The following is a 142,492-nucleotide window of genomic DNA, read 5'->3' on the forward strand; positions in this document are numbered from 1 at the left end:
CTTGGCCTCTCTCGCTAATAAAGATTATATTCCTTTTGCCCTACCTGCTATCTTTCATTCCCTTTTCCAATTTGCCTTTTTATTTAATTAGCTAATTAATTAATATTGACATGCATCGATGCTTTGCCTGCTTGCATGTCTGTGTGAGGGTGTCGGCTCCCCTGGAACTAGAGTTACAGGCAGGTGTGAGCTGCCATGTGGTTGCTAGGAATTAAACACTGGTCCTCTGGAAGAGCCATCTCTCCAGCCCCTCCTTTTCCAACTTGTATAAAACCCCAAGTGGGAAGAGAAATTGCCTCAGAGGTCTAGCACCTTCTCACCTTGTAAGTGGGCAGGGAAGCCAGGCATGGTGATGTACATTCATAAGCAGAGCATTTTGGAAGGGGAGGAAGGTGGATCAGGAGTTCAAGGTCATCCTTGGCTGAAGAGCAAGGCCAGCCTGAGTTATATGAGACCCTGTTGATGAGAAGGAGGAAGGAGAACAAGAAGGAGGCGTAGAAGGGAGAGGAGGAAAAGGGAAGGGGGAGGGGAGGAGAGTAGGCATGAAAACTTTGAGTCATGTTTTTTTCTTTCTTTCCTTTTCTGATACCTCTCTTTGGCTTGTCACGTATGTTCCACCTTGGTAACTTGGTGAGAACTTCTTATTTAATATTCTGAAATGTGTCATATGGAAAATAACTAGCTGAAAGCTTTTAGAGTTTTCTCGAGAACTGATTATAACAACTATTTGAGGACATATATAGCAATGAAATGAGGACATTTCAGATAAAATTTGAAATTATTTCGAAGAGAAAAATTACTTTCAAAGAGATGCAAATTTTTTTTTTTTTTTATCTCAGCTTTGCCAGAGACTGCTAAGTCCCTCCATTTTGTCAGGCTCTTGTCTAGTCGTTTATAATATAAGGCATTTAGCCTAAATAATCTCTCAGGTCCTTTTCCAACTCTTACCACGAACGTGTCGGGCCTGGAAAAGAAGCAGGCCTGCACTGGTGATATGGACACGAAGACCAACAGGGTTTGACTCCATTGACAAGCAGGAACGTGGACCTTCCTCCACACCTCTGGATCAGCTGCTCGCTCGCTCGCTCGGTTAAGGTATGTATGCTTGTACAGTAAGAAGTGCCTGGGTTGTGTGAGCTGCAACCCTTGACCCAAAGAACTCACAAACTCGAAGGAGAAGGTAAACATCGTGAGCATTGCTAGCACTAACTAAACAGGGTGTTTTATTTACCCAGCAAGCATCTTGGAAGGCTCCCCGTCTGGAGGGTCACTGGAATTGCTCCGGGGGTACAGTGGTATTCTCTCCCGAGCACTGTGGTTAGGAGTATGCGACAGTCCTGAACAGAACTCACCATCGGTGACAACGGTCAACAGCCCCAAGGCGGTCCTTGTGTCCATCGCCCTGTGAGTCTGAAAACAACAGGCATTTCAGCTGGAAAGCAACGGTCGTACTTTTCTTCCGTTTTCTTCCCCCCCCACCCCCAATCCTTTTTTAAAGATGTTATTATCAGTCTGGATTCATTCTGTTTATACTTTGGCTGCTTCATAGAAAAAAAAACAAAAAAAAACAAAAAAACGTGTCTGCCCCACACCTGGTAGGCTTGGGTGAGGCCCAGAGAGTCAGATAAATGCCGGGTATTTATTCAGCTGTCCCGAGTCATTGTCCATCTCCTCACGCCAAAGTCTGTCTGTCCTCTCCTAAATGCTGTATCTCACAGCATCCCCACAAGTTTAGAAAGGAAAGCATCCAGGAGAGTAAAAAATAAAAAAAAAAAAACCTGTCCTCATGAAAATGATGCTCAAGTACAAACCCTCTTCATGGCATCGAGGGCACGCTTCACCTTACGCTACAGAGATGGCAGCAAATGCACTGGTCACAAGTAAGTGTGTAAAAGTGAAATGTTATCTGCCAAAATAGGCCCACGAGCCCTTCCTGAGCACCCTCGGCACCCTGTGTGCCTGCACTTAGCACCACCTAGGAGATTCTGGCACGTTCTCTGCTCTTGGCCTCAGAGCCACGGTAACGGTGAGTTTACTGCTGGCAGAGAGCGGCCTGCCCCCGTGGGCTCTGACGTTCCTCTTCATGCTTCTCTGTTCCCCCAGGATGAAGCTAACCTGCCTCCTTCCCCTCGGTGACTTCCCTATGACAACCTCAACCCCACCGCTTGGGCACATCCCTCTGAGCGTCGGTAAAGGCTTCACACTGCCCCAGGACGGCGCTCATTTTCTTCCCTCACAATTCTCATCAGGCAGCTTCTCATAAGGAGTTTGACTCCCGCCTCGCTTTGGCTAATTTTCATATCTAATATTGACTAAGTTGAAATTTCTTCTCAGCGGGATCCCTGAAGAGAGGGTCTTTCTACTGAAGACACATGGGGAGCTTTGCCTGGAGGACTCAGGAAGCCTCCTACGGAGATTTTCAAAACGGCGAGCACATGGGGCCACCCTCCAAGGGAGTAGAGAAGTTGGGAGTCTTAGTGCTGTAATGAGAGTGATCAGACTTTCCTAATGAGACTCCAGGGCAGACGGTCTGACCCACAGTTTGACAATAGGGCGGATCGTTTGATATCGGGGTTTATGATCACTGTCTTCACAGCGGATGAAGCCAGCAAGAGCCAGTAGCTGCTCCGAGTGAAAGTCGTGAACAATGAATCTCTGTGAGGGAGCCATGGGGTGGGTGGGGAGCCTCGCTGATGTCATCCGTTTATGAGCTGGTGTTTCCTCGCCCAACACAAAGACAGCTTGTTGCCAGGGGGTTCCTGGAACCAGCGCTGTCATCACCTTGCTATCTGCAGAGACAAAGGTGTAATCTACTGACCATGGCACAATAAACCTTTGCTTCCAGACTGCTTGCTCCAGGAAGGCAAATCTCAAGAAACCAGAGCAAGAATGGTCAGATCATCCGCTGTTCTAGACATTTTTGACTCTATGGGTGCTTAGATTTAAAACATCGTAACACACATGCACGCATATATATATATATATATATATATATATATATATATACATATATATATATATATATATATATACATATATATATCATATATACCATATACACACATTTATACATATATATGTACCATATATGCCATCTACACATATATGTGCTGGGCCGGGGATCAGTGCAGGGCTCTGTACATGCAAGTGCTTTACCACTGAACGGCAGCCCCAGCCCACATCCTTTCACCTAAACCTGCATCTGTCTGCCTGTTAATCTTAAACATTCAACTTTAAATACAGCTGTTTCATTACAAAGGAGGAGGTTCAGAAATTCCAATTCACCTACTTAATGAGAATGCTTTGTCTGGTGAAATGCAGTAAGAGAGAGCTTTCCCTTTCTCACCAACACTCAAAGTCAGCTCCATTATGTCCTTGGGAAATAATTCTTGAAAAATATTTTAGTCCCAGCACTTATTGCCAGCATAGATAAAGGACACTAAGCTGCCATCTCTGCGTAGGTCCTCTGCATCCTGAAATCTGTATTACACTCAAAGCTAATTTTGTTAAATAGAGCACCACAAGGTTGATTTTAACGATTCAACGCTTTACATTCTATTAGTTAGTGGGAAGCATTTGTCTTCTTCTTCCATGTGTATGTGCGAGCAATATGCATTCATGTGTGTGCTCTGTGTGTTCTTTCCATGTACGTGAGCAGTGTGCATGCAGCAATGTATACGCATACATATGGGGGCCCACAGCTGATGTTGAGGCTCTTCCTGGAGCACGCCTCCTCACCGGTATGACTGGTCTCCCTGGCCCCCAGGGCCTGGTCCCCACCTCCCAAGGCTGGATCATAGGTGGGTGTCACGCTCACCCAGCACTCCTGTGGATTCTAAGCTACAGTCTTCTGGCTTGTGCAGCAAGAGCTTTAACCACTGAGCCATCTCCCCCAACTTCTTGTTTCTTTTTGCAGGACTGGTGATTTAACCCATGGCCTTGGGCATGCTAGGCAAATGATCTCTTACTCAGTTCCTCAAAAACTCAAAAGAAAGATCCATAGACTTCCTCTCCAAGTACCCAGGTTTTAGAGAGCAAACATTAACACTAACGAGGTACATTTGAGCACACGCCTTTAATCCAAGCAAGCACTTGGGAGGCAGAGGAAGTTGGATCTCTGAATTTGAGGCCAGCCTATTCTACAGAGTGAGTTCTAAGACAGCCAGGGCTACACAGAGAAACTCTTTCTCTAAAAATCATGGAGAGAGAGAATAAGAAAATGAGAATAAGAGAGAGGTTGATTTGAGTATCTATGATGTGTTTATTGGTTTGTTTGTATCCACAACCGATCACCTAAAAATGGATTAAACTCACAATATTCCTCAATATGAAGACCGAAGGAAGGTAAGGAGTTTGCAGGCTGGTGCTGTCAGGTAATCTTGTAAAAGCAATTTTAAACTTGGGGATGTTTTTTTTCCAAGAAGGATTTGGATCCAGAAACTTGAACAGTCTTTGTCCACAATTCCAGAAGTGTTTCCATCTTGTCGCTTCATCTCCCTGACCTCTGATTTCAGTCCTCCGTCTTGCCCTCCACAGTCGAAATGGTGGCCGCATCTCCAAATAGTCTTCAAAGATCATCTATGCTACATGAATAAGGTGTGCATATCCTTGGTAAGAACAGGGTAGAAGGGTTTATTAGAAAACATCAGAGCTTCAAAGAGTGAGGAGCTGGTGAGGCCATAGTGGGAAATGAGCTTTTCCAACAGCAACAAAAATTGGAATGGGGAAGAGATTGCAGTTAAAGAAACACAGCTACCACTGCCAGGGATAGGGACTCAGAGAACTTTGACTTAGATAAACTAAAGGTTAAAAGCCTTTTGATTGTTTTCCAATAAGATATAATCTGGAAAACTGAGCTTATGATCAAGGAACCATTTTGTACTATTGTAAACAGAACGAGAAAAGGTTGAGTGGGAGTGTGAAGGGCTTGTGATTTTATGATCAGATTGAGGGTGGTCAGCAGCAAAGAAAGAATAGATGATGCTGATGAGTTGCTGCAAACGGGGAAGAGAAGTGTGCAGACATCACAGGCATTCATTCGAAAGCCCAGTGTGTCACCACTGAAGTACTCTTGCCAACCCCCTCACCACACACACACACACACACACACACACACACACACACACTCCAAATGAGATGAAACTTCTAGATCATTTAAAAGCCAGCTTAGCAGCGGCATGGGGAAACAAGGGGACGTATTCAACAGCATCACGGAGACAGCAAACTTCAGACTCCACAGGAGTCAGGCGCACCTGGCAGAGTCCATCACTTCTCTCTTCCCAGACCCCCGTCCAGGCCAGGTGCTTGCTTTGCTGGTCCACAGAAGCAGGTGATCCCCGCAGTTCAGCAGGGTTAAAAACAGGAAGCGTGTTAGTTGGGATTCTAAGCTTGACAAATGGCTAGCCTCATTTGCTGTTCGCAACATCCCTGTAAGGCAGGGATCGCATACCGGCTTTGTAGCCTTCCCCCAGGTGACGTCATAGCGTGATCTGTGGGCTTCAGTGTGTGGGAGCAGGCAGGTAACTAGTGTCCTTGTTTTTATGCTATGGGAAACTTACTGGTAGAAGGGAAAATTTATTTTCTCTTCTTTTCTTACTAGAAAGGCCTGCCTTACCTTCTTCCCTGATGGGCTTAGGCCGAAGAGTTTCAAGAGTGTCTGTGCTCCAAGAGCTGTGCTGGAAAAGCTTAAACTAGGAATTTTAAGAGGTGTTGGATCTTCGAAAGGATGATCCTAAGAGGGGGGTGACATGGAACTCACTACAGTGCTTCCAATGGGAGACAAGAAACAGACACACTCCAGAAATGGGCTACCCAAGTGGGGAGGGAGGAGGCCTGGGCTTCCTGCACCCAGAGTGTAAGGCAGCCCCAGAGTGATCCATCCACCACAGCTGCAAAAGGGTGAGGAAGGAGCCACTTTTGGCTCAATCCCAGCTTAAAACCTGACTCATGGGAACTACAAAAGGGGCTTCCGTTTCCTGTGCACATGTAATGTTCCAAGACTGCTTCCCCTGGGGCCAGGAGTCCCCAGAACTTCTGGGGGTGTCAAGAAGATGACAGCCCCGCCAAGTTTGGTATTTCTCCCAGTCTCCATCTCTCTCTGATGACTGTCAAAAGGCACTTGGGTCCAGTGCCTTTGGGGTCAACATCAGGAAATCTTAGCTATCTGTTCATTAGGTTTGGTTATCTGTCAACACTTCGCTGGCCTGTTGAGACTCTTGTTCCATAAGAAAACAAAACCAACAGGATGAATGACAGAAACCAAACAAGAAGCAGCATCACCTCTGTTCCATTTAGCGTAGAGTTTGAAAACAAACTAAACTCAGAGATGAAGAGATGGCACAGTGGTTAAGAGAACCTGTTGCTCCTGCCTGCCGAGGACCTGGGTTCAATTCCTAGCACCCACATGGCAGTTCACAACCGTCTGTCATAGAAATTCAAAGGGATTCAATGCCTCCTTCTTGCAGCCAGTAACACACAGAATAAACTAAGTAAACCTTAAAAAGAAAACAAAAGTCCACCTATGAAAATCGAGCTTAATAGAAAAGTTGTCTTTGCCCAGGTATTGATTGGGCCCAAGGGAGCCTTTGGGAAAAGTTTTATCACGTGACTGTGTTACCAAACCAGGTAGGCAGCCTTAGGGTACTACCTGGGAAAATCCCATCCTGGACTTGTCAGGTTTTGGGGGGAAAGGGAGGATATTTTTAAATTCACAAGTCAGTTAAGCATAAGGGGATAGAGTCCGTGTCCTGAATCCCCAGAGTCTGGGGGTGTTTATGGGCCGGGATAAACAAAGTGGTCTGAGGTGGGAGGAAAGGTAATTAGAGGCAAGGTGACATAAGCGGTGCCGTTCTGGGTGTAAACCCTTCACTGTCAGACAGCAGCAGCAATAATTTGATTCCACTGACACTCTCTCGCCCCTCTGACATCAAAATGTTACCACAGAATGCTTTCCGAAGCTGTTTCTGAAAACTGTGGTCTCAACCAGTTTGAACCACCCAAGGCCTCATTCTCTAAGTTGCTTTTGTTGGGAACAAGCAAACGAAACTTACTCTAAGCACTACCATTTTGTTTCCAGACTCCCTTTAATCACAGGGAGAGACTAAACACGCTCCTGCGCCCTAGGAGAGCTGGGGACTTCCCAGTAGGCGGACAGCTTCCGCTGCAAGGAGACGATTGCCTGGGTCCAGATATCTCCGGGACAGCTCGTAAGAAGACAGTCGTCTGAGTCCAGCCATTTCAAGGATAACTTCTCCATCTTGCAGGCAGAGTCAAACCAAGTTCATCTTCTCAGAACCGAGAACCTGCTCTATCCTGACTGATGGAAACTCCTTTGCTCAATCCCAAAATACGATTGGACAGTGCTTTAGCCCACCCGGCTCCCCCTTGCTTTATGGTTTCATCCTTTAAATACGCTGTACAATGTCCCTTCAGCGTCAAAGTTCAGCTCCCGAGTCTGTTCTGCGGCTCTGATTGATCAGTAGCAGCTTGATTACAATAATTTTTTGTCATCTGTATTGCCCTGATGTTTGAAAGTTACATTGGATTTAAGTGGACCCCACACTTTCAAAAGGCCTAAGACAGTCTCACCCATAAGCTCAGAGCACTATGTGTAGACCTGGGCACAGCTGAGGCAGGAGGATGACTTGAGCACACGTTTAGGCTTCAACTGAGAAATCAAACAGTTGCTGCCGAGGTGACCATACACCCGAGCTGGCAGGGTCCGCTCTGGTGTTTCCTGGGTTCCCGTTTGTTTACTTTTGTTTTGTTTTTTTGAGTCAGAGTCTTGTTAAATTGATCTTGAATTCCAATCTTTCTGCTATAGCCTTCCAAATCCCGAGATGTCAGGCACAGGCCACCTTGCCAACTCCCTGACTGAGTTTTAAAGGCAAAGAAGATGCGCAGTGAAAAATAATTTTAACTAGGAAGGGAGAATGACAGAAGCCTCTTAAAAGAGGAAAAAAGTGGGGCTGCAGAGATGGCTCAGCAGGCAAGAGGATTGCACTGGTGGCTCTTCTAGAGGACCCAGGTTCAATTCCCAGTACCCACACAGTAGCTTCCAATGGAGGATCCAACAGCCTTAACAGACACATATGCAGGCAAAATATCAATGATGCATATAAAAGAAAAATAAATCAAAAAAGTTTAAAAAGTAGCTAGGTGGTGATTAATTCCAGAACTCAGGAGGTAGAAGCAGGCTGACCTCTATGAATTCCGGGTCAGCCTGGTCTATAGAGTAAGTTTCCAGGACAGTCAAGGCTACACAGAGAAACCTTGTCTCAGAAAACCAGAAGAAAAAAAAGAAAGAATGAAGGAAGGAAGGAAGGAAGGAAGGAAGGAAAAAGAAAAGAAAAAGATAAAAGTGTGAACTTCATCACAGGGACTAGGTTGAACTCACAGGTGCATGTGTGTAAGATCCACGGCGGCCCATCCACTCATGATCTGTTTGCCTCTGCGTTATGGAAATGTTACCTTCACTAAAGCAAACATGTCGTAAAGGAAAGGAAGCCAATAAAGGAACACTGATTCCAAACAGTAATAGGCCTGCTGGCTCCAGCTTGCCTGTTACTGGGGCCACTTATCTCCCTCTGCTGACTCCATTTCAACTCTGAAAAGGAATCTGGCACTGTACCCCAAAGCTGCACGGGACCTCAAAAGGCTCCAGGAGAGCACTTAGCGGGAGTCGGCTCCTGCCTAGGGAGGGCAGTGAGGGCAGTAAGCAGCATGGTGCCAAAGAGATGTCGTGAGATGTCAGAGCAGTCTCCTCAGGTTCCAGCCTTGCCGCTAACAGCCATAACCTTAAGCGCTTCCTTCAACTCTGAATTCCTCAGTTTAATCCTATTAATCTGTAATAGGATTAATGATGAGGATTAAACAAGGTAAATCCATGTAAGCTCCCTAAGGAAATATCCCAAAGCGATGCATGCCAAACTGGTGTAGCACTTGCTGGCATCGCCTCCGCCATCCTTGCCCGTGACCTTCTGAGAGAGGCTGTCATCTCCATCCCGCAGGTGGGGAAACTGAAGCTCAAAGGCCGAATGTGCACAGTTGGCAATTGGCGAAATCAGGATTTGAACCCAGATCCATCTTGTCTTTTCCCATTGAGGGGCTTCGCTGGTGCTGGAGAGGTGACTCCGTTGGCAAAATGCTTGTCATGGAAGCGTGAGGGCCCGAGTTCAGAGGTCCCAAATCCATGCAACAGCTAAGCACGGTGATGTGCCTGTAATCCCAGCACTGGCGATGAAGAGACACGCCCCGGGTCTGCTGGCCAGCCCGTTCAGCTGAACCGACGAGCTCCTGGGTCAGTGAGAGAACTTGTCTCAAAAACTGAAGTGGAATAGAGTTGAGATACTGGATATCAATGAGGGGACTCTGGCCAACATGGCTCTGGCAGGCCTTGCCCTCCTCCCCATCCCCTCTGCCTTGTTAAAAAGGTTAGGTTACATTCCTATAGCCAGCCACCAAGGTCTGGCCTCCTCCTGAGGCTGGCTGCCAAGGCCCAGCTATCAAAGTCTTGAAGCCCAGCAATCAAAAGCCCCCTTTGGTTCACCTAATTAACATGTCCAATCAAAACATACCATTGCATCCCAGCTCGTTCTAATACAGACACCCCCCCCCAGCTCCTCTTCTTCAAAGTTGCTTAACACCTGCAAGGTCTTTTGCTGCCGTTTTTTTTTTTTTTTTTCTGCCTGAATCAGTTGGTAGCCACTTTTAACTTTTCTCCCCTCCCCCCCCCCCGCTTAATAAAGAATCTCTGTGAAAATGGGTGTTTGGGTGTGGTTTGTGCCTAATCCCGGGTCCGAAAGGGACCCCTCGCTTCGCAGGGTCTCCTGACGACCAACCTCCACACACACATGCACATGTACGCACGTTCACAGATGTGAACACGTCGATACGCACAGAACACTCACATACACACAGAAAGGCTTCCCCCCCCACACCTCCAGCCCCCTGGACTGCCCTAGTGCCGGCCTATTACCTGCAGCTGAGACTAGCTTCCATCGCCCGCTCCAGTGGGAACAGTCTATTCCTTCGAATCTTTTGAATGACAAACGCTCGCCTCAAGATGGTGAGCCAACGTTGTCAGCATCATGACACACGCCCCAAGGCTAGAGTCGGTGTCAGAAAGTGCATCTTCCCTGGAGTGTGAAGGAGTCGTGTCCATCCACCTGGTGCCCACCCACACTCCCGCTCTTAGCTCGCTCCTCCTTTCCCATCTCCAAACAGGGTTCTCTGAGGCTTTTCTGTAGCCACAGCTCTCCCTGTTCAGATGGGGAAGCCCTCTGTCCTAGCATAACCACAGAAACTCTCTCTGCCTCAAGTTCTTCCAGAGTCACACATTCCAAGGCCCTTTTGCCAAGTACAGAATGTGTTTACAGAGGCTTTGTCTTGCCCAGTTGATGTGACTGCAGGTGCCCAACAGATGCCCCCAACATCTTGGCTTGACAGCTGTTTCTTTTTTTTTTTTTTTAAAGATTTATTTATTTATTATATATACAATGTCCTGTCTGCATGTATACCTGCACACCAGAAGAGGGCACCATATGTCATTTATAGGTGGTTGTGAGCCACCATATGGTTGCTGGTTGCTGGGAATTGAGCTCAGGACCTCTGGAAGAGCAGCCAGTGCTCCTAACCTCTGAGCCATCTCTCCAGCCCCCTTGACAGCTGTTTCTGTACAGCAGCCTTTATTGAGGCTTCTTTGGTTCCAGTTGGTTTTCCAAGGCTGATTCTTAACCTTCTGGTAAATTTTGTGAGCAACCAACAACCTGTCAGTAAATTGTCTGCATAAACTAACAGGAATCAGCCAGAAGGTGGTGGCGCACACCTTTGATCCCAGCGCCTGGGAGGCATGGGATGGTGGATCTCTGAGTTCAAGGCCAGCCTGGTCAGCAGCATGGTCTTTATTTGTAAATCTCGCACTTCATATATAGTCAGGGTTACCAGATAGTGTGGAAACAAAACAAAACAAAACCAAAAACAGTTCCATGAGCCTTTGGGAACAGACTCCTTGACTTGGGAGACTAAAGTACAACAGATTCTGAAATTTTTATATTAAACATATTGCTTTCAGTTAGCAAGTACGGTTTGTTTACTTGTTTGTTTTGTTTTGAGACAGGGTTTCTCTGTGTAGCCTTGGCTGTCCTGGACTAGCTTTGTAGACCAGGCTGGCTTCGAACTTACAAGGATCCACCCGCCTCTGCCTCCTTCAATGCTGGAATTACAGGTGTGCACAAATGTGCCTGGCTAGCCAGCAAGTATATCTTAATAGTGAATTTAATTAAGCATGTTAAAGTAACAGATAACCTGTTGAGTGAAGGGGACTGGTATTGGCTCAAGGCACCAAGATCAAGTTCTCAGAGTGAAGATTTGGGCAAAGGGCAGAGAATAAGAGACAAAAGCCAGAGCTAGAGGACTAGGGAGAAGGGAATGAGAAAGAGAGAGAAAGAGAGAGGGGGCATTTGTTTTGGAGGAGAGCAAAGGACTTCCTCTGGATAGGGAGGCAGAAATGACCCAAAGGCAAACGACGGTTGATTAAGGTAAAAGGTGAAACCCCATGTCAGGATGAGGTGTTTAATTTTAATAGGGCATGTTAATTAGCTAAGCCAAAGGGAAATTTTGATTGTTGTACTTCTACTTTGATAAACAGACCTTTGTAGTCGGCCTCCAGAGGAGGGAGCCAAATAAAGGAACAGATCTTGGTGACTAGCTTTAGCAATGTAGTCTAAGAGTTTTCAGCAAGGCAGAGGGAATTGTGGAGAAGAGCAATGCCTACCAGGGCCATGTTTGCCATGCTAGGGCTGGCTAGAGACCCTTCATTGAGGATCGCAGGGACATTGGTGGCACAAAATCTATCTCATAAAATTAACTGACTCTTGAGAGTGTCCTGCAGCAGTTTCCTACAGTATTGAAGCACTCCATTGTGAAGGGAAGCTCCTTAAACCAGAAAGCAAAACCAACTCAAGATAGCTTCAGGAAGTCCCTGAAACTGACCAGATTCCCTAGGCCCCTCCCTCACAGAGAAAGCAAGCCAAGTTTCAAAGGCTGTGAGACAGACAGGCTACCTACAGAGAACTTCCGAAACCAGCCCAGCTACCAGGAAGAGGCTTAGACCAACTGAGGCAGGCACCTGAAAAGCACACTCTCCAATTGTTGTGCTGTCTGCAGGACGTGCCCCAACTATCTTTTAAAGCTGTTTTTGTAAGCTGTCACCAATGATGGGATGGGCCTTGGTGATACAGCTGTCTTTTTGTCATTTCTGCTCCTAACCACTCACTTGAATCCCTGTAAATAACTCCAGTAAAACTCATGGTTCTCCAGGTTGGACTTGGGTGGCATCTGTACTTTGGTCTGTTGAGGGTTCTTTATCTGGGGTGGACAGATGTGTGTGTAGCTTCTCCCCAGGAAAATTTTTGTTACACAACAGAGGTTGTTACTGTGGTCCACGCTGCTGAAGCAACCATGTACCTGTGTGGAAACATAAACAGCCCAGGACTCTGAAGGGCTTTGTTATGTCAAGAACTCTTAGACCTTTGTGTGTCCATTATATAAATGGAAAAGGGGGAGAACCAAGATGCTGTTCTGATGTGACTACACAACACTGCCCTATTTATGTCGCTTGGGAACCTAAGGCAGCTCCAGCATTACCACCAGGGCAGCAAATCAACAAGCTTAAGTCACAAGTGCAGAGCACTGCAACAGGCACAGTCCAGGTTAGGGTTAGGGTTAGCCTCCTTTGTTAGCCTAATCATCCCAATGGTGAACCGACGAGAGACTAGAAAGGAGCTGGTAGAATGTTTCCTACCACTGGGGAAGCCAGTGGAGAGTGGGGGATGGCAAACCTTCACATCTGACTTCGCCAGCTCCTTTTCCAAGTCTGAAGGTGCAAAAGGAACTCTCTCTTTGCATGTTCTGTGGAGAGGAAACTCCCCCCTCCCTCCACTTCTTTATCAGACTTAAAAAAAAAATGACGTTTCTGAATTTTCAGAGCCAGCTTCTGAAATGTCATTCATTACCATTAAAAATAGAATACCGAGGGGTGGGGCTTAATTTTAGAAACAGAAAATGGAGTGTTGGGATTTGGTTTGGTAAAATGGAAGCAGCCTGCTGTCTTCCAAAAAGGCAGTCTGATGGCCACAAGACGTCCACCAGAGCCTGGTGTGGGAAGCCCCCAGCTACAGTGTAGCCTGCTGGGAAGCCGGAACAGCCCGTGGCTAAAGGGCTTCAGACATGTGCCCCCGTTTGGGGAAGTTGTTTGAAAGTGTTGTGCAGCAAAACAAAGGATCGCTGAAGAAGGAAGAGCGGTGAGCCAGGAAACAGCTAAGCAAACCCACAAAGCAAGAAGTTTCAGTCTGACTCGGTGTGTGAAGAGATGAAAAAGTCACCAGTAGAGGCTGGTGGTGAGAAAGGACACCCGATGAAGAAGAACGGGAGGGAAAGAATGACTAGATGCAAAGAAAGGTCTGGAAAATGCTAGCGATGTCATAAAGGAAAATGGCCAAAAGACACAACAAAATGGGGAAAACAAAAACAACACCCCAAACAAAACTTAAAAACCACCAGATGTGTGTGTGTGTGTGTGCGCGCGCGTGTGTGGCCTGGGGAGGGATGGGTTGTGTGTGAGGTGAACAGTTTGAGTGGCTGTGACAGGTTCTGGGAGCCAGCCTCAGATCTCTGGCCACGGTCTGGTGAGCCCCGGGAGCTCACGGGTTCTGCAGGAGAAGGAGGGAAAGCTGAAGGCAGCTTTTCAGCAAGCCCGTGAGAGAGGGGTGGGAAGGGTGCGGCTGCTCTGATCCTCCCAAGAGGGGGAGGAAAAGGAACCCACAGCAGAGCGGAGAAAACAGACCCAGAGGCGTCTGCAGAAGGGTGGGGATGTCTGAGGTTTGGAGCGCAGCTTTATCTAGTCCCTTGATGGCAGAGACTAAAGCTCCCGCATGTTTCCTCCAGGGACGCACTCTGCTGCAGCAGGCACCTCCCGGCGCTGGGGAGATGTTCCTGTGCAGTCCAGAGTCTGAGCCCGGGACACCGAGTAGTGGTGCAGCTCACGAGCTGGAAGAAATTCTGAAAGCCGTGAGGACTTCTCCCTCCATCAAACACCAAGTTCTCCTCCCTCCACATCCTCTGTGTAGCTCTTTACACCTGCATAGACCCCAGCATTGCTGGGAGAGCTGAGTGGACTCCACTCTGCACTCTGGTTCAAAAGCCTGTTTGACCGGAAACCGACAGACCCGCTTTTAGGAAATAACTACGCAACCCTTCCCTGGTCCGGGGGAGTGTTATTTTCAAAGAAAGCACTAGGTGGCGCTTGTGATGTGTTCAATAGTTGCCTCAGCTTCTTTTTGGAAAAGGTTTGATGGGGAGAAGGGGGGATGCAATAAATATTAAAATGGGGAAATCATCATTACAATAATGACGATCAGTATCTTATGATTGTGTTTACTGTGCTCCTATGCATGAGCAAAATCTTTATGCAGTGTTTGCATTTAAAATCTGGGCTTCGCTTTAGGAGAACCGCAAGAGGGAATTGACATCTCTATAATATGTGGAAACCCTTCATCACCAAAATAATAAAATGAAAATAATGTTTGATTTGCACGGAGACTCACTACGGGTTGTTGTGTTTTTAATGGCTCCCCTCTTCCATCTGCAATATTTCAACCTGCAAAAACGAGTTACAAAGTACGTCCCCAGTGTCCATCTACCACATAAAGCAAAATAAATTGTCCTGAACCTAAAATAAATCATTGCAGCTTAAAGAATTTCTAAGTACTATTAACCAAAAGAAAGGAGAGGGGAGGGCAGGGGAGGAGAAGGGAAGGGAAACAGTGATGTCTCCCGCGTTTCACCATCTTTACGCGTTGACAAAGACGAGAGGCAGATACATTCTTTTGTGTAGTTGAGTAGTCAGTCAGTTCGCTAGGCCAGTTGCTTAATGATCTCCTGGTCCCGCTTTAATGTAGAGATTGTAAGCTTTTAACACGAGTGCAGGTTGGAACGTTCCTATTTAAAGTACAGAATGTTGCCAGCTACCATGGCAACAAGTGTAGCCCGAGGCCCAGTGGTAGCATCTTGCCTCTACCTGTGGTGGAGCCCCACACAGTGAGAGTCTACGCGTTAGAGTCTCCAGGGGCTCTTTCTCACTTTTCTAGCCTTATTCTCCCTCTGTGCCTCTTGTGGGAGTGTGTGTGTGTGTGTGGTTATTTCTTATTTTAAATGTACTTTTTGTTGCTGTAGCTTTGTAGGATAATTCAACGCAATGAAATTCCTTGGAACAAGATGGGTTATAAATAAGTTTAATAATCGTGCTAATATGATGTCTTGTAATTACATTAATTTGTAGGTTTAGGACGACATTGACATCCTGAAAGCAGTATCTCCTGGCATAGTAAACTCAGGGTGTCAGAACTTGCAGCTAAATATGCAAAACAGCAACAAGGCTGGAAAACAGCTTTGAGTGAATCCGATTCTTTGATGCAGGTTCTGGATAACCTAAGCACAAAGGGACTTTAGTGGTGCACTAGCCAGGAAGCCATGGCATAGGTGTGAAGCCTGGGGCCAAGGCTGGACAGTCCTGGATTCCAGGCAGCAAGAGCAACTCCAGGATCCTGTCTGGGCACTGTTGCCCAATGTCCCCAACCTTGTGTGACTCTCCTCAAGACAAAGGGTATGACCATCCAGATTCTTCTGAGATGGTTTAAGAGAGATCAATTCCCCTGACCCCGCACTGCCTCGCCTGTGTGTGAGGGCAAGGAAATCTAACCTTTCTTAACTAAATAGTGAAATAACTTCAGTGTGTTCTGTTTATGGACAGGTTTACAGTCTCCCAATATGGGGTGCGGGAGAGAACAGTATCTCTGGAAAGGTTGCCATCCATAAAGTAGTATAAATTTACAAAAAGAAACAACCCAGAAGGCCCATCATCTTAAGTTGTGTAAGATGCAACTCCTTAGCTGTAAAATGAGAAATAACCAATCTTCATTCTCATCAAGACTACCTGTAAAGGAGGAGGAAAACTGAAAGCAACTGAAGAAGGTTTAGGGAGTTCTGGTACCCTAAAAATGCCATGTGCATATCAGGGGTAGGTTGCAATTTTCTGTGTTACACAGAGACTCAGAACCTCAGTGTGGCTTTGTTTGGAAAGTTGCCACAGATGTAATTAGTCAAGACTGTATCAGTAGGCGCAACTGTAAATCCGGTGAGTTTCTAGAAAGACACAACAGGACACACAGAGACACACAGAGGAAAGGGCTGCACGAAGACGAGAGCAGAGATTGGATTAGGCTAAGGAATACCAATGGTGGCTGGCAGCCTCTAGAAGGTAAGAGGAAACCGAGTTGCTATTTCCCTTACAGTCTCCAAAGGAACTAACCCTGCCCACACTTTGGTTTTGGACTTGGGGCCTCCTGAGTGGTGAGAGAGTATGTATCTTTGTTTTAAGCTACTCGGTCTATGGTTCTTTGTTATTGTCCTCCTTGGAAACTAATACAATTGTAAGAGGTTTCTTTGTGTAAAGCCCTAACTGGCAGTGCCATGGAAGTAGGTGTTTGGGGTCTTAGTACACTTTCTGTTGCTATAAACAAACACCCGAATCTGGGGAGTTCATAAATTAGAGGTTTATTTGACTTGTGATTCTAGCAGGTCCAAACAGTAGTTATGGAGTCTGGTGAATATGGTCCCATCCCACCCCTGGACTGTGTCACGTGACAGAAGTTGAAAAGGCCTCACATTGAAACATGTTTTGCAGTGAGCTATCCAGTTCCTTGGGCCCAGTCTCACTCCTGCAAGATGGCATTAATCCATTCCTGAAGATGGAGCCCTCATGATTTGATTATCCTCCACTTTTTAAAGAGTCCTTCACCTAGCACCACCACCACACTGGGGACCATGCTTCCAGCACGTGATCACATCCTAACCGTCATACCTAAGTGCACTTCTATAAAAAAGGGGGGAAGTCTCTCTATTTCAAAAGAACAGCCTATAATGAAGGGTCTCTAGCCAGCCCTAGCATGGCAAACATGGCCCTGGCAGGCATTGCTTTTCTCCTCCACTCCCTCTTCCTTGCTGAAAACCCTTTAGACTAACTACATTCCTAAAGCTAGCCACCAAAATCTGTTCCTTTATTTGACTACTTCCTCCTGAGGCTGACTACCAAGGTCCTGCTATCAAAGTATTGAAGTCCAAGAATCAAAAGCTCCTTTTGGCTCACTTAACTAACATGTGCAATTAAAATTAAACTCCTCATCCTAACTCGGGGTTTCCCCTTCTACCTTTATAAACTGCCATTTGCCTGTGGGTCACATCTGTCTCCTCTCTATCCTGGGGCGGTCCTTTGTTTCCCTTCAGGACAAATACACCTTCCTCTTCTCTCTTGTTCCCTTCCCTTCTCCCTCATCCTCTGTCTCCTGTCTTTGTCTCTATTCCCTGCCCTTTGTCCATATGGGACAAATAAATCTCCTTGTACTGAGAACTCGGTCTTGGGGTTCCTGAGCCAATAGTGATCACTTCATATGAATCATTTAGTTCATTTATTCTACAAGGGCTATTGAGCGCCTCTCTGCACTGAGGCCTTTTCAGAACAGAAGCTACAGTGGTGAGCACATCAGACCAGGTTGATGCTCTCATGGAAGAGGCAAGTGAGATGCATGGAGGCTGAGGAAGAGTCTTTGAGAGTTCGTAAGTGGGTGGTGTGACCTAGAGTAACAGTGTGGGACTGAGAGGTAAAGAAAGGAGATGAGTTCTGAGTCGTGAGGAGACATTCATGACCCAAGCAAGAACATTCCAGGTGGTAGAAACTGTAGAGAATTATTATTATTATTATTATTATTATTATTATTATTATTAGGTTTTTTGAGACAGGGTTTCTCTGTGTCCTGGAATTCACTCTGTAGACCAGGCTGGCCCCAAACTCACAGAGATCTGACTGCCTCTGACTCCCAGAGTGCTGGGATTATAGGGATGCACCACCATACCTGGCCTGTTGAGGAATTTTAATTCAGAGCATGGCTGCTCTGGCAAGAGATTACATCCAAAGGTCTGTGTAATCCAACTAGAATACAAATACGTCATTCATCCCGGAGACGAAGACAAGCAGGTCTGCGTTCAAGGCCAGCCTGGTGTAGAGCAAGTTTCAGGTAAAGAACAGTGTAGTGCTACACACCTTTAATCCCAAACATTGAAAGTGAAGCTAGTTTGTAGCAGGAAGCAGCCATGTTTGAAAGCGATGTTTAATTGAGTGGCAGAAAAAGTGAAGCAGAGAAAGATCGGACAGAATAGGATAAGCCCAACTCTCATGAGAAGAGAGAAGAAAGGGAAGTTACTTAAGGGGCTATGCAGAAAGAGAGAGAGAGAGAGAGAGAGAGAGAGAGAGAGAGAGAGAGAATGAAGGAGAGAAAGAGCAATTTACCAGGACAATAATAGATGGGTTGCAGAAAGAGAGCAAGCTAGACTCAGGTGAAAACAGAATGAGCCAGAGAATGAGAAGGAGCCAGAAGATTTAAAAAGACTGCTTGACTTAGTTTGAGACCAAGCAGAACAATTCAGGGGCCGAGAGAGAAGCCAGATTGAATAAGTCAGCTGGAAGAGGAGTTTGACTCAGCCAGCCCAGAGCTCAGAAAGGATGAGCTTATTAAGCAGTAAATCTCAGAGACTGAAAACAGTCTAGGCCCGGGTTATATTATATGGAAGCTACAAGGTGCTTAGGCCAGATGACAGGAAGTGGAGATGACATGGGTTTTAGGGGGCTGTGGAGATGTGGGCCGTATGTAAGAGAGTTTTTAATGACTAGTGTTAATTATGCACTCTCTCTTGGTTCACTGGTGTTCAAAGTTTTATTAAAGCAACACACACACACACACACACATGCTCACACAAACTCACCCTTCTATATAAAGATGCTTAGGTCCAAGAACATCACATTAGACAGAAAAGCTGTTGCCATGTGCTTCTAACACTCACAGTGCCTCCTAATGTGATAGAGGTTAAGTGTAGGAAAGAAAAACAGTACAGAGAACACAGGGAAGGCTCTGTGAGCTGGAGAAGGGCTCAAGAGTCCCATTCCAGACTGGGTAAAGAAAGCCTAAAACAAGAGATGAGGAATGTGTAATATTTTAGATGAATAAATTCATCTGAATTGATTATAGCATGAATATAAAGTGAGAAAATTGTCAATAAAGTTAGATCAACAAAGTGAAGACAGATGATAGAGGCTGTTTGTTTTTCTGTTTGTCACAGGTGCTTACTGTGTAACGCAGGCTGGCTTTGGACTCACAGGGATCTGCCTACCTCTGCTTCCTGAGTGCTGGGGTTAAAGGCATGAACCACCAGCCAGCAGACATTTTCTGAAAGGGCCAGAAAGTTTAAGGGTTTTGTTTTGTTCTGTTCTATTGAGACAGGGCCTCACTCCAGCCCTAGCCCTAGAGGTCACTAGATAGACTAGGCTAGCTTTGAGCTATGACGGTCCTTCTGCCTAATGGAGCATTAGGATTATAGGTGTGTACTACCACACCAGCTATAAAAAGCTTTACAGCCCGTATACCTTCTCAAGTCATTCATTGTACCATGAAAGCAGCCACAGATGACACTCTCATGAATGAGCATGGTTGTTTCCTTTAAATTTTATAAGAATAGAGGCACACTATATTTGGACCTGAGGCTAGACAAGGGAGGCAACCCAATAAACCTGTGTTGTCAGGGCTTATGAAGTAGGCATGCTTTGTTTGGCTCCTTAGTCCATCTCCACGTCCTCTCTCTGCCTTCTTCCTGATCTCCCGGCTTTCAATCCAATTCCTACTTTGGTCATATGAGCAGGGAGGAGCTATGCTCCCAGATCCAGGAGTCATCTCTGAGCCATCAGATTCTTACATTCTTTGCACAGCAACTGCATGCTCAACCCAATCTCAGCAAGCTACTACATGGCATTTCTCAGGTGTAATGTTGATTCAGAGAGGGCATGTCGCCTGATTCAGGTCCTAAGTTCACTGGAGTATCTGAGGAAGAGGCTTTCTACAGCAACCAAACAGGATACTCTCTTGCCTTCAAGAGACAGAGTACAGGCATATAACTTGGATTTCTGGATTCATTTGTGTTGTTCCTTGAGAAGCTGTGTTTAGAATGAAACTTGTAAGACTAAAGACAAAGGGGCTGGAAAGCTGGCTCAGAGGTTAAGAGCCCTGGCTGCTCTTCCAGAGGTCCTGAGTTCAATTCCCAGCAACCAGATGGTGGCTCATAACCATCTATAATGAGATCTGGTGCCCTCTTCTAGCATGCAGGTGTACATGCAGGCAGAGCACTGTATAAGTAATAAATAAATAATCTAAAAAAAAAATAAAAGACTGAAGAAAATAGCAAGGTAGCAGGTTTATTACACAACATGCGTGAACTATTGAATCTAACCAACATATGACGGTCATTTTATTTATATTTATTTTACCTTATGTGTATGAATGTTTTGCCTTCGTTTATGTGTACCACATGTGCAAGTGGTGTCCACAGACGTCAGTAGAGAGCAGCAGAGGCTGTGGAACTGGAGTTAGGGCTGGTTGTGAGCTGCCATGTGGGTACTGAGAGCTCTGGCCCTTGTAAGAGCAACAAGTGAGCCATCGAGCCATCTCTAACCATACAACGTTTGGCTTTAATTGTCAACTTGACACAATCTAGGATCACCTGGGAAAGAGGAGCTTGATGAGGGATTGCCTAGATCAGGTTGGCCTCTGGATGTCTCTGTCAGGGCTTACTTTAATTACGTAAGTTGATGTGGAAAAACCCAGTGCACCGTGGGCATCACCATCCCCTAGATTTGAGCCCTGAAATATTGAGTGGAGAAAGTGAGCTGAGAAATAGGTGTGTATGCCTTAATTATCCCTCTGCTCTTGATCGTTAGATGCCTCTAATTGTTTCAAGTTCCTCCCTTGATTTCCAGTCAGTGGTGGGCTATCACCCAGAATTGAAAATAAACCCTCACCTTTGTCTCTTAAAGTTGCCTTTACCCTGGTATCCCATCACAGCAGCAGAAACAAGACGAAGACACAACCCCAGGGCTCAGCTGCCTCGGTGATTAAAGTGATTGCCACACAAGCATGAGAATTGGAGTTTATATTTCCAAACACCACAGGAGGCTGGTGGTTGTGGTGACCTGTCTGTAATTCCAGCCCCTGAAGGCAGAGACAGAGGATCTCGAGAGCAAGCTGGCCAGCAGGACTGGACATTTTGGGACCTTTAATAAATGAGGTAGAATAGCAATTGAGGATGACTCCTAACATCAACTATAGTCTACACATGTACACGGACACACTTGTTCACAAACACACATACATACAAACAAATGTGGAAAGAAAAACAAACACACTCCTAACACCTGTCCTTCGCTGGACTTTTAGTTTTGTTAGTATATAAACATTTTTGTTGCCGTCTGAATTGAGTTTTCTATTACTACAAAGTTAAATAGTCCAATGTCCTTGCAAGATAATATGGGATGAGCAGACAGAGGAGTTGGTGAAGGCTAAGTCTGCGTGATAAGGGTGGCAGTACGAAAAGGAAGACAGTAGGAAGGCCTGGACCGTCAGAAAAGGGGAATTTACGTGGGAGGCTGCTGTACATCCATCCGGCCAGTATTTCCACACCGAAAACAAAACAAAGGAGCAGGGCATGATGAAGCCAAGTCCACCCACAAGAGAATCCATGTAAGACTTCAAGCCAGAATGTTAAAGACAAAATAGACCTTTACTTGAAGGCTTATGCAACCCTAGTCCAACAGATGATCCCACTCTTGTAGGGAAAGAAGTGAAATAGCTCACCACAAAATTCCATAACCAGGTCCATGAAACAGCATGTAAAATCAGAAGGATACAGAAAGAGGGAGAAAAAGTAAATCCCTGTGAGAACTGGATCACTGGGAAGAACTTGAAGCTTGGCAGAGAGAAAGTACTAGATAAAGAACAAAAAGGAAAGCTGGGTGAGGTGTCCCAGCATTTGGGGAGGCAGAGACAGGTAGATCTCTGTGAGTTCGAGGCCAGCCTAGTCTACAAAGCAAGTCCAGGACAGCCAAAGCTACACAGAGAAATCCAGTGTAAACACACACACACAAAAAAAAAAAAGAAAAAAGAAAAAATAAAGAAAGAAAGAAGGAAGGAAGGAAGGAAGGAAAAGAAGGAGGAGAGGAAAGAGTACCAAGATATTAGTCTGAAAAGCTCTTCTCAGAGGTCAAGGTAGGACTTATTGAGACAGTCCATTGACATGAAACTTCTGGGGTCCCAGGGGCCATCTGGGCAGGGGACACAAATGGGAGCCACTGGCAGAAATCTGCAGATTCTCACTGTGATTCTTCAAATTTCAGTGGTAAGGAAGATGAGGACTATTGTAAAGAGGAGTGAAGACAGGAGAGGAGAGGTATTCAAAGAAGGATGGGGGCAACTTTGGAAATGAAGATGAAGTGCAGGAAAATGAGAGGAAAGCCAAAGAGAATTTTCAAAAGAAGTGGGGAAGACTCAAATGTATGAGATGGCCATTTTTCAGGGATGCAGGGTTCAGTGGGTGCAAGATGAAAAAGAGGACCTCATTTTCTGCATGTCTATCTCCATTATATACCCAATTAGACAAAGTGTTACTTTTAAAGTATCTCAATTATGCAATAGGGTATTTTGTTATTTTCAAATTAAGAAACAGTTTAGACTCTCTCAAATGTCATAATGAAAAGCTGGAGAAAAAAAGATTAAAACAAGAAATTTTCAAGTGTGAGAAAGCTATGAAGAATGAATGTGGCTGGCAGAAAGTCTGACCTAACTTCCCCCTTTGAGACGCTGAACAACCAACAATGAGAGGTAAGACATTAAAAAAGGGAAGCTGGAGGTTCAACAAAGAAGGAAGGAGCTTTGAGGTCCCATTCTAATGAGCTTTTTTCAAAAAAAGAGAGAGATGAATAACCCCCCCCCCCAAAAATCAACAGCGACACCAGCTCCATCAGATTAGCAGAGTCTCAGTATCATGTTGCCCCTGAAGAAACAGACACGTGGGGACAGAAACAACTTACGAGGACAGAAACCGTTGTGCTTGGATAATGTGTCTCCAGAGCCTGTGGACTTACACGGCGACTCCAAAAAAGTACTCAAAGCAGATGTGTGATTAAATCCAGGGCCTTCAGGAGGAGAGAATGTCAGGGATTACTCAGGTGAACACAACGTACTCATTGAACAGGTCCTGAGAACAGGTCTAGACTGTGATCACAGGAAAACAATTCCATGGAAGAAAGGCCAGGGATTTGCAACATCGTTGGTTTTGAAAATTGAGGAAGAGGTCGCAGGCCAAGGAACGTGGGTGGTTCCTAGAACGTGGGCTGCAATGCTTCCCTAAGGCCATAGGAAGAGACCAGCCCCACTGAAGCTTGGACTTTGACCCAACTGTGGGGCTGCTGACTTCCAGAGTCCGTAAGACATTGAGTTGATATGGTCTCAAGTCAGTACAGTCTTTGTCGTTCATTATGTCAACAGTAGAAATTAAGCAAACGCAATATGCCTTAAGACATTGTAGACACCCCCAGTGCCTGCCTACCAAAGAGCCCAACGGTTCTGAAGTGTTCCTAGGGGCTACCTGAAGCCAGGTTGTCCTCAGAAAACACACCATCTAGGAATCTTCACTGGATACTCCACTAGACTGGGCAAGTTTTCCAGGTAGGCAGAAGGTCTGTTCACCTAGGTCATTGGCACGTTTTGGCTCCTGGAGCTCTGCGTTCCATCCCCAGGACTGTGTAAATTGAGCATAGTGGTGTATACCCTTTGGGAAGTAGAGGCAGGAAGATCAGAAGTTCAAAGGTCATCTCTGGCTACAGAGCAACTACTAGACCTTGTCTTAGAGACAGAGAGAGAAATTTGTAGATGCATCAGTAGTTGCACAAATCTTCTGAAGAAGCCCTCATGCCGAGTTTGCCACTCCTAAGTAATGCAGTGTGTATGTCCAGGACAGAAATGCAAACTGTGACCGCAATGTCTCCTCACAAGGCTTGTTGGGAAAGCATTATGTGAGCTGGCTGGGTTGAGGTTTATCTGAAAAGACAGAACACTGAAGCAGTCTACCTGTAGCCATGAAGAGAGTGCAAGAAAACTCCAGACCACAGCTACAATTCTGTCTCTGTGTCTCTGTCTCTGTCTCTGTCTCTCTCTTAAAGACATGGCTCAGAGGAAAGTCAGGGATTTGGAATCCAGGATCTCAGGGCAGTGAATTCCGGGTTATTCCAGGGGAAGCGGCAGGAACATGTTCCGGTCTGTGCTTTTTTTTTTTTTTTTTAAATTGAGGAAAACAAACTTGGGAGAAAAGAGCACAGGTTAGTGAGGCAGGAAAGGACTACCTGCCATTTGCCAGCAGCCAAGGCAGCCCTTTCTGTCTCATCTTACTTCCCCCACTGACTTCCTCTTCTTACTGCTGGAAAATGGGAAGGCAGCTCCTGGGGAAAGGTCATCACTCAGGCCTACCTACCTACCAGTCACATGGGAAGGAAAACAGGTACTGAACACAGATGCCTTCATTGCCAGGGAGAAGGCTCTTTGGCTGGGATGACCCTGGAGCAGACAGAGGGGGCATCGTAAGTCTGGCTGCGCAGGCTGAAGTAAGAGCCTCCAGAAGGTGGCAGCTGGGACATTATGGCTGGCAGCTTATTTTCAGCAGCTCGAAGGGGACTGAGGAGGCCCTCTGATTCTGACGGGTGAGAGCACAGTGCACAGGTGAGCCAAATGGATAACAGGTGGGTGCAACGAGGGCTCTTAAGTGACCCTGGGGGCAGGTAGAAGGTGATAGGTATAAATGATCACATGCTATTTGAGAGCTGGAGCCCCCAAATCCAACAACTAACTCCAGGTCTGAGCCAAGCGCTGGGGAGAGCAGGTGGATGTGAGAGGCCAGAAGAGGGCTCAGCTGAGGGAACACCTTCCAGGAATCTCATCCAGAGATTTCTTCCTGTGAGGCAGTTGGTTTTTCTGGAGACCTACCATGGAACTGTGGAGCGATTCATACAAGGGCATCTTCAAGGCCCTGACAGACATCAGATAGAGTAAGCATTGTACTGGACAATTGACAAACATACGATTCACCTACTCAAAGAGCGAGTGATTAGCGGCCTTCGGGCTACACATACTATCAGCCTTATCTCTTCAGTGTGGCAGAAAATATGTTGACTTTAAGATAGCGTGTATTTCCAGTAGCTGATACTGCGCTGCTATCTTCCTTGAACACCTTTTGTAGATTTAAAAATCTCTTTGTACGTTTCTGTTTTGTTTGGTCTTCTGTCGGGGAACTTTTGATAGTGGATTGTATCAGTTGTTCCTGAAGCTCTTCTCTGTGAAAAGGAACTTTTCTAAGCTGTGAGTCTAGAATGGGACTCCAGTGGCAGGTGGGAATTGAAATAATGATACTAAGTATAGCAGTTTTAAAAGGCATAACTTTTAAGGGGGAAAAAAATGTAAGTGAAGGTTGTCATACACTTCATGCAAAAAGGATTTCTTACATAAAACACCAAAAACACGAGTCACAAAGGAGATTGGCCAAGAGCCATATTTTACAAAATAACATCTCTGGGAGAAAAAAAAAAATAAGAGGAATTATAACTGTTTCTTAAAAACTAACATTTTAAGAGACGGTGAAAGGATTGCACTGGAGTCTTGCTACATAACCCACAGTATGCCCTAAGGATCATGAAGTTACTTCACCCTGTTGCACTTGTAACATGGACTTTCTGAGCGGGATTTAGAATTGGCACCACAGTGAAGATGTGCTCTAAGATCTGCAAGTAGGACAGCGGTTGTTTTGTTTCGCTTTCCCACACAAAGGTCAAACCAAAAAGAACTATCAGTAGCCACTGTAGTCTCAGGTTTCTCAGCAATCCTACAATATTTAGGGCTCTTAAACACCTTTACTTCTCTTCCCTCTGTGCCCCACCCCCACCTTGTGTAGGCGATTAGTAGGGAAAGGGCTGTAGGCCTTTTATCTACTTCTTGCTGATTAGGGTCGGTGGCTTTTTAAGGGATTTACCAAAGTCAGCCGTCAGGTTACCTGCAGTCCAGTCCAAGGGCCAACACCAAGCAACAACACCAGGACAGTGAAAGCCACAAGACTCAGTTGGATTGCCCGAGTTCTCTGGAGTGTTTCTTACAAAGTCAAGTGTCGAAGCACAAAGATTAGCACAGCAGAGATGTTGATCCAAAAAGCGATGTCTCGCTGTGCGTGGCCCTCTACATATCTCCTCTCCTCACAGTGCACCCACGCCTGTTCTCAGCTGGCCAAAGTCATGCCCCTCAAACGGGAGAGCTCACAGCAAAACATCCTGTGCACTCTCTCCAGCCAACCTCCAGCAAAACATCCTGTGCCCGGCTCGCAGCAAGACATCACGTGACAAAACTGAGTCTTCAAGGAAACCAGAAACTGCCACTTCAAGCCATCGATACAGAGTTCTGAAGGATGGTGCCAGATTCCATGTAGCTTTTTCCTACCGGGAGAATGTTTCTCCCAAAGAGGGTCCTGATACTCTAGAAGAACCTTCTGCCTTCTTCTTATACGAATATTCCTGCTTGCTCATGAGCATATTTGTGATTTCTAGAACTTTCATTAGGGTATCTGTAAAGGCTGAAATACACTATAGGTAAATACATATGTGTACATGTGTATATATCACATCCTGGGCGTGATAGCAATGACGTTGATTAAGAAATTCTGCCTGTGGCCCCAGCATCTATATTTTTGGGAATTATGTTCTTCATGTGATCTTGGTCTGGAGGCCTGGATGGGAACCAACATTTCTCTTCTCCAGTCTCCTCACAGGCTAGGCTCCCTGAGATAGAAGCCATGCTCCTTCCCAGCTTTGTACTTCCAACAGGAGCAGAGGGATTTTGCACAGACTAGGAAAGTGGTGGTTCTCTTCGTACTGTACTGAGAACACTCAGGTTGAACCGGTGAAGGGAAAGAGAGAGAAGAGGTCTCCATTCTATTGGCATCTGTGCTTGTGTGTAAGCATCCATGCTTTCTGATGGGCCCAAGGTCACCTGACATGGCAGGGAATTAACCCAGGCCAATTGGAGGATCCACAAACTTAAGCTGTGGCCAATTCTTTTTTTTTTTCCCCTTTCTTCCTTCCTTTCTTTCTTTCTTTCTTTCTTTCTTCCTTCCTTCCTTCCTTCCTTCCTTCCTTCCTTCCTTCCTTCCTTCCTTCCTTTCTTTCTTTCTTTCTTTCTTTCTTTCTTTCTTATTATTATTTTTTATTTGTTCGAGACAGGGTTTCTCTGTGTAGGTCTGGCTGTCCTGGACTCACTTTGTATACTAGGCTGGCCTCAAACTCACAGAGATCTGCCTGCCTCTGCCTCCCAAGTGCTGGGATTACAGTCTCAAACTGTGGCAGTTTTATTAAGAACAATCAGACTTCTTATACCTTTATCAGAAACAGAATATAGTGCCAATTTCCAGGATCAATACAGTTGTAGTAGTTGCCAGGATACAATAATGTCTTCAAACTTTACAGGATACACAAGATTAATGTCAAGGGGACATTGTCCTGTCAAGCTTCCCTGTTTCCTTGACATGGACAGAACATACAGAACAATGCAAAGCAGCCTGAACACTTCACTGTCTGAGGGAGTGCCTCAGTTTCTCAAAAACTGAAAGACACACAGTGCCAGGAGCCACAGACTCTATCCTGAAAAACCTACGACTCATGCCTCTTAAGACAGCTAAGCCAGGTCAAGTCTGTGGTTCCCTACACCTGCGGTTGGTTTGAAGCTACATAGCTGGCTTCACCCCAAATCCTCATCGTAATCTGAGTGACAAACTGCTAAAGCTGAGTAGATGGAATGCTACTTTTCAGTTGACCACCTACCTCTATTCTCTAGCACCTTTTTCAGACTGTATAGTCGGGTAAGATTATATGCAACTGAGAGGTGGTCCAGGACAGGGGGCATGTCTGTGATCTCGGGTGAGGGCCAATGACCGCCCCCCCCCCAACACCTGCCAGAGAATGTTAAGGGCTCAACATTATGGGGCTGTGGACAATCACTTCTTCTCTGGTTTTGAGACAGCCATTGTCACACCCATTGAGCAGTGTTCCACAATGAATTTGTTCATCACATTTATTCTGTGTCACAAACAATGATGAGTTCCCATTTATTGTTTCAGCTACTGTCAGTTCTGAAAAACATCTTAATATTCTGCCAAGCAGAGAGTTAAGTTTAGATAACTCCCGTTCTGCTACTTTCATTTACAGTGAAGGAGGCAGCCCATGAAAGAGCAGGTGTTTCTGTTTTTAAATGACTCTGGAAATGAGAACATTCACGGGCTTGTTAGGTTGAATCCCAAGAGTCAGAATGTCAGCAAGTCTTACCATGATGAGAGCAATGTGGATGTCCACCCGAGAGGGGAAGGACCTGACCCTTCTATCAGAGGAGACTATGCTTCTAGAATATATTCTTGACATTCTTTTTTTAAAAAATTAATTTATTACAATTTATTCACTTTGTATCCCAGCTGTAGGCCCCTTCCTCATCCCCTCCCAATCCTGCCCTCCCTCCCTCTTCTCCGCCTATGCCTCTACCCCAGTCCACTGATAGGGGAGGTCCTCCTCCCCTTCTCTCTGACCCTAGCCTATCAAGTCTCATCAGAATTAGGTGTATACTTTGGGGGTATAAGTAGGTTGAGCTGAGGACGTGAAATCTCCCCTCCCCAACTTCCTCCTTTTGTGTGTTATTTGCTGAACAGTGCTACTTAGAAGCTGCCAAACAAAAAATTAAAAAAAAAAAATCTTCTTGCACCAAAGTAAAGGCAAAAATTCGAAGTCTTCTCCATTTGCTCTTTCTTTTTCAATAAAAAATTAGTTTTAGTATCTGATCTTGGACAACATCCAAATTTTAAAATGCTTTGCATATTCTGTCTAGAAGAGAGGACAAACTATTTTTTTTCTTTTGTGTGTGTATGTTCTTTCAAAATGAAGTGGTTAAAAGAAAACCACAAGAATGGAGAAGCTAAGTCTTGAAATGGACTGGCTGAGCCCCCAAGATTGCCATACTTCTATTTTATGGTTTCTGCATCCTGTCATATCTAATTCACTGATTTTACTTGTGATTTCACAACCTAATTCTGTTTTCATGATTTTTCTACTTGACCTCTTAAATGATGGTCCGAACAATGGCCATGCTTACTTATTCATATTTGAGCCTTACCTGAGGACAATAAGCTAAATAGCTAGGTGAGCTGGTCAGGTCCCATCTCCTCTCATTGCTTCTGTGCAAGTATTTCAGTACCAGCTTGATAGGGAGAGGAGAAAAACAATGTCTTAGGTGTTTGTGAAAGCACACATACTTGTAAGTACAGGCAAAGATAATTTTCTGGGCCTTAAAATTAAGTTAAATTATAGTATTTGCAACAAAGAAGTAAACCATTTAGATGAATATTAAAATTGGGCTATAAAATTAAGCCAAGTGGAAACCTAGGGAAAAAAATAAGTTAGTTACTGAAATGAAATAGCTACATGACAGTTCTTTATAGCAAAAAAAAAAAAAAAAAAAAAAAACCTCACCTTGAATAGAACACTTTAACCTCCTGGATATCTGGTGGGCAAGGGAGGAAATTATAGGCAATTATAATTTATTCAGCCATTCAAAAGCCATTTGTAGAATGCCTGTCATATGTCAAAGAGAGCACTGGTCTAAGCCCCAAGGATAAAAAGAGTATCAAGCACAGGCCTTTGCCTTCTCTAAGTTTATGTACTGCACTGTGTCAATGCTTTTAAATTGTTCTAGTTTATGGTAGGGTTTTTTTTTTCCATGTTTAACTGTTTTAACAAATAGTAGTTGAGTAAAGGAGTTATTACTAAGACTTATTCACCATGTCCTTATAACAAAAATATGTACTTCATGACTTATTATAGATTTGGGTTTTTTCTTTGTTGTATTTTTAAAAGTCTAATTCAGATTAAATGAGCAAACAGAAAGTGAGAGCGCTAACTGTAAGCAGACGCTGACGTATCACAGGTAAAGCAATGGATTGTTAATGTGTGTGTGCTGTTGCCTTCTTGAGTGTTGTCAGCTCACAGAACAGGAGGTATTTTTCATTCTTTCATCCAGGAGTGGTGGATGAAGCCTGGGGGGTTTTAATCAAATGTCTAAACTTCCCAGGCTTCTGATGGAAGGAATGATAAAGTCAAGAAAGAAGACTCTTTACGGATAACGTCTCAAGGTTTCAGACTTTAGGTCTAGAACCAAATTCACCCTTTGTAACTGGCTTCCTCTTTTGTAAATGCAATGAAATAGTTCTTTCTTCATTTCCAGATAACAGAATTTTGTTTTGTATTGTTCTTTTGTTTTTTTTGAGACAGGATTTCTCTGTGTAGCCTTGGCTGTCCTGGACTCACTCTGTAGACCAGGCTGGCCTTGAATTCGCAGAAATCCGCCTGCCTCTGCCTCCCTGAGGCTCGTGCAGGCGCCGATTACAGGCATGGGCCACTTCTCCTGGCTCAGATAACAGAATTTTAGAGCTGGAAAATATATTAGAAACTCTCTATCTGGACTCTTTCTCTTGATTTTAGTGGATGAGGAAACACTGAGCATTCACCACCTTCTCTTCCCTACCCCTATCAGCTGTCGCGCTCTATGGATCTTTTGCAATACCTCTTAAACTTACTCCATTTTTACTGCCATTAGCCCAGCACAGGTTATTTCCTTATGTCTTGGACAGTCCCAAAGTCACCATACTGTTTTTTTCTTGCCTTTCACCTCTCAACTTCTCCTGGGAAAGCTTCCAGATCATATAGCACAAAATTCACTGGCGGTCCAGTGTGGGGAAAACGTATCAGTCTTACTGTGTGATCAAAGGATAAGGTTCAAAAGTAAAGATAATGCAAGGATCTCCTACAGTTTGCCCTAACTTACCTCTCCAGGCCTAGCTTTCAGTGGTTCTTTCATAGTCAAAGTTCACTAAATATTTAGTTTATCTAATCTTCATATTTTCTAAGCAAAAATCCATTTAGCCTTGAGATAACACAGGTATTGAATTTTTTTTAAGCTATTAGGCTCACAGTTCAAAGTGAAAAAGACAAGGAATGAACCAAAAAGGAACAGGCTGCATCTTAAAAAGTTTCAATTCTGCTCACCTTCCCTTAGGTTTCATATCCAAGGCTGCTCTTGGCTCACTATGTTTTTTTCTTAGTAAAGTATATAGTATTGCACTTGTGTACTAAAACTGCACAGACTACAGGGCATGGTAGTTGCCGGGTGTAGTGGCACATACCTTTAATTCCAGCACTCAGGGAGGTAGAGGCAGGCGGATCTCTGTGATTTCTGAGGCCAGCCTGGTCTACAAAGCGAGTTCAGGACAGCCGAGGCTACACAGAGCAACCCTGTCTAGAAAAACCAAAAAATGAAAAGTTAAAATTAAAATAAAGGCTTACAGAATCACTGAAATCAAGGTTTAAATTTGAAATACATTTGTTCCAGAAAGTTAATTCCGTTTTACCCGTTGACTTCAAGAAGCCCTAAATTTCCACAAATACTAAGATATTCCTGTCAGTAAGCTAGGAGAATATGCCCAGAGTTTCCTCCACGATAGAAACAGAAGCGCTCACGCCTTCTAAACCGTTCTAAATCATTCTAAATCGTTCTAAATCATTCTAAATCAAGCACACAACCAAAGCTTACATTATAATCTCTTTTGGTTCAGGAGGGTCAAGGTCATGCTGCTTTGGGAAAGGGAGAAGGCAGGGTCCGGACTCACGTCCTTGCTTTTATAACTCTAGACTGTGACATGACAAGGCTAAGCAAGAGAGGAATTGACAGGATTCCCGGAGGCTGAGGGTAGAAAGGATGACAGGCCTCCCTGAGTCTGCACAGAGGCGGGGGTGGGGGGGTGGGGACCAACACTGGCAACTCCCACCCAGGCGGCCATCTTGTGGGAGGAAGAAAGCCGCCGGCTCCCTCGGGGACGAGACCTGAAGGCGCTGTGTGGGAGGGCGCTGGGAGCGGGGCGGCGGGGCCTTAGGATGGGGCTCTCGGGCGGGGCGGGGTGTCTCACTGGAACTTGGGGGTGCGGGGTGGAGTTTCGGAACGCGTACCTCCACGCTGGGGGCGGGGCCGGAGGCGGGGTCAGAGGCGGGGCGGGGCTAGTCGCAAGCTTGGGGGCGGAGCCTCGCGGCAGGGCGGAGACCCGCATCTCCGACCTCCAGGCCAGGGGCGGGGCCTGAGGGCGGGGCGGAGGCGGGGAGGAGGCACCGGGCCGCAGCCGCCCAGGGTGGCTGACAGGGCCGCAGGGGCTCACCCCTCCCTTTTTCGGAACGTGGTTGGGCAGCCGGCGCCCGCACGAGCCTCTCGGAGAAGAGGGCTGGGGGCGGGAGATGACGGCAGTGTGTTCTGTGCTCGGCCCTCTGCGAGCACTGGCTTCCTTCTCCTCGCTGCCCGGGCTGCAGACCTAGCAGGTGAGATGAGCCCCGGTGGCGTGGACCTGCCGGGTCTTGCTCCGGCCCCCGCCCCTGGGGTCCGGACCAGTGGGCAGCGCCAGGCTCCGGTACCCCGGCGCTTCGGCCCGCTGCTGCGCCTGCGCCTGAAACCTGCGGGAACGCTCGGGATGGTCTGCGCAGAAGGGGCGACTTGCGCCGCTCTGGTGCCCGAGCTGCGGTCCCCACGGTGCGGAGCGCACCGCTGCAAGTGCGCCCACCCTGTCATCTCGGACTTTTCACTTGGTCCCAAGATCTTGGCCTCAGATCTTCTCTGCCCAGCTACCTGGTGCTTTGCGCCAGATCTTCTCCCGTACTTTTTACCGAGCCCCTGACTCCCATGCCCTGGCTTTCCACTTCCACGGGTGCCAGCTGCTCTCGGGACCATCTGTTTGGTTAGGGACTCTGCACCTCTTATCTTGGCGGGCCAAAGTCTGTTCCCTGCAGACAGACAAGGAGAAAAAGGCAGTGAATGGGGTGCCTGTTGGTGTTGAAGAGTGCTTTTATAGTGCCACAAGGCATTGGGCTTTTCTCGTGTAGAAAGGACAGTCTGAGAGGAGAACACCTCAGTTCAAAGCTTTCTCTTTCAAGTTAACGCCACACCACATTTTAACTTAATAGCAGTTAACCTACACTTTCAGTGTTTTGGTGATGTTATCTAACTCAGATATAAAGTGACTAGATGGTTTGTATATTACAATTTTTAGTGTCTGCCCCAGAGAACTGGCTTTTATGGTGACGGGCCAAGTTGTTTGTTCAGTAGTAACAAGCCTTGTTTTTGTAGATTAAAGAACTGGATGTCATTTTTTTTTTACTTCCTTTGTTGTGCGTTCTTGTTCATCTTAAAATGTGCTTTAGAAGCGTTTTCCCTCCCATGTTGAAAATAGTATGAGATAAAACTATTTTTATTGTTTCCCTTCCTTATTTTGAGACAGCTGCTAATTTAAGACCTGGCTGCCTGTACTTTGTAGTTGGGCTTGAACTCATGGTCGTCTGCCTCTGCCTCCCTATTGCAGGGATTACAGGTGTGTGAAAGTGTTATGTCAGGCTAGATAGAAGTCATTTTAATTTCCATTCGACTCAGGAGCTGTTCCTTTTATAACACTGGAAAAATTAAAGGGGGGAAATGGCAGGTTACTTTCAAAAAGTTTCTTTTAACTTTCAATTAATTGAAAGTTTCACCTGAGAGTTGTTCTACCATTGGCCATCACCTTGGTGAAGAGCTATTTGTTCACTGTCGATAGCCACGAACATCAAACTAAACTCAACTCTTCTTGATTGGTGGGTATAAAGCAGAGACTGGTAACTTTGTAATACAGCCCTAACGGTAAGTTTATGGAATAGCTAGTGCATCCATTACTGAGGATCTTTCATGTCAGATGTGTTTAGATAGCTACTTATGACAATGAATGCTACTTTGTTACCATTCTGATCGCTATCATTAGGTCTACAGTCTCTCTGCCCCCCCCTTTCTCTCATTCCCTTTGGCTTATTCTTTGTTAATTATTTGTTTTTGAGACAGGTCCTCAATGCAGCCCCCGCTGGCTTTGAACTTGTGATCCTCTGGCCTCTGTCTTCCAATTCTGTTTTTTTGGCATGAGCCACCACACTTGGCACTAGGACTATTGCTGCCATTTCTTGAAGGCGTACCCTGTGATAAGCTTTAAATAAAATATCCTTTCCATACAGTGTCTCTCTAAGAGTCCCCCCCCCACCATTTTTCAGATAAGGAAACCCACCCAGGAAGGCAAAGTAATTGACCTAAAGAATTGATAAGTATTAAGGCTCAGAAGTTGACTATTCTGTTCACTTAACTATTGCTAATTAAGATTGTTGTTTAAACATGTATATACAACTACATTGTTCTTATGTTGTCCAAATAAGGGGATCATGAGTTATCCAAGCAAAGAAACACAGGGAGCATTGGAAAAGCGTGAGAAGGCTGAACCAGTTCCTCACCTCCTTTCCTGCTACCTTTCTAAGGACATATTTTTTTTGTTTGTTTGTTGTTGTTGTTTTTGAGTCAGGGTTTCTCTGTTTTAGCCTGGCTGTCCTGCAACTCACTCTGTAGACCAGGCTGGCCTTCAGATCACTGAGATCTGCCCGCTGCACCTCCTGAGTGCTGGGACTAAAGGTGTGCACCACCCCCACTGCCAGGCTTCTGGGTACACATTTCTTAAGGGTTCCAGTGTTTAACACTTAAGTCTGATTGTTGACTTCTTCAAGGATGCTGTGTGTGCCAAGCAGAACCTGGCTATGTATCCCAACCAGAATCTATTCATATGTCCCAATCAATACCTGGCTATGTGTGCCAACCAGAACCTGGCCATGGGTACCAACCAATACCTGACTATACATTCCAAGCAGAACCTGGCCATGTATATCAACCAGAACCTGGCTATGTACCAGCCAATACCTGGCTATGTATACCAGTCAGTATAATTTGGTGCTTATTTGGTAAAGTTCAAATATGTGAACATTGTAGGATTTTGTTTCTGTTAACCACTCCTGTTTAATCCTGCTAGAAAAGAAAAATACTTGTCTTAATCCCAACTAAATATAAGGTTTTTTAAAGGGTTTGGTTACTAGAGAGCAGCACAGGGAATATTCCCTTACACAGCCCCGTGTATCATTTGATCTTTGGCTGGCCACCCGAGTCTTTTGAATGTGGTGTGAGTGTCTGAGAACTTAACCCAAGCATTATAAATTGCAGGAAGCACCAGATTTCTTCTCCCGTCTTATGTAAGAGGGCACTTTAGATGGTAAACCTAGCATGAGTGCTTAGAAATTGGCAATTGCTGTCATATTAATTTTGAATTACTAATAAAAAGTTTACCTAAAGATTGTGCTCATCGCATCCCTGGCAGCAAGAGGAGGGGAATATGACAGTTGCCACATTGGCACACAGAACTCTTTCTTTAAAATCTCCTGAACATCTTCAGAACATTCTCAGACACAGTGTGTGTTTGGGGAGCTGTTACTGCCGTGAAAAGCATTTATCATTTAGAAAGAAAGATTATCCACTCATGAAGTAGATCATACCTAAGAGAGAGCTGACAGTCGAAAAAGAGGTTGATTTAAGGACAGGTTGCTATTTAATGAACACTTTAATGAATCAAGACACACACACACACACACACACACACACGTCTCCTCTCTGTCAGATAGTGTGTTAGGGACATTAGAGTGTACGGACACGCATGGCCTTTGCTTCTGTGACATTTATAGTCAGGGAAAGAAGACAGCATAAGCCAGTCGTGTTCAGGCATTCGGATGCACAAACTAAGGAAAGCAGACTAAAAGGAAGGATCATGGTATTATTTGTGAAAGAGTTGTGCCTAACTGTGTGATTAAAGAAACCTCGCCTGATGAAATGATTCCTGAACCATGTGGTTGAGTTTGGAGGATGGGTGGGTGCTAATTATGTGGGCAGTGTAAACGGCAGAGAACATTTTAGAGTGAACCCCGCATGCAAAGTCCCCCATGGCCCTAAGGGGCTGTCAGCACATTTGTGTTCTTACGTAAAAGGAATGACACCCTTTCATCACTCTTTCTTTTCATAGGCTCCCTCATACCCTCCCAAAAGTTAGACTCAGCTTTGGTCAAGGGATTGCCGTGTGCCGCCTGTGGTCAAACTGAAAGGACTATTTGAAGTAGACACGGATACTGCCATGTCACAGATGACCAAGTAAAGCGTAAGAAGCTTGGTTTTGTGTTCGGAGTTGGTAAGTAATACCCTGCTGCGATCTTCCCTTAAGCACGACCACAGGCTGGATGGGTCTTTCCCGTTCCAACATGACTCCTCAGCCTATTAGATGGACGTGGATTGTGGCCATCACTGCAGTTGTAACGTTCGTGGCGTGGATCTTATTTTACTCACGTCTGACAGCAAAGATAGAACTGTAACATAAATAATTTGAGCTGACCTACCTTTGAGAGTGAGGCACCTCCCCCACCTCTTTTCCATTGTATTTCCCCGCTGAAGACAGTGTGAACATTTATTTGGCCATTTAATATATAAATAAGCCCGGGTTTGTATCCGTCCATTTCAGTCTGAACTCTGCTTGGTCATAACACTGAATTTTCTTTTTGTTTCTTTCATTTTTTTTTTTCAGAGACCAGTTTGGAGTTGGACTTGACAAAGAAAATGTATTCTTATTTCTCAACAGAGAACTCAACTCTTGCTGCTAATATGAATGGGACTTTATCTGCAGCGTTAACTCATGGGTTGAACTCTACCAATGACCCGCCTTCAATGTCAATAACAAGGCTTTTCCCAGCCTTACTAGAGTGCTTTGGCATAGTCCTCTGTGGCTACATAGCAGGAAGGGCCAACATCATAACATCAACACAGGCCAAAGGACTGGGAAATTTTGTCTCCAGATTTGCCCTTCCAGCTTTATTATTCAAAAACATGGTCGTACTTAATTTTTCCAATGTGGATTGGGCTTTTCTATATAGTATTTTAATTGGCAAAGCCTCTGTGTTTTTCATTGTATGTGTATTAACCTTATTGGTTGCCAGTCCTGAGAGTCGATTTAGCAAAGCTGGACTGTTCCCTATTTTTGCTACACAAAGTAATGACTTCGCATTGGGATACCCCATAGGTAAGTTATTTTTCTTCTTCAATTAAAAAAAAATTCAAGCGTTTTATGTGGTAACATAAGCTTTTGATTTATCTGAGCATTTGTTAGTGACATATTCTTGTCTCTAAGAAATCTTTCATTGTTTTAATTGAAAAAAGTCTTTTTTCACACAATGTATTCTGATTACAATTTTCTTTCCCCAACTCCTCACAGACCCTCTCCATTCACCCATTATTTTCCTTAGAGCTGCCTTAAATTAGAATATATATATATATATATATATATACATATATATATTTCAGAGTTTAAGAATCACTTAATTTTCTTCCTAAAATATGTGGCCATATCCTGATGCCTTGTGGGGTAATCTTTCTAATATTCTATCTCTGCTCATGTAAAGACACCTAATTTCCAGAAGAAATTGCATTCTGATTTAAATGATGTTTAAAAGAAGGTCTTTGTCTCTATGAAAGTAGTGACGCCACATGCCAGCACTGGGAACTTCTGAGTAGCCTTTCCACAGCATTCTAGTTTTTGTGCTCTAGAAGGTATAGATTGTTTTTTCATTAAAGCTTATTTAGGAGCTTGTTTAAGTTTTCAGGGTATTTCCGCTTAAGGTCAGACGCGGCAAGTTCACCATTCCATCTGCAGCGCTGCACACAGCCTGACTTTACATTTTCTGCTAAAACAATAAACACACTAATTTGGGATGCTAAGGTTTCCTGATAGGAAATATATTCTGGTTTTCAGAATATACTACCATTCCTAGAAACTTCTTTTTTAAATTTAAAAACCCAAGTTATGTGTATTTTGACCACACGGCACAGCGTGTGGACTGTTATGCCTTCATCCATTCGTTTGTTTATGGAAGAGCTTTCCATGACTTTGGCTGAACCAGCTGCCAGGCACAGTCCTGAGAATAAAGTTCTCAAACAGACCGAATTCATATTTTAATGAAAAAAAAAAAAAAAAAAAAGAACATAGGATTGAAACCAAGATTCTATCAAATGCTAGCAGAGACCAGAAGAATAAGTAAGGGGCAGGGGTGAGGCGACAGTGCTGTGGCCGTGCTGCGTCCAGGCTTCTCTGTGATGTACAGTCTGAGCAGAGGTCCAGCAGAAAATTAAATTGTGCAGTTGAAACCTACCATGAACTCTTAGGCCTGAGTCAGTTTTTTTCCCCATCTTCCTCCCCACAAGTCATTTTATCACCCACACCAAAAAGATTGTAGTGAATTGTGCTTTTTCACCTTTCCCCACCTTAGCCAGGGGAAAAATACCAAAGAAATCCAATAGCACTGAGTAAAGCAGGAGACAGAAAAGGGAGGGAAACAGGCTCTTAGGTAACCGGTCTATAAATAGAGGCTCTATAGGTACTCCTTTACAGTTATGGAACTTTAAATTAGAATTACATGGCAGGCGTTAACGTTTGTCCATCTCCTTAAGAGAACTAAAAATATAGTCTGGGCAAGGGTTTGTAGTACAAGGACTCCAGAAGTGACTCTTTGCCATAGTATTTAATAAATATTGTCCTTATTTCAGACATGAGCAAGAGGTATATAGTTTCATACTTTTTTATGTTGACTAGTGAGCTCATAAAGAGAACTAACATTGGTAACTTTATAGTTTACTGGGGACTTTATTATTTGAATAGGGCAGGTATTATCACTTTTAAATAAGGAGACAGGGTTACAGGTCACACAGCTAGCATGTGCCTGAGTCCCAGCTCTGGGCTTTGGACTCCTAAATCCCAGGCACTCTTCTATGCCACACAGTTACATAACAGGCTAAGCCTATCTTACAAGACCCAACCAACCTTTGTAATTTAGCAGTTTCAGACAGAATCAGATGGTTTTGTCCTTAAAATACGTTCAGAAGGGACTAGGGTGGTGGCTTAGTTAGAAGCAAGAGGACCTGAGTTCAACCCCCGCCCCAGCACCCACATAAAGGCCAGACAAGAGAACGTTAGCTTCCTGAGTCCTTTCCTGTGCTTTGTGAAAGGTCTTGTGTACTCTGTGTACTTGCTTTATGTGTGGGTTTTCTTGCCTTTAATGAAAGCCTTTCTTTGCCAGCCTGAAGAAAAAAAAGTCAGGTGGGCCTTTTCTGCCTAAAACCCTCACACTAGGAGGTGGGGAGAGGCGTGCCCTGGCGCTCACTGGGCAGTCGGCCTAACTGAAACAAGCTGCAGGTTCAGTGAGAGGCCTGTCTCTCAAATAAGGTGGAGTGAGATGGAGAAAGACTCCAGACATCCTCCTTCAGGTTCTGGATGCACACACATACATGTGAACCCACACACAGATGTGTGAATCCACAAAGAGGGAGAAAAAGAACAGAAGTGGAAAGGAGCTATTAGATAAGTTACTTTTCTTATTAAGACACTTTCCAGATTCAATGTAAATGACAAGCCATATCCATCAGTTTTTCTTACATTCCATGTTTTATTAGTAAATTGGTAATGTTAGGTTTCTAGCATTATAGCAATCCAAATATCCGTGATGAGTGAGTTGGTCAATTACGGGTTATAATTTTTGCTGTTTGTTTTACTCACAGAAAAATAAGTTTTTTGGTGCCAGGCTGTAGACTATTGCTTTACCAAAAACCAGTCCTCTAGACAGCTTTCTCCTCTGCCTGTAGGATGGAAACTGTGATAGAGAACATTAGGCCATGTGTCTGCTCCCAGCGGGGTGTTTGTCAGTGCTGTGTGTGTCCATCTGTCCTCCACTCTTGCTCATGGTGAACAGAGGGGACAGTCGTCAGACAGTCCTTTCTTTCAGTTTGTGTCACCGCCTCTCCTAGGAATTCCCACAGTGGGGTTCGCGCTCGTAGACTTGATAATAAGTTTGAAGAAACATCCTTCCTCAGGCTGCATTGCCTCCTCATTGGCTCAGTTCACAGGGGATGTGGGAAGTGCTGGCATGGAGAGAAGTTAGTGAATAAAGAAAAGGCTCTGCATCTTTTCTATATACTTGGACTATGGTACATAGAAAGTACATACTGCTATTACTATGTAGCTTTTACATTAAAGTCAAATGGATTACAAAGATACTTTTTAAAAAAAACAATCCAGGTGTGAGGAGAAACTGAGAATCTTCCAAGCTGAAATGCTGACTTCAGCAGATCAGAATGGCTCCCTGCCTCTGTCATTAAAAGGTACTAATAGGGCATAGTTAAGTCCTATAATTTATTCTTCAAACAATGCTGATAGCATAAGTACCCCGACTAATCATAATTATGCTCTAGTGCCTGAGCTGTAAACAGAAAGGAGATGAAGCATTTAACTATATGCCATTAAATAATGGAATGATCTTGTCAGGGTCTTTGCGTTATCTGCTAGAGATTGAAACCCTGCAGAAATCAAAATAGGAGTCACAGTGGGTGGCTAATTTTATCTTAGTTCTTCCAAGCTTTATAATAACTCCTCATAATGGGATTCCCCTCCCTCTAAGACCCTTATTTATAATCATTAATTAATTAGGACTTAATAGTTGATGTCGTGATTATAAATCTAATTTTAGTTGCTATAGGTCACTGTATTCACGTGTGTTTTCCTTTTCCATTGGGAAGATTGTCTTCATGTTGCTAGCAAAAAGGGAGCACAGACAGTTTATAAAGATGGAATGTTAAGTAATTATGGAAATGAGTGGCAAAAGAGACTAGAATTCCCATGTTGAACCCCTTTTCTCTAGTAATCTAATAAGCATTTAATCACAATCATTTGCTCTCCCACTAGACGTCATTTCTGCCCCATGCACCCGTTCAGCTGAGTTAAAAGGCTCTAATTGTAACCTGCATTATAAATATTCACAATATGTAAAAAGGGAAAAACCATGAAATTTCAGTTAGACTGGAGGAATAAGTTCAAGAGAGCTACTGTAGAACATAGTGAACACAGTTAAAAACAGCGTACAGATTCATATCATACGAACTGTGTAAGAAAATAGGTATGCTGGTGAGCTCAGTTTAACCATTCCGAAACATAGGCATTTCAAGATGACGTGCATATAACACGTATGATGTTTAGTGGTCAATTTAAAATAAATTGGTAGGCTGAAGCGAGAGGGCTGCTGGTATTTCCTTCCCCAACTCCTCACAGACCCTCTTCATTCACCCATTATTTTCCTTAGAGCTGCCTTAAATTAGAGCATATATATATATATATAATATATATATATATATATTTCAGAGTTTAAGAATCACTTTATTATCTACCTACAATATGTGGCCATATCCTGATGCCTTGTGGGATAATCTTTCTAATATTCTATCTCTGCTCATGTAAAGACACCTAATTTCTAGAAGGGATTGCATTCTGACTTAAATGATGTTTTAAAAAAGGTCTTTGTCTCTATGAAAGTAGTGACGCCACATGCCAGCACTGGAGTCCTTGTACTACAAACCCTTGCCCAGACTATATTTTTAGTTCTCTTAAGGAGATGGACAAACGTTAACGCCTGCCATGTAATTCTAATTTAAAGTTCCATAACTGTAAAGGAGTACCTACAGAGCCTCTATTTATAGACCGGTTACCTAAGAGCCTGTTTCCCTCCCTTTTCTGTCTCCTGCTTTACTCGGTGCTATTGGATTTCTTTGGTATTTTTCCCCTGGCTAAGGTGGGGAAAGGTGAAAAAGCACAATTCACTACAATCTTTTTGGTGTGGGTGATAAAATGACTTGTGGGGAGGAGGATGGGGGAAAAACTGACTGAGGCCTAAGAGTTCATGGTAGGTTTCAACTGCACAATTTAATTTTCTGCTGGACCTCTGCTCAGACTGTACATCACAGAGAAGCCTGGACGCAGCACGGCCACAGCACTGTCGCCTCACCCCTGCCCCTTACTTATTCTTCTGGTCCCTGCTAGCATTTGATAGAATCTTGGTTTCAATCCTATGTTCAAAGCCAGCACAGGCTACAGGGTGAGATTTTGTATCAAAAAATAAAAAATAAAATAAAATAAGGGGCTAGGGTGGGAGCTTAGTTGGGGAAGTGCTTGCTTTGTAAGCACTTTGTAAGCATGAGGCCAGTGTGAACGTAAAACCTCACGGGAGGTTGACAAACGTCCCTGGAGTCTGAAGGTCATCCAGTCCAGTGCTGGTCACCCAGTCCAGCTGAGTCAGTGAGCTCCGGGTTCGTGAGAGACCCTGTTTAAAGAGTAAGGTGGGAAGCGATTGAGAAAACGCTCACCGTCACATCTGACCGCCACATGTGTGCACAGACACACGAATATGAACACACGTGTGCATCCAAAAGGGCTAATTAAGGTGACAAAGCACGATCCAAAAGGAGACAGTTTAACCAACAGCGGGTACAAATCATTTTACGCTACAAAATACATCTTTAGCTTATCTGACACCGTTAGCATTCATTGATGCGTCGGGTTAATCAGTTTAATCCTGTCCACAACTGCCTTGGGTGCGGTCTGTGGATTATAAAATGATGCCTTTAATCTCTTGAGGTGGGATTGATACTAAGTAAAGTATTACAGTATTCTAGAGAGGGTAAGATTTAACAATGTAGGTTGAAGACTTGGTAGAAGGAATCCAAGAGACTGGCCTCAAATAATAGGCAAGTTTCCGTAAGGAACAAGTAATTTCAAGAAGTCAGAGAGAGGAGGCATGCTCAGCAATGGATCAGCAATGGAGCTTGTAATCATGAATGTGTGTCTGCTGCGTCTGTGATAGGGTCTGGCAGATCTTACAGAGCAGGGTTGGACAATTATGGGGACTGGCTGTGCTCATTTAAAAAAAAGCCACACGTGCTGTTCCAGTGAGTGGCGGAAGCGGTAGAAAAAGATTAATTTTTGAAAGCTTTGACTTTGAATTGCTGTGATTTATGTGGTACTCTTTGGAGTTAATAATGTGGATAAAAGGAATGGTTGAGAAAACGCAGAAGGACACGGGTTAGTAGATAAGTAAGTGGCCTAATTTTCAGATTGTTAACTAATAGGAGTAAGAGCCCAGAGGAGAAAATACAGAAGACCCTGTAAAGGAAGGAAGGACAGTAGTCTCTCTGTATGACAGGAGCATATTTCAGGATTCTACTTCTGAATTCTATATATACTAGGCCTTGAACTCCCAACAGCAATTCTTGCCTCAAAATCCTAAGTGATGAGATTCTTTCTCTCTCTCTCTCTCTCTCTCTCTCTATATATATATATATATATATATATATATATATACATATAAACATGTGCATATGTATATATGTGTTACATATGTAATAAAAATTGTCTTATACATGCCTGTAATCAGGTTTACTGTATAAATGAGATACACCGAGCTTCACAATCACTAGTAAGACAGAACAGTAACTCACTGTAAAAGATGATGTGGGTTGTGGTCTCTGTTCCTTTCTTTGACACTGTCTCACTGCACTCTTTCTATCGTTCTTGCTACCTTTGGACACCTGGGCATGTAGCAAGCCAAAGCAAGGATGGGCTGATGCAATATTTGATGACTGCCTAACAATAGCAATGGAAAACTGGTGCTCAGATTTGTATTGAATGAGAGAGAGAGACTCCATTATGTCATAATGAACACTAAATTGCCCAGAAAGTCATCAGTCAATATAAGGGCTTAGAGTAGAGTGTGGAACTGAAAATACCTTTGTATTGCATTGTGGCCACTCAGGAAGAATCTGAAAATCAGACTGAAAACGCAAAGGCGTTCCCCAAACAGATACTCCACTTAAAAAACTGAAGTGGTAGGTAGACACAGACATTCTTACAGGTGGAATGCTGAGGAAGCGTGGCTCCCTAAGAGTAATTATCAAGATGCTGCTTTTCACTTAAACAAGTAAAGCAGCAGAAAACACAAACTGCAGCCACCGAGCCATAAAGCCAGCGCACCTAATGTAGAAATCAGTGAGGAGAATTGCTGGGGTTTTATGCAATCAGATGCATTTAAACTCTGTCTTGGCGCTATTACAGACCTGTGCGTGCACTTAGCTGAGAGAAAAAAACTGATTTGAATCTTATAAGAAGTAAGAGTAGCTAATGAGATGGAGGTGAAGTTCTGAGGTTGTATAATCTATTACATAACTTTAACGGGACATGTGTCTGACAGTAAATGAACTCACAAATCCTGAGGAGATAAACAAATATTTTCTGACCTGTGTCACTTTATCTTAATGTAAATGAAGAAACCGAATCTACAGTATTTCCACATGATTGCCTCTCTCCTTTGAATGACTGCAGCAAGTTTATTTTATCTTTATTTCTCAACTTCGCATCCATCATGAATGAGCTTTTTATACTCCCGGCTGGATAGGTTCAAGTTCTACGTCCAAATCGGGCCTGAAGACTGAGCTGTGTATCCGGCAGCTGTAAGTTAGTTGCCTTGTTCAAACACAGGCCAGTCCCTCGCTCTTTACCTTCTGGAAAGGCTGGAAGGGTGAACCCACCCTGGCCTCCCCCGTCTCTCACAGTCAGGTTCTTCTCACACCTTCCAAAAGCCCCTTAAATCTCGCATAAAATATAGTACGTGTGCTCTGTAATGTGCCATTTCTTCTCGCACAGCCTGTTTTTGTAACCAGCTCTCTGGGGACACGCTGAGAACAGAATGCGTAGTTATATTTGCAAGAGTGACTCTCCGACACTCCCCTCCCGGACACTTCCCAGGTCCAGCCTGCTCTCCTTCCTTTACATCTTCTCTGGTCTAGAAGCATTTCTTGCTTTCATTTCCTCACAGCCTATGTGTGTGACTGGCACCTTCTTTCTCCTAGCTACCTGGTACTATTGTAGGACATGAACTCTGCTCTCTTGCTGACAACTACTAAAGTCGATGTTGTCTGGCTCTGTCTCTCCTCTCCATTCCAGCATTTCCTCCGTTCGCGGCAGACTTGAATGTCTGACTCTCATCTTAAAAGGTTCTGCCTTTCTCACCTGCGGCTAGCATCCCCCCAGCCAGCCACCGAATTCTCTGCCCTCTCAGGTCTGTGGCTCCTCATCCCCAGTGAGCCTTTCCTCCCCATCAGCTCTCAGTTCACATTCTAGACCACGTCTGGATCATATGAGCTTCTGAACTGATACGTGCCTCAGGGACCTGACCTACCTCCTGTCAGCTGTTTCACATCTCTGCATCTTTGCCTGGAGAGTGTAGACTCCATCACTGCAGGGTGCTAGATCCTGACTCTACTCTTTCCCCTCTGCCGCCGTCGGAGTCCTCCTTACCACACCAGCAAAGCTGCTTTCTCTATGAGATCAGGCAAATATCTTGTTGCTCTCTCCACTTACCCAGATTTCTACTTTGAAGTGCTCTTTTAAAGATTTTACACCTCTCCCCTTTTCTTAGAGATTCAGTTTTAAGCCCCTGTCGGGAAAATAGTTAGGTTTTCATTAAAAATAATTTAAGGTTTATTGTTATTTTATAAACCGGGTGGTTCTTAATATAACAAGTTTCTTCTCCGCCTTGTCAGCTTTATTACTAAAATTTGCTTTTCTAAAAATAAGTGAATGGGGTTATTCATCACTATTTAGATTAATTCTCGACAATATAAGCAAGCACGGGGAATGTTATACATATGCATTTGTGTAATTCTGTGGTAATATTCTGGAACCGATATTCTTGTTTTGCAGTTGAAGCTCTGTATCAAGCCACGTATCCCGAATATCTCCAGTACATCTACTTGGTGGCACCAATATCTCTTATGATGTTGAACCCTATTGGGTTTATCTTCTGTGAAATCCAGAAGTCAAAAGACTCTCAGAACGCTTCTCAAAATAAAGCAAAGATTGTGGGACTGGGATTTCTACGCGTGCTGCAGAACCCCATCGTATTTATGGTCTTTGTTGGCATCGCCTTCAATTTTATTCTCGATAAAAAGATCCCTGTATATATGGAAAATTTTCTTGACGGACTTGCAAATTCCTTCTCTGGGTCAGCACTGTTTTATCTCGGTCTGACAATGGTAGGAAAGATAAAGCGGCTGAAGAAGTCGGCGTTTGTGGTACTCATTCTTCTCATCACAGCTAAACTGTGAGTCTCACTCATTTAACCTGGGAATTTTAGTGTGAAAAAGAAAAGCCTATTTAACCATTCACTGGGTTGCATTGCACCTATTTCCTTTAAACCTGAATCCTTGCTTATATAGTTGTGATTTAAAGGAAAATGGACTATTTGGGTATTGTAAAGAATTATTTTCTTACTATGGCATATAGGTTAATTTTTCTACTTTGCTGTTAAAAGATAAAGATAAAGATCATTGGTTCTTATTCAGGCTTTTTTTTTTCCATTTAGCATTTGTGTAAAGTTTACCTAATATTTTCAATGTCTCAGTAAATTATACCTAATTATTTTTTATGCTTCTGGGCATCAAATCCCAGACCTTGTACATGCTAGGTAACTAACTATTCTACCACTAAGCCATATATACTATATCCCTAGGTCATATTTTTAAAATAAATTTTGCAAATTTTTTAAGTCTATAAAAATCACAAAATAAAAGCATCTTATTGTTTAAGAATAATAATTTTTAATATACACTTTTTAAAAAGAATTTTGGAGACTATTCAGTTACCATGAGTTTGGTTGAATGTTCTAAATATAGGTTAGCCAGTATAAACATTTTTACCTATATTATCAGGATTGGAATAACATTATGGTGGAAACACTTTTTAGTTACTAAGTTCTTCAGCACATTGGTTTGTCAGCCATGGAGCTGACATAATTTTACTGCAATATTACCCAAAGTACTTAGGGCAAGCTTAAATGTGGAATTCAACTCTTATGTAAGAGCTGAATTTTAAATATATAAATTTTCATGGGACCAGGACTATGCTACACATCTATATTTCCAAAATAAATAAAAAAGGAATATTTCTGAAAATATTTTAGTGGTAATATGTTCTTTACAATGTATGAGTTAGTATTTCCACTGCACTGTTTCATATGATAATATTGCAATCTCAATGATAATTAAAATTTTTCAAGGTCTTTTATTCTTATTAGATATTTGATTCTTTTTCAAAATTAAAAAAAAATAATAATACAGGGCTGTGGAGATAGCTCAGCATTAACTCTTCTTTCAGACAATCAGGCTTTGAGTCCCAGGACCCACAAGGTAGCTAACAGCCATCTTGGCTCCAGTTCCGGGGGGATCCGCCACCCTCTTCTGGCCTCGGTTGGTACTGCATGCACATGATAATGCAGAAATACAAGCAGGCAGTACACACACACACACACACACACACACACACACACAATAAATAAGTGCGTGCATTCATAAAAAGAAATGACAGTGCCTGGGCTGCTTGTACTGTCTATCACAACAACCGTCTAAGGGTAATTTCGGACTGTGGCGGTGGTTCAGTCTGTGAAGTGCTGGTAGCAAGAAGTCTGAGGCATGAGTTTGGTTCCATAGCAGGCATGTGAAAAGCCAGACGCGGGGGCACGTGGCTTAATTCCAGCAGATTCTCTGGGGCGTCCTGGCCAGTCCGCCTCGCCAGAGCGGTGAAGCGCAGGCTCAGAGAGTGAGCTTGTCTCAAAAACGACGCCCGGTGTCAACCTTTGACCCCCACAGGCACACCTGTGTGCGTGTGCTCAGTTCCTAGTCCCAGGGTCCCTCCCCAGCCACTGCGGTGACAATGTATCCGCTCGCTCCTCCTGAAGGCCAGCCTCTCCGCTCAGCGACTGTGCTGTGTTCTCTCCACAGAGTGCTGAGGACTGATAACAGCTCCTCGCCAGAGCCGGCTTCCTTTGTTGGCTGCTCCCCACGGCTGTCTCAGCTCCCTCTGCGCTGGCTTTGTTTTCATTTACCAGTATCAAGAGCTAATTATTAAGATGCCTACTTTCTGCCACTTTTTATCTTTCTACCGCTTTTCAGAATTTTATTGGGATGCATTTTTTATCGTTAATTGATCCATTTAAACACTTAAATCACAAAGTTCAGCTTTGTTCCCTCAAAAAGTTTAGACATATTCTTGAAAGAAATTACTAAGATTCTCGGTCTTTTTTTTTTTCATTTAACATTTTAATTAACCAACGAAGGAAGCAAGAAAGCAGCAATAATTATAATGCTTAGCTTTTCTTTTTTTTATAAGAAAATTTTGTTTTGTTTGCAAGAAAAGTCTGTTTTACCCTCTATATTCCCTAATGTTTGAACTATTCCAGGGCATTGTTCTTGAAATGGCTCCTAGCCGAATCCCTGACTTTCAACAAAATGTCCAGAAGCAATAAAATATACACATGGAAATGCATATGCCTTCGGGGCAGATCAGTAATAATGTAATTCCAAGTTCACCAGTGCGGTTAGGAGCGGGGACAGACGGCGCCCGTGTTGAGGGCTTTCTGAATCTCTTCTTTCTCCAGGCTGGTGCTGCCCCTTCTGTGCAGAGAAATGGTGGAGCTCCTGGACAAGGGGACCAGTATCGTGAATCACACGAGCCTGTCCAATTATGCGTTTCTCTACGGCGTCTTCCCTGTAGCCCCAGGGGTGGCCATCTTTGCGACCCAGTTCAACATGGAAGTAGAGATTGTATGTATGCACTGTTGGTCTCCAAGTTGGGTGGTTTGTGTGGTGAAGAGAAAAAAGGAAGCGGTAAAACACAGAAACCAGCGTTCTTGAATGAGAACCTGAGATTTCTAAGCTGTCGCCCTGTAAATAAGGAGGGATTCTGTAACGTTATATAACCATGGGTATTTGATATGGGAACCTTGTTTAGCTATACTTTTTTTTCCTATTTTTTTTTAAAAAAAAACCTGTGTTTTTTTATTAGTCTTGTTTTGTTTCAAGTACTTTGCATCTATGCTTATACTTAAGCATTAAAATTATTTAAAGAAGGGTAATTTTGAATTTTTGAGGGAAAAATCTATTTCATTCATTGTAATTCAATTATCACAAGAAAATACCCAAAAATAAACTGAGAAAATTGTTAAATTAACAGTATCTATGCATATTGTACATGGTGTATACAGTGTTAAAGGTGTTCTGAAAATAATGAGGGACAGTTCCATTAATTAATCTATATCACGTTTGTTTTTTTTGTTAGTTGATTACCCCAGCCCCTAGTTTGTGAAGTAGAATGGGAGAAAACTGTTCATAGAGTTAATTAGACTGCTGAAAGGGTGTTTTTCTAGAACCTAGAAGATAATCAACAACAGAATTTGTAGTATTTTTATATGTCAATATCATTGAAGCTAGATTAGAAAGAGAAGCTAGTGGAGCATTCTCTTATAAAAGAGGAATATGGCATCAGATACTATGCTGGATTCTATGAGGTCCTTAATGGTTTTCATTTTCAGTTAAAATGCATTAGTCTATTATGGGTATTTAAATTGTTGAGCAATTGTTTAAGTAAGATTATGACTCCTTAATTATATCTCATTTTTGCAGATAACCTCAGGAATGGTAATAAGTACATTTGTGTCTGCTCCGATCATGTATGTTTCTGCCTGGTTACTGACCTTTCCCACCATGGATGCTAAGCCCCTGGCCTATGCCATTCAGAATGTTAGTTTTGATATAAGTATTATCAGCCTGATTTCCTTGGTGAGTATGTTTCAGCGTCAAATTGAATAGAAACTACAAAATAAGTTTGACAATAACTATTAATAGAAAAAAATTTTAACTACTTTTAAAAAACATAATAGAGAACTAAAGCCTAAAAATATAATATTAACTTCCCAATTAAGTAAGTTTGTCTTTCCAGTCGGGGGTTCTGAGTTGTGTAGTGGGCAAGGTATGTGACTTAGTCAAACTTGGATTTGATTCCTTGTCTTATTGCAAGTTCCCTGTATGTCTCTTTGGAGCTATGTAACCTCTCTTACACTCAGTGTTCTTGGCTATAAAGATAATCATTTCACCTAGTTCTATGGATTGTTTTAAGGTTTGAGATGAGAGAAGCATCTTATGGACAATGATCACCGTATAAATACTAGCTGTTTTAGAAACATGGGATCAGCAAAGGTCTTCAGGATCAAAAGTAACCACTTACTTAAATGAAATTTCAAATAACCTTTAAAACTTGATCCTTCCAGCTCAAATAGATAAGCTTTTTAACAACTAGGGTACCCTAGTTCAGATCAGAGGCCTGCTGCATTCAGTCAGAACTCTAGATTGGAAAGAGATCATGTTTATTCTCAAAAAGGGGTGGATATGAGAATGGATACATATACTAACAATAAATAAATACATGGTTAATGTGATTTTTAGGAAATCCCATATCCATCATATTCTTAAATATCTATGTTCCTTGATGAGAAGGTAGTTGGGGAGAGCGAAGGTATCAACTTCTGTTGGCAATTAGGAAAAAGAAGAAAATTAACCAGCATACTTTCCTGGGCACCATGAAGGTGGAGTAGAAACTCAGTCCTGGGGTTGGGGTGTAGCTTAGCTGTAGAACACATGCTTAACACGCATGAGGGCCTCGGTTCTGGGTACTAGCCAGGAAAGAAAGGAAGAGGAGGAGGGGAAGGAGGAGGATAAGGAGGAATTCAATTCTTTTAAATACTAGGAATACAGGATTAATCTTGGTGTGGGAGGTATGTGTTGTTTGAAATAAGATAACCTGGAATTTAAACTCCTCACTAGTGTCATAGAAATCAGAAATGAAAAATTTAGAAGAGTTCTTTCTTAAATAATTGGCTGTGACATTGTGTCCTACCCCAGCCACTGAAGGTTGGCATACTTAGAATATGTCCTTAGTCAAAACATTAGTTCTTAAAGAATTAATTTGTTAATCATAGTATTTCTCCATGCCTTTTATTTTACTCTGGATACAGTAATCTATGTTAATAATTTTCATTTTTAAGGAAACCTTAAAATTTCTTCTGGAATGAGGATAAAGAGGATTCTCTAAAAGCACTAATCATGGGGACCAGGCATAATGGTACCCACCTGTCCCCTTAAGGGTCTGGAGTTCAAGGCAAGCCCTGTTACACAGTGAGAGCCTGTCTCGAAAGAGCCAAGGGCTGGGATGAAGCTCAATGGCGGAATGCTTACCCAGCATATTATGAGGCTCTGAGGGCAATCCTGTACCACAATAAAAAGGTTTCTGATGTGCTATTTAATAAGTATTTATAAAGATTGAGAAACATAAATAACTTGAACATTTTGTCTTCAAGATCTGGTCTCTGGCTATTCTTCTCTTGAGTAAGAAATATAAGCAGCTTCCTCATATGCTTACAACTAATTTACTCATTGCTCAGGTTAGTATACTATAGATAATTACAACAGTGCTTTCCCTTGGGATTTGTGTACTGGGTGAGAGAAAATTACTTTGTTAGATTTTCTTTTCAGTTACAAAGTCAAAACGATTAGCAGATATGATCAATTATAATTTAAATGCAATTAATCAATGTTTCCATATTAAATGTTGCAATATGTCTTAAACTTTGAGATTAACAATGGCAGTCAATGACAACTTTGTATTTTAAAGATACAAACAATTGAATCGTTAAAAGCTGAGCTCCCACCTGACTGTGGTGACTCACACTCAGAAGTTTGAGCATTTAGGAGGCAGAAGCAGGAAGGTTGCCATATGTTTGGAATCAGCCCATGCTACAGAATAAAACAGTAACAAAAAGAGAACTCATGGAACCTTACTTTCCAGTTAGGCCTTTGCCTGTGGTCATAAGGGGAAGAAATTTAACATTTTCTGTGTCAGTTCTTAATATATAAGGCTAGAATTAAAAATATGGTCTTTATTTTCATTTCATGTATGCATTGTTGAAGGCCCTTTTCCATAGAAAAGATGTTTTTAATCATAAAGCCTGACATTTTAGTAAAATCAAATGTAATAATTGATTAGCAATAATTTTAAATGAATGATTATTTCCTGTGAAGGAAACTTTAATGGGTATGATTGGATTAATAGCTTTTTTCCTGTTGTGGTAAATCATACTTACAAAATCTTTTAATATTTTTTCCTTTAGTCTATTGTTTGTGCTGGAATGATGATATGGAATTTTGTTAAAGAAAAAAATTTTGTTGGACAAATTTTGGTGTTTGTTCTACTGTACAGTTCCCTGTACAGCACCTATCTCTGGACAGGTGAGTCGGCTCATGAGTGGGCTGTTAGAATCTGCCCTGTGCCTTCCTCAGCATCTGCTGATCCACTTGACGTCTATTAGCACAGGCCAAGGTGTCTGCTCTGTTCATATGCATTTGCACACATGTGTGCATGCACGCGCGCACACACACACACACACACACACACAGAGTGTCTGCACATATACACACACAGAGTGTCTGCTGAGCTGAGTTATCTATTGAGTACACACTATCCCTGCCTCGCTCAGAGCTCTTGACTCTAGGCCATCCTTAGCATAGTTCCTTTTAGACATCAGGTGGAAAAGGGCAAAGGTGAGCTGAGTCCTGGAGCTCATTGCTGATCCCAGTCTTTGTAACTGCAAACTGTGGCTTTGTCTCAGAAACTAATTACTGTTGCGTCTTCTGCCTGGTTTCTTCTAAAGCTGGCTTGCAGCATGTTACAGAGATCTTCTGAGGATGGATAGTTATGTCTGGTACACAGCAGACACTCAACAGATGGAAACCTATTAGTCATTTAAGAGAGGGAAAAGAGGCAATGGAAGAACAAGATAAGTAGTTCGTGAGAGGATGCGCAGGGACTGGAGAGATGGCTCTGAGAGTAAGAGCACCGACTGCTCTCCCGGACCTACGTTTAATTCCCAGCACCCACATGGAGCTCACAACCATCTGTAACTCCAGTTCCAGGGCATCCAAAGTCCTTTGCTGGCCAACATTAGCATCAGACAAGCACATGGTACACAGACATACATGCCAGCAAAATACTCATATAGATAAAACAAAATCATTTTTAATATGAAAATAGAGTTCCCAGTGAGAAAGAATGTTTGACTTCACATCGCTGTTTTGAAATGTAACATTCATTTAGAAGCTGACATTCTGGTATGTTTGTGAAAAATACTGTCTGGATGTTTTTGTCTTCCAACCACAAATTTGAAATTGTAAAATGGTACCAGAAGGGGAATTTTACAGTGGTCAATAAGCAAGAGCCAGGAAGTGACCGGGGGGGGGGGTGGAGGCGGGGGTGAGGAGACCTTTGATTTCATGCCCTAAAGATCAAAAGCTGCCCCCATCTAAGTCCACAGCCTTTTGAAGTAAAGCAGCAAGGTGGGGAGGAGTTGCAGACGGGCAAGCTCACTGCAAACAGGAGACAGCTTGTGCTTCTTTGAGGCAAGTGTACCTGTCACACATGAGGCTTGTCACGAGGTGTCAAGTCAAAAGAACCCGGAGACTGTAATTCCAAAGATAGCTGGCCCAAACTGATCTCTGGTACCTAAGCTTACTCAGGTGGAATTTGTAATGAGAGTGAGAGAATAGCAAAGAGATCAGTCTGTCAGGAGCCCCAACCGTCCCCAAAACCTTCTTCGGTGTGTGGTGTGCGCTGAGATCTAGCTCGAGAATGTGGGAATTCGCTGGTGCTCTGAAGGTACCCTGTCACCGTCAGATTGTGGTAAACACAGCACGATTTTATGTGGCTAGTTGTTCAAGGTTAGGCCTACAACCAAAAAGATACAATTACAGAGCCGTTCAGTGCATTTGAAAATCCCAATGTCCAAGTCATTTTTCAGATTGGTTTACAGATTACCTGCACTGTTTCTGCCCAATCTGCATAACCGCTTGCTCTGTTCTTCCTGGAAAATCAATTGCCCTGCAACAGTTCAGCCAAGTCCTTGACCAGTGAAGCCCCAAGCTTTATGTGCTAATTAAACAATTTCAAACATAGATTAACGTATAGTCAATGTTTCCACATTTGTGCTGGTTCAGTTTGAGTATTTCGTTTTGCCAACTATGAAAGCGAGCCTAATTGGCTTAATTGGCTCAAGCAGATCTTCCCAGCTTCCTCATCAAGTGATGTGGGATTCTCATCTGACAGCTATGGTTCTTCACAGAGCAAGAAGAATCAGAATTTCAGGGCACCAAACCCTTCTCGAGGACCCCAGTATCTGCTTATGTTAATTCTAATTGTCAGTGCCCATTTATGTTAATTCTAAGAAAGGATCTGATTTTGCTAACGTAAATCAGTTTGAAATGTAAAATGGAATTCTGTTCTCTGTTGTTGTTGTTGTTGTTGTTGTTGTGTTTTGTTTTGGTTTTTTGGGATAGTGTCAGTTACTTCCACATACAGAGTTAGATCTAGTTATCTCATTCTTCAAACTACCAGAGAGCCTTCATTTGAATGGAAGTCATAATACCGTTTGGCCTTCGCTTGGCTCAAACTTAACATATAAAGCTAAATCTAATTCAGAGTAATGAGACTACTTAATTATAAGGTGGACACAGAGGTGATTATCATTGAGACTATGCCAAAAGACTGGAAGTTTCTTATAGACATATTATTTCCAGTCCTGAAAAATGCATCGTAGGAATCCCAGGACAGTTTCAGAACTTCACCTTGACTTCCTCAAAAGCATGGGTTGGTTTCTGCATCCCTCTGCCCTCTGCTGCTCAGGAGAGCCCTTGTGTCTTCCACACCTATGAAATTAAAGAGTTGATTTGAAGTAAATATTCCTTCTTCCTACGGCACTCAAATTCTGTAGCCTTGTGGAGCTTATCAAGTGCCTCATGTAGAAATGACAGTGTCAGGCACATGGAAAGTTTAAGAACTTAAAAACCAGCTGGGTGTGGGGGAGCGTGGTGTCATTTCAGCACTCAGAAGGCTGAGGCAGGAGGATTGAGAGGTTAAGGGCCCAATTTCAAAAGCAAAACAAAACCTTGAAATATTTATGTCTGTACTAGCTTTGTGCCACATTTACTAAGTTTATCTCAGATTTTTACGAAGCTTCAGCCCTAGATTTGAAGTGTTTTCCAAACGCTTCCAAACATTTATACTTCTTTGCACCAACAAAATGAAATCACTCTGAGAAATGTTCTATACACAGTTAAATTTTCCAATTCTACTTGGAATCTGATCACAGAAATGGAAACAAACAAGCAACAACAACAATAATCCGCTCTGGTTTTTGAAAAGTAATCCTTCAGTGAAACAAGATTTGAGTAAGGAGACGATGATTCCAGGAAGGGAAACACAAGTGTCTTTTAATTTAGAGAAATTCCTTCAAACAACATGCATTTATAAGGAGGAAATTTTGGAGCAAAACCTAGACTGTTATTGAAAAAAAAAATGGTGTTGCACACTTGCAACCCTGGGACTCAGAAAAATGGAAGAAGGGTGTCAGCAGATGAGCAGGTCAACTAAAAAACCAGCCACACAAAGTCACTAAAGCATGTGGAAGCTGGACCACTGCGGTACAAAATAAGCATGCCATCTTACAAAATGCCAAAACGCTGCTTCATGTCAAGAGTAACCGTTTCTCTTGGCTTTCTTGTTTCTAGGCCTTCTAGCACTTTCTTTGTTCCTTTTAAAAAAGCGCGAGAGCATGCAGATCCCCGTGGGCGCCATTATCATCGCTGGCTGGGGGTAAGTGGCGGCTCTCTGGTTGCTGATGGGCGTCCTCGCACAGCTGGCGTTCCTTCACTCTTTCTCAATGACTCCGCTTGCAGCATCCCCGCCCTCCTGGTTGGCGTGCTTCTGATATCTGGAAAACACAATGGAGACAGCATTGACTCGGCCTTCTTCTACGGAAAAGAGCAGGTGGGAAGAGCTTGCTGGCAGTTCCCTTTTGAGAATGTCTCTCTTTAACCAGTTTATGTACCTTGAGATGATTATGTTAACGTTAAATTGAAAATGTACTTTAGTTTGTTGTATACGACATTGGTGATTTTACATCACACTGCGACACCTCAAGATGTAAACAGTTTTACCTGAAGATTTTTAGATGCTTACGACTTGGTTATTTTTAAAATTTTATTTATATGAAAAGGACTTACACGATTATATCCAGCTGGTACTCATGTATATTAGCTATACTTTTTACAATTGTTTCTATAAGAAAGCCTCTATTCACCGAAATATGGTTGAACTATGCAGCACTTAGAAGTAATAAAGGGTCGGCAAGAAATCACTTGGTTACTTAAAGGAAAACAGTGACTGTATTGTTCACCACTTGCTGTACAAAGAGACAGCTAAGAGACTTGTCTGAAGACAAACCATCGTTTCTTTTTAAGTAAGTCACGTTCCTTCCACACGCCTACCCATTTTGAAGAAACACTGTTCTGTAGTATTTAAAGCCATATGGATCCATTCCTGTCAAAACCTTGGTTTTTAAAATTTTTAATGACTTATTTATTTTTATTTTATGTGCATTGGTATTTTGTCTGGATGCCTGTATGTCTATAGAGGCATCTCCTGGAACTGGAGTTACAGGCGTATATGAGCTGCCATGTGGCTGCTGGGAATTGAACCCAGGTCCTCTGGGAGAGCAGACAGTGTTCTTAACCACTGATCCATCTTCCCAGCCACCCCCCCAAACATTGTTCTTAAACATCCTGTACTGTTACTAAGATGAGATTATGAAAACGGGCCTAATGTCTTCCTCTGACGCTGGCAGATGATCACCACGGCAGTCACCCTGTTCTGCAGCATCCTGATAGCAGGCGTGTCACTCATGTGCATGAACCGTACCACCCAGGCTGGTCGCTATGAAGGCTTCGGCCAGTCTCAGAACCACAAGCCAGGAGAGCCTGGAAGCGCCACGTTTGAGGAGAGCCCAGCACCAACGAGCGAACCAGAACGCTTCCCAAGCACTATTCCAGAGACAAGTATGTGCCCCACATACATTTTAAAACTAACAGAAATTGTTGCGTGTATCCTAGATATTTTTGTTTAATGGAAATTTACTATCTACTTTGAATACTATAGGGGTTTGTCAAGTGAACAACTTGAACAATTCTGTTAGAATTTCATTATTCTAGCACTTCATTCATTAATCTAAGGTTAATGTTTTATTGAATTCTAAGACTTCCAAGAGAGGTTGGTTGGTTGGTTGTCTGGCTGGTTGAAACAGGGTCTTACTCTGTAACCCAGGCTGTCCTCAAATTGTTGATCCTTCTGCTTAAGCTTCCTGAATGCTGAGAATACAGACGTGAGCCACCATGCCAGTTTTCAGTGCTGGGGATTGAACCCAGAACCTCATACATGCTCAGAAAGTGTTCTACTGTAAACCGTATCTCCAGCTTTGACCTGAGAAGTTTGGAAGAAGTAAAAGGGAAGGAACATCCTTCTTAGCACGCTAAACACATGCATTTCCTACCTTAACAATGTTTTATCAAGCAAGTACCATTAATAGAATGAATTTAAGGAAATGGCCTAACTAAAAGTTAATCTTAGCAATTATCCATCTACAAACCATAGCCCACAAGCCAAATCAGACTCACCACCTGATTTTTTGTAGTTTCTCAGTTAAGAATGCTTTTTTGTTGTTTTTTGTTTGTTTTTACATTTTTTAAAAGATTGATATCATTGTAAGAGATTTCTTTTTTTAGGGCTCTTAATAGTTCTAGGAAACTGGAATTTCCCATCTACACTGTTGCGGAATGTAGCTATGACCATTCACTGTGTCCTGTGGCTGTGTTCATGCTGGGAAGGCAGAGCTGAATCTGCCACAGAGCCAGAATGGCCGCTAGGGAAAATGCTTGGCTATTTCATCTTACAGCCTGTAGTCCATCGTCCAGGGAAGTCAGAGCAGGAGCTCAGGGCGGAAGCTGATGTAGAGGACGCGGAAGAGTGCTACCATCTGGCTGGCTCCTCATGGCTTCTTACGGCTCCCTGGGCCAACAGCCTGGGGGCGGCACCGCCCACATTGGAGCTGGGCCCTCCCACATTAATCATCAGTCAAGAAAGTGTACCACAGGCTTGCCCATGGGTCAGCCCAGTGGGGGCATTTCCTCAGTTGAGGTTCTCTCCTCCAGACTCCTCTAGCTGGTGTCAAGTTAATGTAAAACTGGCTGACATGATTGACCTCTTGTCCCCTTGACACACAGACATATCACTGTTAAACCTGAACCTCTTCCTTTCTTATTCATTTCCAATATTAATATCACAATAGAAAGCATTCCGACTTTTAAAAGCCCCATAATCTTTAGTAATGAAAATACTTTAAAAGTTCAGTCTCTTTTAAACTGTCTCTCTAAAATTCCAGTCTCCCTAAAACAACAGTCTCCTACCTGTGGGCTCCTGTATCAAAATAAGTTATACATTTTCTTACTTCAAGATAGAACCAGGGCATAGTCACATTCAGATCAAAGCAAAAGCAAAGTCCAACCGTGTCAAACATCTAGGACTCATGATCTAGGCACCAAAGGGCTTGCTTGCCCCAGCACAAGCTTATCTCCTAGGCTGAGGCTGCTCCACCCCACAGCTGCTGCGGTCCTTGGTGGCCACCCATGCTATGCGCATCTCTAAATGATAGGGTTTCCACTGCAACAGGGTTGCACTTGTACCAGTAGCCTCTCCCGAGCTCTCTTCGGGGATTCTGACCCTGTCACACGGTGCCAAGCCTCAACTTCTCTCCATGGTCCCTTCAATTGTGGGCCTTCTACTTCAGCTGAGGCTACTCATTCACCAACGGCCTCAGCTGGCCTCTCATGGTGCTGCCTCAGCTGCTGTCTATGACCCCTTCATACCTTCAAAACAAGTAGCACCTGGAAGACTCTTCAACCTCACCACGCTCAGTGACCAATGAGTCAAGTGCCAAGTACAGACATGGCCCCCTCTGGACCACAGCTTCTGGGTGGGGATGCTGAGGAAAGGCTTACCAGAAGATCTCGCCTCAGTGATGCTGGTCTCTTCCAAGTCACAGATCATTGCTCAGACCCAGCTGGCCAGCACCAGTGGTCCCAGTAAAGCAAAGGTTTCACTTCAGTAGGGCTGGTCTCCTGTTAATTACAGCTGATTCTTCAGCCCCAGCTGCCCAGAATCACAGATTTGTAATTCAAAATGTTAAATGGCCCCGACAGTCTCAAACCTCTGTTCAAAACTTCCCGTGCCAGGCCTCCAGTACTATTTGCTAAGTTCCCACAGAACATCCCACTGAGCTCTGAGCACTGAACGGCCTTTTCACCCCCAAATTCCAAAGTTCTTCCACAATCCTCCCTGAAATGTGGCAGGGTCTGTCCCAGCAATACCTCATGAACCAATACCTCATGTACCAATTCCTGTCATTTCCAGAAAGTCAGGGCAGGAGCTGATACTGAGGCCATGGAGGAGCGTTGTTTATGGTTTGCTCAGCCTGCTTTCGTATAGCTCCCAGAACCACCGACACAGGGTATCACCACCCACCCTTTCACCTGTTTCCCTACCGAGAGATATTTAATTAATTGTTAAATAATCAAATTTACAAAAATTAATCATTAATTAAAATAGCTTTAAGACATTTCTCTGTTAGAAACAATGCAGCAAGCAGGGCGTGGTGGCACACATTTTTAATCCCGGCACTCAGAGAGGCAGAGGCAGGTGGATCGCTGTGTGGCCAGCCTGCTCTACAGAGTGAGTGCCCAGAGAACCCCTGTTTTGAAAAACCAAAACAACAAACAAACAAACAAAAAATAATGCAGCAGTGAGCATCTATGTTCATACAGCCCTGAGTACACAACAAGGCTGTCCTAAGGGTGGAATTTGTGAGTCATAAGAAATGTAAGCCCTCATGTGAATCCACTTATATGGGTTCGGTTCCAGACTTCCTTGGTTTATACATAGATTGCTGGAATCTCTTTCTGAATAAAGCCAGCTCTTCTTTATTTTCGGACCTAGTGCTCCTGCGTCAGTTTTTTGGATTGCTAAGCAAAGCTCGCTGGTTTCCCTCTCAAGTGAAGGAGCCAATCAGAGCAAGCAGTTCTCCCTCTATGTGGTCCAGTATCTACCCCGGCCTCTCTTTTCCAGTTTCACTAGATTTTCATCGTTCCTTTGAAACAGGACTTCCCATCTCCCGTCATTCCTGGGTTCAATCTAGCTGGTTTAACTTCTCTCATGGAGCTTTGGTCACATCAGGTTCTGCCACAGTGCAGGTTGAGACCCTCAAGTCTCTCCAGAACCTGATTGTTCCTGCCCAGCCCCTGTTCTTCATTTTCTCCCTGTGTACACTTCCACACTCTCCATGCTTTGCCCCAGACTGGCGCTCCTGCCATCTCTCCTCTCTTCCTGCTTTTGCTGCATGACCCTTAAACCTGGGCTCACTGACCATTTGTGATGACATCATCAGAATTTTACCCTTTCAAGCTTTTTGATCGTGTTCCTTTTGAAACTGAAAGCTCGGTGCCACCTTGCTGAAATGCTACATGCTTTCCCTAAGCCCAGGGTACTTCTGGGATCGTGTCCTACCTCCTTCCCCTCCTCACCTTCTTTGTGCGCTGCATCTATACTCTAAACTAATTTGATTTAGGGTCAAGCTAGAGGACCTCCACCTTCAGACAGCCTACCATTCTTCCTCCGTCAATGTGTGAGATGGGCTGCCAAAGGGTAACATCTCCAGGAAGCACTAAGCAAGGGTTGTAAGAGACCCTTGGGAGCTTTTGGCATTTGCCTTTCACCTGGCTTTTAGAAACATCAAGAGACTGAACTTTAAGTCCAGTTGCTATCGTCACTGGCAAGAAAACCGATTTGAACCTGTGTTGTAATAGGACAGCTATCTGCAATGGGGAAACCTGCAGTATTTGTGCTTTTGTCTCCTTATTTATAATCCAAATTTCATCGCAGTGTTTTGTTTTGTTTCTGTGGTACTGAGGTTGAACCCAGGGCCTCATGAACGCTAGGGAAGGGCTACCCCAACCTTGAGCTATATCCACAGCCCCTGACTTTATCCCTTATCTCTCTGTTTTATAGCTGCTCCTGTTTATTTGGCCTGTTACCCTGTAAATACCACTTCTGATTTGTCTTTCCAGCCTCAGCTCCTGGTGAGAAATCAGGCTTACTGCATACACTTCATCACATTACGTTCATATAGGAATGAAGTTGAGTGGGCAGATGAGGTATGCCATGATTCTCTGGCATTAACGTGAAAACTGCTCGAGTGAGATGCTTGCTTACTTATCTTTCACTCTTGTTCCTAAGGTTTTAAAATATGTCTGGTTATGTTTCTTTTTTAAAGCCTGCTTTCTTCTGCTTTGTTAGAAGTATAAACACAAAACATCTCAGCTGTTTTCACCCTGGCCTTCTTTAGTTTGGTTATTCAATGCAGTTTATCTGTCTCTGTCCCTTATATATTTGCTAGAGACCTATGGCCTTTGCATTATAAATAGTGTGAAAGTAGGATCACACTCTTTTTGTATGTGATCAGTACTTGGCTAATGTAGAGGGAGGGCAACATGGTGAAGAGGACTTGCTGCCCTTGCAGTGAGTCTGTGTTCAGTTCCCAGTGCCCACATACTGGCTCACAATCATCTGTAACTCAGGTCCAAAAGATCCCATGTCCTCTTCTGGCCTCCTTGGGCACCAGACACACATACAGTACACATTGATACATGTAGGCAAAACACACATGCACATAAAATGAAAATATATAAATCATAAAAACAAATCTTGAAAAGAAATAAAACACCACTTGTTTAATAAAAAATGTTTGACTAATGAAGAGAAAGCTGATGGGCTGCTGATAATCTCTTATATTTGAAAGAAAAAACTGCAAAGTAGTTTTTGTTTTTTCAGAACAGGGTTTCTCTATGTAGCCTTGGCTGTCCTGAACTCACTTTGTAGACTAGGCTGGCCTCAAAGAGCTGTCCCTGCCTCTGCCTCCCTGAGTGCTGGGATCACAGGTGTGCGCCACCCTGCCCAGCTTGCAAAGTAATTTTTTACGGAGGCCATATGGCTTATTTATATATATGTGTGTATGCATGCATGTTTTCATTCCCTATAGGTATGCCATTGGAATGTGCTGGTCTCACATGTTTTCTTAATTTTTGTATCTTTTTAATGTAGTTTTATTATTTAAACCTTCATGGTTTTGGAGAGCTAGGCTAGATAATTTATTTTCTTTTCTGTTATTCTGTGGTTCTCTTTTTAACCTTGAGGTGGCATTATTATCTTATTTAAAAAGACATTGTAATGGCTTATAGATAATAGCTTTTATACCTTGAAATCCTCTTTGTCTTTAAGAACGTCACAGAAGAAATTAAGTATATTATCAATGAGCGGTTAAGCCCAAGTATTGCTCATTTTTCTAGCATGTACATTTCAATAGCTTATCACTGAGGTTATTATTCTGTTACTATTGCAATCCATGTGAGGAAGCACCATGGCTCTATAGCTGTAAAAAAAAAATTTAAAGGGCACTCTGTGCAGTTATCTGAGGAAATAAATATATAGATAAACAAGTACGTAAATATAATAAATAAGAACAGAAAAATTACCACTGCGCCATTCATGTGTCACTGTGGCTCGTGAGAGCAGCCTATAAACCAGCCAGAGCTTCAGCCTCGAGTGCCTGAGGGGCGCGGCTGCTGAGGTGAGCCTGGAGGAGGGTTTTATCAACAGCCTCCAGATGAGGCTTCCGGAGGACTGTACAGAACTTCCCAAAAAGAAGGGGCTGCTTTTGTCCCCTAGCTGGGCGGGCAGGTGGAGTGTCCCAGTGGCAGGTGGCTTTCATCAGGCCAACCCTGGCTTTCCTTCTCCACCGTAATCAGCAGAACCGTTGTGTTTATGAATGTAGCAAATGAAGGGCTTGCATTTTAGGAAATGGTTTTGAATTCTTGCTTTTCAGAGCACAGCAGAGAGGAAGCAAAGGTGGATAAAAAAAAAAACCAAAAACAAAAACAAACAAAAACATTCCTCCCTGTCTCATACAGAGGGGACAGTGTAAGGAGCCGACACTGTTTAATTGCTCACCGCCATACAGGCACACCTGGATACGTGCCCGTACAGATACATTTCCACGCAGACAGCGGCAGTGGCCTGGCCATGGTTCCGCACCTTTTGAACTTGTGCTTTTTGTTCTGGTTGGGCTCTACCTTCACATTCTAGCCCCTCTTTCTAGGTTGCTGTTCTTGCTCCTTGGGAAATGGTGAACTGCGCTGTCCATCCGTAGAGCCAGCAACACGTGCAAGTATCGGCGGGCCTGTGCCTTCTTCTTTTGAGAAAAGTAAGTGCCCTGGGACTATGAGGCTGGGCTTGGGGGGTCAGGGGAGGAGCCTCTTTATATGTGAAAGGGACACTACCCAGGATTCCTACCAAAGCCGTACACTGTAGAACATGGCTTGAGAATATGTTCACAATAAGATGGGGAAAGTCATAAGACAATAATCATAGACACCGAGCACTCATTTAAAAATGAAATTCTTAAAGATAGCATTGTAATAGACAGATACATACACACATCCAAATAAAGTGAACCCACACACCTGGAGGCATGGCTCGGCAGCAAGAACTTCCGACAACTGTGGACCTAGGTTCGTTGCCCAGGACTTTCCAAACTTCCATTTTCAATGAACGAAGGTTAACTGAAGTGATAGGCCGGGAAGTCTTCCCCACACCTATCGAATCTTGGCCCTTTTTCTTATTTTAAAGGCCGAGACTGTCCCCTAGCTTTATTCTCTAGGACCAGGACTAGTTAATTAGTTAGGCTCTTTCATAAGATGCAAGAGGTAATAGTACATTTGTTTCATGGTTTGTCAAGATAGGACATAATTCCTGGCTCATGTGGATTTATCACAGATGAAACTTTATTAATTCAACCTTTAACATTTTATGTACACTATATGAAGTGTGTCTAAGTCATGTATCATCATTATATAACATTTTTTGGAGACAGGGTTTCTCTGTGTAGCCTTGGCTGTCTTGGATTCGCTTTGTAGACCATGCTGGCCTGGAACTCACAGAGATCCACCTGTCTCTGCTGCCCTGAGTGCTGGGTTATAATGTAAACTTGTCGAGACCTTTGTTAACTATGTGGAAGGATCTGCTGCACACTGCTTGTGCATTTTCAGAGAGACGGTACAGCTAGGAGTCTCCAGCATAACCTGAGGGCTTTTCCCAGGGCTGGGAAGTCATCTTGGGTCTGAAATAATCAAACTGTGCTCCCTGCTTTGCAGCCGACCCCTGTGTGAGTCGCTGTGACTCCCAGAGCTGCATCCTGGCCCAGGAAGAGGAGCAGTACCTGCAGAGTGGAGACCCACAACTGACTCGACACGTCCTGCTGTGTTTGCTCCTCATCATTGGCCTATTCGCTGTAACCGTTTCTTCTGCTTCTACGTGGGGTTATTTCTTGCAGTATTTGGCTTCTCTCAGAGAAACTTCATTGCTGTTTTGAGGAAGTGTTGTTGGCCGGGTCATCTGAATTTTAACATTTAGCTAAATGTTTGAAGCATAAGGATGGTGGCAAAGAATGAATCTTTACTCTTTGCCCAGGCGCTCCAATGGTCTGTTCTCCTTACAGTCACTAGCTCAGTCTATACTCTTTGTACCTGGAATTTGTAAAAAAAAAAAAAAAAAAAAAAAAAAAAGTATTACCACAATTTAGGCAGAACTGGGTTCTCCTGACAGTGCCCAAATAGCTAAATTATCTCCCTAAAGATATTTTTCAACTAAACTTTTAAAAATAATATTTTAGAGGCTAGAAAGATGGTTCAGCAGCCAAGAGCACTTGCTGCTCTGGCGGAGGACACAGGTTTGTTTTCAGCGCCTACAGCCACTGTCGGAAACGCCAGTTCCAGGAGACCTGATGCCCCCTTCTGGCCTCTGTGAGCATCAGTCACACACATGATGAACATGCATACCCACAGGAAAACATTCATATACATAAATCTTTACATTTTTAATTGTGAAAAATCTTCATACTACAGATAAAACAAGAAACATACCCATTACACAAATGCCTTTTTTTCTTTTCCGTTAGTATTTAATTTTTTTATTTGTTTGTTTTTTCGGTGCTGGAGGTTGAACCTAGGGCCTCCTGTATGTGGACCTCAAGCTTAACCTCTGACCTCTGTGCTCAGCCCTGCCTGCTAATGTCTCAGGCACACTCTGCATGGTTGTAATAGTACATTCAGGCCGCTGGGTTGCTTCTTTTTCACCTGTCTCAAACAACACCACTTGACTGAAGGGTTTGAAGCCATTGTTTTAAATTCCTTCCCAATAACCACAGGAAAGCAACCTTGTGATTTATTCAAGTACTTCTTTATTAGTTATCCATAATTTTTCAGAATGTTCCAGTAAACACCTCCAGACATTGTACTTCCTATTGGTAAATTCCCAAAGCCTAGAAGCCCGCATCAGTCTGTAAGCATTTCTACGACACAGGCGCCTCCCACTGCTTCTTTTCCTAAGGGTTAGAGGGGATCTATAGGGCCCTCATGCCAGCACCACATATTGAAGGGCCTCTACTTCTATAACTTATAAGCAAAGTACTTTATTTTCTTGTGTGCATTTCTTCAGTTATCGAAAGGGGGTTTTATCTGTTACCCTCGTTTTATTTGTCATCCTCATGACATCCTGTGGGTTATCAGTTGTTAATTCCTTAAGATGGTTCCAGTGTGACTTCCCTAGAGGTGGGAGATGGGCCGAAAGCCTCTGCAGCCTTTGTACACTTGGACCTTCGTTAGCTAGCACACAGCATGATATTAGCTAACAACACTTAACGGCCGTCTAAGAACAAAAGTCAGAAAATGAGAAATGCTGCCAAGAACTGCTGCTCAGTGATATAATTGTTTTCATTGTGTCAGACTAATTTTAAAATCCATCCCGTGTAGGCTAGTCGGCAGTCCTGGTGCATTATGTAAGCCTCTGTATTATGGCTCCTGTCTCGTTGCTTCAAATCTGATCAGAATAGACACTGTTTGAATGGCATCTGTCAAGGGGAGAGGTTGAAACCTCTTGTTTGAAAGACAAAGCTTCTACATTCTCTTGATGTTTTTCTCCGTTACTCTCCCCCCCACCCTAATTATTAGCTAGATAAGTTAGACTGTGCGCTGAATGGAGAGAAAAGGTTCTTGAGCTTAAATTTTCTAGTGCCCTGTTTTCTTCCCTTCCCAGAACCTCTCTAGTTGTTTGTGGTGGCTCTTCAACCATGAGACTGGACGCCTCTATGTTGAATTACAGTTTTTCTGTGCTGTGTTTAACTTTGGCCAGGTATGTATTTCCTGAGAACCGAGAGGGCTCTGTTTTCTTGGGTAGGTTGATGGGGGGGGGGGGTTGCACATGTTGTTTTCTTTTAAATCAAACGGGTTCAGTTTGTTTGTCAGCTGCTGGTACCCGTGACAGCTGACAGCTGCTGCCTGTCTCCCCATAGAGAGGAATTATTCCATTGGTTAAAGTCATCAGAACGTACACTGAGTGTTCCAACCAAAAATCCCAAGTACTTTTTTTTCTCTTCGCTTTGGTGATGAGATGAAGAATAATAATTTAAGTAGGAGCAAGATGTCCTCGAATCCTTCTTAAACTTCTTATGATCTTAATAACTCACTTTGGAAAATAATTTGCTTTGCTGAGTCTTTACTTTGGCCACTTATACAACTAAACATCGTTTTTTGAATGACAGGGACTTAAACTTAAAAATCGTGTACTGTGTAAATACATTTTAGCAAAGAGAGTAGTAGCCTTTCCTTGAGAGTCGACCATGTACCAACGATTATTAAGGCTTTTACATCCATTATCACATGTCAACATCAAAATGCCTACAAAACAGATACTCTCTCCCCCTGTGATGTCACTGTTGACACTGATGTTTAATGCCTAGCATTCAGAAGGCTCTGGGCTTACTCCTTAGCAGGGAGACAAAAAGGAGCTATTTAAAGAAAATAACAGCTTACAAATTGAGAAATACTTTATGTGCGAAGTTCAAAATCTGGTGTTTTCATCAGCCCACTTTTCTTCTCCCTTCTTTCTTAAGGTTCTGGGATTGGATTTCACTTGGGGTTTTGTACATACTAGACAAGGCTCCACACGGAACCACATCCCAACCCAAACCCTTACTTTTTGATTAGAGAATATTCATTCATAAACTGAATACTGTGTTGGAAATAACTGCCTATTAAGTCTGAAATACTTTGCCATAGAAGGTAGCTAAAACTTGTCAGTTTATGCCCTATGTGTTTTTGCCTCCCCTGGTCACACACTGTATTTCCTGTTTGTTTTGAGATTGTTATTGGAAGAAAACCAGCAAAATATAAAGAGACATATGTCATCGGTTTATTACAGACAAACATGGACGCCCTCAAGCCACCTGATACCAGTCTCACTTTGTGATACCATTTAATATCTGACATTATCCAACTATAGAATGCTAGGATGAAAATTCACAGTCCCCCTTAGCATTTTGCATTCCGAAAGGCCACTCCAGGCTGAGCCAAGCTAGGACGTCCGCTAAGCAAGCTTCATTCCAAAGGGCTTTGTCAGGAACAGAAGTAATGGCAGAAATGTGGTGTTTAGTGCTGCCCACACAGCTGATGCCTCAAGCGGTTCAAACACGTGAAAAGACGCAAACCTCCCTCCAATCCCATTGTCCTTTTAGGGACTTGGTGGAGGGAGATATTCCCTTCTGACAATTTATAGTTTAAGGCTAAAGACAATCAAGACCTTCATGTAATATCTTGTATTTAAACATTTTTAATGATGTGTCTGGGGAAGGGGGTGGGTAGGCGTATGGGAGTATAGTTGCCTGTGGCGGCCAGAAGAGGGTGTCAGATCCCCCAGAACTGGAGTTACAGCATTTTTGAGCCACTAAGCATGAGTGCTGGGAACTGAGCTCAGGTTTTCTAGAAGAGTAGCATGCACTGCTGAGTGCTGAAGCCACCCCTAGCCTCACGTAACACTGTGGGAAGGACCATGCTCGCAATGCTTCAGTCTCTGGGGGACCTTTCGTATCCACAACACAATGCTAACTGTGTTACAAGTAGACGTTACAGCCCTTGTTAATTATGTTTATGACGTTTCAAGAGAAAAATAATAAGTACTGAGCACAGCAAGAGATTTTCTTTTCCGAAAGGGGGAAACAAGAACATGTAGCCTTTAAAGGATTTGTCTTTTCTTCAGTAAGCTGTCATGCAAATGCAGTTCTTCAGAACTGGCTTTTTCACCCATCGTAATTACTAGGGCAGAATGATTGGGGAGAGACAACAAGCAGGGTGTGATGGATGCCCGCAGGTGCTGAACTTAGGTCTGCTCTGAGCGCTGAATTCAAAATGTTGCTCTAATCACTATCAGCTGCTTCCTCACTAAAGATCTTAATTTCTGTCTTAAGTTTTTATTGTTGAATTCAGACAGAATAACTGTTTTTTCCCCTAGGGATTTATTTCCTTTGGAATCTTCGGCTTGGACAAACATTTAATCATCCTTCCTTTCAAAAGAAGGTAAATTCAGCTTCAAAATAAGCCTGTGTACCTAAAGGTGATGACAAGGCCATTCTATTAAAATACTGATACCTTTATACTTTTATATCCGCAAGGAGACCACTAAATACCACACAAAGGTTATCTGTGGAATCACGTATTTGTTGCAAATAATTGCAGAGAAAGTACTGGAAGAAGTATTATAAATCCAGCAATGTAATTTGCATTTTAACAAGAATTGATGGGCACTGACTTCTGTCTATGCTATTAACTACATATATTAAATGAAACTTGGAAATGGAAGTAGTAGGTGGTATGTCCCCCTATTAAAGTCTACATCTGATTGCTTTTCTCCCCTTGACAACAGGCTTTCTCTTTCTATCAAACTGAGAGTTTGCAGAAAATTCAGGGATTCTCTCAACGTTGGGGGGTTCTGTTGGCTTCCTAGAAGGTTTCTTTTAATTAAGAAAAGGTTTCTTTAGGAAAAATAACAAGATAGACGTTTCAACATAGGGGTGGAAAGAGAGGAAGGGGAAAATGTTTACTCTTCATTTGCTTTCAAGGCAAAAGTCACAACATCAGATGTGCTCAGGTAATTCAACCTACCTACTCCGTAACGAGTGCCCGTCAGTGTGTCTGCCCTATGTTCTCCATCATCATCACCACCATCATTGTCTTCATTGAGATGTCTTTGTCCAGGGTCGTAATCATTTCTGAAAGAAAAGTATAACAGGAAAGCCCTTCGGCCTAGTTGCCAGCTTCACAATGCCGGCCAGGTCAATTGTCAGCAGTGGTATCGGACAGAACGGACTGCTCAGTAGTCCAGATACTGGCATTGTTTCTGCAGTGCTCTGTTGGAAATGGTGAAATACGATGCTTACTCCCTAAGTTTCCTTGGTTGGGTTAGTTGGGTTTTAGTTTTTGTGGCAGTCTGAGACATCCTGCTTAAGTCATGTGTGAGCTTTAAAAAGGTCAAACACAGGAGTGTCTCAGGAGAAACCTGGAGTGTATAAAATACTCAGCGCTACCCCAGCCTGCTCAGAGAAGAAGTGTGGAGCGAGGCCATTTCCGGTCCAGAGGTGAATGAAATCTGGGATGAGGACAGAGCTCTGGTGGCTGGTTTTGGAAAAGCTCCTTGGTGAGGTGGCTAGCATCTTCTCATGTTTGTTTTCTTTCCTTGAGAAATGGCCTGCTTAAATTTTGGTTTTTCAGGCTTGAATTTCTGTGGAGTGGTAAAGAAACAGCAGAAAACAGAGAATCCCCCGTTTCTGAGGAAATAAAAATGACCTGTCAACAATTTGTACATTACCACCGTGACCTGTGCATTCGAAACATCGTCAGAGAAAGAAGGTAAAGTCAGTACGGGTTCATAAACATAGATTCCAGATTGCTAGCATTGGGGTTTAACAAGCTAATAGTTATGGGTGAATTTATAGTTTAAGAAATAAGATATAAAAATGACATATCACTTTGATTTTTACATTTCTATATGAAATGTGAGCTGTAAAAATGTGGTAAGATATTAACATTCTCCTGGTGTTGGCCATTGGTGTCTCTCACAAAGATCAAGGAAGGATTTTATATTCTCATCTCCCGGTGCTATGTCATTTCTTATTACTAATGATGCTGTCAGGAGATGAAATGAAATTTCTGCTCTTAATTAATTCTATGATTTTTATTTCACCTCAAGTTCTAGTCATTATTTTGTGACATTATATTTATTCTTCTAATCCTCAAGGTACAGAATATGCTGCAGCAGGAAATGATGAACTATGAATAATCAAATATTGCAGTGCCAATAGTTTTGGTTGTCATGAAAGAGGAAATAAAGCAAAGCAAAATATAAAGACCCTAATAACTTTATGTGTGCTTCTAAAAATTCGGAGATTAGCACTCAGGGTGGTTCATTTCCAAGCACCGTACCGCTGTGTTCAACGTATGTGTCAGTACAGTCAGAAAAAGAGAGCCCTGGCAGAGGGAATGGGGAGAGGCTGAGTATTAATATTCCAACGCCTGAGCTGGCACTTCCTGACTATGTGAACCTTGGCAAGTTTAATTCTCAAAACCTCAGATTTTCTTTTCTTAAAAAAAAAAAAAAAAAATCCTCCTTTCGGGGCTGGAGAGAGGGCTCCGCAATTGAAAGCATTTGTGCTTGTCTGCCTGCTTCTCAGCTGCCAGCACCCACAGGATGGCTCACAACCTTCTGGAATTCCAGGGCCAGGGGATCCGGTTCCCTCTGCTGGCCTCCTTGGGCGCCAGGCAGGCACAACACTCACACACACAGAATAAGAACAAATAAACCTTGGGGGTTGGAGAGATGGTGCAGAGGTTAAGAGCACTGTCTGCTCTTCCGGAGGTCCTGAGTTCAATTCCCAGCAACCACATGGTGGCTCACAACCATCTATACTGGGATCTGATGCCTTCTTTGGACATCTGGCTATACATGCAGATAGAGCACTCATATTCATAAAATAAATAAATACAAATCTTTAAAAAAGAAAAAAGAAACCTTAGAGACAAGTCTTACTGTGAGTATTTGTGATGAGCCTTGTCCAGTTACTGACAATGATAAACTCTGGAGAATTATAATGAACTCTTTTTACCTTGAAAGGCTGAGCACAGTTTCAGGATATGGTCTATGGGTACTTTGAACAATTCAACGACACTTTAACATTTTTTTAAAAGAAAAATTCACATTATCTGTCAGGTCATTGTGCTTGCTAACTGTCAGGAAGCAGAACTCTTAGCATTTGCTGAGCTACCAGGTCCCAGATGGCTGAATGGGCACCAGCTGGTATAAACCAGCTCATCCCTGCTCCTTCCCAGGATCTGCAGCCTGTCCTGTCACGTTCACTGACACCCTGTACCGTTCCATAGGCTCTTGTGACAGCTGCCTGATCACAGCAATCAAGGATCTAATATCTTCAGTTAGTGGTTTTGGCAGAAGGTATTGCCTTTACGTTAAAGAGGTCCAGCCTCAGACTCCAACATTGATATTTTACATATTTGAGAAAAATTTTACGTTGTTAACGTTTCTCTAATTGTTATATGTGAAACTTTGTGTCTGTGATAAAATGCTTTAATTTTTTCGACACCTATTTGTCATTTCATCTTGCTCCTCACCCTGTTTCCTGTTGTCAAGCTCTTTAGATTTCACAGCTTGATTGATGCTTGTGGAGATTCTTGCTGTCTTGTGCACATTTATATGAAAATGTTCATAATTCATGTAATTGGTTTTCTTATTTTGCATTTCTTTTCCTTCTCTATTTGCTCATACTTAAGGCAATCCAGATTTGCATTGAGAAGACAAATATTAAACAATCCAGGAGCAAATAAAAATCAAAGCACACGTCTTAAAGATGGGTTTTTATTATTTTATTAATGTGCATGTGTTTGGATGCATCCTGTGGAAGTCAGAAGAGGGGTCAGAGTCCCTGGAGCTGGAATTATAGTCATTTCTGAGCTGCATGATGTAGCTGCTGGGAACTGAGCTAGGGTCCTCTGGAGAAACACTGAGTACCCCTAACCAGTGAGCCATCTCTCCAGTCCCAACTCACTCTCCTTTTACAATATTTATTTATTTATTACAATTTATTCACTTTGTATCCCCTCTATAGTCCCCTTCCTCTTCTCCCTATGCCCTTTCCCTAGTCCCCTGATAGGGGAGGTCCTCCTCCTCTTCCATCTGACCCTAGCTTATCAGGTCTCATCAGAACTGGCTGCATTGTCTTCTTCTGTGGCCTGGCAAGGCTGCTCCCCCCTTGGGGGAAGGTGATCAAAGAGCCAGCCACTCAGTTCATGCCAGAGACAGTCCCTGTTCCCCTTACTAGGGAACCCACTTGGAGACTGAGCTGCCATGAGCTACATCTGTGCAGAGGTTCTAGGTTATCTCCATGAATGGTCCTTGGTTGGAGTATCAGTCTCAGAAAAGACCCTGGGCCCAGAGTTTTTGGTTCCATCTCTCTCCTTGTGGAGCTCCCGTCCCCTCCAGGTCTTTCCAAACCACGCTCTTAAAATCTCAGGTTTGCTGTAGGACAGGTCTCACTTGTTTGCTCCCTGATTCCTAATGGAGCAAATGGTTACACTGGCTGCTGAGGGAGAGACTATCTGTGGGTACTACACGCTAAAAGTAAAGTTTAATTTAACCAGGTTAATGAGAGTAGTTCTGCTTTTGTTCTTTGAGATGGAATCTCATCATGTAGCCCCTGCTCAAACCCGCTGCTGCTGCCTCAACCTCTCAGGCGCTGGGATTACAGGCATGCAGCACACACGCAGCCACACACGCAGCTATGGAATCAGAGAGCGGCCCTGTGTAAGGCAGCTAGAAGGCCTTACAGAGAGCTACGGAGACCACCCAGTCACTAAAGTGCCTGCTGCATGACCACCAGAACTTGAGGTGGGTCTCTAAAGCCCACGGGAAAGCTATACTAGTGGCCTGTGCTATACCCTCAGGCCTGGTGGATAGAAAGCGACCTCGCCAGATCCAGGAGCCTCAGGGTCAGGAAGACTGTCCCAGTGAAGGTGAAGGGCAATTGAGAGAGGACACCAGCACTGACCTCAGACCTCCGCACACGTGTGCACATACTACATATATACAAGTGCGCGCACACACACACACACACACACACACACACACTCCCTCGTGGAGCGTTGCATCATGCTATTATTAAAGGGCACTGCTTTGAGGGCTAGAGAGATGGCTCTGCATTTGAGAACACCAGCTGCTCTTCTGAAGGACCCGGGTTTGATTCCCTGCACCCACATGGCTTCTCAAAACCATCTGTTAACTTCAGTTTCTGGGGGAGTGATGCCCTGTTCTGGCTTTGGATACTGTGTGTACATGCAACCCACCAGGAATACAGGAAAAACTTCAATACACATAAAATAAAAAGATAAATAAAAATTTAAAAACCATTGTAAAAAAAAATTATCTTAATCCATGCTGTCCCATTCAGAATCCACTTGCCACACATAGCTACTTAAATTATTGAAAATTAAACCAAGCCAGGAAGATGGCTCAGTAGGTAAAGCGCTTGCCTCAGAAGCCTGGGGACTCCGTTTGGAATGCCCAGCATCCACGTAGAAGCTGGACGGGGTGGTGACCTGCCTGGAATCCCGGCAGTCGGCAGACCGAGACGGGATCTGCCTGGGCCGGTCTGGTGAGCTAGACTGGCTGGAATGGGGGAGCAACAGGTTCAGGGAGAAGCCGGAGGTCGGGAGAAATCAACATCACACATCAACGTCAGGCTTCCACATGTATGTGTACATGTACCCCCCCATATATCCAGACATGCACAGACTCGGGGACACGCATGCCACGTGCATACACACACGCGCTCGCGCCTCTCCAGAAAGAACGTTTCTCAGGCAGCAAGTACACTCATCTGTGTCATTTTTAACAGTGTTTGTTTTCGCAAGCATATTTCACTTCTCACCGGAGGGTCAGCAAAGCTAAAAACCCCTTCCCGTTCAGAACAGGTCCATTTCCGTCACGCTCTTAACTGTCCTGCTGTCTTTCCTTATTTCCTGTTTATTTTTCTCTGCTCGTCCTCTATCACGCAGTGCCGATACCAGACTTACAGAGCATTTGGGTGACTATTCCTCCGACATACAGGTGTGGTGCAAAGACTTCCGCTGGGACCTTCTGCGGCTGTGACCTGGTGAACTGGCTCATCGAAGTCGGCCTTGCGTCTGACCGTGGCGAAGCTGTCATCTACGGAGACAGACTGGTGCAAGGGGGCGTCATCCAACACATCACCAACGAATATGAGTTCCGGGACGAGTACTTGTTCTACAGATTTCTTCAGAGGAGTCCTGAACCGAGTCCTCCCGCGGTGACTGTAAGCAACCCCCACCAGGAAAGCTATAAGGAAATTGGCCACTCATCTCTGCCCTCCCTCTCCCCGAAGGCTTAAATTACGAAGGAGAGAACCCTCTGAATTACCAATTACAAAGGAGCAACCCTCTAGCCTCATGTCCAGTACTTTTAGCTGTGGGACCTTGGGTTAGCTTTCTGAGCCTCAGTCATCTCTTCTGTAAAATGACAAATGCCTCCCAGCCCCCATGCTGACATGTCCTAACTTCATGTGAAGCACCGAGGAAACCGACAGGGGAAAACCTCCAGTTCGGAGTGCTGACAATGAGCGCAGTCATGGCTGCGGATAAAGTCCCAACACTTTAAAGTCATTTCTTTCTGCAACTGTTTGTCATGATTTCCAAGCCAGCATCCAACGGACTGTTATTTTAGATTGCCAATTGTCACATTTGCTGCTCTCAGATGAACCTTAAGACAACTTTACAAGTATCAACAGATTTTTATTTATTCTAGTAAAAAGCTTTTATTTTTCTTTCCACTTCATTGACAAACACTACCCATTTAAAAATTAAAACTACTGTTTTGCATTTGAGACAAGGTCTCATATAGCCAATGATGGCTTTGAACACCTGATCTTCCTGCCTTCTGCCTCCTGAGTTCTGGGCTTATTGGTGTTATCACCATGACTGGCTCACCTCTGTATTTTTTTAAAGTAATTTTTAAATTTATTTTTGATAAAACACCAATTTTAAAAGTTTGTCTTTTCTTGCCTTTTATCTAATGTGTGCCAATAAGAAGAGCATAAAAACATTATCTCTATAATCTTTCAAGTTAAATTTTTTAAGTAATTTGAAAATATCCATTTAACTGCTATGCAAGAAATATTGTCATGAGATATACTACTTCTGGTACTTTCAAAGTATTGTATTGTAGAAGAAAAATCTACTTTATTCCCTACATTGAGAAAGAATAGAGTCAGAAATTTAAAGTTCTAAAGCTAGCATCCTACCTTTAGAAGTTAGCCTTCTGTGTGTGTATCCATGTCTAAAAGGTTATAAGTCTAAAAATTACTAAATGTTGCTTAGTCCATGAAGACTTTTGAAACAAAATGGCACTAGAAAGCTCTAAGGAACAGGAAGGCTTCTCACAGGCCCGGAGGCTGGTGGTGCAAGGTGAAAGCAGCGGCTCGCTCAGCATCTGGTGAGGCCCCTTCAGGTCCACAGACGGAGCCGCACATGCCACGAGGGAAAGGCTCTGGTCTCCTGGCCCTGGGGAGAACAACCCCATCTCAACACCTCTTCCCCAGGCCTCCTCACTGGGGTTAGGTTTTGAAGAGACAGACCAGAACGGCCTCAGGTAAAGTTTCACCTCGGGTAATTTGCACATTCTTTGAACAGCTACTTCATTATTAGACATCAGTGATGCTTTAACTTATTTTAAATGTTATTTATCTCATTTTAGTGTTTCATATATAAAGGCCACTTAGGAAATCATTTATGGGGCTAGTGCCCTGGCCCCTTTAGTGTAGCAAATTCATAATTAAAAGAAAACCTTGCATGGAGGCCTAGCGTATTTAAAAAGAAATGATGCTGTTTTTATGTTCTGATCACGGAATTGAGATGTTTTAGGCAGAACGATGTCACCATAAAACTTAGGGGGAAAAAAGAGACATGCCCCACTGTCCTCATCATGCCCAGGGTACGCACAGGCGCCTGCCCTAGCACCTCCAGTGGCACAACACAGCATTCACATGCACGCGGGCGGCTCTAATTCAAGTGGGGCAATTTGTTTGTTTGTGACTAAACTGTATTAAGTATGTTCTTTTATTTGCACAAATGGAATCTGAAACATTATTTTCCCTGAGAGATTCTAAAAGAAAACCATAGATCAGAGTGACCTGCAGTTTCTGATGGTAAAGGCTGTTAAGCAATGTTTATAGGATTAAGGTTAAGCTAATTTTATTAAATGAAAATATTTGTATGTTACTTTCTCACTGACAGCACGTTTCCCAATAAAATACCTATTTTAACTTTCTTTGTCAATATCTTTTCCTTGAATGATCCAAATAATGCCGATGATGCCACACGTCTTGTCTGTGAATTCTCAAAGCTGTCTGTAAATTTTTCATTCTTATCTCATACATTACATCCCAACCGAAGTACCCCCCCCTTCAAGCTCTTCCCCTCCTCTCCCCTCCCCTCTCCCCCAGATCTACCCCTGCCCCGACTCTGCCTCCCCTCAGAAAAGAACAGGCCTCCCGGGGACGCCAACCAAACACTGCAGAACAAGCTACACTAAGACCGGGTACGTCACATCACATCGAGGCCCGTCGAGGCAACCCAGGAGAAAAAGGGTCCCAAAGGCTGTCAAAAAGAGTCAGAGACAACCCTCCCCAAACACACACACTCTTAGGACTCCCACAAGAACACCTTGCTACACAACCATAACATGCAGAGGACGTAGGTCAGACCTGTACAGGCACTCTGATCTCTCTGTGCCCACTTGAGAACAAGTCAGTTGATTCTGTGGGCCGGGCCACATTCTCATGGTGTCCTTGACTCCTCTGGCTCTCCCAGTCCTTCCTCTTCCACAGGACATCAACAGCTGGATGAAATCCCCCTGGTCTCTTTGAAGATGAGTCTGCTAGGCTCGGGTTCCAGTACACTTCGCAGAGAGCACAAAGCTTTCTTAAGTGGTTTCCTGGGGCTATCTCATGACCCTCGAGTTCTGCAGTTTGAAGCAACCAGGCCATTGTCAGCAAACAACTTTTTTTAGTACTTTTAAAAGGCCAAGTGATGACTGGTGCAGGAAGCACAGTCCATGATCACAAAATGTTACTATTCTCCAGAGAAAAGCAGGCTTTACATTTCTGCAATCATTCTGATAAAAACCTGAAGCAGGGCAGGAGAGATAGCTCAGCAGTCAAGAGCACTGTCTGGTCTTCCAGAGGTCCTGAGTTCAAGTCCCAGCGTCCATATGGTGGCTCACAACCATCTATAATTGAATCTGATGCCCCCTTCTGGTGTGCATGTGTACATGCAGATAAAGTGCTCATATATAGAAATAATTAATTTTTAAAAATCTGAAGCAATTAATCCAATTTTGTTACAGTTAAGGTTTCTCTGTGTAGCCCTGGCTGTCCTGGAAAACAGGCTGGTCTCAAATGCAAGAGATCTACCTGCCTCTGCCTCCTGAGTGCTGGATTAAAGGTGTGGGCTGGCACTGTAAAAGTATTTTGTAAAATACTGTTTAGAATTGGCCAGGCTGTGGTGCTGCACATCTTTAATCTCAGTGATCTAGAGGTAGATCTCTGTGTCTGAGGCCAGCATGGACTACAAAGGGAGTTTCAGAACAGCGAGGGCTACACACCAGAAACCTGTCTCAAAACAAACAGAAAACTTTAATAAAAAGAAACTCTACTTCCAATATTTCACTCATTATTTATAAGGAAACAAAATGGAGATCAATATATAAACTTATATTTTTATCAAAGATTAAACAAGCCAATTTTACGGAAAATAACTAAGTTTATTATTTTTTTCTTTACTACAAGAAAACATTTTAAGAAACATTAAAATTTCTGAAATACACTCCAAGGCATTAATTACCAAGATGAGTATCCACACTGAAAACCTCTAAAAATTAACCCACAAATCCATATAATCCTTGTGTTTTGGGGGTTGAGACTTACGAGGCTACCAAGTTATACAGATAAGTTATCTAGCTAATTTACTCAGCCTTACATTTCTGTAGAAAGGTCTATATAAATTCTTTCCACCAGTATTTGGATGGCCATTTAGCAGCTATTATATACTAGCAAAGCAATCAGAATACTGAACAGTGGGCTTCCATGGAACGTCTATTCTATGAAATAATTAAATGCATGATTAATTTAGAGCCATATAGAATCTTGATTATAAGGAAGACGCTCATAGGCTGAAAAGAACTCCTATAGGAGGGAGGTCCAAGCCGAGGGTGCAGCCATGAAGAAGGAACACACACTTACGGACTCAGAGAGCAACGCAGCTGAAACAAAAACTGATAGCAAACACGTCCTGAGATGCAGGAAGGGCAGATAATCAAGAGCATGGCCTTGATGGCATCTGTTAAGGATTGAGACTTTACCCTCAAACAATGAGCTTTGAAGCATTTCAGGCTTGATGGTGGGAGGGGCTGGAGAGATGGCTGGTGGTCAAGAGCAGCTTTTTGCAGAGGACCTGGGTTTGGTTCCCAGAACCCACATGATGGCTCACACCCATCTGTAACTCTAGTTCCAAAGGCTCTCACACCTTCTGAGGGTGCCAGGCATGTGCTTGGCACACACACATAATGGAGGCAAAATGCCTATACACAAAAATATTTAAATAAAAAAGTTTAGACTCCTTAGTAAGGTGCAAAATAAATAAAAAGCTCTTAATTAGAGAATGGGCCAAGATCTGGACACCTCATCAAAGAAGGTATACAAATGGAAAATAAGCATACAAAAAGAAACTTAGCATCATAAGCCATTTGGGATCACAAATTAAATTGAAAACCAAAGTGCAAGGTCATAGGTTCAATCCTGTTACCCGAATAAGTAAGCGAAAAACTTTTCACATATCAGAATGGCCAAATTCCAAAACAGTGACAACAGGCCAGGACGGGACAGCGCTGCTTGCTGGAGGACACAGAGGATGGAAGCTGTCTGGAAGAGCGTGGCGGTGTCTCACACCACAGGATCTGTAGCATCTCGGTTTGACGCAAAGTGGGCTGAATACTTACAGCTGCACAGCCACTTCACACTTCACATACACACTTCACACACTCACACTGGGCAAAATCTGGAAGCAGCCAAGGTGCCCTTTAGTGGTGACACGGTACAGAGAGGCATGGCAAGAGCTGCGTGCTGAAGAAGTCACTCTGAAGAGCCATACTATAAGGTTCCGACTGCACAGCACTCTGAAAGAAGGAAAACTACACGGAAAACCGAAGGACAGACAGTTTCTGAGGGGATGAGGGAGGGAACTTGAGCAGAATTAGAGCCACAAGTTCGCTGCTCAGTCAAGTCTTGACAAAGGTTACTTCTGAGTTCACTGAAAGTGCTTCTGTAGAACGCACTGCAGCATCAAACAGAGTAAATCTGGACATTTTTCTTGTTAAAGCTGGTTGTCACTTGCTTAAAGCACAAAAACGCACTTGCCATAGTTTTCATTGCTAAAAAGCAGCAGCAGCCCTGAGCTTTCCTAACTGAGAAAATGGCTCCAGGGCACTACAGGAGTACTATAAACACAGCCCATGCATCATGGTGATGCTTCATGCAAATACTACTGTGGTTTTAGCAGTCAAAATATCACTTATACTATGAAGGAATAATCACATCTCCTTAAAGTAGCTTTGTAACATTTGCCAGGGCAGTGAGAAAGATTTCTGACCACTTACGTAATCACTAAGAACTAATATCTGACTGATAAATTTTAATTTCGTCTTTTACACATTGAGGAAAGAGATTAACGGTTTTATCCACATCAAGATGTTTGTTTCGGAGGACCATTTCCATCTCTTCAAATACTTCTTTTTCCAGCTTCCTCATGTTGTCCAACATTGTCTTGCCTTTTTCCTAATTAAAATAATAAAAGTCAACACACATACATGAATCTAACAAAATTCCAATGCACTGGCAAGGTTTGTTCATTCTGGTTTCTACTGGTTTAGTTATTTTTCTATTCTGTAGATGCAAAAGAAATGAAAAAGAAAAAGGAATGGTTTTCTTTGGGAAAAAAAATCATTGCTCTAGATTCAGTTAACACCTACCTGTGCCTTCCAAGTGCTGGGATTAAAGGCCTGTGCCACCACTGCCTGGCCCACAACATACACACTCTTAACCAAATGTCAAAGCTATAAAGCTCCATCAGCCTGAAAGTCACTATTTCTAACCCTATTTTTTACATGAAGGACAAAAAGAAAGCTAATCCTCTAAAGTCCAACATACGAATTGAATTACACCTTGAATTATTCATAGTTATACAACAAAAAATACAGCCTAACTTACCTTATTGTTACTCATCACTTCCAAGGCCTCTTGATGTTTTTGGTAGAGTGGGTGTCTTCTGTCAGGTTTGGCATGTGGCTTCTTTGCCACTGGTCTTTCAAGTTCAAATGTTGGTGATTTTGTATCCAACAGTTGTGAAATATGTGGTACAAATATGAAAGGCTTAAAAACAGACCTAGAAGACAGGTCTTTATTGAATTTGCGTGTCAGAATAAAAAATAAAAAAAAAAACAACCAATTATTTGTCTTCCCAGGTTCCTTCTAATTAAGATTTCTAATTATAATGCTTGCATTCTGATTGGTTCCTGACATATTGGTTATTCTCAGACTCATCTCCCTTGGACATTTGGGCAAGAAGACAATGCTTCATGGACCCTTGTGTTCTCAGAGATCTACCAGATGGCCTGGCACACTAAGAATATCAGGAAACAGACAGTTTGTCATTTGCCAGCAGAAAAGCAATTCAAGTGTCACAGACAGTGGTTACACCTGACAGTAAAATTCAGCACCAAAGTTAATGAGACATGGGTTTTATTTTATCGACTCAAAAATATTATTAATAACATGAAAAACTGTACCACTGGAAAAGAATGAATACAAAATTGTTTCTAATATAACATACATTAAGTTTTATAAGAGATACTAATGACTTAAATCAAGACATGTTATGGAAGCCCTAAGGACACTTAACTTGAACTGATAATATTTCCCATTGTACATGTGTGATTTATAAATAGGGTGCACTTCTTTATCTGGCATAAGGTCACTATTATTATCACTTAATGTCACCAAGTCTGAAATCAGTAATCTACTTCTTTTTTGACAACATTAACTATGCGTGTAGGGAAAAGGATAATTGCACATAAGAACCCTAAGCCTTTTCTTCTCATAGAAATGAGAACAGTTATACACACAGAGAAACTGCAAATTATAATCCAAACAGACAATACACTAGAAGTTATGGCCTTAATTATGTAATAAAGGTTTACACTGCGGAACTGAGAGATGACTCAGTGTAGTTCTCTTGCAGAAGACTTGCATTCAATTCCCAGCACCTCCACTGGGCAGCTCACAACCACTTGTAAATCCAGCTCCAGGGAAGCCAGTGCCTTTGGTCTCTGCAGTCACCTGCACATTCATGTCTCTGTCTCTGTTTCTCTCTCTCTGTTTCCCTCTCTATAGAGCTTTAAAAAGAATCAATCGCTTATAGAAAGTACACTGACAAAACCGTCTCCACAGTACTGACTGTACCCCTTCCCATGACCTCTTGGTGGTGACAGTATTTGAGGACTTCACCTCTCAGGATGCGGAGTCCCTGTAAAGAAGTGAATGCAGGGAAGGCTGGAATCTTGAGGTAAAATAGACACCATGCTCGCGGTGGTCAGGAATTCTCCCTTCATGTTGATGCCACTCGGCTTATCTCGAAGAATTTCCATCATTGTTTCAAAAGTTATGTTTCCTGAGGAAATAATTAAAAAAAAAAACACATCAAACAATGCATAGTTTACAGACATAAGCTTTTTTTTCTATTAATAAGACAAAGTGATACATACTGGTATTGATTCTCCGGCATGAATGGGGTGGGATGGGGGTGGGGTGGGGGTGAAGAATATGTTCATTACTGGCCTGGGTCTCCACTCAGAATTTATATCAGCCACAAATTCACACATAAATCAGTCATTACATTACTGTGTCACCATGTCTAGTACAGAGCAAACTGACTGACTGAAACAAAATAGAAAGTGTGGAGGACACGATGATGAAGAAAGCTATAAAACCTATTTAGCGAGCTGGAAGCGGGTAAGAGCACTTACTGCTCTTGCAGAGGACCTAGGGTTGTGTCCCAGCACCCACAGGGTGGCTCACAACCATCCACGACTTCCTCAGCCTCCAGGGTGTCGTGAGTCAGGTAAGTGCCACTAGAGAAGAAGCACTTTATGAAAAATGCCTGTGAGAAACGGTGGAGAATTAGGAGAGGATCAATAAGCCTCCAGGCCAATAAACGTCTGAGCCTGCTGAGCTTAGCAGAAGAAAAGGAAGACTTTTCGTAAGTAACTCTGGCCGCCTGTCACTCTAAGGACATCTTAGTAAGGCTGTCACAGGGGAATCCTTGAAGAAAAAAGTCAACTTCTGGGGCTTTGTAGTCCCAAAGTAGGTCTGCCTCAGTCTCCCTTCAGCTCTGCCACTGAACTGTGGGGACTGCAGTCATGTCACCATCCGGTATCCATGCATAACTGATTTTGAGCCGCTATGGCCACAGGACTGTAGGTATTATTTCAAAGTCAATTTCCATTTTGACCCATGGACTTCCTGCTTCTCTTGCCCTTTACCAGTCCTGCATACCTTGCTTCTACCTGGGACCATCCCTAATTCCCCTTTCTTTCCTTCCTCCTTCCCTAATTTTTCCCCTTCTCTATTTATAGGATTACACCAGGGTGTCCTGCTAACCAAGACCCCCACCCCCCAAAATAACACTCCTTTGTTTCTTTGTTTCTTCCTTCCTTCCTTCTTCTTTTTAAATCTTGAGACAAGGTTTTGCCAAGTTACCCAGACTAGTTCTCAAACTCACTAGTTATCCCAGCTAGTTCCCAATCCTCTCACCTCCGTCTTCTGGCAGCTGTGACTACATGCAATGACACACTTGGTTGGGATTTATTTATTTATTTATTGTCTAAAGAATGTCCCTTAATATTTTTTGTGCCCAGTGGCGAGTGATAAATCTCTTGGTTTTATCTCAACTTTGTATTTGGAGAATATTTTCACTAAGTTTCAATTCAAAATTAATAGATACTATTTTTCTCCACCGTAAGGATGTCATTTTTAGTCTTCTGGGTTCCCTCCTTTCTGTTGAAAATTAGAAGTCAGTTTTCTAGTTGCTCCTGTGAATATTTATTTTCTCTAGGTGCTTTACAGATTTTTCTGTCTTTCCTCTGAAATACTGTGATGTTAGTACCCTCCTTGTGATTTACAGAGCTGCTCTGTGGCTTTGCTGGTTCTATCAATTAGGAAAAATTCTCAGCCAGTATCCTTCAAATACTGCTTTGTGTCTCTCCATTCTTGCCATTCTACCACTATGCTTCTCATTTATCAAATATGTCAGCCCCCTGTTACCCTAAAGCGACAGACATGGTCAGTCTATACTATAACAAGAATAGCTTCAAGTTAATGTAAAACACCCTTCCAAGAACCACAGACTATCTAACACAACCCACAGCAGTAACAGGTAAGCCTATCAAGTTGTTGGCCAGGGGATTACAAGATCCCTGAAACAAGACAGCCTATTGCTGCTACCATTGGTTGCCTTCCAGAAGTTGAAGAGGAAGTCTCTAACGCCAAAGATAGCACACATTTTAGACATAGGACTCAGTGAATTTGAGCTGGAGCTAACTCAAAAGCTTCCTCCCTGAGGAGTAACTTTCATATCACCGGAAAGTACTATGCAAGCTGCTAAGGGGGTAATCAAAATCCTACCCAGCTACGGTGCCTGTGAACAACCATGCGCAGTATGGCAATCTCACCAAAAGTGCCCTGGTGGCACTTGCATCTTGTAACCAACAAGCAGAAGGAAAATCATGCCTGCTGCTGGAAACCTAGCCTGCTCTCTACGGCTAGTGAGGCAGTGGGCGCTACAGGAGCTACTACCGCCACTCTCCCAAGCTGATAAATCTGCATTCTATAGACTTATATTTTGTTTCTTTGTTTTGTTTTTTTTTTTTTTCCAAGGCACGGTTTCTCTGCATACCCTTGGCTGTCCTGGACTAGCTTTGTAGACCAGGCTGGCCTTGAACTCACAGAGATCTGCCTGCTGGGATTACAGGTGTGTGCCACCATGCCCGGCTCTATATGCTTATCTTTATACCCACAGTTAAGTATAGATTTCACCCCTCATGAAAGAAGCTTCTTTTTGCAGCAAGAGACCATTACAGAAAGCCAAGACTGATCCAAATGCAGAGAACAACAGAATACAGGTGCCCAACCCTAGTTGATATATCTACAACACAGCTCTTGTACCCAAGTCTCAGAGAACATCACAAAAGAGGAGAAGGAAAGATCACAAGTCAGAGGACCAGGAAATCTGCTGTGAGACTGTGTCTGCTATCTGTAATAGGAAAATGATATATGATATATATCTGTGAAATATTAACAACCTGGCTGCCTAAACAAGATCTGAGCAATTCCAATAACAGTTGACATTCTAGTAAAGATGGAGGAAATCTCATGGGGGTCCATCCCCTAGATGCAGAGTTAGAGGCCATCAAGAACTGCTGAGAGATGGGGAATTAAGTCTTCCCCAGGGAGGACCCTAACTGGTTACCCAATATTAAGCAGTCTAAGAAACATGTACATGCAGGTAACTTTGAATGGGCTCAGCAGTTGCATTTTTATGTAGAGTTATACATACATGTAACAACAATGGTTAAAGAAGAGGCCATAAAATTGGAAGGGAGAGGTGGCCAACCATAGGAGGGACAGGAGACAAATAATGAGAAAAAAAGAAAAAATACATATTTGTTTTCAGCATAGAGTTTCTCTATGTAGCCCCAACTGTCCTGGAACTTGCTCTGTAGACCAACTCGGAGATCTGCCTGCCTCTGACTACTGAGAACTGAGATTAAGGGTGTGTGCCACCACCGTTCAGCTATGAAATTATATTTTAATTAAAAAATTTTAATTGAAAAAAGTAAAACATAATTTCTACCATTAGACACACTGGGTATACATTAGATACATTATGTGGAAATGTTTCCTGTATTGAAATTGGTTCTAAAGAAGCAAATAACCTTGATTTACTTATGGTTGTCTAAATGCAGGTCTCCTTTCCTTGCACTAACTGGGACAGGAAGCATGGTATAATATAGAGCGCACACTTAGCACACACTAGGCCCTGGATTAACTCACAAAGACAATCTGAAAGGCGAGCATCTCCCTCTTCCTCTTCTTTAATATGGGGATCAAAAGAGAAGTTCACAGCAAGTCTGTATCTAAATTATGAACTTCTGATGCTTCGATGAAAAAAACGAAATTAACTTTCATATGAATCTAAAGTGCTGCTGTTGAAGATACGAGCAACAGATTTTACGCACACATACATACTCTTACCTAGCTCTTTCATAATATAGTATGATTTCAAATTCAAAAAATACCTTGCTGAATTTACAGATAACTCGCTAGAGGAGCTGTGTGTTTCAGTGAATCTTGACCAACCGTGTGGAGAAGAGAGGATTACATCTGTACTCAGCCCTCGATGTTAAACTCGACAATAAAGCAAACCCTACCATTCACACTTATCCATCAGGCACAAAGCTTTAACATCTTGTGAGATTTTAAAAATGGTTCAGGTCTAAATTCCTATAAATGGCAAGTTTTAATAAAAAAAAAAAAAAACAATGTCAGAACTGTAACAGTGTGATAATACAGGTATTATAAAAATGTTTTCAGGATTCAAAACCTACAATTCTCAAAATGAAAGGAGGATTTACATGGTCACTCGAGCAGGACGGCTGTAAGTAATCCACTAGCAAGCATTGAATAAGTGCCGAGACTGCGGCGGAAGGTTCAGTAAAGTGAATGTAAAATACAGGGTGCAATTTCACAGCAATTTACACTGGTTACTTAAAATACATGCATGAATATAGATACAATTTGGATATACATGCAGCCACACTTAATAGCCATCAGGTAGGGACAGATGGAAAGAAGGGAAGTAGGCTCTTTTATCTAGAAAAAAATCATAGCAAATTTTAAGCATAATAAAACAGTAGACGATTTCATATGGAACTATTGGAAAGACATTTTTTTTTTCTTTTGGCAAAGCAGTGAAAACTGGATGAAAAAAATGAAGTCTGTGTCAGATGCATCCATTACGATACTCATGCATGCATTTAGGTCTGTGACAGGTTATTTTCTAGTTAAATATGACAATTATCTCAATGTAATAGCGTATTAATTTATAACATTCTCTTTGGTTTTTCTCCTTTTGTCCGGTTACCCTCAGCCTTGGGATTCTTGCCATTTTCCCTTCCATCATGTTTGCTTGAGACATGGTCTTCCCATCCAGCCCAGGCCGGCAGTGAAGTTGCTTGTTCTTCCTGCCTCAGCTCCCAGTGATGTGTCCTCACAGCCCCGAGTGCTCACGCCCGCTTTGTTCCTTCTGTTTTGGCGATGTACTGACATCTCCAGTTCTGTGAGGGCCGGTGGCGTACACAAGCATGAGTGCACATGTGCGTGCGGATGGAGGCCAGAGGTCAACATCTTCCTTCTTGTTCTCCACCTCCTGTTTTGAGACTGACTCAGCTAGACCGGTGGCTCTCAATCTGTGGTCACAACCCTTCTGAGAAGCAGACAACCTTTTCGCTAGGGTCACTAAGATAATCCCATCTGGAAAGGATCAGGAAGTGTGGCGTTGTTGGAGATGTGGTGTTGGGAAGGGGCTAGGAGGGTCCCAGTGTGGGTGCTGGAGACTAAAATAAAGCTCTCAATGACTTCTCCAGCACCCTGCCTGTCAGTGCCATGACAGTAATGGACTAAGCCTCTGAACTATAAACAAAACCGAAAATAAACGCGTTATTAAGCCTTGACATGGAGTCTCCTCCCAGAAGAGAACACCGACTAAGAGCCACGGGCCAGAGAAATGGCTCGTGGGAAGCACTTGCGACAAGCTTTCAGTCTGGGTCCTCAGAGCCCTCCTAAAAGCCAGGGGTGGTGGCTCACACGTGTGGCCCCAGTGTTGGGGTGCAGAGACAGGGTTTCAGGAGTGAGCTGGGTAGCCAGCCTCACTGTAAAGGTGAGCTCTGGGTTCAATGAGAGGCTCTGCCTTGAAAACTCAGGTACAGAGTAACTGAGGAAGACATTAGACATCAAACCTCATGTCTCCAAACATACAATCATGAACACATATGTGTGCATTTCTGAAGCCACAAACACACACAAAGGATAAAATGTAAGTAAACAAAAAAAAAATACTACTGTTAAGAGATAATTAAAAGAAGTAGCAGTATGACCTAGTGTGATGGTGTGTGACTTTAATCCGAGCGCTAGGAAGACAGGGAGGCAGATCTCTGCGAGTTCCAAGGCAGCCTGGTCTACACAGTGAACACTGGGCCAGTCAGGGCTGTATAGTGAGACCCTAATTCACTTTTTTTAAAAAAGAGAAGAAAGTTTCTGAGGCTTGAGAATCTGAACTTGACCCTCAAATAGAATCAGTACTTTATTACAATGGTTTAATACTTCACACATACCAAAATACAGCTTACACTATCCTAAAGCTGTTTTATTCAAAGCACATTTTTGCTAAGTATAAGATGAGATCACTCCCGCAGTATATCTGAACAAATTTCATTTTTATGTCATTAAAATACTAAACATTACCTTTGTGTTTATTCAGGAGCCTGTAGCCCTGACAGAATCTGCTTGATGAAGTCATCATTGTAGCCGTGTTAATATAAGAATATGTTGCAGCAAAATCAAACTCCTCCTTGCCATCCCACCACCCTCTCTGCTTAGCATAGTTTCTCATGTCAGGATGTTCTCGGTCAATCTTGGTTGTTATGGAAAGCTGATTGGAAATATTACGGACTCCTATTTGAAAAAGATGAAACAGAGAAGAAAAGTTACCTTTAACAAAGTATCTATCCCTACTTACGATTCTTAATCACCATTTAAATATATTGCAAGTTTTTTTCATATACATCTACTGCATATTCTAAACAATTAATTAAATTTTAGAATTAAACTTTGAGATAACTATAGACTCAGGTGCAGTTATGTGAAATAATCCAGATAGATAGTATACATTTCACTCAGTTTCTATCGATCACATTTTCTAAAACTATTAAATAATATTACAACAAGAACATTGATATTGATAGTGCCAAGAAAAAGAATGCTTGTACAAACATCATGTTACTGTTTCATACCAAAGCTGTGCATCTCCCAATCCTAATGCTTAATTAACTCCAGGTACCCAGTATGTGCTTGGTACTCTAATGTAACTCAAAATGTTTAAAATATATGCTATGTATGTATATTTGTATATTTGGTTATATATATATATTTATAAAACTCAAACTGTTTTATATATAAACATATATAACCAAATGTATATATAGATAGATAGATATAGATTTATATAAACAACTATCTATCTGGTTCTATCTATCTATCTATCTATCTATCTATCTATCTATCTGTATCTCCATCCATATATGTATTATATATAACATTTTGAGTTTCTATGTATTAGGGATACATATATACATATATGTATGTATGTATGTATGTATATATATATGTATATCTGATCCTCTGAATTCGATCCTCAGAGCTCACATGATGGAAACAGAGAACTAATTCTCAAAAGTTGACCTCCATTCACACACCATAAGACATATGGCCCCAAATACACATGAATAATTTTTAAAGAATGTTATATAAGTAGAACTATACAGTAAAAGTCTTCTGGCTTTTTGAATTATCTTTAAAAATTTAAATGCACATTTGCTTACGTGTGTGTATGTGTGTAGAGGTCACCCTATCACCATGTGTATCCGGGAAGCAAACTTAGGTTGTCAGGGCTGGTGGCAAGCACCTTCACCTGCTGGGTATCTTACTGCCCTGCCTTCTGGCGACTGAAATTCAGCATAATTCTAGGAAGACTCATCATGTTATCAACTGTTCGCACTGTAGCTCATGGTTTGATGTGTGATGCTGTATTTACCATTTCAGTATGTGTATAGACTACACAACAGGTGCAGGTGATTAGCTATCTATCAGAGATGCCTCAGTTCTGTGCTGGAGATACTTGAAACAACAATCTAGTTCTTGAGATCATTTAGTCAGAGGATGAGACAGCAGTAGCAAGGTCATTGCAACAGGACAATCAGACTCAGAAAGGCATTCATTTTGCATGACCAGGTAAGACATTTTTCTTTTTTCTATTTCATTTTTTTATTATTATCATTTATTACAATTTATTCAATTTGTATCCTGGCTGTAGGCCTCGCCCTTCTCTCCTCCCAATCCCACCCTCCTCTTTCTATGGCCCTCCCCTAGTTCACTGATAGGGGAGGTTCTCCTCCCCTTCTATTTGATCCTAGCCTATCAGGTCTCATCAGGATTGGTTGCATTGTCCTCCTCTCTGGCCCAGCAAGGCCGCACCCCCCACTCAGGGGGCAGTGGTCAGAGAGCCAGCCACTGAGTTCATGCCAGAGAAAGTCCCTGCTCCCCTTACTAGGGACCCTCTTGGAGACTGAGTCTATGGGCTACATCTGAGCCAGGGTTTTAGGTCCTTTCTGTGTATTGCTGGTTGGGGTATCAGTCTCTTCAAGGGCCCCAGGACTCAGTTTTATTCCTTTGTCTTTCAGGTAGCATGTTTAATAAAAGAAAAAGTAGCCAATGATATAACCAAGACAATCAGTGTAATAATAAAATGGATTAAATTTAACTTTCTGTATTTTATTATTGTATTATTGACATAAAAACTGTCAAACATAAAATACAAAAACAATAATCCCTAAAGCTTAATGGGTTATCTGAATTGAAATCCCCAGGACTCATGTAAAGTTGGAGATGGCAGTGGTGTTTAAATCCCAGAGCTTCTGTGGTAGAAGGGAAGGAAACCCCCCAGCACATGGATCAGCTAGCCAGGCATACGCAGGCGCAGCAAACAGGAGCCTCAGAAGGGACCATGAGCCGCCAGGGCTGTCCTCCAAGCTTCACCTGGGCGCAGTGGCCCAGGCATGCCCCTGCCTCCTACATCTACACATGAACACATCAAATAAATCATGGGGAGAAATCAATTCCAGAGCAATCAAACTGCATTGCTTGTCAATGACATCCAGTTTTCTTTTGCTATTGTACCAATACACGCTTTCAAAACACTGACCCAAAGCCACCCATCCCACCAAACTCCCTTTCCTTGACTTGCATACTTCCATACGATAAAATTCTGGAATTCTGTACAAATTTAGAAAAGGAAGAAATAATACGTAGTTGCTAGAAATTAAAAAGAAGAAACAAAGCACTCTAAACAGCCAAGGGTTGCAGCAGAGATAACACACTTGCTTATTTTTGTAAGAACGCTCACGGTCATTTTCTTTCCCTTTGTGTTCGTTTCAATGTTGAACTTTAGTCTGCAGTTTGTCCTTTAATGCAATGGGTTATAAATCTTGAAAGGCGAGTAAACACATTACCTACAGTTAAGTATACATTTTATTAATTATATAAACAAAATTGCAAATAGTTGTTCATACCTTGGACTTTTTCTGCTGCCCAGTACTTCCCTGATGTCTCCAGAATCCACGCTTCATTCCTATCGGCTATCAGGAAACTGTTATAATAGCTAAGTTCTTCACCCTCTGCACAATTTCCACCTTGGCCATATTTTTCTAATAAGTCCACAATGACATTGAGAGCTTTTTCAGCTGTATCAGCTCTTTCAAGGCCAAGTCTAAAATAAAAATACAGGCCCTCAGATTAAAAATAATTTCCTTTATTCATCTTCATGTTCAAGAAACACTATGTTAGCTACACTCAAAGTGAGAAAACGCAAGTAAAATAAAATCTTTTAAAGTCTTACTTCTGAAGGCAGTTTGGGACAATGAAAACGTTTTTGGAGTCAAGTTTCATCTTGGTAATTTTTTGCAAAGTTATTTTTATCTCTAAGACAGAGATATTTCTTTGTAAAATAAAGCTATTAATCAACCATGTGATAAAATAATTCAAGCATTTCTGATGAGTTTTAATTTCTAATTTTGGCCCCTCTCCCCCTTACTGATGTGCATGGATGTGCATGGGTATTGGTGGGTGTTTGTTTTCCTGGGTCTCAGTCTGAGGGTGTGCATGCATAGAGAAGCCAGAGGTTGATGTCCGACAGCTTTTCAGTCACACTCCACCTTGTTTTATGAGAAAGGGCCTCTGGTGAACTGGGATTTAGCAATTAAGCTAGACTAGCTGCCCAGCAAGCCCCGGGAATCCGCCTGCCTCTGCTTCCCCCAATGCTGGCATTATTTCGGATACACCTGAGTGCAGGAGCTCAAACTCAGCTTCTCACGCTTATGAAGTAGGCACTGTGTGGACTGAGCCATCCACCACGGACGATTTAATGCTATTTAAGAGTCATAAAACTGCATGCTGGAGTCAAAATGGATGTTGGCTGGTCTCCCTCCATTTCCCACGTAATCTCTAGTGAGGAAGCAGCATAACAGTTACCTGACAAGGTCCATGCCCAAAAGTGCTTCCTCCTTAGAAATATCTTCTCTTCCCCATACAGCTTCGTTCCCAATGCAGACCCCATGCTCATTGGCTCCCATTTCGGCCCCCCACAACCAAGCTGGGCGACTAAGGACAACAGCGAATGTTTCAGGAACTTGATCAACTTCTATATAAGTACACTGTTAAAAAAAGAAGTCACACAACTATAAAACCAAAAATGTAAAGTCACCAAATTCCAGAATTTAAAACACCGTTTGGAAGTCATGATCATGGAGCTAAACTGACTAAAGTGAAAATTTTTTTTCTTTCTTTCTTTTCTTTTCTTTTTTTTTTTTTGTTTGTTTGTTTGGTTGGTTAGTTGTTTTGGTTTTCTCCAGACAGGTTTCTCTGTGTAGCTTTGCCTGTCCCAGACTCTCTTTGTAGACCAGGCTGGTCTACGAACTCACAGAGATCCACCTGCCTCTGCCTCCCTGAGTGCTGGGATTACAGGCGTGCACCCCCATGCCTGGCAACAAAACTTTCAATAATAAAAGCATTAATCTTAAAATTCATGCAGAATTGAATCCAAAGCATTTATCACTTAAATACATTCTGAATGTGTCCTATTAAAATAAACCCTGCTAAGACAGGTCAGTTACAAAAATAAATCAAGCTTCATTTCAAGAAACAAAGACTTCTCCATTAACTAAGACAAAACAAATATTAAGTATGAAGGCCAGGAAGAAAGCAAACTGCTGTGAAAATTTAGGAGTGATGGTTATTAATCTTCAAATTGTTTCATGAGAATAGCTACTATAAGCTGAAGAGTAAGAAAGCAGTTCTCAAGTTCAGTGCCTAGCATGTCCTGACTAGTGACATATGAACTCATGGGTACCTGAGACCCTTAGTCACATGAGAATCGCCAGGGGCCCCCACTTCCATGCTAAGTGACCACTGAGGCATCTTCACAGCAATGGAAAGAGTAAGAACCTGACTTACATGACAGGCTAGATTTAAACATTCAGATATAGACTAGAAATGATATTCCAAATGAGTAAGCGGTCACAGCAAAAGAAAACTATAGTCTAATATACAGAAACATTGGTAATGCATACCAATGTTATAACATCAAGAATATAAAATGTTCATAACAACAGAAGGCAATATAAATCTTTAAGTTCCATGTAAATAGACAGTTTAAATAAAAAAAAATTTAAATGACACTTTATTTAATGTATATATGAGATTAGGGAAAATACATAAAATGTATGTTGATGGTATTATCAGATGCCTAAGATACCTTTTTGATGAACCACAAAACTTATTTATAGGGCTGAAAATGTGGCTCAATTGGTAGAATATGTGCCTAACATACAAGTGGCTAAGGGTTTGATCCCAGCACCATAGAAAAAGAAACAAAACCTGTTATTCATAAAATCTGGAATAATTTTTCTCATTCTATATTAAGCACTGAAACCCTAGCTTTAACTAAATCGTTTTTTTTAATTATTTTATTTTATGAATATTTTGCTTACATGTATTTCTGTGCATATGTGTGCCTGGAGCCTACAGAGGTCAGAAGAGAGCATTGGATCTCATACAACTGGACTTCTGGGTGGTTGTGAACCACCACATGGGTGCTGGGAATCAAATCTGGGTCCTCTACAAGAACAACAAATGGGGGTTGGGGATTTAGCTCAGTGGTAGAGCGCTTGCCTAGCAAGCGCAGCCCTGGGTTCGGTCCTCAGCTCTGGGAAAAAAAAAAAAAAAAAAAGGAACAACAAATGCTCTTAACCACTGAGCCAACACTCCAGCCCCACTCTTTAATCCCTGCTCTGATCTAGATGTTCCTTCTCTGCTGCCACAACCTGCTACTCCTACCTAAGTTGACCGTTTAAACCACCCTCCTTTATCAGGCCGTTAGTTGTATCCATAGTCCATTTGTATGCTCTCAGCCACTTTAAGACGGTGTCCAGGTTTTAATAACTGACTTTAAATCCCTTATCACATCTAACATACATAACATATAAAGTATTGCAATACTGACCAAAGAGAAAACAAAATTTATTATTTTAGCAGCATCTTCTAAGTTTTTGAAATAAAAGACCAGCAGTCTATTTTTAATTTAAACTATTTTTAATCTTAAATTCTTGAATTTTAACTTCATTGGTCTTCTGTCAATTGGTAGCTAATGAAAGAAATAAGCATTTATGGGGCTAGAGAAATGGCTCAGAGGTTACGAGCACTAGCTGCTCTTACAGAGGACCAGGACTCAGTTCCTGACACCCACATGGCAGCTCACAACTATCTGTAACTGTAGTTCCGGGAGATCCAACACCCTGTTCTGGCCTTCTTGAGCCCCAGGCACACACATGTGGTATATAAACACATATATAGGTAAGACATTCATACATATAAACTAAAATAAAATAGTTTTTAAAAAATATCCAGTAATAATATTTAAAAAAAAAACAGATATTGCTAACATAACATGTATTTCACCTACCTGAAGACGTTTTTTCAAATCATTGTGAACTGCAGCTGGAAAGTAAATTACTTCTTGTACTTCATCAAAGAGTCTGTCTGAATTTTTTCCAAAAATAACCCTGTTTTCAACTGTTGCTGGAGGTAATGCCACAAAAGTGTCACAGGAATAGGGTTCCATTTCTTTAAAAAGATACAAGCAAATAGAAGTTTTAAAATAAAAAGAGAAAACATTTTTAAATACACGCAAAACAAAGAGCTTTTTCTATGACCAAGGGATATACCTAAGAAGGGTGCATAGGAAAGTTTTAAATATCATATTATTTCTGTGCATTCCCGGACAGCCAAGGGTATACAGGAAGACCTGAACAAATAAATAAATAAACTACAAAAATTAGAGTATGGTTTAGCAATTAACTACAATAGTAATGTTCTACAATAATCACCTGGAAATGAGAACCACTTTCTAGTCTACAGGTCAAATTTCATCTGCAAGCCTTTCTCTCCTGAGTCTTTGCTCCTCCTTTCACTGTGCCCACAGCTGCTGTAGATGTCATTGCCCGCTGTCTTGTGTATCCAGGAGGCCCATACTAGAAAGTGACATTCTGGAGAGTTGGAGGACTTCTTATTGATCTTGCCATCATTACTGGAAATTATGGAAAGGCCAGGAGGTGATGGTGCACATTTTTACTGCCAGCACCTGGGAGGCAGAGGCAGGAGGTTCTCTATGAGTTTGAGGCCAGCTTGGTCTAGACAGTGAGGTCCAGGACAGTTAGGGCTACACAGAGAAACCCTGCCTCAAAATAAAACAACAAGCAAAAAAGGAACTTATGAAAACAAGCAAACGTATGATCCTAATATTGCTTCAGAAGAGGTCTCCTTCAGCTTAAGGAAAAATGCACACAGAGACTATAATTTTGAAAGGACAGAATTTTTGAAACAAAACCAGTACTTTGGACAAATACAGAAGGATGTCAATAAGATTCTAATTATTGGAGGCAGAGGCAGGTGGATCTCTGAGTTTGAAGCCAGCCCTGAGATCCAGGACAGCCAGGGGTACAAAGAAACAAAATAAACAAAATCCCAACTGTTGCTATGTCCAGGTGGAAGTTCATGTTTGTAACTTAGAAATCCTGACTGTGGAGCTGACATGCGAATTCTCTGTTATTTGGAAAATCTTAAATCCTAATTTGTAGAACAATTCAAGATCCTGTATTTGTACTTTGCTTTTAGAACGGATATAGTTTTTAGTTTTCCTCTTTTATACATCTTTAAGATTTATTTTTACTGTTTATGTGCATGTATGTATGTGTCTATTTACTGTATGTATGGAGATGCCCAAGTAGGCCAGAAGTAGACCTCACACCCACTGGAGCTGGAGCTGTAGGAGGTTGTGAGGCATCATGCTGGCATGTTGAAAACTGAACTCCAGTCTTCAGGAAAAGCAGTGGGCTACCTTAACGGCTGAGCTATGTCTCCAGCCTGGTTCCCTTCTTTTGTAATAACCAAATCTTAGCAAAGCTTTATACAGGCACATTCTAAACATTTAAAAACCGAATACAAAATATAAATATTAAAACGTTTCCTTGAAAGAAAAGCAAAGCAGGATATGGTAGCACATCTGTAATCTCAACACTTGGCAGGGTTAGCTAAAGTTTAAGGATTGCCTGTGCTACATAATTCAAGAACATGGTGAAACGAATAAAATAACCCAAGAAGTAACTTCACCTTGGTCTTCTCTTCTCAAAGATGAGAAGAGGTATCACTGTTTTGATTTGTGTGCATGTGTTTCCCCGCTGGTTTTTTATCTCCTGTCTACCGTGTTCCAAAGTCAGCTACCCCAATACATAACTTAGGCAAGCTACTAATTCTCTTCCTCTTTTCTTCCAAGTTTAAGCCTTACATGGACCGTGTCAAGATAAAAAACCTGGAACACAGCCAACCTCCAAACGAAAGCTGTCATCTTTGGTAATTCGGCTTATTCTCATCATCAGTGGACTACGCCAACCCACATCAAACCCTAGGGCTACCAAGCTGCGGTGGGTGATACACTAACAGGGATAGCGGAAGCAACTAAGAAAACAGCACCCAGGGAGGAAAGCCCTTGGCCCTAACGTGTTGTCATTCATGAGGTTTGCTGAACATCTTTCTGCATAGCTAAAAAGAACCCAAGGAGGCTGGCTGGGAGTAGTGGCACAGCCTTTAATCCCAGCACTGGGGAGGCAAAAGCAGGCGATCTCTTGATATTTGAGGCCAGCCTTATCTACTTAGCTGAAAACCAGCCAACGCTACCTAGTGAGACCCTTTCTCAAAAAAAGCTCAGCAGTAACAACGATCATAGCAAAAACTGGAAGGGAAGCGCCTCTCGAGGCACTCGCAGTCCACTCCAGCGCTTTGGGTAACACTAATCTTTTGAGGCTTACTGTCTCCACAATCTACACGGGAACTGTGTAGAAAGTTTTTGCAACTGGAGTCCGCGTTTCCAGAAAGCGCTAGGTTCGAACTTCAAAACCTCTCGGCTCTGGCTGCTGCGCTCGGAACGCAGCTGGCGCAGCAGAACTCAACACTGCTCGCGACCCTGCCTAAGGCGAGCCTCGCGTAAAGCAGGTTTCCCGGGCTTACCTCAGCTGCGCACGCGCGGAAGCCGGCTAAGCCGCGGTAGCGGCTAGAAGCAACCGCCGGAAGAGACGAGGAGGGGCGGGCCCAGGCGCTAATCGTCGGAAGTGGTCACCTTCGACCTCGGAAGTTCTCGCCGATGCCCGCCTAACAGTTCCGGTGACGCTCGGGGAGTTTGTTTACGTTCGTTGCAGAGCTGTAGGCTGGCCGCGCCGTCTCGTATTCCAAGATGGGGAAGTCGTTCGCCAATTTCATGTGCAAAAAGGACTTTCATCCTGCGTCCAAATCCAACATCAAGAAGGTGAGTAAAGGGATCCGGAGAGGGCAGCGCTAAGCCGAGCTCCCTGAGACAGCCGTGTCCTCTGCACGTTTGGAGCCGTCCCCGCTTCCTCCTAGCTAACCCAACCGACCGAATGGTTCCCGAAGTCCGGCCTGTCAGTGTGGAGACTGACGCCATAGTTCGGTAACACTGTCTTCGGCCCATTCCGGGTCCATCCCCCAGAGCCCCAAGACCAAGGCTCTGCTCCCGTGTGTGAAGAGATCTTCCGAGAGAAAGCCACTGCTGCTTTCACGCTCCCCACCCCACATCTCCCACCCACTAGTGTGCTCTCTGATGGCCGCCTTCAAGTAATACAGGTCAGCCGTGGGCTGGGCCCAGAAGGACTGTGGCAAGAGTTACAGCGCGAAATGGAGTGTCTGGGCTTTGGCGTCAGACCAGGATTCGTTAGTTCAGTACAGTCACATTTAGCCCTGAAGCATCGCACAAAATATTTAATGTCATCATCATTAGCGTTCTACCCTACCAATTAGGAATGATCAGTGTCAGTTGTCCTAAGTTTTAAAGTTGTTAGGAAGATTAAGTGAAATAATATGGGAAAAGACTAGAAACACAAAATGAAGGCTTAGCACTGTGCGTCACGAAAAGTACTCAGAAGTACACAAACTTGGGAGCATATATTAAACTTTAGTTGTTTCTAAACCTGTTGTGGGTCCTATATGTTACTATGCAGGAGATGAAGACGGGAGAGCGAGCTGGTACCTAGGCTAGTGGAATTGTTAAGTTCTGGGTTCAGTGAGAGGCTCTGCCTCAATAAGTAAAGTGGAGAATGGCTTTGTTTGGTGTTTTTTTTTTTGTTTTTTTTTTTTTTTTTTTTCTTTTTTCTTTTTTCTTAAGACAGAGTTTCTCTGTGTAGCCTTCGCTGTCCTGGACTTGCTTTGGAGACTAGGCTGGCCTGGAACTCACAGCAAGTGTCAGGACTAAAGGTGTGCACCACCACACCCGGTTCAGAAGATAGTTTGTTTTCCTAACCCCTGGACGCCACACTTACATGCATATGTTTGTACAAATCAGTCTTCTTCTTTAATTCGAATCCAGTTGTTCAATTATATTTTGTTTCACTAATATAGGTATGGATGGCAGAACAGAAAATATCATATGATAAAAAGAAACAAGAAGAATTAATGCAACAGTACCTTAAAGAACAAGAGTCATATGATAACAGGTAAGTTTTTAGAATAATCACTAAGGCAGTTTCACTCCCATAAAGTACACGTGGTTACCTTTTTCAACTTCACCTATTCTTCACATAATGTTAATTTGACTCATGCAGTCTTTGAGCAAGTCCTAAATGAGGCAGAGCTTGCAGAAGTAATAAAGAGTGTTAGCGACTGAGACGGATTAGAAAGGTTTCTCTGTAATACGCTGAAATAAAAGGATGCTCAGGACGCTTAGAAGAGAAACTGGGTGTCTTTGCCCTGTGTGTGGTGGCTAGAGTCCACTGGCTGCTTCCAGGATGGGACCTTTTAGCTGCTTTCATTGTGTTTGCATCTGGCTAATTAATGGAGTAGTGAAGCAACACTTATTTTTGAAACATTTACATTTGAAACCTGTGACGTTCATCAGTTTCTGGATAATTGGGTCATGCTGTTGACATTGACTTAGAGGTATCTGTTCACTGCTGTTTTCAGTTGCTTTGCTTGTGTGCTTAGGTGCAGAATTGCTGCCTCTTAAGGTAATTCTTTGTTTAGCTTTTTTAAAGAGCTACCAAACTTTTCCACACTATTTTACATTTCCTACTATTAATGCAGAATGCTGTTTTCCTACATGCTTGGTATTTGTAATTTTGCCTTCTTCTATTTTTTTAATCTTTATTTGTTGTTTTTGTTGTTAAGAAGTCTCACATAGCCTAAGCTGGTCTTGAACTCCCTGTGTAGCTGAGGATGACCTAAAACTCTAGATTCTCCTGCCTTGCACTCCTAAGTCCTGGCGTGTGCTACTACCCTGGTGTATGTGATGCTAGGAACTGGACACAGGGCTTCCCATGTGTAGACCAGCACTCAATTAATTGAGTTACATCTCAGCCCATCTACTAATAGCCGTGCTGCTAAGTATGAAGTAGTAGCTCATAGTTTTGATTTCTCTATCTCGATATCTAGTGAAGCTAAGCTTTTTGTGTACTTGAGTTATAATTTTTAAATGTTTTTAAGACAAAATTTACAGATGTTTAAAGTACACTCAGCTTTTTTAAGTTTGCTTAATGTTTGTAAGCCATCACAGTGGCTTATGTTTGTAATATTTTTTTATCACCTGAAAAAGAAATTTTGTGCTCATTAGTAGTTGTCTTAGGGTTTCATTGCTATGAGGAGACACCATGACCAAGACAAATCTTAGAAAGGAAAACATTTAATTCGTACTGGCTTACAGTTTCAGAGGTTTAGTCCATTCTCATCATGGGGAGGAGCGTGGTGGTGTGGTGGTGTGCAGGCAGACATGGTACTGGCGGAGATGAGATCTACATCTTGATCCAGAGGTAGCCGGGAGCAGACTGTATTACACTGGGCATAGCTTGAGCATCTAAGAGCTCAAAGGCAACCCCCACAGTGACATACTTCCAACAAGGCCACGCTTCCTAATAGTGCCACTCCCTATGGCCAAGCATTCAAACCCATGAATCTATGGGGCCCTAGTCAGGCCACCACAGGAGTCATTCCCCATTTCCTAAGTTACACCATTTCTGCCTCTCACAAGTAATCCCGTTTTACTTTATGCCTATAAATATGTAGTTTTTAAAATTATGGACACATAAGGGAATGACTAAAGGGTCTTTTATGAGTAGTTTATTTTTTTAAATACACATTTTTATTTGTGTGTGTGTGTGTGTGTGTGTGTGTGTGTGTGTGTGTTATGTATAGGGGTATAGGAGGACCTTGGTGCACATGTGGAAGTCAGAGGACAGCTTGGTAGGAGACGGTTCTCTGTTTTCACTCTGTGGGTCCCAAGGATTGAACGTGGGTCAGCAAGCTTATCCACTGACCCGTAAAACTGGCCCCTGATTGCTATAACTTAGCATGTTTATGAAGGGTATCCACCACATACGTTAGCACACATTCCTTTTAAATAAAAAATAATATCCCACAATAAAGACGTATATTTGTATGTCCTTCTGGTTTTTTTGTTTGTTTGTTTGTTGTTTTTGTTTGGGAGTTGTTTTACAGATTTTGGGGGTATAGAATCCAATGGAGAAAAGGAGAGAATTACATACAATAATGTAGTATATACTTTGTGATTGCCTTTTTCAAATACAAGGACATTCCATACTTATGCTGTAGCTTTTTTTAATACTTAACTTGGATTTTGGAGATTTAACTCTTATTTATTTATTTATTTATTTATTATTAGTGACATTTCATTAACTGTATCCCAGCTGTATCCTGCTCCCTCATTCCCTCCCAATCCCATCCTCCCTCCCTGAGATTTAACTCTTGACTTGTCACAGAATTCTGCTTGCTGTGGACTTTTCCTACACAGCCCAACAGCATGCTGTGCACAGAACCTATGGAAAGAAACTTAAGTTGCAACTATAAAATCTAAGATTTTTTTTTTTTAAGGCATAGTAATTTCTGGCTTTGTTGTATTAGCCTATTAAAGAATTTTGTTAAATTGTTTTTATCTTTGTTCTCATTAAGGAATTTGGTTCTGGGGCTGGGAAGTCTGCTCAGTGTTTGTCATGCAGGCATGAGGACCTGAGCTCTCATGGTAGAGATTCCTGGGGCTTGTGGCTTAGCTGTTCTACTTCCGTCATTGAGCCGTGGGGTTAGTGAGACCGTGTTTAAGAAGTTGGGTGGAGGGCTGGTCAGATAGGTAAAGGTGAGTGCAATTTTTAAGACTCCCATAGAGGTAGAAGCAGAGAACTGTCCACATACAATAATTAATTAAAAGTAAAGTAAATGATTAAGAAAAAGACCCTACCTTAGCCTACAGCCTCCACATGTGCATTTACACAAACACACACTCACACACACACAAACTCTCACTCTTAAAAATACTAAAATAGCTGGTCACGGTGGTTCATGCCTTTAATCACAGCAGAGGCAGACTGGTCTACAAAGCCAGGGTTACACAGAGAAACTCTATCTCAAAAAGCAAGAAAGAAAACAAAATTAAAATTTTTCTTAAAAAGTTGTGACACCAAAATATATGACAGCATGTAGGATTTCAAAACTATTTCAGCAGCATTTCATAATTTTTAAGATAATCTTAGAAGAGTAACCATGTCCTCTTTTCTTTTTTTATTGGGAGAGCTAGAGGTAAAAAGAAAGCCTCAAATTTATAGCAGTTCTAATAAGATAGCACGTTCTCAATTTTTATCTGTAACAAAAAGAATCTTAATTCCTTTAGGGTCATCTTTGAGAAATGGTATGCTATTACATCCTTTCACCATTATTTTGTCTAGATTGCTTATGGGAGACGAGCGTGTAAAGAACGGCCTGAATTTCATGTATGAGGCCCCACCAGGAGCTAAAAAAGGTACTTTTCTCATGTCCTGTTGCTTTGATGTGGCTACATGTAAGGGCTGAGGGGTCAGTATTTTAAAAGCTGACTGTCTTTTTCCATTCCTCGTCTGTGATATTAGCACAGTAAAATAAACACAAGATAGTTTCTACTGGAGTAGCTTATGTCCTTGAGGGAGAAATGCTCAGTCTTGACAGAGGTACATTTATCCTCTTAATGTGTGCATACTTGTAGTCCTTCTTATTATCCATATAAAAGCTTAAAAATTAGGAATTAACATGCCTATTCTGAACTCTGGTTCAATGTTGTATTTTATCCTTCAATGTTGTATTTTATCCTTCAGTGATCTGGAGTTTTATCTTGAGCAGAAAGAAAAACCAGTAAATTCTTACAAGTTACAATTAAATAATACAGCATAATGAGTAGTAGACTTTCCTCCTGACATTTCTAACGTGTCCTGCTTCCCTCTGTGCTTTGAATATGCAATCAAGAAAACAAAGAGGTAAAGTACTCTTCTCTGAATTTTGGTTTATAGTTGATTGTGATTTTAGGGAAAACTGAACAAATTTTTACTGACTATTGTAGAAAGAAGAAGCAGAAGGAGAGACAGAATACAAGTTTGAATGGCAGAAAGGCGCTCCGAGAGAAAAGTAAGGCTGCTTTGTGTTGTGTCGTTGTCTACGGCCCTTCTTGCCTCTGACTTGTTACGGCTTACTCACCAGGGCAGGTAGCTCACTGAAAGGGTATTTAAGGAGCTACCACACAACCAGGGTGCGCCATTCTAGCCTTGATCTGTATACCTGCTTGCTTCTTAAAAACTGTGTTATCAGACTATGTAGACACTCAAAAATTGATGGTAATTATACATTTTATAGTAATAATGCATTTTATAATGTTCTAAGAACTATGAACTTTTTTCAGGTTATGCCATTGACTTTCTTAAATTGTTCTTAATACTATAGTCATACTTTTTTTTTGTACTTAACAGATATGCCAAAGATGATATGAACATCAGAGATCAGCCCTTTGGTATTCAGGCAAGTGACATATTTATTCTTTAAGAATAATTTTTATTGAGTACATATATCTTTACATTATTTTCAAAAAGATATTTATATTAGAGTGCTCCAAAGGAACAGAACTGATAGGATAACTGTATATACTGGAAGGGGATTCAGGCAAAAAGCAAAGCTTCCTTCTTTGAATTCTTTTTTTTTTTTTTTTTTTTTTTTTTTTAATGTAGGCTGTCACCAGGAGGTGTGGCCCGGGTTTAATAATCTGATCAAGAAATTGCTCACAGGAGTGTCCAGCCACTTGGATTTTAGTTGATTCCAGATGTAGTCAGGTTGCCAACCCAGACTAGCATCACAGTGTTTAAGCTAAAAAAGAAATTTGTGGTTTATCTGTATGTCAGATGATAGGAATGAGGCAAAAACATGAAATGTGTTAGGCAAATAGAAGATGAGAATCAAGTTCTCTAGTGAAGGGATAATGATGAGGTCACTACAGTTTTCAAATAATGTAGAAAACTAGTGAGGTCAAGAAAAGATGTTAAAAGAGTTACTGATTTAGAAGCAGTCAGGTGTCACTCCAGGGCTGACCCTGTGGGAAACCTCGCTTAGTCATCTGTGCGTGTCACATCTGCTGTCACAGCAGCAGAGTTGAGCAGTTGCAAACAGATGCAGACATAAAAAGCTTGAAATGCCATTTTTACTTTATAGACTAAGTTTGCTAACGCCTGGCTTAGAAATGTGAAACTTCAAGGCTGGAGGTAATAGCTCTGTGAAAAAGCACTTTCACGCTGTTAGGAGGACCTGGCTTCAGTTTGGACCAGGACAAAAAAAAATTTAAAGAAAAGAAATGTAGCCAGGTGTGGTGGCACAGGTGTGTTTTTTTCCAGCATGGGAAAGGCAATGGCTAGGCAAGAAGACCGAAAGCTCAGCCTGAGCTACACAGGGAGACCCTATGTTTAAAAAAAAAAAAGGAAAAGGTAGGGAGATACTTAGGTGAATGTATTAAAATTGGGAAACTTAAAATTAAACCATGACATAATTCTTTGTGATATTTTACATTTTACCATGTGATATTTACCATTATTCCTTTTGGATGACATTGTTTTACTGTAAGAGGCACAGAGAGGATTCAGCTTAAATTTTAGGCAAAATTTATAGTGAAAGGTTTTAGTATTTACATTGGATTTCCCACCATAGATATAGAATCTCTTTTCCTGGGATCTTTTTTAAAAAGTAGCCAAGTGTGGTGGTGCATGTTTTAATCCCAGCAGAAGCAGGTATATATCTGTGAATTCAGGCCAGCCTGACCTACAAAGCAAATTCCAGACCAGCCAAGGCTACATAGTGAAGCCCTGTGTCCAAAGAGAAAAAGAAAAAAAGTGGAGTGGGGCACCTAAGTTGAATGTCAGGCTCTTGGTATTTGAGAATAAAAATAATGTTTATTTCTCAGGTTCGAAATGTAAGGTGTATTAAATGTCACAAGTGGGGTCATGTGAACACAGATCGAGAATGCCCCTTGTTTGGTCTCTCTGGAATCAATGCCAGTTCAGTTCCTACCGATGGCTCAGGTAGGCATTAGACAACATTTATTTGTTTTAGAATTTTGTCAAACAAAGAAAGATAAAATAACATTTTTATTTAAACTGATTTTGTTGTTGTTGTTGTTGTACTTGAATTTAATTCACATTCCCAAAACAGGATGATCAGAGCTAGTGGAGTAATTCAGTGCTAGAGTGTTTTGCTTGTTAAAAGTGAGGCTTTGAGTCTAGTCCCTAGAATATCACTCACCTCCCTGCAAAAAGATGATGAGGGGGACCTCTCCATAGTCTGTTAAATTTGAAGTGCTCTGTAATAGAGTTTAATTTTTATAGCCAGGTTTCTGTGAACTTTATTTATTCACTTATTGTTTTTTTTGCTGTGGTTGTTGTTTTTAAACAAGGTCTCATAAAAGCCAAGCTGACCTCAAACTCACTGTGTAGCCAAAGATGGCCTTGAACTTTAGGTCGGCGTGCCTCCACCTCTTGAATGCTAAGGTTATAGTTTGGTGGAGACAGGCTCTTACTATGCAGCCCTGGCTGCACGCTGCGTAGACCAGGCTGGTTTTGAACTTAAAGACATCCTCCTGTCTCAACCTCCATGCTTTGCTTTTTTTGTTTTTTTAATATTTATATTATGTATGTGTGTGTTTGTATGCATGTCTACGCATGTAGCTGGCCAAGGAGTCCAGAAGAGAGCACGAGGTCACATGGAGCTGCAGTCACAGGTGGTTTGACATGGGTACTAGGAACCAAATGCATCCACTGGAAGGGCAGAAACTTAACCACTAAGTTTGCGTTTAAAGTAAGGCACATTAAACACGTTGTTTATTTTGTTAGTAGCCTGAAACTGGGAGAAGAAGTGGTTCCTCCGAGTGTGTGCATGTGCATGCACATATGTTAGCAATGCAGATTTATGTGTGTGCACATTTGTGTATGTGTATGTACATTTGTGTATGTGAATGCCAGGAGGAATGAATGTCAGGGTGAACATGGAGAAATCAAAGGACAACCTCTGTTGTCATCCAGTCCTTGCCCTCCACCTTGCTTGTTGGTGGATGTCACATGCTCCAACCTTGCTCGTCCATGAGCTTCTGAGCAGTGTCCTGTCTCCACTTCTATCTTGTGTTAGGAGCACTAGTGTCTTAGTTACTTTTTTAGTGCTGTGAGTGGGTAGTTCCCATTACCAAGAGAATTGAGATTCATTTCAGAAGATTAGAGTCCATGACCATCATGGCAAGAAGCATGGCAGTGTGCATAGTGCCGAAGCAGTAGCTAAGAGCTTGCTTATATCCTTATCTGCAAGTCGGAGACAGAGCTAACTAGGAATGGGATGGACTTTGGAAATCTCAAAGCCTACCTCCAACAAGACCACACCTCCTAATCCTTCCTGAGCAGTTCTAACAACTGGGGACCTGGTATTTGAAAATATTAGCCTTTGGGTCCATTCTCCTTCAGCCCACCACAGTAGGGTCATGGATACGTATTTGTAGCTTTGTTGGGCTTCTGGGGTTCTGGAGGTTTGTCCTCACATTTGCAAAGGGAACACTATTCCCTGAACCATCTTCCCAGCCCAGAAGTTGTTCTTAAATTTAAATTCTCCTGAATTGTAAATCAAGATCTCTGTGAGTTCAAGGCGAACCTGGTCTACAAAGAGAGTCCAGGATAGCCAAGGTTATACAGAGAAATCCTTGTCTTGAAAAACCTAAATGAATAAATAAATTTATTAGTACCTTCTCAGTGTTTCATCAAAACCCAACTTAAAATAGATCATAGTGGGAATAACCTACTTAACTCTAAAACATTAAGCAGGTCACAGTACTTACATGACTTTCAGGTCCTGATTTTAAAAATTAGGATAACCCAGGTGTGGTAGCACACACCTTAACTCAGGAGGCAGAGGCAGGTGGATCTCAGTGTGTTTGAAGTCAACCTGGTTTACATAGAGAGTTCCAGAATAAGCATTGGTGTACTTTTTAAAACCTCTTTTATTTACATTTCTTACATCTATTTCTCGATACTCCACCCCAATCACTTCCAACACCCTGACACCACATAGGAGAGGGGGCACAGTTCTTTCTTAGCTGCTTCCTGACGGTCAGGGTCATTAGGTTTCTTGCAGCCAGTCCAGTCCTCGTTTCAGGAGATCTCCACCTTCTTGTCTCACAACAGCAACTAGGAGCAGCAGGGGAGAAACAGGAGCAGCCTTGTTCTTTCTCCCTTCTCCACACTCTCTGGGCTCTGGCATTTATTTTCTCTCCAGAGTCCTCAGATTTAAACTATCTGCAATTGGCAAAGAGTTCCTCTCAAAGCCCACATGAGGCAAATAGTTTGCTGCTGTGGACTATCTGAATCAGACCCACATCTCACACCTGGGATTAAAACAAAACCATGTTTGTATCCACAAGCAAGGCTTCATAGAGAGACCCTGTCTCGAAAAAGGATAGTAATATAACTCCGATTTTCATCATTTGTAAAGCTGCTGTAAAACTACTTTTCCTCCTCTTTGTTCTCTTCTTTCTGTATTTTAAAAGCACTATATATCTAGTATTGGAGTAGTGGTAAAATAAACACTTTGATAAACAGCCTTTCTTGGAGGCCATTTAAAAGTATGTATAAAAAATAACCTTAGAAACAGGGCCAGGATGATGTCATAGTGGGCAAAAACTCGGGTTTTGTAGTTAAAGATTAGAAGCAACCCAAATGTTATCAGTATGGAGTTAGTAAAATAAACATTGATCTAACATATGTGCAGGGATGGTCATATAGCACCCTGATAGAACACTTGTTCTATTTGAAAATTAATTACTGAGGTAGTGGGCAGTGTTGAGGTACTTTGCCATGTAAGTGTATCCCAGGATGGCCTCCAATTGTGGCAGTCCTCCTGCCTTAGGACTAAGATTACTGGCTGAGTTACCAGACCTGCCTTTGAAAATTAATTCCTATAGGACTATAGTTTATTTTCTACTTTCTCAAGTAATTTTTTGAACTATGTATTTGTCATTATACACACAAGCCAGTAAATTTTGTTTTGAATTTTGTGTTTTAATTTACAGAAGATACATATTCTACTCATACAATCTGATTAAAACTTTGACGTGTCACATAGGAACAGGCAATCAGTCCCAAGTTTGTAGTCTAGCCAGGACCTCAGACCCAATTATCTATGAATTTTCTCTACTTATTAGCCAAGGTTGACCTACTGTGGGGGAAAGCTTGACCAAAGCACAAAAGACCAGAAATAAAATGTAAGCACAAAAGTTTTAATTTGGGTTGCTCTAGATGGTTAGAACCAGATGTAAATGGCTCTCACAAAAAGTGGATTGGCTACTCATGCTGCAGCCTGTGTTTCCTAAACTTAGTCTAAGGTGGTGGTTTTCAGCTGGGGATTGAATGAGCCTTTCACAGGGGTCACCTAAAACCATTGGGAAACAAGATATTTACATTCTGATTCGTAACAGTAGCAAAATTAAAGTTATGAAGTAGTAATGAAAATAATTTATGGTTGAGGTTACCACAACATGGGAAACTATGTGAAAAGGTCACAGCATTAGGAAGGTTGAGAACCACTTAAATATTTTGACTAAATACTAAATTCCTGGAGCTTTAGAAGTGGCTCAGCAGTTCAGAGCACTTACATTCTTGCAGAAGGCATGGGTGGGTTCCTAGCACCGACATGGTGACTCAAAACTGCCTGTGTCCATGGGAATCCAGTGCCATCCTCCAACTCCACTGTTGCTGCATGGCTCAGTGCCTGTAAACAGACTACACTGTGGCATGTGTGCACAGGCAGCAGCTTCCAGGAGCATCGCAGAGCGCTCCTAAATGAGAACCAGCAGGCTGGGTTAACTTTTGCTTCAGGCTTTATAGAGAGACAAAAGTAAGGAAACATCCATTTGCAATTTTTTCTTCCCAATTGACAAGATATAAGTACAAGAATAAATACAAATAAATACAGAGATTTTGATTCTTCATATCACAGACACTAAGACTGTCTTAAGGCACCAAGCTCTGCAACTGAAGGAGGATAAAATAGACCAGTATGTCCACCGTCTGTGCTGCTGTTGTACAGACTAGTGCAGGTTCCCAGTGTGGTCAGGCATGCCTGGGCTAATGCCAGCTCTTGAGAAGCTGAGGTGGAAAGACTGAGCTGCATCATAAGGATCTGTGCCTGGTGCATCATCAAGGCTGAGAACCATCGCCTAAACCACAAGTAAGAGCAGTGAGATTCAGTAGGACACTACTCATTTCTCTTTACTTAAATTGTGGAACTTACAAAAGTCAGAAATTTTCATTCTAAGGAAATAATCATGGGTACTCATTAAAGATTTTGCATAATACAGAGCAAAAAAAAAAGAAAAAACAAATATCTAATAAAAAGGTATTAAGTGAGTAAGTTACCACATCATACCTTACTGTGCAGCAATTAAAATAATAGGAAGAAACCTGGCTTGGTGGTGCACTGCCGACTCAGCACTTAGGAGAAAGACTTGATCAGATCTCTGTGGGTTCAAGGCCAGCCAGAGAGGCACAGTGAGACCCTGTCTCAATTTCTTTATCACACGTTAAGACCGGAGCCCAGTGGTAGAGGCCTTGCCTACAGTTCAGGAGGCCCTGAATTTGCGCCCCAGCACCATGGCACTTGTAATTAATTAAGCAGTAGTTAGACTTGTGTTTCTCTTATCTTTGGGTAGGCTTAGAGTGAAACACGTATTTTAGAAAAAGCATTGGAAGAAAAAAACCAAAATGTTAACAGTGCTTTTATTTGACTGGTTTAATTAGGATTGCCTAAGAGACTTTGCCTTACGTTGTTTCTTCTCTGTATCTCCAACAGTGAAAGTAAATTACATTTCAATTTTTTTAATGAACATTGTTTTAGAAGAATTAAAAATTAGACATAGGGGATCGGGTATTTTAAATAACGTTGTTCCATTAACAGCGCCTTCAAAGTCTGACCCGAGTTTAACGCTAGCACTTAATGAAAGCTAACAGGAACTCTTAAAAGCTCCTCAAAAACAAAATCAAAACACTGCTGTATCAAATAGGAAGGCAAACAATGGCTGTGTGTTCTGAATTTGAATGCAGTAAAAAATAAACTGACCAATTTCCTAATCCACTTGCTGATTCAAGCTAAAAATGTCTTTTCATTTAAAAAAAAAAAATTACCTATTGAATAATGTCCCGCCAGTGAATAGAGATTATTTTTGCAATAAGGCAATTTCAGTGGATGTGGTTATCATGGGATAATCACACCCCTGGGGTACAGCCTTGTGCCTGTAATCTCCCAGGAGTGTAATTATTTCATGATAACCGCACCCCCTGGCGTGACATTATTTCTATTATGAAATTCTTAGTATAGTATAGAAAGTAACTTACTTTGATCACTGGAAACTGCAAGGTGCTGTTAGAATATTCCAGCTGTGAGGTTTACAGAGACCAGCTATAAGATTTACTTCTCCTTTACAGAGTTAAATTAGGCAATCAAAATGCTTCTTTGGGCTAAGCTGGTTTAGAATATCTTTTCAGCTGATAAGATCATCTTAAGTTTGTAAGTTTCCATCCACTCCAGACACATCAAAATTACCTTCCAAACTTGTAAGCTTCAGCAGTGAAGGACTTCTTATAAAATCTTTCCTACAGTATAATTAAACGGCTTGCCCACATGCCTATTCTATTTTGGGTAGCTTCTTTCTTTCTAACAGTGTGTCATGTGGCCTGAGCCTGGCTTAACCTGTATACATAGCCGAGATTACCTGGAACCCTGATCTTTCTGCTCCCCCTCTGGGGATCAGACTCCGGGCCACGTGCACCCTGGGAGCCACTCTACCATCTGAAGCTAGATCCCTAGCCCTGTCACCTTGATTTTCACTACTGACTCCTAATTTTTAAGTCTGTTAAATTAAACTTCTGGAAAAGTAGAGTGGGAAATTACAAGCGCTTTTTTTTTATCAACTTTTTTGAGCTATAATTTCAAACGCGTACAGTTCTGTGGCTTTTAATCCATTTGCAGAGTTTTATATCTACAGCAATCAGTTCTAGGACATTTTCACTAATCCTTGAGCTTTCATTCATGCTTTAGTTCCAAAGGCAGCCCATAATGTATTTTATGCCGGTAGGTTTGCCTGTTTGGGAATATTGCACTCTTCCATGGAGTAGAGCTTCCTATTATGCTTAAACATTTATGCAGTAGTGTGAATTTTCATATAATAAACCTAGCCCACCAATAAACAAGTGTGTGTAATTACCCATGAAACAGTTGGTCAGGTTGTCTTCATGAAATAAAAAGTGAAACTATTTCTTAATGCTTCCTTTTCTTAGGGAAGGTTTTGCATATTCTTGTTTGCTTGGCTTTCAGGCTTCTGTCTTAGGGTGCAGATGTTAGCCTTAAGCAGTCACTGTGTGGAAGGGCTTGAAGCACTTTGAGTGGCTAATGCCAGCCTGCTGCTTAGCCATCCATCATGCCCACCATTTAATTTAGCTTTACCAATACTGAAAGTAGTTGAACTGGTTCTAAAGCTCTGATAATGCCAGTCATTGGTTTTTAGGATTATGGACCAGTGAGATGCACCATTTAGAAACATTCAACTTTATTATTTTTGTAAATGTAGTATAGGATCACATTAGTTTTCCTTTTTAGCCTGATAATATGGTTTGTGGGTTACCTTAATTGATTTTGTACATTAGGTTTCTTTTTAAGTTATTTTTTTATTAATTACATTTGATGCACTTTGTATCCCAGCTGTAGCTCCCTCCCTCAGCCACTCCCCACCTCACCCTCTTTCCCTCCCTCATCTCATCCCATGCTTCTCCCCAAGTCCACTGATAGGGGAGGTCCTCCTCCCCTTCCCTCTGACCCTAGCCTCCTAGGTCTCCTCAGAAACATTTGGTTTCTTAACAAACTAGATTCAAAACTTACTGTGCAGTTCTGACTAACCTCAGACTTTGGATTGTCATGCCTCTGTTCCCAAGTGCTGGGTTTGCAGGTACATACACCACACCCCACTGCATGAATTGATTTTCCGATGTTGAACCAGCTTTGCATATCAGGATTAAAACCTATTTGGTTGTGATATAAGTTGTTTTTATACATTATTGGAATCAATTTGCTAACCCATGGTTAAGGATTTATTTATCTGTGTTCATGAGAGATATTGGCTTGCAGCTTTTTGTCCTTTTATAGTCTCCTTTAGATGCTTGATAGATTTAGCTAGTAAATCCATCTGGGCCTGCAGCTTTCTGTCTTTGAAGGTCATTATTATTATTATTTAAGTTTCTTGAATTGTTTTTAGATTTTTGTCCTCTGGCATTTGGTTCATTTTATATAAATAAAGCTCTAAGACACAGTAATTTGTTGTTGTTTTCAAGACAGAGTAGCCTTGGCTGTCCTGGACTCGCTTTGTTGACCAGTCTGACCTTGAACTCACAGTGATCCGCCTGCCTCTTCCTCCCCGAGTGCTGGGACTACAGGTGTGTGCCACTGCGCCAGCTGACACAGAATTCTTTATCATGCTCCTTTGCTGCTTTTCTGATATCCTGGGGTGTGTAGTGGTGTCCCTTCATTCTTCATTATTGGCCATCGTGTCTCCTGTCTTTTCTTGGTTAGCCTAGCTAGTGCTTTTTCACTTTAGTGGTCTTTCCAGAGAGTAGCTTTCAATGTGGTGAATTTTTCTCTTCAGTATTCCTGTTTTCAATTTTGTTTCTTACTGAGTTTAATTTGTTGTTCTTTAAGGCATAGCATTTGGTTTTGGTTTGGGATTGGGCTTTTTTTTTTTTTTAATTTTAATTTTAATTTTTTTATATTAATTACAGTTTGTTCACTTTGTACCCCAGCTGTAGCCCCCTTCACAAATCCCCTCCCAATCTTACCCTCCTTCCCTCATCTCCTCCCTGTTCTTCTCTAAGTCCACTGATAGGGGAGGTCCTTCTCCCCTTCCATCTGCCCTAGCCTATCAGGTCTCGTTAGGACTGGCTGCATTGTCTTCTCTGTGGCCTAGTAAGGCTGCTCCCTCCCTCAGGGAAGGTGATTAAAGAGCCAGCCACTGAGTTCATGTCAGAGACAGTCCCTGTCCCCCTTACTAGGGAATCTACTTGGATACTGAGCTGCCATGGGCTGCATCTGAGCAAGGGTTCTATGTTATCTCCATGAATGGTCCTTAGTTGGAGAATTGGTCTCAGAAAAGACCCCTGTGCCCAGATTTTTCGGGTTCTGTTGCTTTCCTTGTGGAGCTCCTGTCCCCTCCAGGTCTTAACTATTTCCCACTTCTTTCATAAGGTTCCCTGCACTCTGCCCAAAGGTTGGCCATAAGTCTCAGCATCTGCTTTGATACACTGCTGGGTAGAGTCTTTCAGAGGCCCTATGTGGCAGGCTCCTGTCCTGTACCCTGTTTTCTCCCTCTTCCAGTGTCCATCCCATTTGCCTTTCTGAGTGAGGATTGATCATCTTACCCAGGGTCCTCCTTCTTGCTTAGCTTCTTTAGGTATACAGATTTTAGTATGTTTATCCTATCTTATAGGTCTGGTATCCACTTATAATTGAGTATGTACCATGTGTGTCTTTCTGATTCTGGGATATCTCACTCAGGATGGTCTCTTCTAGATCCCACCATTTGCCTGCAAATTTCATGATTTCCTTGTTTTTAATAGCTGAGTAGTATTCCATTGTGTAAATGTACCACAATTTCTGTATCCTTTTCTCAGTTGAGGGACATCTGGGTTGTTTCCAGGTTCTGACTGTTACGAATAAAGCTGCTACAAACATGGTTGAGAAAATGTCCTGGTTGTGTACTTGAGCATATTTTGGATATATACCTGGGAGTGGTATAGCTAGATCTTGAGGAAGCACTATTCCTAATTGTCTGAGAAAGCACCATATTGATTTCCAAAGTGGTTGTACAAGTTTACATTCCCACCAGCAATGGAGGAGGCTTCCCCTTTCTCCATATCCTCTCCAGCATGTATTGTTACTTGAGTTTTTGATCTTAGCCATTCTAATGTAAGGTGTAAGCCATTCTGGTGTAAGGTGAAATCTCAGGGTCGTTTTGATTTGCATTTCCCTCATGACTAAGGACCAGACACACTAAATCTGTTAGAAGAAAAAGTGGAGAAGAGCCTAGAACTCATTGGTACAGGAGACAACTTCCTAACCAGAACACCAACAGCACAGGCTCTAAGATCAACAATCAATAAATGGGACCTCATGAAATTGATAAGCTTCTGTAAAGCAAAGGACACTGTCATCAGAACAAAACGAGAGCCTACAGACTGGGAAAGGATCTTCCCCAACTCTATCTCTGACAGGGCTAATATCTAGAATATATAAAGAACTCAAGAAGTTAAAAAGCAACAAATCAAGTAATCCAACTACAAAATGGGGAACGGAGCTGAACAGAGTTCTCTGGAGAGGACTGTAGAATGGGATTGGGCTCACGATGCAGAGCTGACCACAGCCTGAACGTGCTCAGCCAAGTGCGTTACCGTTGAGCTATGCCTGTAGCCCCAGAATTGATTTAAACATGTTTTCCTACATTCATTCTGGACGAGTGTGCACATACGTGGAGTTCAGAGGCCAACTCTGGGGAGTCAGTGTATGTATACCATGGGGTGAACCTGGGACATTAGGCTGCAAATGCCTTTACCTACTGAGCCGTCCACTGCCTCATAGAATTAATTTTAAATCTTTCTTATTTTCTAAATTGTGCATTTAATAGTATAAGTCTCTCTAAGCACATGTTTTACTGTATCCTATGGTTTTTGATAAATTTTATTGCAGTGGTTTACATCTTCTCATGTTTTTTCTCTATTTAGTGATTTCTGACACTAACTACCCTAAGTTAGGTCAGAACTTTTCAAAAAGACCACCTTGATCTAAGACAGCAGCTACTGTAGGGCTGGGAGTTCCCAGACTACTCACCAAAACCATCGCCAGTCAGGATGCCCTCCTCTGTAGCCCAGGGTTCCTGACTCAGAATTCAGGGAAGCACTTTTCTTAACTGTAGTTTATAGCAGAAAGGATCTAGAGCAGGACAGCAACAGAAGAGCCACACAGAACAAGCATGAAACTTCCACTGTGCTTGCTTCAGACAGACAGACACTGTCACCTCCAATGCACTGACGGAAGGACGTGCTACACGTGTGCTTGGCCAGGGAAGTGCACCTAAACTGCCCAGAGTGCTTGTTGATGGATTAACTACATAGATTAGGTCAGGTACCATGGTTGAATTCGGTCTCCAGCCCTCTGGTCACATGGTTTGTCTTTCTGACATGTCCTGCCACCATTTCTAGCCATCTCCTTAATCTGAGCTGTCTTGGCTCACTGGTGGTTACTCTGGTAACATAAACTGTCCTGTCAGCTTTGGTTTGTTGTTTTCTTTAAACCATTATTTTGGAGTTGCGCCTCCTTTCATCTCGTGTGGGTCCCAGCAAACCCAGGTTGTCCAGCTTGCATAGCAAGAATTACCAACATAGTCCATCCTGCCACCCAGATACAGACTTCTTATACACTTAACGTTTGACAAATCTCAACTATGGAGACACTTTGTCCAACAGCAGACAAAAGCCAGCCAATTTCTTTAGGAGGCAGCTGTCATGTTTTTATTTCCTTAATTCAAAGTACTTTTTTACTCTGTTCTGACACCTCTTTGCTGTGTGTTACAAGAAGTGTGTTTCTTCGCTTCAGATATTGTGAGATATTCTGTTATTCTGTTACAGATTTTAGTTTAAATTTTGTGATCTGAGAGTAGGTGTTGTACAGTCTCCATTCTATTTTTAGTTTAAGATTTATTTATTTATATGAATGCTCTGCCTGTGTAAACAGAAAGGTTAGTAGAGGGCATCAAACCCCATTACAGGTGGTTGTGAGCCACCATGTGGGTGTCAGAAATTGAACTCAGGATCTCTAGAAAAGCAACCAGTGCTCTTAACTGCTGACCTATCTCTCCAGCCCATTCTTTATTATTTGTTTCCATTCTTTATTATTTGTTGGGCTGTGTGGCCCAGAATGTTTACTGTTTGGTGACTGCCATACAGTAGTGTGAGAAAAGTGTGTACTCTATTACTGGGTAAAATCTATATTCTCTAGATCCGTTGCATGGGTCAGTTCACTGTTACCTCCTGCTTGCTGGATCCATCAACTGGTACAAGAATGTCAGAGTCTCCAAAATAACAGTGGCTTTGCCTATTTATAAAAAAATAGTAATAATAATAATAAACATGTCTATCAGTTTTCCCTCACATATTTTGATACTGTTCTTAGGTATGTACAGACTTCAGATTACAGAATCTTTTTGAAGAATTTATTCTTTGCCGTTAACACAACACAATTACTAAGGATGCCTCTCTTCATCCTTAATAATTGTCCTTGCTAGGGTGGTTTGAATAAGACTGTCCCCATAGGTTCATAGGTTTGAATGCTTAGTCATCAGGAAGTGGCACTGTGTGAGAAGGGTTAGGAGGTGTGGCTTTGTTGGAGGAGGTGTAACACCGGGAGTTTCAAAAGCCCAAGCCAGGCCCAGCGGCTTTCTCTTGCCGCCTGTGGATCCAGATGTAGAGCTCTAAGCTACTTCTGTAGTACCGTGTGTGCCTGCATGCCATCATGCGCGCCACCATTATCCATGAAAATAGTGGACTAAACCTGTGGAACTGTGAGCAAGCCCAGATTAAATGTGTTCTTCTGTAAGCACTGCCATGGTCAAAGGGTCTCTTCACAGCACTAGGCCTGCTAACTGAGACACCTGCTTTGAACTCTGCTGGTGTCAGATTAGTGTGGCTGTTCTAGCTTTTCTGGTTACTGCCAGCGTGCTATGGCCCTTTCTCCATTCTCTCTGAAGAACTACTTTTAATATTTCCAGTAACCTGAGTCTAACTGCCAACAGAGTCTTCATTCATTTGATTGATCTGAGGTTTTTAAAGCTTCTCGTTTACTTGTGAAACATTTCACTGGATATTGAATTCTTTATTGGTAGCTTTTTCTTTCAACACTTAAAAAAAAAATCAGTCTCTTTCCCTGTGTTTCCTTCCGTTCCCTCCCCTCCCATACTGAAGGCTAGACCCAAGGCCTTTTAGACCCAGAGTACTCAGCACGTGCTCTGCCATAGCCAGACCTCCAGCCGTCTACTTTCTTCTCTTTTTTCATTTTGGAGTTTTTTCTTTATCTAGATTTCTTTATCTTATTTTATGGGTGTTGTGGCTGCTTATGTCTGTGTGCCATATGTGTGCCTGATGCCCTCAGAGGTCAGATGGTGGTTTCAGATCCCCTGGTACTGGAGTTACAGAGGCTTGAGAGCTGCCGTGTGCTAGAAAGCAAGCCCAGGTCCTCCGCAAGGACGACAGGTGCTCTTAACTTCCGAGTCATCTCACCAGCCCCTGAATTGTCTTTAAAGCGGTTCTTTGAAGTTCTGCTGATGCCAACAAGTTAGTAAGAGTTTTATTCTGTCAATAAATGGCTGTGCTTTTTGTTAAAGACATGTCTGGTACTAATGGAGGATACCGATCATCTCAAAGGGTGCCATGGATCTCAGATCATAAGTACAAGTCACTGTGTGCACAAACACATGGCTTGAGCTCCACAGACCTTTTGTCTCCTCCCTTCTGGTGCTGGAATTGCCGGCATGTGGTGCCACACTTGAGCTTTTTACCTGAAGTACTGGAGATCTGAACTCGTGACCCCGTGCTTGCTGCCAAGCCCTTTACTGACTGAGCTTTCTTTCTCCTCATCCCCATAAGTCTCGTTTATGTAACCATCTCAACATCATTCCATCTACTTCTGTCAGCCTCTACTACTGTCAAGTAAAGGAAGTTAACTTGTGTTTGTCCAGGTAAAGAATGGCATTTGGGCTATCTTGTAATTACTAATTCTTCTGCCATAGTCAGTCTTAGAGAAGACTGTGACCCTTCATTATGTTCCACTTGGAACGCCCTGCTTTACCCTTTCCTAAGCCTCTGAGTGTCTGAAATGATACTGAATCTCTAGTTTATTCCTGGACATTTTTTTTCTGAAATAGAGACAATGTCTTAACATTTTTTTATCCCCATTGCCTTGAACGTGTATATGTTTAGCAGATAGTAGTTTATTTAGCAAGTATGTGAGTGAAAAAATTTCACTACCCATTCAGAATATTTAAGGTTATCATTCCATCTCTTCTAAAGATATTTCAAAAGAAAGTTGTACTTTTCTTATGAACTAATTTTCTCAAAAATATTACAGGCTTGAAGACAAGAACAGGACTCTCCTACAGTCTTAGTATGACATATCTTTAAAATCATTTCTTCTCCATGCAATACCCTCCTTATAGTGAGATATTTAATGTAGATACATTTTGGAGTCGGTAGTGCCACCACTCAGCAATCACTCTTGACTAAATGTGTACTGTTAGAACTTTTTTCTGAGACAGTGTCTCACTATATAGCTCTGGCTGACCTGGAACTTGCTACATAAACCCAAGTGGCCTCTTGCTCACAGATTTGTGCCTGCCTCTGCCTCCCAAGTGCTGGGATTAAAGTGTGCACCCCCACACCCAGCTTCTTACACCTTTTAAAGTTAAAAGGCACTACACTTTAAAATTTTTTATTGTTATCATTTATTACAATTTATTCAATTTGTAACCCAGCTGTGTCCCCCTCCCTCTTCTAGTGCCACTCTCCTAGTCCACTGATAGGCAATGTCTTCCTTCTATTTGACCCTAGCCTATCAGTTCTCATCAGGACTGGTTGCATTGTCTTCTTCTGTGGCCTGGAAAGGCTGCTCCACCCTCAGGGGGAGGTGATCAGAGAGCCTGTCACTGAGTTCATGTCAGAGAAAGTCCCTGCTCCCCTTATTAGGGACCCCACTTGGAGACTGAGTCTATGGGCTACATCTGAGCCGGGGTTTTAGGTCCTCTCCATGCATTGTCCTTGGTTAGGGTATCAGTCTCTGCAGGGTCCTCAGGGCTCAGTTTTATTGGCTCTGTTGTTCTCCTTGTGGAGCTCCTCTCCCTCCAGGTCTTTCTATCTCCCCCTTCTTTCAAAAGATTCCCTGTATTCTGCCCAAAGTTTGGCTATGAGCCTCAGCCTCTGCTTCGAGACCTCCGCACTATTCTTAAGTGTAAGATTTGAGCTTGAGAGTTGTGCACCTGCTGACCATATCCTCAACAAGACGGAGACTATGACCTTCACTCTAGAAAATAACTGTCCTTTCCAGTTGGCCTCCTCCCATAAGCACTAAATTCTAACTCTGATTTTCTTGTTCTTGAACTTCATGAATAATATTTTCTCCTTCCTTCCCACACTGGTTTGGTTTTTTTTTTTTTTTTTTTTTGAGACAGGGTTTCATGTAGCCCAGGCTGGCCTTAAATTCACTGTGCAGCCATGGATGACCCTGAATTGATCCTTTTGCTTCAGCATCCCAAATACTGGTATTACAGGCATACATGTCCAGTTTATGGTGTGCTAGGGATCAGAGCAAGGTCGTCACACATGCCAAGCAAGGCTCTACCAACTGAGCGCCATCCCTAGCGCTCAGTGTAGTATTTTTGAGGCTTGCAGTAACCAGAGCATTTATATTGCTATGAATAGCAAGTTCTGATGCTTCGTGGTCTCACAGCACAGAGGGATCTGACAGTCCCTTCTACATCTGAATTAGCTTTATTTTTGTAGCACCCCTTTACATGTAAATTAAGTTGGAAACATAAGTAATAAAGATATAATCAAATATATCATGGATCTTTGTATTGGTTCTATAAGGCAAGACTGTTTTTAACAGAAAGTAATTTTGACTAGCATACAATAAGGATTGTTTCATATTTCTTTGCCTTTGTATTTTTCAGCCACATAAATGTTTAATTTTCCTTTATATTCTATGTCTTAATAGACCAGTTAGCTGTCTTCAGCATGAACTTTGGGGCAAGGGCAGTGAGGAGCCCTATTGTTTCCCAGCCTCCTCCAAGATGAACTGGCAGTGTGTCAGGATATCCTGAGGATGGCACAGTTTAATACAGTTCAGTACAGTGGGTTCTTACATAACCTTTAGAAAACTCATACATAGCACGTCCCCATCTTTATAAGTAAACATAACCCACACACTTTATTAATAGCCTTGTTCACCGCTTCCCGGGACTTACGCTACATGTTCCTGCTGTGTCCCCTGCTTTTCCTTTGTCGTTGTTCGTTAAGTTAGCAGACAGAGTAATGGGTTCATTTGGGCACTTTTCTATGTCATTATACCTTGTTTTTATTCAAACTTTGTTTCCTTTTGAGTCTTTTTTCCCCCCTTTTTTGGTGGTTTTTTTCTTGTTTGTTTGTTTTGTTTTTTGTTTTTGAGATAGGGTTTTTCTGTGTATCTTGCTGTCCTGGAACTCATTCTGTAGACTAGGCTGGCCTCAAACTTGGGGATCTGCCTGCTTCTGCCTCCCACGTGCTGGAGTTAAAAGTATGTGCCACCCTACCCAGCTTTCATTGTAGTCTTTAAAAAAGACAACTTTTGATAAGCGTTCTAGATACAATTTTCAATATTTATGTGCGAATGCCTGCATGTATGTATGTGTACCGTGTTCATGCCTCATCCTCATGGCGGTCAGAAGAGGGTATAGATTCCTCGGCTCTGGTGTTAAAAGCCTATAATAAGCTTCTATGTGGATTCTAGGACCCACATGGTCTTTAAGAGCACCAAGCCATCTCTCCAGTCCCTCTATAAGCTTTCTTAAAAGCAAAATTGTTATGGTCCAGTAAGAAATTGGATGTAAGTATGAGATAGTTTTTGATAATTCCCACTAGATAGCCCTATCTTTAAGTAGTATACTGTAACTAATGTCCCTATATGCCCTTGTATGGAGCAACAGGACAATGATTCCCTAGACATACATAGGCAATGTCACCTTAGGAAAGGTCAGAAGGACATCCAGGTGCCTATGATCCCAGAACTTGGGAGGTAGTAGCCAGAGGAACACGAGTACCAGGTCAGCTACACAGCAAATTCAAGGCCAGCTACATAAGGTCCTGTCTCAGGCCTTGCTCCCTGCTCCCCCCCACAAAATTCTGCTTCGTAGAAATGGTGGTGCTATGGACCCAATTAATGTGTTAAACTGGGTAAGGAAGGAAGGTCTTCTTCCTTTACCCTATTGCTGTGTGTGTGTGTTTATATACTACACAACAATTTTGGAGGTCATTCCTTAGGTGCCTCTACCTATCCTGGAACTTGCCAAGTAGGCGAGGCTGACTAGCCAGTGAGCTCCAGTTACCTGCCTGTCTCAGTCTCCTCAGGGCTGGGATTGCAAATGGATACTACTGGGCCAGGCATTGTGTCACACACTTTTAATCCCAGCACTCAAGGCAGAGGCAGGCTTGGTCTACATAGCAAGTTCCAGGACAGCCAGGGCTACATAGTGAGACCCTGTCTCAAAAACAAAACAAACAAAACCCCAAATGCATGCCACCACACCTAGCTTTTTCTTGCCCATGGGTTCTGGGATTGAACTCAGGCCCTTACACTGACCAAGCTATCTCCTTGGTCCAGGAAAGGCTTCTCTAACACCAGTGTACCTACCCACAGCTCACTACCCTCCTTTCATTCAGTGCCATAAATCATAGAAATATTCATTTGATCCAGTACTGAGGAGGCTGCAGTGGGTATATTCCAAGTTCAAAGCCACGTTTGGGATACTTGCTGCCTTCTGTCTCATGGCTGGGGACGGGTGAAGAATGCTGAACTGCTGTGGATTGGAGAGCGAGCGGGGCAGGGCTGGTGGTGAAGTGCGGTGTATCTTTGGCTCGGTCAGGGACTGCTGTTCAGCTGCCTCAGGCCACAGCCTTTCTTCCTGAAACTCTCTACTCTGTATTGCTGTTTATGCTTGGCTTTTTGAGATGGGGTCTTTCTTAGGTTACTCAGGTTAGCTACAAACTGTGTGGCTGGAGGAGACCTTGAACTCCTGCGTGCACCTGTGTGCTGGGATTTCCAGCTTAAAACTTCTGAGTCTGTATGGCTGTCTAATGAAATACCTGTTTTACTGTACAACACTTTACCTCTCCTTGACTTTGTCTCCTTCTAAAAAAGTAGCTACTTTCAAACAGCAGATTTAGCTTTGCAGATATACTCTTGTACAGCATATTTCTCTCGCTAGGGTTTCTTTTCTTCTCTAAGATTGCATGAATGTTTTTTTCTAGAACAGTTTGTCTAGTCAGGACATGAACTAAACACCACCATAATAATCAGTATTTTGACACAGCCCATGTGACAGTAAAGAAAGTCTTAGAATAAATGAATGTGTAGAGCAGTTGCTCAGCGACTTTTCTGTTGTGGACAGTGGTTTTTTTTGTTTTTTTGTTTTTTGTTTTCCTGCTGTGGAGGCCAAACCCAGTTGGCTCAGATGCTCTGAAGCCCTCACAGGCACACATTTTAAGACAAATATCTAAACTGAAGATGTAGTTCAGTTGGCAGAGGGCTTGCCCAGCATGCCAAAGTCCTGGGCTTGCTTGTGACATGTGGTTGTGCATGCTTTTAATCCTAAACTCTTAGGAGGCAGAGGTAAGAGGCTACATGAGACCTTGTCTTGAAAACAAATAAACAGAACAGTTAGCTTTCTTCAACATTCTCTAATGAATTCTGGCATTCTGAATTTAAGAAAAAGCCAAGTATTCCTGTGCCCCATATCTAGCTATAATTTACCAGACATTAAGAGGTATTTATTTTGTATTTGGACGTACTTATTGTACAGTCTTTTTTTTTATCAGTGTGTCTGTTTTGACAGGGTGGTATCTCACACCTTTGCTATGTGTTCAGTGTCGTGAGCTGTAGTGTTGAGGTCCTATCCAGAGTGTGGTCAAGGGAGGGAACCCTATATATGTGAACATGTAGGTTTCTATGTTTGTTATATATACACATACATGTATATATGTTTATTGTGTCTGTTTTGACTTTTCAAAGAGCTAGTTACTTTTGTCAGCATAACTCTACATAGCCTCTGTCACGGGGACATGGAAAGTATAAAAATGTCTTGCTAAATATATCTTAATTAAACCTGCCTTGTCACATCTTCTAAACCAAGAACTTTGAGCTTTTGATGGTAAGAGATTTAAGTGCAAAAATATGAGAACAACACTTCACTCTGGGCTGGCAAGATATTCACAGTGGCAGAGTGGTTGATTAACGAGTGTGAGTCCCCAGTGCAAAAAATGACAGGAGCCATCCAGATGCTACTTAACCTGAGAGTCTGAGTTTGATCCTCAGAACCCATTTGGTGGAAGGAGAGAGCCAACTCGCACAGTTGTCCCTGACTCCACACCTGCACACACACCTGCAAGTGATGTAAGAAAATCTTTAAAGAAAGTAGCATGGGTGCTGCTGGCAATGAGGACTGGTGTCGGGTGTGTTGCCGGCCACTGTACAGTCCTGTAGCGTGGAAGGGCGTCCTAAGAGCGGGATTTGCTTTATAATATTATTATCTGTCATGTGGGAAAGATCATTTTCAGGTAGTTAGAAGTGCTGCAAAAACAGTGTTTCTAAAATATTAAAATTACTCATCCTGTGATGAAGATAATCAAACAATTAAAAGTAACCTCTTTATCTGAGAGCCAGGCTCCTAACCTTAGCATATTTGGCTCTGTGTTTGTGTTTCTGGGGACTCAACCCAAAATCCTGTTCAGGCTGATCAATTGCTCTAGCCCTGAGCTGCATTCCCAGCATGCATGTTTTCTGAATTTGTCTGATATCACTTAAAGTTGTTGACAAGGAAATATAATTTTAATAATAAGGCCATTTATGCTTTATAAAATTATGTTCCTATAGGTGAAACTGAAAAAACAAAACACCAAAGTGGACTTTATTACTTATTTAAAGCTATTAGTTGTATGAGTACTTTTATGCCATTTAGAGGCAACTAAGATTTAAAATTCAAATTTTACTTAAGGTTTAATTAATGTTAGCAAACAAATTAAGTAGAATAATCTGTAGAAATTAGTTTTAGTTTCCCACCATCGTGTGCCTCATACCTAAAATGGAGAGCAGCTTGTGTGCAGTTAGTTGTTCTTGGTGATCTTGGTGGAGTAGGAGGCCCGGGAAGGTCGGGACGGGTTAGCGCGCCTGACTGCCGCCCGTAAGTGAAGAGCCTCCACTGCATAGCTCTCGCTTTTCAGAGTAGCGCGTTGCTGGACATTCAGATCAGGCCTAAAAGACCCAAAAGAGGGGAGATGAAACTATTCGATCAACAACACAGAGATCTGTTTCTGGATGTCTCTCCCCCCCCCAATCTTGTGATATGAAATCTTGGCTGGCAGCAGCTCTCTCCCACATGGTATTAGATACATCATCTGAGGCCATGTGTCGTCACCTAGTGTGTGACCTGCATGGAAAGCCAAAAGAGACAAAACTGTGTGGATGGGAGAAAAGAGCATCTCCTACCCCGAGTAAGTCCCCTGTCTGAGGAAAGGCAGCAGACCTTTAATTTTTAAAATATTACATATTATTACATATGTTAGTACATATTATCAGACCAAAAAGCAGTTTGGTCAGTTTCCAACCAGGATATTGTTGCAAAAATAAAAACAGCAGTTTGTGAAAAATAGAAGATACACATACCTGTAGCTATCCTAAAACTGTTTGTCACCTACCCAGTAGCTAGAAGGTTCTAATTCCCGGTACATGTATAAATGCAATTAATAACTGAAGTGGCGGAGAGTGTATGGTAGTGGTTCTAGCGAACACACAGTAGTCTATACAGGATTTAGCCATTAAAATTTAACCATTAAAAGTTTAGCTGCAGTTTTTCATTGTTTTCTTTTTATTTTATTCTAAAAACTTGAAAGTAGACATTTCAATATGACGAAGTTACATAAGCCGAGCATCCTCTTGCACGTAAGGAAAAATGCAATTATTTTCCATTCTGAATCTCCAGACTGCTGTTTTAGAAAATCATATCTGATTATTTGCTCAGCAGAAGATTATTGAGTTGATTTAGCTGTGATTTTACTTAACAAAGCTTCAACTGCATTCCTACTGTGGAGTCCAAAAAAGGTAGAGAGATATAAATGATACATTCAAACTGTGATTTTTGTGAACAGGGCCGTCAATGCACCCCTCGGAGCTAATAGCGGAGATGAGAAACAGTGGGTTTGCACTGAAACGAAATGTGCTGGGGAGAAACTTGACCGCAAATGATCCATCACAGGTAATGATCTTTTTATCAGTAAGCTGAAAATGTCCAGAAATCTAAATGTGATTGCTTGTGAATTGCTACTTAATGTTTTCCAATATGCATATATCCATAGGAAAGGAAGATACAGCAAAAAAAAAAAAAAATGCTTTAAGTGTTTTTTGATTTTGCTTCTTTATTACTTTAACCTAAATGAGAAACCGCTTATAAACCTATATTTTAATAAATGAAATGGCTTCTTTGCATTTATGTGGATAGAATAACTAACTGAGTTGGTGATAGGATTGTTTGCTCCTTCCTGCTAACACACCCTTGAAATGGCATTGCACTAGTGTGTGTGTGTGTGTGTGTGTGTGTGTGTGTGTGTGTGTGTGTGTGTGCATCAGTGCAAATGGAGAGGAAGACTTGGAGGAGTCAGTCCTCCATGATGTGGATTCCAGGGATTAAAATTCAGGTTGTCAAGCTTGGTGGCAAGTGTCCTTACACACTGAGCCATCTCACTGGCCCTGGTTTGAGTTGCAAATATAAAGCTTAAAGTTACTGATACTTGGATCTAAGTTTCATGTTTGTACTACTAGGGTTCGCACCCAGGGCCATGTGTATGTTAGTGTTCTGTTGTGGAGCTCTTGGTTTTCGTTTCATTAAGCTGAAGATGCTGTATTTAGCCAGTAAGAGTTTAAAGTGTTAAAGAGAGAACAGAAGTGTACTGTAAAGCTTCTGTCTGTATTTGTCCTCTGCTTCCTAACCATTTCCAAGAAGCAGGTGCAGTAACACTGTGGTCTGCCTTAGCAGGAGAGCATAACTGTTTAAGTATGGTAACCACACAGGTCCCAGCCCGCCATCTCTGAGAACTCGCAGTTTCAGTGTTTTCTTTCCTGTCCAGTAACCTAACTAGTCTAAAATCTAGCAATTGGATGTCTTTGTTGACTCAGGACTATGTTGCAAGTGATGGTGAAGAAGACCCTGAAGTTGAGTTCCTGAAGTCGCTGACAACCAAACAGAAGCAAAAGCTCCTCAGGTGGGTCTCGGGGTTGCGGCTGGCTCTGCCTTCCGCTCTTAGGAAGGTGCTTATGGTGATGGTAACCTGCGCACTGCATGTATTGATTTGTTCTCCAGCTGTAGGAATACAATTTTGTCTTTTCAGTAGCAAGAAAATTAATGTTTGTGTCCTCAGGTTATTCTACCAAGCTGTTGTACCTTTCACAGTGTTTAATTTGGAAGGAGACTTATTTATAGCTTTTCTCATCCACAAAGCAAATCCAGGACGGCCAATGCTACCCTGTCTTGAAAAAACCCAAAAGTATATTTATTTTACAGTTTTTTCTATTTTGCAATAACGCTTAAGTTTGTTAAACACGCTCCTTGCTGGGCTAAAGAATTCAAGAATTATCTGTGGAGTCCAGTAGAGGGCGCTGACCATGTTTCAGCAAGTGAGCGGTGTGCAGAACCCAGTGAAGAGGCTGCTGTCTCAGTGGCTCAGCTCCCAGCTAAACAGTCTGTGCCCCGAGAGTAAAAATCCAGAAAGCAGTGGAGCCGCTCTATTCTAGAACTAAACCGTAGCTGAGAACGAGTAGGTAATTATTTTGTATAATAAAATATCAACATATATCCTAATTCAGAAGTTACAGATAATCAGTTTTGATAACTAATGTTGGTTTGGTTTGGTTTGGTTTGGTTTGGTTTGGTTTGGTTTGGTTTGGTTTGGTTTGGTTTGGTTTGGTTTGGTTTTGGTTTGGTTTGGTTTTGGTTTTTCAAGACAGGGTTTCTCTCAAGACCTGACTGTCCTGGACTGTTTGTAGACCAGGCTGGCCTTGAACTCCTTCCTCTGCCTCCTGAGTGCTGGGAGTAAAGGCATATAGCACACTGCCTGGCAATAATTAATGTAATTTAGTATTTCCACACTTAAAACATATATACAAGATTAGCCTATCATCTAACTGTGAATAGGTCCAATTAATGCTACACATCTTTCCCAGGTTTTCTTTAAATCAAGAGAACCATTTTATTTAGAGTGCTAAACAATTTCAAGCTGTGACTCCATAAGAATGTTTCATCGAAAGGAGTCATTCCCACTAAAGTGTAGTCAAGAAGTTGGCTTAATGTAAATTTCTACTCAATGACTATATGCCTGAATAATTTAAAAGGAAGGGAATGATTTATCATTAAATAGATAATGTGTTTAGATATGGACACTATTTTTGGTAGCAACTAAGAAGATATAGTCTGTTCACAGTTTTTATTTTGTTGATGAAAGAACTATTTCTTTCCGACTATAGGAAATTGGATAGACTTGAAAAAAAAAAAAAGAAAAAGAAAAGTGATAAGAAAAAGAAAAAGTTACAGAAGAGCAGAAGTAAACACAAAAAGTATAAAAACAAATCCCCTTCCTCTTCTTCTTCCTCTTCCTCTTCCTCTTCCTCCTCTTCTGAGACTTCAGATAGCAGCAGTGAGAGTGACAACAAAGAAAAAAAAAGAGAAAAGGAGAAGAGAAAGAAAAAGAAAAAGACAAAATGTTCAGGAAGTAAATCCAGTGACTCTACAGAGGACAAGTCTAAGAATATACTTCATGGAGAACTTTCCAGCAGTCACAGTGACAGGGGGAATGCCAAAGAAAAGTCAAGTCTTCTGAAAGAAGAGAGTTCTGGGGAGAATAGCAAACGGGTCCATTCTGGTTCTGACCGAAGATCCAGAAGCCGTCGGCACAGTCCAGAGAAGCAATGGTGTGACAGAAACGAGGAAGTCCGAAGTCATAGCAGGGCTGAGAGCAGTAGGAGAAGCCGAAGCAGGAGTCCTGGCTACCATAAGCAGAGAGGGATGAGGAACCGGCCACAGCGCAGTCCTGATGAAGAGCGGAACAGAAGAAAGGACACCAGAGGCCACGGGGATGATGAATCTAGAAGAGAGCGCGTGCGGTGAGCACCCAGGAGAGGAAGGCTCAACAGAGCAGGGGAACAGCCACCTGGGAGTAAAGGACTCCGTTTCTTACTGAGATCTTTAGCAAGGGCTAACTTGCACATTATTATCTAATTAAAAAGACAAAGTCTCTTAATTGTCCATCTCTGTAAACCTGTCGTTTCAAGCGTAAAAGCACCTGCGTGTCACAAGGTTGATCTTTGCCGATATCTGTAAGCTGTCTATTTAGAGGTATAGAAATCTTTTTTTCCGTTGGTTGTTGTTTTTTTATGTGCTGTACCAGGTTTAAAATATGCAAGTAATTCTGTAATTTCGTTGTTGTTTTGAAACACCATTAAAACAATAACAGAACCTTGAATGATTATCAATTCTGAATTGTTACTTTTTAAGATTTGAATTTGCTTTAAGCAAAATGGAATCGTTGAAATTCACCAGAGTGAATAAAACACTGGATATCAGTCAACATTTCCTTAAGCCTTTTTTAAGAACTATTTTTTTTCTATAGAATATGATATTTATAATGGAATGTCCTGTTATTTGTCTATGTTGGCAAACAAAATTAATTTAAACTTAACAGCTCTAAAACTCAGAATTCTGACATGGCTGTCGCTGAAGGCATGAATAGAATTATCTTCCTTCTGAAACATCCATATTGCCCAGTCTTGGGTCTGGCCCCCCTTTTTTATAGTTCAGGGCTAACAAAGAGGAGTTTCCAGTCTAGTCACTCTGGCACTCTGCATCCTTCTTCCATTTGGTAAGGACCATTTTGAGTATAGTAGGTTTACCTGACGGATCCAGAATAGTGTCCATGTTTAAAACCAACTTAATTTTATCTGCACCTGTAATTTTCCTTCTTCATATAATGTAACATATTCATAGGTTCCAGGGGTTAGAGAGGTATATGTCTGGCAGGCGGGGTGGGGGATGGGGTTATTCTGCCTACCACTATAGCCTTTCTGTTGTTGACATATCATTAAAAGGTTTTTCTTCAAAAGGTGAAGGACCAAGCCAAGATACACAAGTTTTTTAAAAAAATTTAGCTATAGATTTTTGCCATGTGTTCCAAAGGTTTGGTGAAAGAAAACTGTGGAAATTTTCAGTACAAACTGCAGATAATATGCAGTACAAATTTTCTCTTACTGTGAATATAGTATTTTTTAAAATCAGGGTTTCATTTTTAAAGCCTCTTATCTAGTACAAAAATGCTGATTTTGATGGCAGGCACCATTTCCAAGTTCTCTGGGAAAGTCAGTGTGAAAGGAGCTAACACTCCTCCTTGTCCAATAGCCTGCGCTCACAGCGGCCTGGGACAGGGCGCGGAGGATGTAAATAGCCCTTTGATTATGCAGATGAGGGAAACTGGAGAGGAACCGAACTCCTTCACCATATCCTGTAACATCTCAGCACACCTCAGAGATCCTACTCCTTCACTTAAAAAAGCATGCATTTGAAATTGATAAGGGCTAATTTACACCCGGAGTTCATCAGTGTCGCTGTGATTATTTTCTGCCGAACACCTTTTTAGACTTTATAATTTTTGTAATGTCAAAACCTATGCAATACTTACTGCCTTAAAAGAGGGTTCCAAACCAGGGTAGTGTTCGTGAAGAAAATGTTGAAATGCATCCTATAATTAAGAATGAATTAAAGAAATAGTTTCTTATGCTTTGACTTTCACCAACATGTGACACCCCACCCTTGACTTTATAAGGTAGCCCCTCCGGCTCATTTTTTTCTAATCTGACTTAATCCTGTTGAGAATATTAAACCATAAGGAAATGATTTTTAAGGCTCTAATCATTGCCCAGTTGTGAGAAAAATTTCCCGGTGGTTACAGATGATGTGCATCTGCAGTTCGGTTTTTGACCTTGACCCTGCTCGCCGAGGCCAGACAACTGCAGAGGGCCAGCGTTCCAACTTAGAGGTCGAAGGGGAGGCCTTTTCCCGCGAAAACGCCGTTAAAGAGCTTTCACGAGGTTGACCGTCTGCAAGTGCTGCTGGGGGTTAGGGCTGAAAACCATCTTCAAAATACTGGGTTTCCAGTAAGTAGCCAAGCAGCGATCCTCCAAGTTCAGTGAATCCACACTGAACCCCCCAAATCCACACGCGACGCTGTCGTTCTCCTTACCCTTTTAAATTAATCTGAATACACGTCTAGCCTTTTTATATTTTCCCGCAACACGAGCATGTATGGAGGGGGAGACTTAGGACAAATGCTGGGACACCCCTCCTTCGGTTCTTTCCCCTAGCCTCATTTAACGCCACACTGGCGTGTTGGTTCCTGTAGGAGGCACTGTCGATTTACAAATGGTCAGGGGGAAGCGGGTTGTTAGGTTGGGGTTTGTTTATCTGGATGTGTACATAATAAATTGGTCCTAATTCCTCCCAATAACTGCCCGGATGGGCAGAAGTGGCCGCGCCGCAGCGGCGGGGATGCCCACTCTGCGGTGTGACACGGAGAACGCTTCATCTGGAAGGTTGTGGAGAGCCCTTTCTTCCAGGTTCTTCCGTGAGGCCTCTGGCCGAGGGCCGATCCTGTCGGGGCAGGCGGCTTTTTCAGTTTCAGCCGCGGAGTTTAGATCCGCAGGGACCCTATTGCTTGCTTCGGCCTAATGGCCAGGACGCTGGTGGAGGCCTCTCAGGAAGGCCGGTCCTCCACGCCCTGTGCCCAAGACCAGGGAGCAGGAGAATATGTATCTCCACGCCCTGTGCCCAAGACCAGGGAGCAGGAGAATATGTATCTCATCTAACTTTTCTGACAAGATCATTTTGCTCCAGTTCCCACTTCTTGACGAGCGTTAGCCGGCCTGCCACGGCCGCCTTGGCAGCGGGCAGACAAGCGCTGGTCAAGGTGAGAAAACGCCGAGGCCTGAGCCTTTTCCCGACTTCAAGTTCCTCCTACCCAGTACCTGCGGCCGAACACGAAGCAGTAATTCCTCCCACCTTCCCCTCGCCCTTCGTTCAGGTCGCCCCACACTTCGCGCCCCAGGGTCCCGCCGTGTGCCCAACACTGTGGAGGGGCGCGGGCTTCCGACTGCGGCAGGAGCGTCCGGCCGAGCTGCCCACGAGGCTCCTGCCCGCCACTGAAGACTTGGAGAACCTGGCTCCCCGGTGCCGAGGCCTTCGGGGCCGATCGCATCCCCGCGCCCGGCACAGCGAGGCGGGAGCGGGGTCCCGCGGGAGGCTGGGACCCGGTGCGTGTCGCCGGTCCGTCCGCGGATGCCCTGCGCCCCTCAAGCCCGAGGCCTCCCCGGGCCCTCACCTGGCGGCCGGGGACGCGGAGAGGAGCTGGGGCTCGCGGCCACCGACTTCCCGCCCACCCAGCCGAGCGCCCGGGCCCGAGCTCGGCCCGCGCCGCCCGCCCGCCCGCCTCCCTGCTGCCCCCGCGGGCCGGGGCGCCGGGCCCTCTCCCCCGGCCTCGGGAACGGTGTGGCTTGTTTCCCTCCTCGCTGGGGCTCCACAGGTGAGGGCCGCGCTTTGGGAGGTCAGTCCTCAGCCGCCGTCCCTGGCGCGAAGGGAGAGAACAGCAGCCCCGCGGGAGACCCGCAGAGAGGAAGACGGAGTCGCCCCGTGGCCGCGCTTCCTCAGCGGTGAATCCCCCCGAGGGGCAGCACGCCCGCGAAGCCAGGCAAAAGCCCCAGCGAATTGCCAGAGAAGCAGCGAGCTACCCTCGGGGAAAACAGCTCCTCCGGAGCCCGGCCGACTGGCTCTAGGGAAATGTGTCCCCGAGGACACTTGGAAACCTTGACTCCAATTCCAGACCCCCGTACACAGTTACGCCAATAATATACGGGGAGGCAAGTCTGTATGTATTTACCTCACACGTACTTCTGTCAACTCCAGCGTCTGGAATGGGTGGGGGGTAAATAGCACCGAACGGTTAAAATTATGGAGAAGGGATAATAACTGATTACTAATTTGAAAGTAAATAAACAGGTGACTTTTTCAGATCAAATTCCTCCTTGGATCGTTACAATAAATATCTCTGAAGGAAGCGCTCTATTTATGTTGTCATTGATTAATTCTTCACTACCTCATTTGATTTCGATTTAGAACGATTTGATTCTAATTTAATTAGCATGTAATTTGGATGTACATAATTACTGTAATTATGACATTCAGGTAAGGCAGCTTTAGGCTGAAAGGCAATTTCAAATTTTCTAGCAACCTACTTTGTACTGGGAAATGGACAAGGACTTTGCGCCCTGCTATCCAAGTAGTAATTAGCACATCTTTGAAATAGGCAGTGCGGTGGGGTTTGTATTAAAACAGCAAATACAGACCCAGCCGAGTACCCGCTACCAAGGTGGCTGTGGAGTTCCCAGAAGCGCGCTGCCGTTTTTTTCCCCGGTTTGAGTTTGGGGAGCCCGGCACCCCGGAGCCTCAGCTCCGTTCTCACAGCTTCGGGAGACTGCGTTTCTTCCCTCCTCCACCTCCACGGGGTTGGAAGGTGTCGCTTTTTAAATTAAAATACAATAACTGCCGGGGGCGGGGGGGAGGGGAGAAAGTCGCCACCAGCCGTCTAGGGTTGGCGGCTGGGGGAGGGGCGGGGGGCTGGGGAGAGCGGGGAAGGGGGCAGGGGGCGGCGGGAGGCAGGGCGATGCACAGAGAAGAGAAAATTGGCCAACGCCCCCGACTGTTATCTCATTTCAGATTTAGGTTTTCGAACGGGCGAGGACAAAGGGGGTGGACCCGCTGTGGGAGGGGTGCGCACCCGTGGGGAGGCCCCGGGGCGAGGGCTCCGGGGCTCCCCGCCTCGGCCTGCCCAGGTGCCCGCTGCGCCCCGCTCGGGCCCCGCCGAGGGCGGCTGCGGCGGCGACCGGGCCCAGGCTGGCCGCGGCGGTGGCACTCCGCCTTCCCCTTCGGCACGAGGGCGTCTGGGGAGCGGAGGAGGCCCCGGGGACCTGCGACAGTGAACCGCGTTCGCGCCCGTCCTGGCTAGACCACGCGGGACCCCGTGGCCCCGGCTCCCGCAGGGCGAGGCCAGCTGCGCCCACCGCGGGGACTCTCCATCCCGGGCCCGAGCCGCCAGCGCCGCCGCCGCCGCTCAGCTCCTGTAATCGGCGAGGGCTGGAGCACCCTGAAACCGCCTAGGGGAAGAGTGCCGGGGGAGACAATGCAAAGGAAGGCGAAGAACGAGCGGGGAGTCGTGCGCTTTGCTCGGCTCCCTCGGTGAGCGGGTTCCGGGCGCGAGCCCCGTCCCCCGGCGCCGCCGCGAGGCGGGGTCCCCTCCGAACGGGCCGCGGCCCCAGCGGGAGCGCGAGACCTCGCTTCCGTCCGCCGGGCTCCCGGGCTGTCGGAGTTGGCGACGGGAGCGGGTCTCCCCGGAGCGCCGGTCGCCGAGCGCGCCAGGCCGGCGGCGCGGGCCTCCCACGCAGAAGCTCTAGGTGGCGCCCGAGAGCCGCGCTCGCCCCACTCCTCGTGGGGGGAATCAAGAGCTACTGTCAAACATAAAAAGCAAATCAGAGTTTTCAGTTTTTTTTAATGTGTTAAGAATGTTATTCCTTAAGAAAATTTGTAGCTAAATTATTCTCACTTAAAATAAACACTTAGTATACCAATTACACAAATGGGCGGGATTTATGTGAGATTTACTTCATCTGCATTTTTGTAGTGGGAAAAGAGCCTTGGTTGAATACAGATAATAGATGCAAATAAGATTAGAGTTAAAATAAATAAAGTTTCCATGTGAATAAAAAGAAATTCAATTTCACACGACTGGTGACGATCTGACGGAATGTCCAGACACGCGCGGTTCAGGTGCACAATCTAATCTCGTCCAAATGTTTCCAAACGTCCTTGAGGAAAGGAAAAAAAAAAAAAAAAAAAAAAACAAAAAAACAAAAAACCTGACTCCCTTTCCCTCATCAGGTAGGACCCCGCTTACTCCGAGAGGTGGGGGGTGAAAGCAGCAGGAAAGCCCCGGGGAGGGTGTGGATTGGGGTCAGGGAGGCCCAGGCCCAGCCAACTCGCTCTCGGCTCCTCCGGCGCGCGGGAGCTGGAGAGCAGAAATCCAAGGGAGCTGGCTGCAGCGAGCGGCCTTTCCCCTCGCCCCGGCGGGGGCCGGCCCCAGCTCCCAGCCCCGACTCCACAAACCCGCCTCCAGGCCGCCGCCTTCCTCCCCAGCCGGGACCCCAGCTGCGGCGCCCCACCGGCTCGACCCCGTTAGGCGCGAGCCGCGGGAGGGCGGAGGCGGCCCGGGGAGCCCCGGCCCAGGGGCCTCGCCTGCGGTGCACGCTCGCCTGGATCCGCCCGCCGGTCGCCACCCGCCGGGGTCAAGGCTCTCTGCGCTCCGGGGACGCGTGGCGCCGGGGGGAAGCGGGGCTGGCGCGGTTCCCTCGGCGGGGCTCCAGCCGGGGCCGGGCCCTCCCTGGGTCGGCTCCCGGGCGCGCGCTGCGTGGCCGGGCGCCGGGGCCGGGGCTGCCGCCCGCGGTTCTCGGAGCCGCGGTGATGGACGTCGGCTGACCCGTGGGGCAGGGGCAGCGCGCACAGGCCTTGATCACTGGCCTGCGGAGGGCGCCCCTCCCGGAGCGAGACCTGCGCGGCCAGGCCCTTTGATCTGCCTTTATTATCAAGGAGAAACAAAGCTGCCCGGGACCGACGGCCCGGCGCCCCGCTGCCTCGGGAACCCCCAGCGCACGCTCACCTCCGCGCCGCCCGCCCGCCGCCCCGAGACGCGCAGGGCACCCCGCGGGCCTACAGACCCTACATGCGTGCCCCGCCAGCTTCTCCCCAGGACCAGACCCAAACCCGAAAAGGCCTTGGGGTGGGGGTGGGGGAGGTCCCAGGCAGGCGTGGATGAGCCTGGAGAGAAAACGAGCGAAGAAAGGGAAAACTACAGGAAGACGAGCTTTGCAGCTGGGACCGCAGGGACCTCAAGGAAGAAGCCTGAACCTCCGCATGCAGACACCCCGCTAGGAACCTTCCCGCTGTTTTCCTCGCTACTTCGCTCCTTGGCCTTTCGGAGCAGTTTTAATACCAATAATTTATTCTTTCCAAAGGATCAAAATCTTTATTCAAGTTTCCAAGTCCAGTAATCAAAAAAAAAAAAAAAAAAAAGAGGGGCGAATTTATTGATGCTGACTTCGCTTGTAGTTTCTATTGTGTGAGAAGCCTTTTAGAAATATTTTTATTCTGTAAATATGTACTTTTTTTTTCCAAACTAACATTTTTTTTTTCGAATTGCGAAATTGTCTCATTTACCAATTTTCCTTTCGTCATTCTCTCCCTTCTCCCTCTTTTAAACCGGGGCTGTTAAGTTGGTGGTCAGAAGACAAAGAGAGTGAAAATAATTTTCATTTCAATAATTGCCTTCTGGTCAATTTAACTGTGCCTTATTTTGAAAGAGACTGTCTAAATGAGATTCCTGTCCCAAATGTGTTCCCAGGCCTGATCCCAGCCTTTAATTATTCCTGAGTTTTTTTCTTCAGAATAAGACGCCGCACTGAGTAATCACAAAGAAGGCAGAGAGCATCCTTGAACCTTTTCAGAGGCAGCCACTGATATTCAAATAACCTGCGAGGGCCATTTGCCGGCGAGGGGACCTAGGCATTTCCAATTCACTATTTGCATAGATCAGCCGTCTTTGAAAAGGAAAGGAGCAGTGGTCTCCCATAACATTAAAAAGCCTAGTTATCAAATCAAGTGCTTAGTTTGGGGCTTTTAAAACGTTTACATTTTATCTCAGGTTGCCCTTTACCGTTTGACATGCAAATTTGGTGCAGTTAATTTAGACAATTAAAAAGATCTTCAAGGGAGCTTTGTCACAGAGAATATTTGGAGTTTTCCCCGTGGACCAGCTGAGATAAAGTTGGCCAGAACAAATGATGTCTAGGAGATTAATTAGATATTTGATAAGACATGAATCCCTAATAAGGGAGTACAAGGCGCAGGGGGCTGCTGTGTGCTCTAAGTCAAAATTAATAACATTTAACAAGATTTTCATTTAGGCATGAAATGTCTTTTCCGGGGTACTGACTCTGGCGATTTATTCCCCAGAGATGCCTCCCAACTAGCGGGCCTCGGAAACGAAAAGACATTTTTTTTTCCTAGAGAGATGTTTCTTTAACATATTGTTTTAAAATCAGATTTTAAAAACAAGCCCACCGATTTTCTCTGAGCCCCCCAGGAGATTTAAGTACCACCCCAGTTAAAACTGCCAAAAGAACTTGATTTTCTTTCTTTCTTTTTTTTTTCTTAAAGGCGATCCAAAGATTTAAAAAAACATCACCTTTTGCGAGCCCTCCCATTAAAGTAATACAACTACACGTTCTTAGAACCCAATTTAATTTATGCTGTTGATATACAAATAAATAATTTTGACTTTTCAAAAACGTATATGTGTTATGGCTTTGCAACCCATAGAAACTTCATTGCCTACAACTAACGTGAAGGAAATTTGTTTCCCAACAACCAAAAAAAAAAAAAAAAAGTTGATCCCACTTTAAAGGTTATTGAAGGGAAAACAGGATTTTTTTTTTTTTTTAACGGAGGGGTGCTGTTCAGAGTCCTTTAATAACACCAAAATGAAAATGATGTCAAGATTTTCTTCATACAGATAAACGCATTTAATTTCTTTAGGTGACCTTAACTTACGTGTTTGAGTGAAAACGGTAACTCAACATTTTAAATATCTTTTACATATATACTGACTTTCACAAAGTGCATCAGAAAATTAAAAAGAAACTCCCTGAATTTCAGGAATTCACAAAAAAAAACCTATTCGAATGAACATTTACAAGAAAATAAAAGAGAACACAATCCTTTGAACCCTATTTATACAGATGTTATGAAATACAGAGAAACTGTCGCTAGACTTCCAGTTGAATATCTCACCTTAAGCCTTTTTTGATGCTTCCTTTTTTAGAAAAAAAAAAAGTCTCATTGTGAGTGGACATCAAGCAGGACTTGGAGCATTTTATATATAATATAATCCACACAGGGTCCGTTTTTATAGGTCTCGTCTGTTCTCGTTCCAAAGTTCTGACAGTCCTTTTCCGAGCGGTGGCTAGTTTCTGTGTTGTTGTTTTTCTTTTTGTTTTTGAGGAGAGGACAGAGGACGCCGGAGGGGCTGGGCAGCGGTGCGGGGAGGGGGCGTTTCTGTGTATTGCTCTTCTCTGGAGAAGTTTGTGAGGATGGCTGCGGGGGAGCGCGGGGGTGCGTTCCGGCGGGCGCGGGGCTCCCGTGTGTGCGTGGGGGCGCGCGGGGGTGCAGCTCAGACCCCGGTTCGCTTTTGTCCGCGGCCCCGGCGTCGGGTCCTCGTCCGGGCGCGGAGGGGGGCGCGCGGCTCGGCGGCCACCGGCCGGGGTGGGGGCTCCGCTCGGCTCGGCCTGGCGCCCGCCCGCCGCCCCCGCGCCTCGCCGCGGCCTCTAGGAGTCGTTGGGGCCGCTCGGGGCCTCCTTGGCTCCCGCCGCCGCCGCCGCTGCTGCCGCCGCCGCCGCTGCCGCCGCCGCCGCCCGGGCCGCGCTCACGCCGGCCTCGTGCAGGAGGAGGTCGGGGGACTCGGAGCGGGGCGTCTCCAGGTTGCTGGCGTCCGTGTCGCTGTCGCTGCCCTTTTTGCCCCCGCCGCCCCCGTTGTGCGTCTTAATGTGTTTGCTGAGGTGGTCGCTGCGCATGAAGCGCTTGTTGCACACCGGGCAGGCGAAGCGCTTCTCGCCGGTGTGAGTCCGCAGGTGCCGCTGCAGCTCGTCGGAGCGCGTGAAGCGCTTGCCGCAGAAGAGCCAGTTGCACACGAACGGCCGCTCGCCCGTGTGCCAGCGCAGGTGCGCCTTCAGGTGCGACGTCTTGCCGTAGACCTTGCCGCAGCCCGGGATGTGGCAGCTGTGCAGCCCCTTGCGCCGCAGGCTGGCGCCGGCCGGGCCCAGGCGCTCGGCCTCCTGGCAGTTGGGGCAGTCGCAGGTGGCGCGGCCCGAGTAGCGGCGGGCGGAGCGCGCCGAGCCGCCCCCGGCGGCGGCGGCGGCGGCGGCGGCGCCCGAGATCATGGCGCTGGCGGCGGCCGCGGCCACGGCGGCGCTCGAGTCCGGGTAGGAGGGCAGCACGGGCTTGAAGCCGTCCTGGGCCAGCAGGTGCTGGCCGGTGGAGAGCAGGTGCGAGGCGGCGGCGGCGGGCGAGCCGAGCCCCGTGGAGCTGAAGGCCGAGTGCGTGAGCGAGCCGAAGTCGGGGTTGTAGGTGCCCAGCTGCGAGTGCAGCGAGGCCTGGGGGGCGCCCGAGTGCAGCGAGCCCTGCAGCCCGCCGCCGGCGTTGGGCACGTCGAGCCACGAGCCGGGGCTGCCGTGCACGTCCCACCAGGGCGACGCCGCGCCGTTGGCCACCTCGCCGGCCGCCAGCGTCGAGTGGAAGCCGGACTTGTACCACGACTCGTAGGGGTGCGCCATGCCCACGCGCGGGTACAGCCCGTCGGCCGCCGTCGTGTGCACCTTGGAGAGGAAGGCCGACTGGCCGCCCGCCTCCTGCGGGGACACGCCGGCCGCCGCCGCCGCCGCCGCCGCTGCCGAGTTGGAGAAGAGGCCGCCGTAGTCGCTGCTGAAGGCCGACGACGTGGGCGACGTGGACGCCAGGCAGAAGGCGCTGTTGGCGGCGCCCGAGCCGCCCGCCAGGCCGCCCGAGCCGCGGCCGCCCGTGGCCACGGCGAAGCCCGACAGGCCCGAGCCGAGGTTGCAGCTGGACGACGAGCGCTTCCAGGGGTGGAAGCCGCCCTTGGCGAAGGCGCTGGACTCGGGCAGCGTGCTCAGCGGGCTCGTGTTGCCGATCTTGTTGCAGGTCGCCGCCAGCATGGCCAGCGGGGTGGTTCCGAAGCGCGGCTCTTCCTGGGGAGGGGGGAGGGCGAGGAGGAGGAGGAGGAGGGGAGGGGGGAGACACAAAGTGCAGCGGTGAGCAGCCGCGTCCCCCCGCCCGGCCCCGCAGCGCCCGCCACCCCGGCTCCTCCCCGGGGAGCCCGCGGAGCAGGGACGCCTCGGGTTTGTTTTTTTTTCCTCCGCCTCGTTCGCTGCCACCCGCGTCCCTAAGCCCGCTCTTCCCTCAGAAGCCCGCCCCCACCCACACACAAGTCGCCTTTCCGGGTGCAGCAAGAAGGTAAACACGGACGACAGGCAGCGGGGGAGGTGGGTGGGTGGGGGCGTGGGTGGGGGTGGCGGACGGCCGAAACCAGGGCTGGGAGAGAAACTTAGAGCACTCCCCGAGTGAGTGGCTACGGCTTGGCGATTTTCCTTCACGGTTCAAAAAACGTGCTTTTAGTATTTACACACACATACACACACACACACTCACATACACACACACTCACACCGATCACAGAAATGACCCGAGCATAAGCGCCCCGGGGTCGGCGCTCCGCGTCAAGGGCGAGGCGGGAGCCACACCAACGTGGAGGTTTGTGCGTGTGACTGCTCGGCCTGCACAGCACGACTCCTCCGAAGACAGTCGAGTAAGGCGGCAATCGCCCGAGCCGAGAGAGAGTGTGTGTGTGTGTGGGGGGGGGGAACCTAAGACCAAGAAGGAGGAAAAGAGACCCTCAGCTCCGCCTCAGTTGGAAGGGAACTTGCCGGGGAAACTCTCCTCTCCAGAGGCGGCGGCCCCGGGCCCCGAGCGCTCGAGGAGGCGCGCTCCCGGCGTGCGGGAGATGCCAAAGAGGACCCCGGGGCTGCGGGGCCAGCAACAGTTTCCTGTGCGCCCGGGACCCGGGAAGGCCGCGAGGGGGGGGGGGAGTAAGGGAGGAAGAGCTCCGCGCAGGGCGCCGCGGCGGCCCCACTTACCCCGAGGATGGACGTGGCCATAGCCGGCGAGCGGGCGGCGCGGCGGGGCCGGCGGCGGTGCGGGGCCCGGCGGCTGCTGGCGCGGCGCGGCGCGGCGCGGCTCGGCTCCCGCGCGCTCGGCTCCCGCGTCCCGCGCTCGCTCGCTCGCTCGCTCGCTCGCGCCGAGCGGACTCCGGGCTCCCGCCGGCCAAACTCAGCCTAAGTGCGGCGAGCGGCCGCTTTGAAGTGGCGCTGGCTGCGCCTCCCGCCCAATGAGGGCGCGGGCCCGGCCGACGGCAGCGGCCCCGCAGCCAATCAGACGCGCCGAGGGGCCCGGGCCGGGGCGCCCGGCGCGTGCCAGTCAGGTCTGCGGGCGGGGGCGGGGGGCGGGCTGGGGACGGGAGGAATTACAGCGCAATTAAAGCTTTACACACCCTCACGCACCCCGAGCCCGGCCGGGGCGCCGCGGGGGCCGGGCCCCCCCCGCCCCCGGGGGCCGCCGTCCGAGCCCCCCACCCGTGGGGCAGCAGCAGCAGAGGCGGGGACGCCGGGCCGGCTCGGGGCCGTCACCCTCGCCGTGGACCTCCGCCGCGGTCGTGGTCGCCCCCCCCCCCCCGGTTTCTCATCCCCGCCGCGTTCGGTCTCGACGCTCGCTCGGGGCGGCGGGGGGGGGGGGTCCCGCGGGGCGGAGGGCGCCAAGGACCGCCGGGCCTCCCCCACCCCACCACCACCCGGGCGGGTCGACACCCGCAGACCCGCCGCCCCCTCCCAGCGGCCCGAGTGACTTCCTAATTGTCGCCGCGGCCTCTGACCCGGGTCGGGCTCCGCCGGGGGCCGGCGCGGGGTGGGTGGGGGCCGCAGCCCGCGCCGCCCCTCCGGGGCCGCCCGTCGCCACAGTGCAACAACTTTGGGGCCGGGGACCCGCGCGCGGCGCCGCCCGCCCCCGCCCCGCCCCCGCAGGCACCCTGCCGAGACCCGCGCGGCCTCTCCCGGGGCCTGCACCTTCCCCGCGGGGTCCGCGGGAGCCGGGCCTCACGTGGGCGCCCCCGCGCCCCGCAGGCTGGCGGCCTCCACCCCGCTCTGGACCCCGGTGCGGAAGAGCCGTCCGCCGCCGGAGTGTCCCCCGTCCTTCGGGGCTCCGCTCTCCCCCCCCCTTTCAGGGGAGCCGGAGGCTGCTTTCGAACCAGCGACGCCAGGGCCGCTCGGGCAGTCCCGGGTTCTAGACCGTGCAGCACCTTCCCCCCTCCAAACCACATCCTGCTCTCCAGGGAAAACCGTAACCGCCGACCCCAGAGGCCCGGGCGCCGAAGGCAGTGTGTGGAGGAAGGACAAGCGAGCGCTCGTCCCTTCGCGAGACCCCTAGGCCCGAAAGTAAGTCCCCGGCAGCTCCTCTCCCGCCGGGAGAGCCCGGGCCTGCGCGCACCCTCGGCCTTCTAGACGGGGAGGACCCCTGGGTCGCCTTCCACCAGGAGGCTTTGCTCAGGATGCCTTAGACCAACAGAACAGAACAACTTTAAGGTGGCGGAGAGAGAGGGGACAGGGCCGAGCCGAGCAGCTCCGAGGCCAGCGGCCTCGGTCCCCGGGGGAGGGGACCGGAGGACACTCGGGGGAAGGTGGGGGTGGGGGCCAGGCCGCGGGAGCCGGCGAGAAGGCCCAGCGGGGGGACCCGGGAGCCGCTCCCAACAGGTGACTTCTGGCCCCCCGCGGCGGCCCGGCGGCCGGTTACTAACCGGATCGCTGAGTGGCAGCGAGGCGTCTCCACTCGCCCGGCGCAGCCCCCCGGAGGGGAAGGGCAGAGGGTCCCCCGCGACCTCCCCGCCCCGGCCCAGCGTCCCCCCGGGGAAACCGACCGAGTCATAAATAAGACAGTCGCGGACGCCGCCTGGCACCCGTGACATTTTCCAGCCCACCACGGAGACGGCGCTCGCCGCGCCCCGGCTCCTCGCCCCGGGTGTCCTCGCCGCCGCCTCCCCGCAGCCCCTCCACGCAGCCCCAGCCGCCGGGCTCCGGCCCCGGGCACCCGCGGATTCCCAGACACGCGCGGCCTCGGCACAATAAAAGTTAGGGGAACCTTCCGGAGGACCACAGACAAAACAGTCCGGGCCAGTCCAACTCTAACGTGGGGCTCAAAGGAAATCTTTCGGAGGGGAAGTGTCCAGTTTTTCCCCCCCTTCCGTCTGACAGATTTTTTTTTTCATCTTCTAAAAAAAAAAATCTAGTTTTTAAACAAAGATCAATGTGTTATGCTAAAGTGTTGAGCTGACTGTTAAAACATTTGGGGAAATAATGACAGTGCAACAAAGGCCTGGTTTGGAGTGAATCATCACCCTTTTAAAAGTTAAAGCAATTTTCAGGAGAATAGCTTTCAGCAAACGCTTTACATTATTCAAAACGGCCAAATAATGCTCTATTATAGCGCCTGAATGCTGCCAGTCAGCCCCTAAGTGCAATTTGTGCAAAGGCCCGGGTGCCTTATCTCCACTTCTTTATAAAGAGGTGAATATAAAACAATTTCTTCCAAACCCAGACAGAGAGCACGAAAATTGCTTCCCTTTCTGCAATCAGGGCAATTTAACTGGAGTGCAATTAGCACTATTAAATGTCGATTCTGCATAAACAAATCTGACTGAGCAGAGAAAGTGGGGTGAGAACCTCATATACACTGAAACTGATTTTTTAAAATTATGTATCCGGGTCCTTTACAATTGATCCGTGACGTTTTCATCTTGGCATATATTTACATCGTAAATACACGATGGTTAAATCAACATGATTTTTTTTTTTTTTTGCAAAAAATAAATTCAATATGAATCCTAATAAAGAAGGATGGAGTAATTAAAGGGAAGAGTTCACTTCCTTTGAACAAATATTGTTTCTCTCATCTTGCCTCTCTGAAGGGCTTTGATCTGAGCAACTGCTCAAGTTTGCAGTGTCTAAGAGGCAAAGCTGGGGAAACAATTTCATCTCGAGAACTCATGCCTGATCCGGGGCGGCTCTGCCTCAGACGAGATGCTCTCTCGCCTGTGCACGAAGCAGGGTCTGAGGCCGAGGAACAGATATTTCCTGAACTCCTCCGCGCCCGCCGCAGCTGAGTGAGAAGCTTCAGGTAGCTAGCTGCCCGGGCTCCTCCAGGTTAGCGGCGGGCCTCCGTCACCGAGGTGGGGGACGGTGGGTGCGTGCGGCCGAGAGGCTCGGGCTATGGGCGGGAAGGGGAGCGGTGGGAGGGGAGGAACCGAAGGGCTCTCAAATTGGTGGGGCTGGTTTCAGTGGCAGCCCGGGCCACTAGAACCAGGCTGGGTGGTGGATGAAGGGGGGGGGGGAACGCCCAGAAAAGCATTTGTCTGCCCTGTCCTCCCACCTGCCTTTATTTATTTATTTGCTAAACCACAGAGGCTCCCGTTTTGAATCATTTGTGCAATTAATTATGCTTTTCATTTGCATTGAGGTACACCAGGCGGTGATTATCAGGTCAGCACCGGGTGGGAGTTGGGGAGAAACATAAGAACTTCAGTTTAAAAAAAAAAAAAAAAAAAAGCTGCGTGTGTTCGGCTTGTTGCCTGCCTTGAGCAGGGGGGGAGGGGGGAGGAAGCCCAAGGCAGTCTTTAGCGCCTGTTGAGTCTGGTGAATCCTCTCCGCGGTTGGAGTTTGTCCATGTAAGTGAGTGAAAATGAAATACGGCCTTTGATTAGGTGAGCCTTTTATGGTTAATATATATTTATGCCTCTAAAAGCTCCGGGCTTGAGTTCAAATGGATCAAGAAAATTAATTGAAAATTGAGGAAGTCTCCCATGGTTTCTGTGGAGCTTTTTACTTAACGCTCGTTTTATGACACCCTTCCTCCTTTTAGCCCAAACCCCTACAGATAAAAAAGCCAAGAAGAATCAATAGGCCAAGGAGACTTTACTCTTTCTGCCCCCCCAACCCCTCCCAGAGGTGGCACTCTTGTTTGGAGGGGCTAGGAGGAGCCACAAACTCTGGTCTCTGGAAGGTCTCCAGGATGAACTGAAAGTCCCTGGTCTGTTGAGAGCAGCCCAGGCCTTCGCTGTACAACCAGTTGTCTGCTGTAGTGTGACTGGACCTTACAGTCTAAGCTCGCCTTGATCTGTT

The 142,492-nt window shown here is 44.0% G+C and overlaps 4 protein-coding genes and 1 long non-coding RNA gene across 12 annotated transcripts in view; 2 read left to right on the forward strand and 3 right to left on the reverse strand.

Annotated features, from left to right (window-relative positions):
• Window positions 1-1,222: 1,222 nt before the first annotated feature.
• Window positions 1,223-31,798, reverse strand: LOC132656068 (uncharacterized). Its single transcript, XR_009594016.1, has 3 exons — window positions 31,650-31,798; window positions 29,178-29,261; window positions 1,223-1,410 (listed from the first exon to the last, which is right to left on the reverse strand). It is a non-coding gene; the product is annotated as an uncharacterized LOC132656068 (long non-coding RNA).
• A 485-nt stretch (window positions 31,799-32,283) lies between these two features.
• On the forward strand, window positions 32,284-76,005 carry Gpr155 (G protein-coupled receptor 155). Of its 4 annotated transcripts, none has more exons than XM_021649959.2 (17): window positions 32,284-32,422; window positions 36,004-36,165; window positions 36,556-37,047; window positions 45,598-45,997; window positions 48,329-48,494; window positions 49,353-49,508; window positions 51,083-51,166; window positions 51,893-52,010; window positions 55,341-55,425; window positions 55,509-55,599; window positions 56,456-56,666; window positions 62,870-62,974; window positions 63,924-64,060; window positions 65,863-65,958; window positions 68,113-68,177; window positions 69,369-69,506; window positions 73,771-76,005. In XM_021649959.2, the coding sequence occupies exons 3-17, from the start codon at window positions 36,588-36,590 to the stop codon at window positions 74,069-74,071; spliced, it is 2,613 nt and encodes an 870-aa protein (XP_021505634.1). In that variant the 5' UTR covers window positions 32,284-32,422; window positions 36,004-36,165; window positions 36,556-36,587; the 3' UTR covers window positions 74,072-76,005. The 4 variants fall into 4 exon arrangements, with proteins under 4 accessions (XP_021505634.1, XP_060246428.1, XP_060246429.1 ...); XM_060390445.1 differs by having other exon boundaries at window positions 73,719-73,947; XM_060390446.1 differs by lacking the exon at window positions 73,771-76,005 and adding an exon at window positions 72,340-73,673.
• A 1,473-nt stretch (window positions 76,006-77,478) lies between these two features.
• On the reverse strand, window positions 77,479-96,402 carry Scrn3 (secernin 3). 3 transcript variants are annotated; one of them, XM_021649962.2, is made up of 9 exons: window positions 96,097-96,285; window positions 94,120-94,373; window positions 93,696-93,856; window positions 91,208-91,389; window positions 90,250-90,446; window positions 87,368-87,577; window positions 81,296-81,458; window positions 80,000-80,174; window positions 77,479-79,567 (listed from the first exon to the last, which is right to left on the reverse strand). In XM_021649962.2, exons 3-9 carry the CDS (start codon window positions 93,852-93,854, stop codon window positions 79,397-79,399), a joined length of 1,257 nt encoding a protein of 418 aa, XP_021505637.1. In that variant the 5' UTR covers window positions 93,855-93,856; window positions 94,120-94,373; window positions 96,097-96,285; the 3' UTR covers window positions 77,479-79,396. The 3 variants fall into 3 exon arrangements, with proteins under 3 accessions (XP_021505637.1, XP_021505636.1, XP_021505638.1); XM_021649961.2 differs by lacking the exons at window positions 94,120-94,373; window positions 96,097-96,285 and adding an exon at window positions 96,296-96,402; XM_021649963.2 differs by lacking the exon at window positions 94,120-94,373.
• Window positions 96,403-96,429: 27 nt separating this feature from the next.
• Cir1 (corepressor interacting with RBPJ, CIR1) lies at window positions 96,430-127,014 on the forward strand. The gene is made up of 10 exons (XM_060390447.1): window positions 96,430-96,590; window positions 97,697-97,791; window positions 101,023-101,096; window positions 101,573-101,583; window positions 101,667-101,731; window positions 102,070-102,118; window positions 103,545-103,662; window positions 123,652-123,758; window positions 124,676-124,761; window positions 126,020-127,014. Exons 1-10 carry the CDS (start codon window positions 96,519-96,521, stop codon window positions 126,657-126,659), a joined length of 1,317 nt encoding a protein of 438 aa, XP_060246430.1. The 5' UTR covers window positions 96,430-96,518; the 3' UTR covers window positions 126,660-127,014.
• Window positions 127,015-133,282: 6,268 nt separating this feature from the next.
• Sp9 (Sp9 transcription factor) overlaps window positions 133,283-142,492 on the reverse strand; it is a 12,032-nt gene continuing 2,822 nt past the window's right edge. Inside the window, exons 1-2 of one of the 3 annotated variants that reach the window (XM_060390449.1) lie at window positions 138,407-138,471; window positions 133,284-137,461 (exon numbers count right to left, since the gene is read on the reverse strand). In XM_060390449.1, the coding sequence (XP_060246432.1) occupies window positions 136,025-137,461; window positions 138,407-138,427 (1,458 nt within the window). In that variant the 5' untranslated portion in view covers window positions 138,428-138,471 and the 3' untranslated portion in view covers window positions 133,284-136,024. Of the gene's footprint in view, window positions 137,462-138,406; window positions 138,472-142,492 lie in introns of those variants that run through there. The other 2 variants (XM_060390448.1, XM_021654850.2) reach the window with 2 other exon arrangements.

Source organism: Meriones unguiculatus, chromosome 8 (assembly GCF_030254825.1).
Source record: "Meriones unguiculatus strain TT.TT164.6M chromosome 8, Bangor_MerUng_6.1, whole genome shotgun sequence".
Classification (NCBI taxonomy): domain Eukaryota; kingdom Metazoa; phylum Chordata; class Mammalia; order Rodentia; family Muridae; genus Meriones; species Meriones unguiculatus.

What these genes read in the sequence shown, in the direction of transcription:
- Gpr155 (XM_021649959.2), top strand. Translation starts at nt 36,588, where the DNA reads ATGTATTCTTATTTCTCAACAGAGAACTCAACTCTTGCTGCTAATATG. An exon ending in ATTATCATCGCTGGCTGGGG is followed by an intron (nt 55,426 to 55,508) that starts GTAAGTGGCGGC and finishes CTCCGCTTGCAG; the next exon opens with CATCCCCGCCCTCCTGGTTG. An exon ending in AAGCACTATTCCAGAGACAA is followed by an intron (nt 56,667 to 62,869) that starts GTATGTGCCCCA and finishes CCCTCTTTCTAG; the next exon opens with GTTGCTGTTCTTGCTCCTTG.
- Scrn3 (XM_021649961.2), bottom strand. Translation starts at nt 93,854, where the DNA reads ATGGAACCCTATTCCTGTGACACTTTTGTGGCATTACCTCCAGCAACA. An exon ending in TTGGGCATGGACCTTGTCAG is followed by an intron (nt 90,447 to 91,207) that starts GTAACTGTTATG and finishes TTTTTATTTTAG; the next exon opens with ACTTGGCCTTGAAAGAGCTG. An exon ending in GCTCCTGAATAAACACAAAG is followed by an intron (nt 81,459 to 87,367) that starts GTAATGTTTAGT and finishes TTATTTCCTCAG; the next exon opens with GAAACATAACTTTTGAAACA.
- Cir1 (XM_060390447.1), top strand. Translation starts at nt 96,519, where the DNA reads ATGGGGAAGTCGTTCGCCAATTTCATGTGCAAAAAGGACTTTCATCCT. An exon ending in CCGCAAATGATCCATCACAG is followed by an intron (nt 123,759 to 124,675) that starts GTAATGATCTTT and finishes TTGTTGACTCAG; the next exon opens with GACTATGTTGCAAGTGATGG. An exon ending in CAGAAGCAAAAGCTCCTCAG is followed by an intron (nt 124,762 to 126,019) that starts GTGGGTCTCGGG and finishes TTCCGACTATAG; the next exon opens with GAAATTGGATAGACTTGAAA.